The sequence below is a fragment of the Crocuta crocuta genome, unplaced genomic scaffold (assembly GCF_008692635.1).
Source record: "Crocuta crocuta isolate KB4526 unplaced genomic scaffold, BGI_CrCroc_1.0 scaffold186, whole genome shotgun sequence".
NCBI lineage: Eukaryota > Metazoa > Chordata > Mammalia > Carnivora > Hyaenidae > Crocuta > Crocuta crocuta.
In genome coordinates this window covers 4,987,293-5,129,408 of record NW_027551569.1, presented here as the reverse complement: position 1 = coordinate 5,129,408, position 142,116 = coordinate 4,987,293, and the positions used below count along the sequence as shown (strand labels likewise).

General features: G+C 48.5%; 3 protein-coding genes across 13 annotated transcripts; 2 read left to right on the top strand and 1 right to left on the bottom strand.

The window, feature by feature from the left end:
* Nucleotides 1–31,745: 31,745 nt before the first annotated feature.
* On the top strand, nt 31,746–48,432 carry VASH1 (vasohibin 1). 2 transcript variants are annotated; one of them, XM_077750736.1, is made up of 8 exons: nt 31,746–31,834; nt 32,662–33,047; nt 39,710–39,798; nt 40,884–40,940; nt 42,302–42,376; nt 45,037–45,418; nt 46,975–47,087; nt 47,986–48,432. In XM_077750736.1, exons 2-8 carry the CDS (start codon nt 32,745–32,747, stop codon nt 48,056–48,058), a joined length of 1,092 nt encoding a protein of 363 aa, XP_077606862.1. In that variant the 5' UTR covers nt 31,746–31,834; nt 32,662–32,744; the 3' UTR covers nt 48,059–48,432. The 2 variants fall into 2 exon arrangements, with proteins under 2 accessions (XP_077606862.1, XP_077606861.1); XM_077750735.1 differs by lacking the exon at nt 31,746–31,834 and having other exon boundaries at nt 31,990–33,047.
* A 1,871-nt stretch (nt 48,433–50,303) lies between these two features.
* On the bottom strand, nt 50,304–95,274 carry ANGEL1 (angel homolog 1). 4 transcript variants are annotated; one of them, XM_077750817.1, is made up of 11 exons: nt 82,577–82,674; nt 79,570–80,145; nt 78,398–78,624; nt 77,867–77,936; nt 76,816–77,249; nt 73,864–73,990; nt 73,234–73,344; nt 59,723–59,792; nt 59,038–59,201; nt 55,412–55,657; nt 50,304–50,658 (listed from the first exon to the last, which is right to left on the bottom strand). In XM_077750817.1, the coding sequence occupies exons 1-11, from the start codon at nt 82,638–82,640 to the stop codon at nt 50,597–50,599; spliced, it is 2,151 nt and encodes a 716-aa protein (XP_077606943.1). In that variant the 5' UTR covers nt 82,641–82,674; the 3' UTR covers nt 50,304–50,596. The 4 variants fall into 4 exon arrangements, with proteins under 4 accessions (XP_077606943.1, XP_077606944.1, XP_077606945.1 ...); XM_077750818.1 differs by lacking the exons at nt 50,304–50,658; nt 55,412–55,657; nt 82,577–82,674 and adding exons at nt 56,197–58,292; nt 83,480–83,594; nt 94,796–95,274; XM_077750819.1 differs by lacking the exons at nt 50,304–50,658; nt 55,412–55,657 and adding an exon at nt 56,197–58,292.
* On the top strand, nt 84,198–129,300 carry LRRC74A (leucine rich repeat containing 74A). 7 transcript variants are annotated; one of them, XM_077750825.1, is made up of 14 exons: nt 84,198–84,318; nt 97,828–97,956; nt 100,507–100,679; nt 103,398–103,505; nt 104,475–104,571; nt 109,451–109,500; nt 109,875–109,956; nt 114,051–114,136; nt 114,575–114,769; nt 118,055–118,150; nt 120,895–121,041; nt 125,010–125,117; nt 125,238–125,320; nt 127,742–127,927. In XM_077750825.1, exons 2-14 carry the CDS (start codon nt 97,839–97,841, stop codon nt 127,764–127,766), a joined length of 1,368 nt encoding a protein of 455 aa, XP_077606951.1. In that variant the 5' UTR covers nt 84,198–84,318; nt 97,828–97,838; the 3' UTR covers nt 127,767–127,927. The 7 variants fall into 7 exon arrangements, with proteins under 7 accessions (XP_077606951.1, XP_077606953.1, XP_077606950.1 ...); XM_077750827.1 differs by lacking the exons at nt 84,198–84,318; nt 127,742–127,927 and adding exons at nt 95,453–95,789; nt 129,174–129,300; XM_077750824.1 differs by lacking the exon at nt 84,198–84,318 and adding an exon at nt 95,453–95,789 and having other exon boundaries at nt 114,593–114,769.
* The last annotated feature ends 12,816 nt before the right edge of the window (nt 129,301–142,116 follow it).

Genomic DNA, 142,116 nt, shown 5'->3' with positions numbered 1-142,116 from the left:
CCAAGTCCAAACTCTAGAGAATGTATGGCAAGGTCTAACTTGGATGGGGCAAGGACCCTCCTCAGAGGGTTGTTCCCTACATCTCTCTCCCCATAGATCCTGCTCAACACATATTTATCAGCAGGCTTGTTTGGGAACCCCACACTACAACTCAAGGCTGTGAACACCCTAACCCAAGCAACCTAGAAACAGGGGTACCTGGGGACTCTGAGCTATGGCTATGCCTTTTCTCTCCAGTGGTCAAATCATCTAGTCAGATCAGCTCATCATCAAATGACTCTTATTAACTAGATTGTGTCCCCCCCAAATTTGTATGTTGAAGCCCTAATCCCTGATACCTTAGAATATGACTGTATTTGGAAATAAGGCCTTAAGAGGCAATTAATATTAAATGAGTTCATATGGGTGGGACCCAAGCTAATATGACTGCTGTCCTTATAAGAAGAGACACCAGGGATGCACACACACAGAGGAATATCTGTGTGAAGATAGCCAGAAAGTAACCATCTGCAAGCCAAAGAGAGAGGCCTCAGAGAAATGAAATCTACTGACACCTTGATCTTGGACTTCCAGTACCTAGAACTGCAAGAAAATAAATTTCTGTTGTTTAAGCTACTCAGTCTGTGGTACTTAGATAGGTAGCCTAAGCAGACTAATACAATGAGCCCAAGGTCTGGGAATCCCAAAGAATGGGCACCCTTAAAATAAAATTTTGAGGTTTCCCTCTCCAAGTTGTATCCATCCAAGATAGAGAGGTCACTGGTCAGCTTCCTTCCTTCCATCATTCCCTCCCCAACACCTGTAGAACATTTGCTTTGGGCCAGCACTGTGTCTGTAGCTACGCACAATGTCTGCAAATCCTCAGGCCATTCCTTTCACACCCCCAGGGTTCTGTGCCAACAGAGGCATCACCAACCTCAGCCAGCCTTTCGTTNGGAAGGACCTCTACCTGGAACGAGGCCAGACGGCACTGGATTAGAGCATCATACATTCTTCCCCTGTCATCCTTGGCCAAAGGATGACCAAATTAAAACAGCACAGGACTGTCATTTCCACAGGCCTTTTAACTCAAGGAAATGGCTTGGAACGGTCATGACAAGAACCAACTTTACTAGAATATCAACTCCCACAACACGTGCCGGGCGAATGCGACTTCAAACAAGGTCTAAACCAGCCTATTGCCAATTGCAACTCTGAACAATTGCTTTGCCTATAGTTCTTCCTCCTATGAAGATTTATCTCTGTCTATAAAGACCTCTCTATCAATGACACAGGGCCATATATGAAACTGAGGAAACCAGAGGTAATAGCATCTTGGTCAAAATCAACAAGACCACCTTCCAGACATTCCTGTTCTGGGAAAACAGCCAGTTTTGCCCTGCAGCTAGCAATGCCTTCATGGCAGTGGTGTGTTGTATGTATGTCACAAAACTGAAGAAATATTCTTCGTGTATGACACCAAAACCCAAAAAGAAAAGTACCTCTGCCTCCAGTTCCCAAAGCAGTGGTGAAATAGGACCACCTGCACAATGGTCCAACTGTCCCAAAACTCTACAGATACAATGACGGCTACTGAATCCACCACAATGTTTATTGTTATCATGATATGTGAGGAAGATGAGCAGTCAGGCCATGCCATAGGATAAGATTCCTTGGAACTGTTAATAGGAGAAGTAAACATACTTGTACCTGTTTGTTTGCTGTGTATGTGTTTCTTGTGTCTTTCTTACACAGGAGGCTTTCCTCAGATGTTTGGAAGCCTTGGCTATCTGTTCATATCTAGGAGTAAGACATCAGAAGTTGATTGGTACCAATGGGCACCTGGGTGGCTCAGTCGGTTGAGCACCGACTTCTGCTCATGTCGTGATCTCACGGTTCACGGGCTCCAGCCCTTTGTTGGACTCTGTGCTGACAGCTCAGAGCCTGGAGCCGCTTCAGATTCTGTGTCTCCTTCTCTCTCTCTGCCCCTCCCCTGCTCATGCTCTGTCTCTCTCATTCTCAAAAATAAATAAACATTAAAAAATAAAATAATAACAATTAAATTAAATTAAATTTTTTAAAAAGTTGATTGGTACATGCAATCTAGAAATTCCACATCTGGGCATATACTTAGCAGATGTGCATACAAATGCACACCAAAAGATACATGCAAGAATACACTAGCAAATCTATTTGCAATAGCCCCAAACTCAAAACTACCCAGAAGTCCATCAGTAGTAGAAAGGATGAATAAGCTGTGGTATATAAACACATGAGATAAGACACCTCAATGAGAATAAGCAATCTATAGTGACATTCAACAATGTGGTTGAATCTAACAAGCATAATATTGAATAAAAGAAACCAGAACCAAAAGCACACATGCTATGTGACTCCATTCATTTAAGGACAAAACAGGCAATACTATTAATCTATGGTATCAGAGGTAAAGATAGTAATTATCTTTGGAGGGGAATAGGGATTGTTCCATCTATAGAAAGCAGAAAAGCAAAGAAAAATAGAAATGCACTACAGGCAGAGTTTAACACACTGTTCTCAGTACAAGTCAGATCAAATGGACAAAACGTAAGCAAAGACACAGAAATCTAAACAACTTAAACAATAAGGTGGCCTTTAAAATAATTTAATCCTAATTTCGGTACATACAGGCCCATACAAACACACACACTTGGGATTCTGACTAGAAGAGCATTAAATGTATACGTTAACTTCAGAAGGATTTATATTTTTATAAGTTGTCTCATCCATGGATACGGAATTTCTCTCTGTTAGTATAGAGAAAAGCTATTGATTTTTGTATACTTATCTTGCATATAGCCACCTTTCAAAATTAATTTTAAAAGTTATTAATTTTAATTACTTGTTATCAGGCTGGGTTTGTGAGCCAACTTGAGAAAAAAAGATAATTTCCCTTCTTTAGTAATATTCATACAGACTATTTCATTTTTTTTCTTACTTCACTAGTGAAGATCTCCAAAATATGTTTGACACTGGCAATTATAACAGACAACCTTGTCTTATTGATATTAAATGGACAACTCTCTCAGGCATTGCTCGGAATCAAGAGGGTCCTGTGTCCCTTGGCCCCCACGCTCAGAAGTTACCATGGTCCTGACCATCATCGCCCTTCTGTCTGGGAGACCCCAGTTCTGCAGTTCTGTCTCCACTCCTTTCTCTTCTCTCTCCTGAGCTCAGGCGCCATCACCTGGCTCTAGGGTGATTACAACCGCCTTCCAACTAGCTTTCCTTTGTCTCCTCCTTCCCCTCCTGTGCTCTCAGGCAATCAGGCCAGCACACTGCAGCCAGAATGAGCTTTCAACATGCAAATCTGATCACGCCACTCTTCTTTTTTCCCATTCTGGGAGGATAAAGGTGGTACACAGCCATGTGAGTCGGTCCCTGCCTGGCTCCCGAGCTCCCTCTCATCTGCTCTTCCACACTGAGGGAGAACTGATGGCCTTTCAGTTCTCTGGGTATACCCTGCCCCTTCTTGTCTCAGCCTTTTTACACCTGCCTTTATTACTGCCCGGAACACACCACACACATGCACATGTGTGCACATACACTCCTATACACATGCACACACATACACACCCTACACACATTCACATGCATACACACACCCCCTACACACATGCACATACACACACGCACGCACATTCTCTATCTCTCTGTCTCTCCCTAACTCCAAAGTATCACCAGTGTCATCGACTCCATATAACTATTTGTTCAATGTCTTCATCTCTAGACAGTACATCCACCAGGGCAGGGACTGTGCATTTCTACCACCCGAAACCCCAGCACCCAGCGTGGGGCCTGGCCCAATAATTTTTTTAAATTAATAATTAGTAGGTCAGCAATTATCAGCCTTTTATAGTTCACAACCCACCTATCTCTGTTTTATCCCTGTAAGAAGTGGGTAGACACAAATGTGCCTTCTATTCTTACTTTTTAAAATGTTTTTGGCTGGCCACATAGCATTGCAGGTTGGTTTCCTTCTAGTCTCAAGGCTGGGCACCACTTGGTCATGTCACGCAGTTTCCATCCTCTTCGCCAGCCAGGAATGGTTGTATGTTGAGACTATTGTCCTTCCCTGATTCACCACAGCAACGGTCGGGGAAACATGAAGGAGACAGAACTGTCAGGAACCCACAGAATGCTTCCCCAGTCTGCACACTTGCCCCAGCACCGGCCCCTTCTTCCATTGAAACCCAGCCCTCAGTGCTGCTACCAACTCTGACTCACCCTTGCCCTGAGCCTCTGCCAGGGGTTTTGTTCTTTATTGTGTCCCCTCTCACGAGTAAACACCCAAAGGTCAACTGGCTGGTGGGAGGGATCCAAGCCCCCACCTTTTAATGATATGCTCTAAGAAGTAACTCATGCAAGTGTCTCCCCCCCCTCCCCTCCAGAGCCTGAAATCTTGAGGCAGAGACAGAATCTTATGGATACCTATCATTTTAGCCTTCCTGTGAGCCTGCCAGAAGTGCATGCTGAGGGCATGGCAAAGCCTCAGGCAGAATTTCAGAGCAATTAACTACATATGCAAGAGGCCTCCCCTCTCAGGTGTCAGCCAAACCACAAGCGGATTCCCTTCACTCGTTATAATGTAGCTACGACAGTTAAGTATTATAACTGTGGCATAACTAAAACCCTTGTAATTAAGGAACAGGCAGGTCAGGAGAAAAGGCATCTGATTCTAGCTCAGCCGCAGAGGTTGAGCGAAAAGAGCAATATTCACCACTAGATGGCAGGCTTCCTGCTTTAGTCCCTAATCAGCTCAATTTTTAAATCGAGAAAACCGAAACTGTGTGTATGTCATACTGAAAACTGTGTGTATGTCATACTGACAGCAAACAACTCTTCCACAAAGTAGGCTATTTAACTATTTTGGATCTTATAAATATTTCTGAACTTGACTAGTCCTTGGCTAGTGAGCAACTTGAAGTCTGGGGTCCCATGCAGCTCTGTGCTCCCACAAGCTTTATACAGCACCTGGCAACAGGGCACACGAGGCGTCAGAGGTGGCTGGAGTAAATTAGAGTCCCTGAAACCAGCGGGGTGACTTTATCTAAGGGACTAGCTTCTCAGGATCTTGACTTCAAAGAAGAGGATATTACATTTATACTCATCTAAATCTCTAAGTGAAAAAACATGAGAAATGCTTAGTACAGTGCCAACCAAGAAGGTTGTAGGCAAATGATCCTCAAAGTGTGGTCCAAGGACCCCTAAGGGTTCCCCTTCCTTTTTCCAAGCACAGGTCTGTATGAGGCAGGTTTCTTTAGAAACTTCAATCAAAGCAATGAATCATAGGAGCACCTGGGTGACTCAGTTAGTTAAGCATCTGACTCTTGATCTCAGCTCAGGTCTTGATCTTAGAGTTGTGAGTTCAAGCCCCACACTGAGCTCTGTGCTGAGTGTGGAAACTGCTTAAAATAATAATTATATATATACTCCATATGTATATCATATATATTATACATAAAATATTAATTATATATATACACCATAGAAGATTGAATACACAAGTAGATGTGAGAATCTATAAAGTAAGCATTACTTTGTAAAAATGCCATTCTCATAAATTTCTTTGTTTTGGAAAATACAGTTACTATTTGTAAAAATATGTAATTTATATTAACATGTGCTGGGTTTTTATACTTATTTTAAAATACATTAAAAAGTAAGTATTTTAAATTTCTCAGTAATAATTTCTAATATAGTAAGGCAAATATCAAATATCTCATATAAAACAAAGCTCTTTCAGGCTCTCAGTCACTTTGAGAAATGTAAAGGGGTTCTGACCCAAAAAGTTTGAGAACACCTTTATTAGTTCTCTGTTATTTATCTTTCATTCTTCAAAAACAGAAAGCTCAATATCTAATGATGTTAATTTCAGGATTATCTACAATAACAAAAAAAGAGCTTGAATGTCTAATATCAGGGGAAAGGTTTAATAATAGTAAATATGCCCCACTAACCCAGTGGAATTAAATATTATAGTATTGTATAATAATCGAATGATCACACGACATAACATTAGGAGTGAAAAGACATCATTCAGTATTGCCACTAATTATAAAAATGTGAGATTGGAACCTAATACATAAAAATGAAAACACTAAACACCTGTTACATTATGTTTGGCTATGAGATTATAGGTGCTGTTTCTCTTTAATTAAACTAGTGACTGTTACCATTTAACTATAGATTTTTTCTTTTTTTAAAAAAAATGTTTATTTCTTTATTTTGAGAGAGAGAGAGAGCACGTGCACACAAGCAAGGGAGGAGCTGAGAGGGAGAGAGAGACTCAAAAGCAGGCTCTGTACTCCATCTCACAAACCCTGAGACCATGACTTGAGCTGAAATCAAGAGTCAAGAGTTGGATGTTTAACCTTGACTGAGCCACCCAGGCGCCTCTAAAGGAGCATTTGTAAGTTAGCGTTCTAAGACCTGTCCGAGCCCACCCCCCCTACCCAGTCTCTTACACTAGCGGCAAAGAGGCCATTGTCTTTTTCCATTTAACAAGACAAAAAGCTTCCTAATTTTGAAAGCCAACTTCCTCCAGCAGACTCCAACAGATGTCATTGTCTGAAGGATCCCTCACAAATGGCAAAACTGTACAAACACAGAGTCCCACCCCACCCCCGGCCTCAGGGACACCTAACAGAACAGGCACTGAACAGAAAGCGGTCAGCACTTTCAGGCTGTCAGCAATGGAGCAAAACCGCATCCCCTCTCACCAGGAGCTTCTACTGTACCCCCTCCTCTCCCGCACTACCCCCATCCCCGCCAATACACACACACACACACACACACACACACACACACACACAGAGGCAGTGTGGGCTTATATTTTGCTTCCCAGCATATTAATAAACTCCCTCTTTAGTGAACTGCTTCTGAAGTTTTGAAGTGAAACACATTGCCCGAAGGAGGATACATGCTTCGAGGAATCCTGCCTTTTACTCCATTTACTGGGTCCTGTTCACATCTTTCCCAAGACCACCTAGGGTAATTCTCCTTCTCAACTTCAAATCCGCGTGTGGCACTATTTCAGACTCCCCAGATGGGCAGCACAGTGTGAAAAAAAAATGCACTGGAGAAGGAGACGACTTTTTTCGGGCTATGAATACAGAGGAACATCTCAGAGGAGAGGAAGGAAGGCCTGGGATTTTACAGAGGCGACAGAGTGGGGAGGAGAGTGGACCACAAGTCTTACAGGGGCAGGGTGGGAGGAGGGAGGCAGAAAACACTGAATCCTTGAAGGCAGAAAGGTCCTCTGCAGTTTCTCTCCTCTCAGCTCTCCAGGAGCCCAGGGCTCACGTAAACTTCACCATGGTCAACAGGTTAGCAAAAATCTGGCCTCTCTTGGAGCCGAGAGGGGAGGAAAAAACAGCAAGACTGCGGTCTCAGATGCCTCCAGGTGGTGAGGGGACCACAGAGGACCACTAGTGGACTTATCTCCAGGACCTCCGTTGGCAGCTGTAATTTTGCTCCATAAATTCAGAAATCTTCTTCTCCCATCCTAATCCTCTCTCCTTCTTCCTTGGCAGGTGGATGAGGATATTGTTGAATGAAAACCAGTTCAATTACTGCTAATTCCTCTAAACACACACACACGCACGCACACACACATACATGCACACGCACACACACACACACGGGGCTCCATTCCAACCTCCTGGAAGAAAGCTGGTCACCACTGGAAGATTCCAGTTAAATAGTTGGGGTCCCCGAACGATGTCTTTTGAAGAGAAAAAAAAAGTTGAGATGGTTGAACCACGCCAGTCACCATCTGAAGTTCTAATTTTCCTTGAGAGCAAGAAAAGCCTTTTCCTTAACATCTTCTGTGGTAAAGGCAGGCTCTCCCCAGCTTCTCTGCCCCAGCACCCTGCGTTTGAAAGAGTCCAGCCAGATGTGTTCGTGTTTTCCATCCACACAGCACAGGGTTTAAGGATGGAAGCAAAGATGAGCTATCTCCCCCATCCGTGTATCTTTCCGCTACTGCTGAGAAGGTTTCTGGAGGGTCTGTGCTGTTGGCTGCAGATAAAACAATGGGGGTGGGAACAGCTTTGGAAATAGGGTTGGGGGATGGGGATTTTTTCCATCTGGAATCACACGCCTCTTGGTGGCAGGGCCAGATGGAGCCACAGTCTGTCTGTGGAGACAAAGCTTCTCTTTAAACTGGCCTTGCAAACAAGAATATGAGGCTTTTGACAACACAATGGCCAAGAGATAGAAAGCTGAGCGTGGTTATGAAATGCCAAGGGCAGATCACTCCAACTTTGGCGGATTAAGCCCCGAATGTAATTCAGCAAGGAGCTTCCTTGAGCTGATGAACGCAAGACTATAAAGCTGTGCATTCAAACAGACGCTAGAAAAACAACTCTCCGTCAGCCAGTCTCTTTTCTCTGAACTTAAAGTCATCTTTCAGCTGGGAGCAAACACGCTTCCTTAATGCACCAGAATGGTGCTGGGACTTAAATTACTGTGAAGAATTTTAGAAATGTTGAGTGTCCCTGTCCACACTACTAATGAACATCCCCTAAGCTGCACTTAAGCCAAATTCCAAGGTATAATTGGGGACACAGAACAATGATATAATGTAGATCGCAGGTTTGTTTGAAGCTCCGAACATCTGATTAGAGGGACAGTAGCAGATTTCCTGGATCATGGGAGAGGAAGATGAAAACCATCTGTCACAGCCTGCCTCCTGAGCCTTTCCGTCCACGAAAGCTCTTTGTGTCACCGAATAATGCCAAAAGGAAGGTCTTCTTGGCCCTCAAACACCATCTTCCAACCAGAGATCCCTCATCACACTGTGTGCCCTAAGAAAGTCACTTCCCCCTCTGAACCTTCATTTTCTCTTCCATAACACACAGCAATTGGGCATGTTTTGGTGTTTTCAAACTTTTTTAAAGCAACGGTGCATGTTAGTCCCCAAAAGAAAACTTTAGGACAGAACTCTGTAAATATCCTATGTCACTTGGGGGAATCATCAGCGTGCCACAGATCAGACTGCGGGAGGGAAACAGCTCAGCAATTTGTGCCTTAAACCCCCAGGCAGACTCTTGGTTCCAATGTATTGGATCTTTCTCTGCAAATATTGAGCACTTTATAAATGTCGTACGGGAAAAATGTGCGCTTCACTGGAAAACTAGGCATCATTTAGAACACATTCTTCCAGGTTATCTTACTATGATACGATGGGACCCTTTCATTGCCTTTGGGCTATTTTACAACTCTGCAAATGTGGACAACTGACAGCAATGCAAATAATTCTTGTTCACAGACTACAAATGAATTCTGGCCTGCAGAGGTTTAATTGCCTTCCCTCCCTAACCCCCAAGAGAAAACCAGTGACCTTCTATGTCAACATTCTTTTACTCCATATAAATTTGTGCTTCTCTGACTTCTCATTGGAAATGGTTGTAACATCTTACCTGCACTCATTAATGATGAGTGAAGTAAGGGGTGCCTGGGTGGCTCAGTCAGTCAAACATCAGACTGTTGATTTTGACTCAGGTTGTGATCTCACAGTCATGGGATGGAGCCCTGAGCCAGCACAGCTAATGCTCTAATGCTCAGCATGGAGTCGGCTTAAGATTCTCTCCCTCTCTCTGCCCCTTCCCCCCTCATGCTCTCTCTCTTTCTCTCTTAAAAAAAATTTAATTATGAGCTAACTAAAGTCTTTAACGTGTGTTCATTTATATTTATATGAGAGTCATGTGGCTTTCTTTGAAAAGCACCTTATTTTGAAATTTTATTAATAAAAAATTAACATTTGGTTAATTTTTTTTTTTTTAGTTCACCACTGATCTCCAATAGCATTTATACTCTCTGCACAATTGTTATGGAAATGCCATTAGAAAAGTGACATGTGGGGGCGCNCTCTCTCTCAGAAATAAATAAAACATTAAAAAATATATTAAAAAAAAGAAAAGTGACATGTGATCACTGGGAATAAGAAATAAGAGGAAAAACAAAAGGGTAATAGTAGCTGGGCTCCTGCAGGCCAGAGAGCACAAGCGCAAACAGAAGGGGCAGCTCCACCGTTTCGAGGGGGAAGGCGACTGAGGTCACCTGTCACCTGATGGGAGCTGGGAGCTGAAATAGGAGGAAGCATCCAACTTAACAGAAATGAGTATTCTGACCTCTCTGTCACCCCTGAGTGAGTTTGGGATGAGAATAAAACCACCCACAGTTTACTGTCTATACCAACATGACCTTACTATTCCATTGTTTTCATCAACATAACTTTGCTATTATTCCAGAAGATTCTTCCCCAGGAAGATAAAAGTTGCAAATGACTTTCCTATTCCTGAAAGACAGATCATCTCTGTCACAGGGAACATCAGAAGAAAGTTTGTACACCAAGACTCTTTGAACCCCTCAGCCAGAAATCTACACTTTGCTGTGTCCACCAAACCCAACTAGTTATTACCTCAGGATCCTCACTAATCCTAATCAAACATGCCACATCCACTTTGAAAGAGCCACCTTAAACCAGGCTTCAAAGTCTCAGTAAATACGCCAACTCTGCCCTCCCCTGGTAGAGATCCTAAGGCCTGTGGAGTGGGGCGCTCCTCTACCACACTGAGCACTAGTGCAGCTCAGCCTTGCCTGATTGTCACACTGTCTGGTGACATGGGGGAGACAGCATTCAATGGAAGGGGGAAATATTTGGAGGCAACTGTGTATGTGAGCCTCAATTATTCAGGAAGGTTTCTTCTCTGCTCAAGTTCTGTGGGATGATGGCATAAATATTCTTTCTTTTTCCTATGAGGATACAAAATCTAGAGTCTGGGGGCTGGCAGGAGTTCAGGAGATGATCTAATCGCTTCCCTCCCTATGGATGAGGTCTCTGGGATGCACGGGAGCAGTCTACCAGGACGGGGTCTGAATCCAAGTCTGGCAGCTCTAGGCCAGGCGCCCTGCGTGCACCAATCTTCTCTCGCTGGCTCGTTGGGTTTAAACAATCACTTACGGCATGCTGGGCTCTGTGCCTTGGGACAAGTTCTCCGAGGTGGGGCCACAGTTCCAGATATGTGCCCCCTTTGCTGTCTGCCCCTGTTCGGCAGATCCTGAACTCCACATTCTTTTCCTCGAGAAAGTAGTGAAAGGGCGGAAAGCTGAGGCCAGTCTAAGAACTCCCAGCTTCCAATGCCTGATGTGTCAATGACTTGGGAAGAACACAGAAGCCTGGAGGTGACAACCGAGACATCTAGCAAAGGCTTTCTCCGGACTGGTGTTGGAGGGAGAGGATGAGAACAAAACAGGACATGGGTCCCAAGAGCAGCAAAGCCCTGAGGATGCAGATCCCCAAGAGGGGGTGCCTGTGTAGAGAGAGCCCTAGAGGGGCTCTGAGGTCTCTATGCCATGGAGTAGCAGAGAGCCCCCACACCTCCCCAGGGCCACACAGACAAGCCTGAGGGGCAGCACAGGAGTGAGTTGGGGGACCAATAACCTAGACCAAAAGCTCTGGCACAATTAGGGTCCTGGCACCATTAAGCCCCTGAAACTTAAAAAAAGAAAAGAAAGAAGAGAGTAGAGGAGAGGAGAGGAGAGGAGAGGAGAGGAGAGAAGAGAAGAGAAGAGAAGAGAAGAGAAGAGAAGAGAAGAGAAGAGAAGAGAAGAGAAGAGAAGAGGAGCCACAGGAAGTTGGTGCTGTAGGTAAAGGGGCAGACACTCAGAGCTGATGAGGCTCCAGGATTTCTCCCCAGAACTGGGTCAAGAGGACAGTGTCTTCTCCCTGTCAGTCCAGACTGATCACGCTCCCGACCAGCACTGAGTGTGGCCACTCCATAGGCGGCTTCCTGCACCGGGGCTGTGAGGAGCCCTTCCACCGAGAGCAGCCCTGAGCAAACAAGCAGGGATGACGGATGCCCTTGTTGCTTTGAAAAGAAGCCCTGATCTTCCCAGCAAAGTGAGGGGGAAAACGGGGGTGGGGAGGGGGTCTTTTGGAGGGAGTGGGACAGGGATCACATGCAGCCTCACTTCCTCTCTCCCTGGAGAAGCAGATGTGACCCTGGGCTGACCCCACAGGCGATCCCTGTCCTTTGCTGGCTGCTGGCCAAATCTCCGCTTCCAGTGTTTTCCACTGCCCAGACTTTCAAAGGGGGGAAGGAAGGAAGGGGAAAGGAGAAGGGAAAGAAGGGATTTAAGAGAATGGAGAGTAGAGGGTGGGGTTCTGCTGGGGAAAGGAAAGCGCAAGGAGAGGAAACACAATGAGTAATTCATTATGAACTTGTGGCACCTGAGACCTCAGTCCTTTTGGCCAACTATCGCCTGGCTGGGCCTATCACAGGGGCTCAGAAGGGCTGTGTGCTCAACTCCTCAAATTTAGGTTTTTGGGGCACCTGGATGGCTCAATTGGTTGAGCATCTGACTCTTGATTTCAGCTCAGGTCACTATTTCATGATTCATGGGTTCGAGCCCCACATTGGGCTCAGTGCTAACAGCACGGAGCCTCCTTGGGATTCTCTCTCCCTCTCTCTCTGTCCCTCCCTGGCTCACACACTCTCTCTCAAAATAAATAAATAAACTTTAACAAATTTTAAGTTTTTGAAGAGCTCCGAATGAAATACTGAAAGGCACAGACCTCTGTTTTAAGAAGACAATGTTCAACCTTGAGCTTGAAGCCTGTCTCCATCCTTGATGGCTCCAGCCGAAATGCACTGAATGTGTCCTGTTCACAAATTCACTAATGACTGTGGCCAGTTTTCTGCAAGGTTTCCTTAGGGGTTAACAGGCTAGTCTGTTGAAGGCAGATTTAAAATAAATCAAATTCTATAATGCTGTTTGGGTTCTACTCTTTGTTTTTTAATTTACAGGGAACCTTTAGAAAGCAGAGATGGCCCAAGTCTCTCCCTCGAGTCCCTGAGGGGCCCTGATGCCACCTCCCGCAGCCCCAGGCCTCACACCCTGGAGGACACCCACACGGACAGGGAAGGCCCCACCACATGTTCAGGAAGGCAGTCATGGCACCATAACTGCTCAAGAAAAAGTTATTCAGACACTTGTTAAAACAGTAAGGAAGATTTCATTTAAGGCTATTGCTATAGGTATCAAAACTGTTACAATAGGGGAGGGAGCTGGGGCTCCACTCCAAACACAAGAACAGGTGGGGATTTGCAGTCAAGGAGCAGGTTGGAGGGTGGCCATTTCTAGGAGGGAACATCAAGGCCAGGGACGTCTCGCTCAGCCCACTGCACAGGACTCTTGCTGAAGGCAGCCAGGGTTTCAGATACCAGGGGCATGGTTCTCGCTACTGTAACTGGGCTGTGCAGGCCCAGCAAGGAGGCGCCAAGGTCAAGGCCTGGTTCAGAAGAGAGCTCAGAGGAGCCTGACTCAAATGTGGTCACGGAGAGCCTCTGCGCCTCACAGCCACTTGGTTGCAGAGGGTCCCAGAGCTACTGTGACGGCACAAGAACTCATTTCCCTTCATGGGAGACTGCAAGGAGGGGCGAAAGGAGACAATCTGGATCCCAATCAGACACGAGTTTTAGTCCTGGCACCGTACCCCCATTTGTTGGTGGCGCACCCAACAGGCCAGCCCTGACTCCATCCTCTCACCGGAGGGGGCAAAATGCCAAAGACTCACCTTCCCAGCCTCGTTGCAGCTGGAAGCAGTCTCATGACCCAGTTTTAGCCACCAAAAGAGAAGGACAATTCTCCCGAGTGACTTTTAGGAAACACTTTCCTGTCAGGATGAAGAGAGGAAAGACACCATGCCTGCTACTGAGGCAGTCATCCCCTGAGAGGAGACGGCAAGCCTGAGGGCAGGAAGCATGGTGGCGGTGGAGAGAGAGGACCTGGGTCTTTGGGGACTTCGCTGAGCTGCTCCACCACCCCCTGAATGCTCTACGCCCAGACATCATAATGAGGTGAGACAATTAAGTGGCTCTTTGATGCAAGATAGTCTTTGCGGATGTTCTACAACTTGCAGCCCACGGCATTCTTTTTGGGTTTTTAAAGTTTATTTAATTTGAGAGAGAGAGTGCACGCACACGAGAGTGGGAGGGGGAGGGGCAGAGAGAGGGAGAGAGAATCCCAAACAGGCCCTGCACTGTCAGCACAGAGCCTGACGCAGGGATTGCTCTCACAAACTGTGAGATCATGACCTAAACTGAAATCAAGAGTCAGACACTTAACTGACTGAGCCACCCAGGGGGCCTCAAAGCCTTTCTAATACCCAGCTATGCTAGAATTTGTAAAGAATATAGAGACAGCTGAACCTGGGTCTTGTCCTTCTATTCTAAAAGTTTACAGTCAAGGTGGGGAAACTAGTCATATATATATATATGTGTGTGTGTGTTCAATGTCCTTCCAAATTAGACAACTTAGCATATAGACAACTTAGCATATAGACAAATTTTAAACTGAAAGTAATAACAATTCCACTCCTGGGCATTTTTCTTCAGCAAGTCCAAAGATATCTACTGAATTATATCCCATGATAAAGAAAAGGCAGTCATACCCTAAATGTTCAACAATGAGGGGTGAAGTTACAGCCCAGAAATGTATATTGTGAGGTCCGTCAACATGACGCTGCTGACCTACAGTTAATGAAGGCGTTCTCTAGGCGATAATCAGAAATAAACAGATTATTATCTTGATATTCTATAAATCCCCTTAAGCAGAAAAACATCTCTGAGTCTAGGTAATATGTGAAGCTAGCAGTCAGGAGTGATTATCACCATATGGTAGAATTATTAATTTTTATTTTCTTTATGCTTTTCTGTAACTTTTGTACTTGATGCAATGAACACATATTTCTTTTATAATAGTTCCACCAATGTTTAGTAATGTAGCTGATTAGTAAGACTATAGATCTAATAGAGCACAGTGGAGAGCTTTTGAACATCTACCATGTTCATGTTACCATGTAACATCTACCGTGCAGAACAGCATGGCATGAGGAGGTAGGATGGAGAATGCCCAGAACAGATCCACAGTCCCACATGCAGTTCATGGCTTCAAAGACCAAGTGCCTACGTGAGGAACTAAGACACGCACAAGTGAAATGGCCCCATCCAGTTCGGGGAGCTGTAGGATAATTGTGATATATTCTAACCTCCCCAATGATATGATAGACATTTTTTATTATTTTTAATGTTTATTTATTTATTTTTGAGGGAGAGAGAGAGAATGTGAGCAGGGGAGGAGCAGAGAAAGAGAGAGAGAGAATCCCAACCAGGCTCTGCACTATCAGCGCAGAGCCTGATGTGGGGCTCGAACTCATGAACCATGATATCATGACCTGAGCTGAAATCAGGAATCAGACACTAAACCAACTGAGCCATACAGGTGCCCCATACATATATTTTTTAATGTTTATTTATTTATTTTGAGAGACAGAGAGTATGAGCAGAGGAGGGGCAGAGAGAGGCGGAGAGAGAGAATCCCAAACAGGCTCCATCCACCCCGTTAGCACAGAGCCTGAGGCAGGGCTCCATTCACGAACTGTGAGATCATGACCTGAACCAAAGTCAAATGCTTAACTGACTGAGCCACCCAGGTGCCTCTATAATTCAGGCCTTGTAAATAGCTTCTAAAAAAAAATGCTTTCAGGCCTTTTAAGTTTTGCATAGGAACTGTTTGCAAAGTCTGATTTGACACTCTGTCTATAATATAGAACCTAATTCACACCAAAGCCCTTTGCATTTCTCAGTGGCATAAATACATCAGTGGATCTCTCAATTTCTAGAATACTTCCAAATCATAAATACTGTTATCAGCTGAAACTCTGTGATACTCTGATCAGTTCATTACTTACATGGTGTGACTCCGATGGTCCCAGCACTACACCTTAATTCCCGAGTTTGACCCTCTTTGTCTGTTTCCCAGGATATTCTAGCAAAATCGGTAGCATTCCGGCATCCCTTTGATGGGAATAGCATTAAAAAAAACTAAAGTTACATTTAACATTTGAGTACAGAGGAAGATGGTGAAGGCTGGCAGAAGACGTCACCCTAAAATATGCCACCTTAGCATAAAGACTATTTTGAGCTAAAGACACTGTAAGAACAACAGATGCAGAAAGGTCATCGTGACCTCTCCTTTTTTCCTGAAGGCAGAAGTTAATGGTTCCATGTGAAGGATGCCTCCCTACCCTGGGTGGAAAGAAACATTATCATCACCAGAGATGGAGGGTGGAGGCAGAGAGAAATCTGTACCAACAGACCTTGTTAAATAACTTTTATCTTCCTTTAGTCTCCCTATATATTCTAGTTACTTTTCCATAATCGCTACTCTTTGTTCAATCTAGTCTATAAGCAGTTAGTCCAGTCTGCCCTTGGGTCTTCACTTTCTTATGGAAACTCCCATATACATGCAAAACCCTGTGAATGCTTTTCTCTTTATCTGTCTTACATCAATTTAACTCTCAGAAGTAGCCAGAAACCCCGAGAAGGTAGTTATGCCTCCCCTACTCTGCCCTACGTTTATTTACTAAAACTGTTGGTTGGATGGACTGAGCCACCCAAGATCGGTTTAATATTGATTCATCTCACACTCTTATGGTTGCCTCTGACTCTGAACTGCTTCTGCTTCGAATTCTTCGACTTTAGGAATCACCCTGCCATCCTGCTCATGTGACCAGTGCTCCACCTACCAAACCAGGTATTGGCCTCAAACCATTTCCCCAATGTGCACAAGGGCAGGTATGCTTGTGTGTGTGTGTGCGCGTGTGTGTGTGTGCGCGCGCGCACGCGTGCACGCACACGCACGTGTGGACACAGTTATGTGTTGAAGGTTCTACTAAAAATTGGTGTATGGCCCTCCCACCCCCAAATCTGGGAACTGGGTTCTCTATTTTGTTGCTTGGGTACCTTTTGGCCAGTGCCTTGCTACCTCAACTTCTTCTTTATTCATGCAGTCAACAAATATTCATTGAAGGCCTACTATGTGCCAATCACTGTGCTAGGTGGTATGGAGGAAAAACAGTCATGGTCCCTAACTTAGGAGCTCACAGTCTCTTATCAAAGACAAACCTTATTCAGGGGCACCTGGGTGGGGTTAGTTGGTTGAGTGTCTGATTCTTGATTTCAGCTCAGGTCATGATCGCAGGGTTGTGGGATCGAGCCCTATATCGGGCTCCATGCTGAGCATGGAGCCTGCTTAATTCTCTCTCTACCACTCTCCCCTGCTTGCATGTACTATCTCTCTGAAAAAAAATTAGAAAGACAAACCTTATTCAAAGAATGACACCATCAAATATAGTACCTCTAAGTGCTTTTTCTTAACTTCTTATTCTGAAATATTTTAGACTCACAGAGAAATTCTACAGAATTCCTGTGTACCCTTTGCCCAGCTTCCTTCAATGATAATATCCTACATAATTATGGTACAATGATCAAAAATAGGAAATTTACATGGATACAATATTATTAACTAAGCTAAGGCCCTTACTAAATTTCTCTAAGTGCTTTTTATTACATTAATTCTTCTGGGCACCTGACTGGCTCAGTCAGTTGAGCATCAGACTTCGGCTCAGGTCATGATCTTAAGGTGCATAGGTTTGAGCCCTGCATTGGGCTCTGTGCTGACAGCTCAGATTCTATGTCTCTCCCTCTCTCTGCCCCTCCCTCTCCCACTTGCACTTTCTCTCTCTCTCAAAAATAAATAATAAAAACATTAAAAAACTTATTACATTAATTCTTCAATAGTTACAACAATCATAGGAAGAAAATACTATCATCACTCATTGTATAGATGCAGAAACTGAGATTCGGAACAGTTATAGTTTGCTGAAGATCCCAGTTTGCCAGAGGCAGAGTGAGGGACGCAAACCCAGCATGGCTATAAGGGGTCTGCTCCTCATTCTTGAACTGCACTGCCTATTAACATGTGCCCAGCCAGCCAGAGCAGGTTTTCTTGTTCAAATCTGAAGAAACTTACTACCCTAGCCCTACAAGAAAACGGCTAAGAAAGTAATAGAACTTGTAAGGCTTAGATGCCATCTTTAGAGCCAAAACATTTGCTTCCAACATCAAAGTTTGCTTCCATAGCATAGGCTTCCCAAAGGAAGTTACTATTGCAAGGAATGCAGATGAAGCAATGTTCTCTGGGCTAACAAAGGCTGACTTTCAAACATTTCCCTCCTGGTGGAAAATAACTTCAGTTAATACATTTTGGCTCTCCAAAGGAAGTTTCTTTGTTAACAAACTGTAAGAAATGCAGGTGCAGTTAAGGCACAGCCAAAACAAAGGCTTCAGAAAACATGGACTTCCTCTCAAAATCTAACCATTTCCAATTGTCTCATTCCCACGTAACTCAAACCCAAGTGAAATATGCCTTCATGAGTCTATCTACAGCCGAATCATTTGAGATTAGGTTGGGTGTGCGCTCCTCTTCCTCTGACTACAAGCAGATAGCCTGCCCCTTTGGAACAGCTTACCTTCTGGATTTTGCAAAGCAGAAGGCAAAAGATCTTCTAGTCAATGCCTCCTTCACTATTTGGGGGTGAAGGTAGGGGGCAAGAACTAAGGAAATGTAGTGAAGAGCCATATCCTACATTGGGAGTAGCAAAGGGCAGAAGAGAACCCCCCAGCCTGTAATGGGGAAAATGGCACCTCTTTCTGACAAGATCTGAAGGGACATATGGCTATCTGGTGAACCTAGGGTTGCTGAGCCCCAGGCACCAAGGCTTCTCAAGTGTCCCTTGCCCCAGACGTGGTATAGGGGCAGAGGCCTAAAGGGAACATGTAACTGAGACACAGAGGTCTCAGAGTGGCCAGTAGGATGGAGTCTGGTGGAGTATTTCAGATGATGCTTCAGTGCTTAAGGTTTTAAGATCTTTGTGTAACCTGCAAAAGGTGGGGTGCTGTGGGGAAGACACAATAACCACTGATATTTGGGGCACCTGGGTGGCTCCATCAGTTAAGCACCTGACTCTTGATTTTGGCTCAGGTCATGATCTCATGGTTGTGAGATCGAGCCCCACGTCGGGCTCTACACTGGGAATGGAGCCTGCTTGAGATTCTCTTCCTCTCCCCCCTCCCACAGAATATTAATTAATTAAAACAACCACTGAAATCTAACTTCCCTGAGTAGGGGAAGGGTTAACATTAGGCAGGGAGAGATAAAGGACTTTGAGGGAGGGAGGATGCAGCTACAAGCGGGAGGCTGAAGAAGCGGCCGCAGAGTTTGGGGAAAAAAGGAAAATAAGGTAAACATGTTCCAGACCTGCCTGGGCTAGATGCCATGGGTGGAGTCTCACAAACGTTCTGATAAGGTCCCAGTAAAAAGCCAAGGGCAAAAATCCTCAGCGGCTCCCCAGTTGGGAGCCCTCTCACCCTTGAGAGCTTTATACTTTTCCTCCATAAACTCTATTGCTTTGCTCACTCTCTATTTTCCATGAGATTCATTCTTCGGCTCCGTGGGACAAGGACCAGCGTCCCTCCCCCTCTCCTGTAACACCACCAATTCAACAGGTTGGATGAACCCAAGCTGACTTTGAGAATACAAAGAATGTCATATTCTGGCACCACTGAGTTTGTGGACTAATGTTCACACCAACCATATCCACCCATCCCTTTGTTCATCTGACAAATAGTTACTAAGCTTCCACTGTGTGTCATACACAGAGATGAGACTTGAGGACACGGTGGCTCCCTAGACTTCTGCACTCAAAGATGTCCACTCTAAACCAAGGAGAGGCCGCCACAGTGTTGCTGATGGTAAGAGATGGCGCCAGGACATGGTACAGGCATCATATATGACCCAGACGGCATTCGTATTCTTTCACTGTTAAGTTATGCAACGGGGTCAAGTTTCAAAATTACGCATCTAGGGATTTAGTCTAATGACATTACCATGGATGAATGCCATGATTTTGCTAGAATAACGTTCATCTTGCCCCATCTTGTTATAATACCAAAACCGTAAAAATGGCAAAAATATATAGTTAGTTAAATATATTACAATACATCTACTCTTTGGAACACTATAAAAAATTATAAAGCTCCAAGCAAAAATGATATGTTTGTAATAATGACATAAATGTAGATATGTAAACATGTATCACATACACAGAACACAGGGGCACCAGGAAGATATGCAATAATATATCAGAAGTAGTTATTTCTGCCAGGGTTGCGTATGACCTTCAGGGCCTTAGGCACTGTGGCCTTCATAGACTCCTTCCCTGATAAAAAGAAATTAAAAATTATATTTCATAATGGCATTGGTATTAAGATGAGTATGGCCCAGGCAGGACTCATTGTTACATGTTCCTTATTATTATATTCATTTTTTCTTCTCATTTTAAGAGAAGTAAGACTGAAAATATTCAAAGGCCCCAGGCTCTGTGCTTCCGGGGGCCATCAGATGCATTGGCCCTCATTTCTGAGTAATGGGATTATCTGATTTTTATTTCCTTTTTGCCTACCTGTGTTTTCTGAATTTTCAATACCTAAGATTTATTCTTTTATTATAACGAAAAACCATCTGAATAAGACATTGGTAGACATAAATAAATGACCCGTTGTATGCACTGCCAGCACACAAAACTCAGAGCAAATGCAGCTTCTGGGGGTGATGCCCTCCAGGACTTCCTGCTAGAACCAGCCCACACGATGAAACCTCCGGAGTTCAGAACGAAGCAGCTCTCTGGCTTGCCCCAGAGAATGGGCCCCTAAGATGACACCATTGACCCGCATGGGCTCTATTTCTCCAGGGGTGGAGATGGTTTGTCATGTTCCAGCCACACTTTCTGGCCCAGTGTGACAAACATTTTGACAAGGAGGGCGGGCTTGGTAACTGTGCAGAGGTACTAGCTGGCCCTTATACGTCCCATTCACGACACCAGTGTGTCACACACTGGGACTCCTTGCCAAACTGTGACGTTTGCCAAAACTTAATAGGTTTGATTTTATAAAGTGAGCCTTTCAAGTATGGATTTTTAGTTTATACATTCCTTTATTTATTCACATGTTTAATGAATATTGATTAAGCATCCCCTCTGNTGAGCTGGCAGTCAGCACAGAGCCCGACGTGGGGCTCGAACCCACGAACAGCAAGATCATGACCTAAGTGAAAGTTGGACACCTAACCGACTAAGCCACCCAGGCGCCCCGGCTAGGCACAATTCTTAAAGCAGGTGACACAATGGTAAGCGAGACAGACACAGTCCCTGTTCTCGTGTTGCTGGAAGGAGAGATACTGAGCAGGGTGCAGAGATGCTGGAAAAGAGAGAAGCAGTGGGTGTGTTGAGAACGTATAGCAAGGGGACTGCACCCAGTCTGCGGAGTTGAGGAGTTGAGCCTTCTGAAGGAATGAAAGTTTAAACCCAGACATGGAGTGTAAGTAGGTGTGCACCAAACGGGGAGGGGGCGGGGGGGGTCAGGAGGAGAAACAGTGTACCAAAAGAATGCCCAGAAGCTAAGACTAGCATCTGTGAGTCCTAAGGAGTTGAAGACATCCCAAAGGGTTGACGAGTGTGGCAGAAGATTGGGTGAGAGCGGCAGACAGTAGCCAGATGTGAAGGACCATTTTGGGAGCTGGGACTACGTCCTTACTCCAATGGGAAGCCATCTCAGAGCCTTCAGCAAAGGAGTGCTTTGGTGCCGTGTGAAGAATGGATTGTCTAAAACTCCAGCTGTGGCCCTTGGGTCACTGGTGATGGCTGTCTTATCGTGTGAACCCCAGGATCAGACTTACTCCAGCCTAGTCTAAACAACTGAGAGAAACAGAGATGTGCACTGGACCTCCGTGATTCCCACGCTCTCCATCCCAGCCTTCAGAACCACACAAACAAGGAAAACTTCAAATAAAATGGGGCGTGGGAGGAATCCCTCACTGCCTTACATACTAGAGCTTTGTAATTCTTGATTCTTCCAGCATCCACCTTCCAACTTTTTCTTCTTTTGGATGATCTTAACTCTTCTTAGCTGTTTGAATTTCCATGTGAATTTTAGAATCAACTTGTCAATTTCCACAAAATAAAACCTGCTAGTATTCTTACTGGGATGACACTAAATCTAAAGATTGATTTGGAGAGAACTGACATCTTTGAAGCACCAAGTCTTCCTATCTATAAAAGTGGTCTAGCCCTTCATGTATTCAGGTTTTCTTTAATTTCTTTCAATAATGTTATACCATTTCAGGGGCGCCTGGGTGGCTTAGTCAGTTAAGCGTCCGACTTTCGCTTAGGTCATGATCTCGCGGTTCGTGGGTTTGAGCCCCGCGTCGGGCTCTGTGCTGACTGCCAGTTCAGAGCCTGGAGCCTGTTTCAGTCTGTAAATCCTTCTCTCTCTGACCCTCCCCTGCTCATGCTGTCTCTCTCTCTCTCTCCTAGAAATAAATAAAACATTTAAAAAAATTTAAAAAAAAATAATGTTATACCATTTCCAGTGAAGAATTCTTGCACAGGTTTTCTTAAATCTATTCCTGGATATGCGATGCTTTTAGGTGATTGTAATGGGCAAATCCTAAAAATATTAATTAAAGGAAATGATGTCTTAGTAAAGTACTTTGCAAAATGTAAAACTTAATACAAACTTGAGATATTCTTTCTCCCCAGCATTACTGAACACATTGTTTTGGAAAGCCAGTCTACGTACCCCTGTAAGGCATTTTCCCCAGTATCTATTGATTAACCAAGATGCTGAGGCTATGCAACCCAAACAGCCAAAAAAGTGACATCAGAGGCCAAGAGGAGAGAGTTACTGGCCTGGAATAAACTCTAAGGAAAAAAACAAAAACAAAAAATGAGTTCTCAATCTGAATTTTAATTTTACTCAACAGCCACCAGATGGCCTAGGAAGGGGTGGGGGGGAACTTTCAAAAAAGCACATCATTCATTCAAAACTCAGCAACTGGATACACTCCACGCAAGATGTCACTCAATCTATGAGCTCCTTGACACTGTTACTGAAAATTAGCCCAGACCAGCGAGCAGTGGAAGCAGAGGTCCTACTTCCCATCCTCAGAGAAACTGTCATCTGCAGAACAGAAGAAGGCCAAGCCTGGCCTCTTCCCAGGAACAATCTCTGGCAATGCCGATGTCCCCACTTTCAGTGCCTCTGGTGAGTCCCACCCCCTTCTCTGAGCCCAGCCTCCACTTGCCAAGCCCTACCTGTCACTGACATAGCTCTGCTTCTCACCTCTCTCCACTAGTCTGGAGGAAAAAATAGCCAGGAATCAAGTTTTGGGGACATTAAGACCGTTTCTAAAACACACACAAAGAAAGAGAAAGAATTTGCCGTTATTTACCACCCCCCACCACCATTCTACTCCAGGCTCTTGGATGCCCCCCTTGATCAGTATAGCAGTCATCAATATTCATTGAATCAACAAATATTTATTGAGCACCTACCATGTGCCAGGCAGCACTTTAACCACCAGAGATACAGCAATGAACAGCACAACAGAAGGCCCTGTCTTCTTGAGGTTTACATTATTGGGGTGGGGGGGAGAGGGGTGTCTGTGCCCCCAGGGATGGTGAGGAACGACAGGGAACAGGGCCAACAGCTGCAAATCAGAAGGATTCCAGAAGCCTGAGGTCTTAGCTTGGGTTCCCCCAAAACCAGGCCCTAAAATAAGGATCTGAGAATGGGTTGCTTATGGAGGAAGTGATCCCAGGAAGCATAGGTGAGCAAATGGGAAAGTGACAGCAAAGAAGGAAAGCCGTAAATAGTTTGTTAATGAGATGGTTACCACTGTGGGCAACTGAGGCTCAGCCCTGGGGGACTCTCGTAGAGACTGTATAGAACGTCCCTCAAAAGTATCCCACTGAGGGGCAAGGAAGCTCAGGGGTTTACCCACTCCCTTGCATTCTCATGAGTCAAGGATACTGCCCTGGGTCTTAACTCCCTGACAGAAGGAGGCAATACACAGTCACAGAACTGCCCACAGGAGACCTCTGAAATAAGGGACAGGGATGCAGGTAGCACTGGGAGCCTGTGCTGGTCCCAGCCATCCTGTCCCATTAGGAACAGGATGGGAATATAAGCCCAGAACCTAGTGGGGTTTCAGGTACATAGCAGGCACTCAACAAATATTAGTTGATTAATGGATGTTTTATTTTCTGGAGATGTCTTGAAACCTATTCCAATGTGAGCAGAAGGGCCCCGGATGTGAAGCTGGAAATGCTGGGGTCAAAGCACATGAAGCTGTGTGACCTTGAGCGTGTCCCTTCCCCTTCCTGATCAGCCTTCACAGTCATACAACAGAGACGAACACCTGCCTTGCCTGCCTGGTCACATTGTGATGAGGAGCCAACCAGAGAACCTCTTTCAAAGAGCTTGGGAGAACCAGACTAAGTTAGAACTATTTTTCTTGTGCAAAGAGGCTGGACTGTGGACTGAGAGCTGCAGAAGGAGATTTTGGTCAAGGAAGTTCTCTGAGTCTGTTTCCTCACTTATAAAAGAGGCACAGTGATAACCAGGCCACAACACATCTCAGAGTGCTGTTTGGAGGCTCCAAAGGCAAGATAAGGGCTCTGGTGTGCTCCGCTCCCTTCTGCGACTACATGAAAATAACAATAAAGGGATGTGGATTTTTTAAGGGGGCATGATGACAGAGCAACAGGAGAGAAAATGATTTCAACAAAATTTCTGGAATCAGAAAAGTAGATGGCCAATTAGCAAATGACTTAGCTCATAGGGAAAGTTAAGTGGGGAAAGCTAAGAAGGAATGTAGCTTGCCCCAGACATAAGGCATGAGACACCTCTGGAAGGGAGGGTGGAGATGGACAACAACAGGAAGACTGGCTGAAAGCCTTCATAAGAAGTTAGAGCTCCAAGTCCCCTGCTCAACCCTGGCAGAAACTCTGGGGGTGGGTCTAACTATTTGGGCTACAAGCCCCCAGGATTCAGGTACATATTCAAGTTTGAGAAGCACTGCTTTGGCACATCCATCAAATGCTACCAAGATGTCATTTTCTTCCTGACTGTTGAAACCTTGGAACCTGACCACTTCATGTGGTCTCTACCACGGCCTGTCTGTGACAGATGAGAACAGGCCAGGCCACCCCTCTCTCCCATCTCCAGGGATGCCTCGACTGTCCCACCATTTATTTCCTGTCTCTCCCTTTAGCACAAAGGGATGGAACAAAGGTCCCTTGTGAACCAGAAAGAACATGAATGTTCTTAAAGGGTTTCATCTAGAGTCTGTTTGCACCTGCTGGTCTGACTCTGTGGCAGCTAAAAGGCCCAAGCTTTAGAACTAATGGTCCCACGAGGGACCATGACCCCCAAGAGAAGAGAGGACAGAGATAAAATCTCAGAACCCAGCCCCAAATATCGTGTTTATTTATTTTCTGCCTCCTGTAATAATAGAGTGTTATTCCATTGCTGGCAGATGCAACATAATGAGCCCATTGTGTGCTGATCTGGAGCACATATGTCACCCATTTGTCTTGCAGCCTGACTGGGCGCTGTGCCCTGCTCACAGGAAGCCTTCCTGTTAGCCAAGCACTGTGTAAGCCTGATAATTGCCCATCACTGGGGAAGGACCCACCAGAACCACCAGAAACACTGCCTTCCCTTCCTCCCCACAACCATGGGATAGTAATGGCATCCTAGCTACTCCTCACTCCCATGGCCTTCACAGCCCTAACCAGCCCCAAAGCACCACCAAGGCCACTGGGGCCAGCTGCTGCCCATTATGCTCCTAGGAACTCATCACAAGGTTACACACAGCCCAGCGGGCAGCCGAGTGGGGGAAGGGCACTCTTGGGAGGCAGTACCACCCAGGGGTTAAGAGAGGAGACTCAGCAAGGCCTGGATTCAAATTCTGCCTCTGCCACTTGGCACAGGCATGAACTTGAGTATGTTGGCTCCCTCCTTCTGGCTGCCTTCTCCCCGACACGATGGGAGTGCTAAGAACACCGTTACTCTAGGGGCACGTGAGGACAAAATCAGGTCACAATTTTAAAGCCTTTAACACAGAGCCACAGGCCAAATGAGTGCTGGATAAGTGTTTGTACTTGGTGGAGTTGGTGGTGGTGGTTGATGAGGAAATAGATTCCCTGAAAGCTCCCTGGAAAGCGAGTGGGGGCCAGACTGGTGGCACATCTCACCCTCTTATTTCTCCCCATCACCAAGTCTCAGGCCCTTCTGGTGAGCAGGGAGGCTGAAATTGGCCTTTTGATTCTTTTGGGGACCCCCAGAGTCTTGGCCACTGCCTGGGAGCAACTACCAGCGTAGCCGTAACTAGCTGACCAGCTCCATAACCCGCCACTAGCCAAACACCCAACATAGAAGAAAGTCAAAGACAAGGCCAGTTTCCTAACAGGAGGGGTGCAAGTCTGGAGGAGTCTGATTTGCCTGGGAAATGAGAGAGGTCATCCTCCAGTCTGCCAGATGGAAAGGAGGCTTCCTAAATCCACACCCAGTCCCCACCCAGCTGCTGACACACTACGACGCTCGGCCACATCCTGAGGCAAACGTGAAAACACCACCTCTACCTCCTCCCACTGCAAAGCTTTCAGACGCTCCTGTGTGTCCCCATTTCCCCCAACAGAGAAGACATCAGGGAAGGGATGCGGGACCAGGAAGGAGAACCTGACTGCAAGTGCAATCCCTGCCTCTAACTGGCTGTAATTCAAAGTCCTGTTGGCTCACTGAGCCTCAGTTTCCCATCTGTGAAATGAAACCTGGAAAGATCTGTCAGGGACTTTCTGGCTGTGATATGCTGTGATCTTTCTATGGCCAGTCAGGGCTTGTCTCCCACAGAGACCTGCTGAATGCCATGCAGACAAGTCCTGAGCCACTGCAAGTGCAGCCTGTACTATTCTCCTAGGCCAAGCTCTCCTATTGCTGCAGGAGGTGGCCCGCAGAGAACGACAGGGGAGCCATAGCTCCCCCACTGTTAAAGTCCTTTGCAATGGACACGATGAATCCTGTCCCTTCACAGCCCCCCACCCCCACCCCAGGCCAGGCCAGGCAGCCTAGGAAGTATCAGGCGAGGACTCAGATTGCAACGATATGAGGCAACACAGACACTCTGCCAGCCCACAGGGATCCAAGCATCATAATTGCTAGGTGTCTAAGAGCTAACTGTCCCAGGTAACAACACTGTTCTTAGCTGCTTCCTCCACATCCCTTAGTAAAAGGGAATCGGACACAACCATTATGTAAAAGAGAACTCTCCAAATCCCCTTGTCTGTTTTATCCCTGAATCCCCCTTCCCTCCAGACGCCCAGTACTCTCACTGTTTGGGTCCTGTCAGCTCCAGGGTGTCCTCTGACACACAAAGGACCTCATCTCACCTGCACTCACCTCCACAGAGCTTTGTTCACCGTGTAGATGGAGCACGACACCTCTGCCTGACAGCTGCCCTACGCTCTTGGCTATGGGGCGGGTGCTGGGCGGCGAAGGGGAAAGAATATGAGATCTGGAGTTGGAGTCCCAGCTGGACGGACTTGGACAAATTATAATCCTTAACCTCTTTGCATCCCAGTGTGCTCGTCAATGAACTGGTGTCAGCAAAACTCACTTTGTAAGGGCGTCCTGGGGATTAAATGAAACAGCCTGACCTACACTAGGTGCTCAGAACAGGCACCTTTTTCACAAGGAATTCACCGGCTTACTGAATAACATAGCTCCAGGCACGAAGCAAGCACAGTTTGAGAAAGTGATTCGAAGCCGGAAGTTCCCTTGGCACTTTCCTTGAAGTGAATCGGATTCTCTTTGGATTAAGGAAGAGTTGGCTTGCTCTTCTCTAAGAATTCTGCATTTGACCGGATTCTCTTTGGATTAAGGAAGAGTTAGCTTTCTCTTCTCTAAGAATTCTGCAATTGACTGCATAGCCGCCTGGTCCATGGAGAGCTCCCCTGTTGTCATGCGAACCCTGAGGTCAGACACATGCAGATTCAGGTTTTCTGGGTGCCTGAGGCAATCGCTTCCCTAGCCCAACCAGACTGTGGTGGTTTGCAGCTCCAGCTACACCTGAGAATCACCTGGGAAGCATTTCCAGCGCCTTCCCAGACCCCTTTCAGCAGAGTCTCTGCTGGGTGAAGCCTGGATATCAGTGCTTCTAAGAGCTCTCCGGATGATTCCAATGAGACAACTGGACCAGAAGATCTCCAAGGTCCTTCTCTGACATCCTGGTGCCAACGACAATGTATGATTTGGAGTAGACGCTTAGTACACGGTTGATGAGTAAGTTAGTAAAGATTCTGACTCACCTCCTTTTTTTTGCTATGTCCCTGTTCCCAATGTATGAGGTGAAAGAAAAAGAAAAACAGTTGAACTGCAAATAAGAATTCTGGAACAGTGCTATCCAATAGAAATGTCTGCAATGCTGGAGACGATCTATAATCTGTGCCATTCGGCACAGTAGCCACAAGCCACATAGGGCTACTGAGCATTTGAAATGTGGCTGGTGTGATGGAGAAACTGAATTTTTTATTTTATGTAATATTAATTAAATAGCCCTATGTGACTTCTGGCCACCATATTGGATGGTGCAGACATAGAGTGTCTGCCTTTCATAAACACCTATAGTGCGCCCCTCTATGCTCCTCTTTTACTAACAGTGCCCTATTTTCATTTAGGACAGTCCTCTGCACCCACTGCCTGAGGTCTTTGGGGGACAGCTAACGAAGTTGCTCTGCCCTTTTCCAGCCAGCGGCTGGGCCTGGAACCCAAGCTCAGTCTACCAGACTCTCCAGGAATTTGACTCTAGCTTCAGTGTCGCAAGAAAAGGAGTTGGAGCAGATTAATACCAACGTTGATTCCCCAAGACACCGCATATTAGTTTCCAGAACATTAATCCTGAGTGTGACAATAACAAGTGAGATATGGTGTGACCTAGGCGTCATTATCATCATCATCCCTGTCATCATCCAAGTACATCAGCAGTAGCTAGCAGCCCTGACATGCCAGCCCCTAAACTAGGCACGTAAGCTGCCTAGCCTCTTTGTGCATCATTTCTTCTGTAAAATGGAAATTAACTCATTCCTAATTTCTTCCAGAAATTGTCTTTGTGAAGACAGCAAAAGAGATATTAGTCAGAAGAGCTTTGAGCCAAAGGAGGAGTGACCCAAGCATCATTAGAGATGTCGTTCCCTGAGTATAAGTATTGGGGATTGTGGGAGGGCTTGACGCAGGACCCAAGAGCTACACCTCAGTTCACAAGCTGTGTGACCCTAGTGCTTTCTGCTAAAATGAGATTAAGACACATCTTTTGCTGGTTTCACCATTTTCTAATCTATGTGCACGCCCCTCCCACCCTGCCTCCCACCTATCCCCTCCCCTTTCTACAAATATATCCCAGAAGCCTTTCTAGGCTAGACCATGCTAGAATGTGCTCAACTCATTCTTCCTTCCCCAGCAATCCACTTAACTGGCCAAGTTGCCCTGCATATGCACTCCCATAGCTTCCTGAACTAAGTCTCTGGCCAAGCACTTTATTAGAATCATGTTTAACCATCTCCTCTAGCAATAGACCATAAGCCTTACCAGGGCAAAGACCACATTCCTCTTGTTCACCACTGTGTCCCCAGTGCCCAGTACAGAGCCAGGCTCAGAGAAGGTGCTCAATAACCACTTACTGTTGGAATGTCTGAATAAATACCCCAAATCCATTTTATTATTTGTCACTGCAGGAGATGTCATTTCACAGAAGTAATTATCTAATGCTGCATAACAAGAACCCCAAAACTTACTGGCTTAAAACAAGAATGATCACTCCTTATCTCTCAGTGTCTGCAGGAAAAACATTCAGACAGGGCACCTCAAGGTTGGCTTGTCTCTGCTCCATGTCTGGGACTTTGGCTAGAAGTGTCAGAGGCTGGGAGATGGGATGATGCCACTTCACCACCTATCTGAGTGATGCTGCTTGTGAGCTGAGAGCCCTACTGGAGATGTCAGCCAGAATGTGCCGTTTCATCCTTCCACAGGGCTTGGGCTTCCTCACAGCATGGTGGCTGGTCCGAGGGTGTCCTGAGAAAGTAAGAGAGAAGACAGGAGAAATGTCTCCTTTTTATGACTGAGGCTTAAGAGCTATATAGCACCCCCACACACACACCATGTTCTATTCATTAGAAGCCAGTCCGAAGTCCAGCCAGCAGTCAAGGGGAGAGGAACTAAGACAACATCTTTTGGTTGTTGTTTTTTTAATTTTTTTTACATTTATTTATTTTTGAGAGACAAAGAGAGAGCATAAGTGGGAGAGGGCCAGAGAGAGAAGGAGACAACAAATCCGAGCAGGCTCCAGGCTCCAAGCTTTCAGCACAGAGCCTGATGCGGGGCTCGAACTCACAAATTGTGAGATCAGGACCTGAGCCAAAGTTGGACACTCAACCAACTGAGCCACCCAGGTGCCCCTGTCTTTTTTTTTTTATGTTTATTCATTTTTGAGAGAGAGAGAGAGAGCATGGGTGGGGATGGTGCAGAGAGGGAGGGGGCCAGAAGATCCCAAGTGGTCTCCTTGCTGACAGCAGTGAGCCTGATGCAGGGCTTGAACCCAGGAATCCAGAGATCATGACCTAAGCTGAAGTAGGATGCTCAACTGACTGAGCCACCCAGGCGCCCTGGACAACCTCTTTTGAAAGAAGAAGTGGTAAAGGACTTGCAAACATTTTTAAACTACCACAACTTAGCTAGCACAAGAGGCAAAGGGCAGGGTGAACCATAAGTGTCTGAAGAAGTAAAGCTTCAGTTCAAATTATTAGCTGTGTAAGTTTGAGGAAGTTACTGAGACTCAATTTCCCCATCTATAAGATGAGTAGGTTGTAATTGGTCCCTGGTGGTTTTTACAAGCTTGGAGTCTTCAGCCTCTGTAAGCTTAAGAGAATCTCCTGTTTACTGGCTTTCCTGAAGTCCTGTGACCCTTCCCATCACTCATCACCCTTGGTTTCCGACCCCGGAGACAGCAAGAGGTAGCTACTGGAGCTCAGGGGACCTAGGAAAATCAGACACCAGGGACTTTAGGGAACACGGGGAACCGCTGACCACCTCCGCATTCTCTGAGGCCTTCTGTGTCCCAGCCCAGGTGTGGAAACTTCAGCTTGTCCTAAAGGGGCAGATGAGAACTGCAGCAGACCTGGATCTAAACAATCTGAATCCGCAGGTAGTTAGGCCAGAGCCCAGGAATCTGCTTTACCCCCCAAGACGAGGCTGTCATTCATACTAACTCCTGGTGGGAGACAGGAGAGAGTTTGCGGCTGTCTGTTTCCTTTCAGTGAGTTCTTTTCTTCTGCTCCCCCTTCTTGCCTTTTCCAAGCCTCTGCTCTGTGGGGGGTAAGGGAGGTGTGCCTTGGGTCTCCACAGTCCTGGGCCGACACACACCAATGAGCTGCGGTTTCACCTTCTTCTGGGCCGTCTGGACCCTACGCAACCGGCGCCTAGCTCCATGCATGGGTGTCGATCCCAAGACCCAGGACGAGGCAACACCCCTGCAGGGTGGCGCACGGGGGCCCATCGCCAGAACTAGGGACGTAGACTAGAGGCGAACCCTGCGCACCCCACTCCCACTGATGCAGGTCGTGGGGTCGAACAGGGTGGCTTTTAACCCTTTCGCTTCCAGAAGTCGTGACACTAACCCCCAGACGGCCTCCGTTAAGGAACCGGCACTCCAGGAGGGCTCTGCGCTCACCCGGTGTGACGAGCTCCGCTGACAGGAAGGGAAAACTGAGGCCCACGGAGGGAAGCGGTGTGTAGGACGTCCCGCAGGAAATGAAACTGATTCCTGTCTAGAACCGGGTCCTCCAGGCCAGCGCCCTCGCTTCTACCCCCTGAGGGCCTCTGCGAGGTGCTTCCTTTCGGAAATTCCCGACCGCGGGCCTCCCGAGCCCGGAATCTCCATGCAGTTTGCGCTCCGTGTGGCACGTTGTGAACTTCCTCGCAGCTCGTCGCCGGCTTCGCCGCGCCCTGAGAGAGAGGTGAGAACGGAGCGGACAACACCTTGCAACCTGGAGATAACTTGGGGCGCAAGGCGGGCGGCGGAAGGCGGAGGGCCCGCCGGGAACGCGCTGGCCCTTTAAGGGGGGGACGGAGCGCATGCGCGGCGCGNCCCCGGCCGCGCCCTTCCCCCTTCTGAGAGCCGCTCTCCTGCTTCCCGGGGTCGAGGGGACGGGGGACCGAGACAAAGCCCACTTTGTGCGGGGAGTTGGCCGCGGGCGTGGAATGAGCGCGTCGGCGTGCGCCCCCTCCCCGCGCCCAGCCAGCTGTGAGTCCTGGCTCCCCGGCTCGTCGCGTCAGAGAAATCGCGCCCTTTCGTCACCCTCCTGTCCGGGGGTCCCAGCTCCGAGCTGATGCTGCCCGGAGTCGTCCCGGTACCCCCCCGGAGCGCGCGCTGGTGTGAGCGTGCGAGATTTTGGAGAGGAATTTGTTCTCCAAGACTCCGACTTGGGGCGCCCGGGTGGTCTGGACACCGGTGCCTTGACCCTCTGTGGCCGCAGGTGTGAGCTGTCTGGCCTCAGTTTCCCTCCGACTTTTCTTGCAAGCCAGACTGCTGCCTGTCATTGTTCTCGCTGTCAAATGGGGGAGCTTTGTGATGGCTGCCAAGTTGAGGTGTGTTCTCTTTATCCCGTTTTACAAAAAGAACAAAGCCTCTAAGGCTGACCCCGGACAACCACCTCTCTACCCCCTACTTCACGTTGAGGCACTGATTTTTTTTTTTATTGAGTAGTATTTTATTGTACAGGAGCCACGCCCTGGTTTCTTAAAGGCGCCTTGCACTCTGTTTGGCCATGTGTTATCTCTGCAGCTGGTGTGTGGGAGGCCTTCTGTGAGCCACCTATTTTTTCCTGCCTCTTGATACATACTCCTACCCTCATCAAGGATTCAGGGATGCCAGGGGGGAAGAAGGTGGTCGGGGGTGGCAGCAGCGGTGCACCCCCCACTGCCGCTGCGGCCCCCTCTGGGGTCAGACGCCTGGAGACCAGCGAAGGGGCCTCAGCCCAGAGAGATGATGATCCAGAGGAGGAAGGGGAAGAGGACCTGCGAGATGGAGGCGTCCCCTTCTTTGTCAACCGGGGTGGGCTGCCTGTGGACGAGGCCACCTGGGAAAGGATGTGGAAGCACGTGGCCAAGATCCACCCCGATGGAGAGAAGGTGGCCCAGCGGATCCGGGGGGCCACAGACCTGCCCAAGGTAAGGATTGTGTATGTGTGTGTGTTGGGGGAAGTGGTATCTCAAGTTTTGGCAGTCTTGGGGCTGGGAGGGCAAAATCGTATTTTTCCTTGATGGGGTAGGGGACCACTGGCATGGTAACACTTTAAAAATACAGACAGATTGTGCCTCTCCAGAAGAACTTTCTCTCATCTGCCCTTGAGGTTCTGTGAGGTCCACATGCCCTGTTTCCAGGAGGCTCACTTTCATCACTTTTTATTTATTTATTTTTATGTTTTTAAAAATCCTTATTTATTGATTTTGAGAGAGAGAGAAAGAGCATGAGCGGTGTGGGGGTAGGGGTGGGGAGGAGTGCGCATAGAGAGAGGGAGAGAGAGAATCCCAAGTAGGCTTCTAGCTGTCAGCATTGAGTCCAACATAGGTCTTGATCTCACCAACTCAGGTCAGATCATGACCTGAGCCAAAATCCAGAGTCAGACACTTAACCGACTGAGCCACCCAGGCACCACTTCCATCCCCTTTCAAATACCCGTGTTTTGTGGGCAGGGCAGCAGATTAACAAGTACACTAATGTGGCTTTACCTCTTATTTGCTAAGCCGGTGAACTGTGGGCAGAGACATAATAAATGACTAAAGTGGATACAGGGCTTCCGATATTGAGAAAATATTTTCATGCCTTATCCCACTGAGTTCTCCAGCAGCCTCGTGAAACAAGGGTGGCTTGGGGCCCCATTTTACAGGTGGAAAAGCTGAAAACTCAGGATCCCACAGCTAGTAAGTGGCAGAGCCGGGACTCAACGTCAGGTCTTAGAGCTCCATGTCCTCTCCTCTGCTGGACTCTCGATTCAGGGCAGTTAGAAAAAGGTCTGTGGAAAGGAGTAAAGTGAAATAATCTTTCGGTGGAGGGCTGGCTCCATGATGGCTGTCCTTGAGTCGCGTCACCCATGAAGGCTGAGGCTGTGTCTCCTTCATCTTTGTCTTTCCTGGGCCTTCTGTGCACCTGGCACAGAACAGGCACTTGTGTGTGTCTGCTGAATGAAAGAGTGCTTGAGACTTCCACGCACATGATCTTTGTTTTTTTTGTTTGTTTTTATTTTTATTTTTTTTACATTTTTTATTTATTTTTGAGAGACAGAATGAGACAGAGCATGAACCAGGGAGGGGCAGAGAGAGAGAAGGAGACACAGAATCCAAAACAGGCTCCAGGCTCTGAGCAAGCATTCAGCACAGAGCCTGCCACAGGGCTCAAACCCATGAACCGTGAGATCATAACCTGAGCCAAAGTCCGACGCTCAACCGACTAAGCCACTCAGGCGCCCCTGATCTTTGGTTTTGTAATGTTATGGTTAAGATTGAAGAACCACTTTCCCAGATGCGGAGGCCTGAAATGTCCAGAGAAGAGCCCTTCGGACAAAGGTCAGAGTCCAGGGTTTGGTTGTGCATGCTCAGTTGGAAAGTAAGGGGGGCAGGGAGAGTGGTTGTTACTGTGGAGGAGATGTGGAGATGGCCTGTTTCATTTCATTTCTACCAAGCTATTGGAGGAGCCATCAGAAACTGTCTTCTTGGAAAAGAGAATTCAGAGGTTGAAGGTTGAGCAACAGCTTAATATTTCCAGGGGAAATAAAACCGCTGCGTAATTGTCCTGTGTATGAACTTGGAATTTATTCAGCTAATCCCCTATGATTGGACATGGTTTCTAATATTTTATTCTTTTTTTTCATTTGTTTTTTTAATGTACATCCAAGTTAGCACATAGTGCAACAATAATTTCAGGAGTAGATTCCTTAATCCCCCTTCCCCATTTAGCCTATCCCCCTCCCACAAGCCCTCCAGCAACCCTCTGTCTGTTCTCCATATTTAAGAGTCTCTTATGTTTTGTCCCCCTCCCTGTTTTTATATTACTTTTGCTTCCCTTCCCTTATGTTCATCTGTTTTGTATCTTAAAGTTCTCATATGAGTGAAGTCATATGATATTTGTCTTTCTCTAGCTTCACTTAGCATAATACCCCCCCAGTTCCATCCACGTAATTGCAAATGGCAAGATTTCATTTCTTTTTGATTGTCGAGTAATACTCCACTGTATTTAATGTTTTATTCTTAAGATGAGCGCTGTGGCGAACATTCTAAAACATAAATTTGAGGGTCCATCCCTGGTTCTTTCCTTGGGATAAATTCCCGGAAAGGAAGCACGGCACCAAAGAATATGGATATTGGTTTCGATCACCCACCTATCTGTGTGAACTCAAGCAGGCCCTCAACCTGTCTGAGCCACAGTTTTCTCATCTGTACAATGGAGTGGATTGTGGTCAGAGTTAAATGAGAGACTGTATGTTAAAGCATTTCACCAGCAGTCAAGTCTCAAGCCAGGAGTTGTTATCAGATGTCCATTCGCTCTTTTTTCACGTCTTTCCTCAGGAAGCAGGGGGCAGCTAGACCTCACTCAGCATCCGCAGCACTAGGGCCAGGGCCACACGTCCCTCCCACAGCAGCAAGCTGGTGACTGGCACACAGCTCTCCTGCTACCTTGCTTGTATTTAAATCAGGCTGTGTGAGAGGGTGAATAGTTCCCTGTAAAACGGATACCACTCCTGTAGACTGAAATAAGTCAACAGATTCGTTAGTGACCGGTCTGTCATGTTGTCTTGCCATCTTCAGCCTTCACATATAGGAAAGACACCCATGCAGAAGTGAAGCCAGTGTCTGGGCGGTGGGGGGTGGGCATGTCAAGACTGAGGAATGTGGTGGAGTGGAAGGGGTGTTGTGAGCAGACTGGGAAAATTCTACACTTGCCCTTAAGCCACGGGACAAATGGTACAGAGAGAGGACCTTACATGTCTGTACGAGGTTCCTTTGAGACCTTAGGTCCGAGTAGAAAAGTGGAGTCTGGGAACCACCGGTGGTTGGATACCAGAGTGGCAGCAGCAGAGAGGACTGTGCACCAGGCCGGCCCCTCCCTGATGGCCGTGCCCTTGGCATTCTCTTCAGAGGTCACATCATGGTGGGCCCGAGAGCTGTTTCATTGGGATGATGTGATGTTTTAAAAGGTTGCTGGAGCCAGAATGTATAATTGGGAGATTTCACACAAAGATCCAGATTTGGGGTGTCTTTTCAGAAAATGAGAGGATGCGGGAACAGAGAATCTGTGATCCCANCTTGCCCCTCCCCTGCTGGCAGTTCAGTCTGGGAGCCCTGCAGTGTCGTGTGACAAAAAGAGCTTGGCAGAAAAATCCAGCACATTCAAACCCTAGTTCCCTCAGAGCCTTTTTGTGAGGAAGGCATGTGACCTCCTTGTGCCTCAGTTTCCTCAGCTGTAAAATGGGGATAATAGCCTTACTAGTGTCCAAGGGACTTGGGGAGGAATTAATGAAGTCAGGCACCTGAAACAGGTGAGCATGTCATGTGTACCCAGCAGGTGGAGCAAGGACTGAGGGTGTAGCGGCCACCCCACAGATGCTCTGGGGGAACATCCTTCAAGATGATGATATAGTTTGTTGAAGGGCAGCCATTGCTTTTTCTTTTTTTAATTTTTTTAAAGTTTATTTATCTTTGAGAGAGAGAGAGAGAGCATGAGCAAGGGAGGGACAGAGAGAGGGAGACACAATCTGAAACAGGCTCCAGGCTCTGAGCTGTCAGCACAGAGCCCGACGCGGGGCTCAAACTCACAAGCCGTGAAATCAAGAGCTGAGCCTAAGTCAGAAGCCCAACCTACTGAGCCTCCCAGGCGCCCCTGAAGGGCAGCCATTTCTAACAGGATCTCAAGTCCGAGAATAGTTTGTGTTCTTTCATAAGAATTGCTCCTTGATGTTCCAAGCTGTCACCGCTTTTAAAAGCCCGGTGGCCACTCCTCCCAGACCCAGCCGCTGAAGGTCTTCTGACTGTGGCTCTGACCATGGAGCTTCTCCAGAGTGGGAGTGTGGACACCTCTTCCAAAAACGCTGGCGGCGGTATCAGCCTGTGCTGACCAGTCGTTTTGGCACACACTGCAATGACACCGAGCAGGACTCGAGCCTCTGCTACAGGCCAGCCCCTGTTCTAAGGCCTCAGCATGTAGCATCTCACTGATGCTCTGAGATTGTCTCTCTTCTGCGGCCCATTTCACCAACGAGGCATCTGAGGCACAGAAAGACGTGAGGGAACTTGATGTCAGACAGCGGATGGCAGAGCTGGGATTTGGGCAGTGGTGGTCTGGTTCTGAAGCCAGCTCTATGACCTCCAGGCTGTCCCCCAGGCTCTCCTGCCTCTTGCCCCCACATTTCACGTGCTGTGACGTACTGCACTTAACCCCACCCCTTGACACCTCCTGGATCCTGGTTTGGAGGGAGGGGGGCAAATCCAGGCCACCAGTCCTAACGTGGACCTGGTCATTTGGATGCACAGAATCCTGCTTACTTGTTCTTCAGTGAATGAGTGTGTATGTGAACATTCAGAACAGCATCTGCACTGATGAGCACAGGTTACCGTGAGTCATACGGCTGGCCGGGGAGCTCCTTCCAGCTAAGCCCCTGTGCTGGCGGCCCTGGAGGGCCTGTGAATCCCACGTCTTCTTTTTTTGTGTGTCTCTTGGAATCATTTCCTTGCCCCAGAGTGACCAGTTCCTAGGTTCCCTTCAGGATGGCAGGTGAGGCCCTGATACTGGGCCGGCTCTGGTAAGTGCAGGTGGAGGGCCCTCTGTCTGGAGCTCCCTCCTTGTTTGGAGTGTCTCAAGGGAGGGCATATTTTCCGTCTCTCTCCAGAGCTCCTGGAAGTCCCTGAATGGCCTCACTTGAGACAATGGCGACCCATTTGCCTCTCAGGGACCTTCCACCTGAGGACGTCAGGCACCATGCTGTTCTCAGTACAGCGTGAAAGAATTTGTCCAATTCCTCTCCCACCTCCCCACTAACCCATATTCTGACACGGGGGGGAGGCTAGGATAGGCCCTCAGAGAGTTCTGGAACTCATCTGGCACAGAGTGGTCAGGAAGAGGGAGAGCCCCTCCCACCCCCTACCCCATCTTGGGGCTTTTATCTCCCTGGTGACTGTAAGTGGTGGCGTCAGTTTGGGCAGCAGTATAATGTGAAAAGGGGAAATAGCTTTCTCCAGAGAGGTGTCAGCTGCTCGGGACTGCCCAGACAGGAAGAAGGGGACCAGCAAGGAAGGGACAGGAAGTTCATGCAGAACTGTGTTCTGGACTCTCCCAACCGGACCTTCCCTCCTGCATTTTCACCCTCAAATGCGAGTAGGTGTCTGTCATAGCCTGTCCTTTGTCTCCATCATCAGTGGCACCCCAGACATGAGTGTGCAGTTATCACTGGTGTGTCCCCTCCCTCCAGATTAGGGCCCCCCCGTCGTTTCAAAGGCTGTGCCCTGTGGGCTCGGCTTCTCACCACAGAGAGACCCTCCCCCACCCCAGCCCTGCCCCAAGTTCACACAGGGCACCTGCTTTACCCTTTCCCTCACACATACCCCTATCCATGCAGACTGACACCCTCAGCAGCCCCTGCCCGCTGGGTGGGCCCTGTGTGAACTTGGGGGGGGGTGCTGGGTGGAGCCTCGGAATGGGGGAGACGTCTCTGTGAGGAGCCTGAGGCCGCCTCCCAGCAGCATATCCTGGTGGCCAAGGGGGAGCCCAGGCAGGTGGGCCTTGTGTCCTGGAAGTCTAGTTCTACCTAAAGAAGTTCTGCAGCCCCAGAGGGCCCCAGCTGGTGCTTCTCTTGGCCACCTCAGCCTCACTGAATTGACGCAGCCGAACGGCGAGGACACAGGCTCCCCGGGCCTGCGGCCTGGGGCACACACAGTGTAGTGGCCGCTCTCCTGAAGGCTGCCTGGTTGCTCATCTGTGGCTCCTGACTTGAGCCCTGGCAGCTGGGCAGCCCACTGGTTCCAGCCATCAGGAAGCGCCTGCCTGGCACCCCCAACTCTCCCCATCCTGGGCCCGGGGCTGGAAAGTCTCTTCCAGTGAGGAGGGAAGCCCGGTTACCTGGGGGCTCATATTGCCCGCAGAGGTTGAGCTGGCAGGAAACGGAGGGTGTAGATGGGGGCACTGGGGCTTTCGTGCCCCCCGAAGCCATGAGGCCATGGCAGACAGACCCACAGCAAGACCTGCCCCGAGTCAAGCCCCTCCAGCCAGCTAGCGCTGCCCCACTCAGCTTGCCACTGGAGGGCCTGTGCCTTCCCATTGCCATGATCCTGGGGTGTGCTCACCCTCATGGGAGGGGTCCTCCCAGCCCAGGCAAGGCAGGGAGGGAAGGGGACACCAGGCAAATTAGTTTTGATCGAGCACTTGAACCAGAGCAAACCCCAAATGCAAATGAACTTCACCCCAATATGGACATTCTTGTGAAGCCGTGAAATTGGTGAATTCAAATCGTTAACGTGAAGTTTTTAAAATTCAGAACCAATGGTGAGGTAGCCTGTGTTTTCCTACAATTATTCATGAGGCATAAAATTCAAACCTCACCCTAAGCTCCATGTTGGGAATGCCATCAAGTGCCAGGAAGGAGAGGAATGGCCATGGTGGGGGACCTGACTGGAGTCTCTGGAAGGAGTTGCCAAGGACAGAGGCTCAGGATAGGCGGGAAGGGGGAGGCCGTCTCTGGGTGGCAGCTTCTCTGGGGGCTAATCCCGGGTGTCGGGTGGGCTGGAAGGTCCAGGGTGAGCCTCCCTGTAATGACCAGAGCTCTTTCTCTCTTTCTCGTCCCTAGATCCCCATACCGAGTGTGCCTACGTTCCAGCCCTCCACACCCGTCCCTGAGCGCCTGGAAGCCGTGCAGCGCTACATCAGGGAGCTGCAGTATCCTCCCTGGTTCAGGGTCATGGCCACTGTCCGGCTGGCATGCTGCTCCAGGGCCCACGTGGGGCTTATGTTCAGACAGGGCTGCATTGGCAAAGCAGCCTGAGCCCACAGCCATGCACAGGTGACCTCTGTGTCCATCTCGTGGTGCCAGCACAGCCTGGCTGCCGGAGGGTTTTATCCACATGGTCCTCTCCGCCCCCTCTCCTCCTCCTCTGCATGACCGGGCCAGTGCCTCCTGAGCGACCGGCTGGTGGGGCGGCCATGTCCCGGCCCACCAGCACAGACCTCCTCTTCTGCGGTCCCTCCAGACCCAGTAGGAGAACAGAGAAGCCCCCTCGGGGCTATTTAAAGGCTGGTTTCATGAGGGGAGGCGGATGGAGGAAAACAAGGATTTTACACTCCAGGAGGTAACTTCCACATCTTGGAACATTCTCCTAGTTCTTTGCCCTTCTCTTCCCTGGTAGGAGCCTGGCTGCCTAGCATGGAAACACCTGAGCCCTCTGAGCCTGGTTCCCCAGAGGCCCTGCCCTGGGCCTCTCCGCCCCCTGGGCCTGCCCAGAGCTGTGGGTCCTGAGTCCTCTCCCCAGGCCCTTCTAGGTGCAGATGCGGCAGGTATGGAAGGACCAGGCATGGGTCCTGAGCAGGAGAAAAGAGAAGCTCGTTACTGGAAATTGGGCCCGGTCCTTCCATTTCCCATTGGGGAAGCTGTGGCCCGAAGAGGGGATGCAGTTGGCTCAGGAGTGCCACCCAGCAGATTAGCTGCATTGGACCCCTGCGCCAGCCTGCTCTCCGTTCACGCTGCTTCTCGGCTGGTCGAGAGAGAAGTGGGAGCGCTGCAGAAGGCTGCTCAGTCTCCCCCTGCAGAGGGCTGCTGCTCAGTCTCCCCCCACAGTGCTCTCCTCTGCTCTCAGATGTTCCAGTCTTCGGCATCCTCCAAGCACTTGCTTGTGGAAGCACTTTGTGGGGTTCTTACCCAGCCTGCACTCCAGGAGTGCTGGGCCCTGGGGGCTTGGGGATGGGTGGGGGCAGAAGGACACAGCTCTTCCAGACCAAGCTAGGAAGCCCTTAACTGGCACCCGCAGGTACAATCACACAGGGACACAGTTCTTTGAAATTAAGAAGAGCAGACCTCTGACAGGGTAAGTTTGGGGAGCACTCTGTCCCTCGGCACCCAGGTTAACAGTGCCCCCAGCTGGGTTGGAGCACCCGTGGAGAGCCTTTGGGTGGAAGCTTATGAGGCAGGGAGGGACACTTCCAGGGGAGCCAGACAGTAGGGGCATGTACCACTGTGGGGCTCTAGGGTTGTCATACAGGGGGACCTCTGGCCAAGATAAATACCCAGGGCCCCCTTGATGGAGACCCCAACATCTGATTTCGTACAAGGCCTGGCATCTGAGAACCAGGGACCCCATGGGAGAAAACCTCGCATTGCTCTCTTGCCCTTCCCCCACCCTTTGCAGACCTCTAGCTGGTTTCACCCCCAAAGAAGCCCCAAGGGCAAGGGAGAGGGAAGAGTGAACGCCACTGCTGGGTGTGGGGACTTCATCCAAAGCTGCCGCAGGCTTCAAATCCTGTGTTTTAAAAACAAATGTGAACTTTACAGCTTCACATGTAATCTGTCCAGGTTTGCTTTCTTACAAAACTACTTAAAATGGTTTGTTTGCTGCACTGTTTCATTACCCTCCTCTCCAAACCCTCGGGTAGAATCCAGCCTCCCTAACACAGAAGCTTTGCTCTTATTGTCCCATGGTTGCCATGTGCGGGGGACCCAGCTCCAGCCTCAGTGGGATGGAGGAATCCAACACCCTCCTGAGCAAAGCCCATGGCCGTCCTGCATTCCCAGGCCTGGGAGCAGCATTCAGTGAGGAGGCAGGAAACTTGCCTCAGGGATGGGCTGTCTCCAGGGGGCCTAAATTGCAAGTTCAGTAGCAGACCTGGGAGTCGCTGGGCAGTTAACTGCCTGGGATCCTGTGTCTCTGCCCTGGGCGGCTGGCCAGCTGCGGGGGAGCAGTTGTAATCAATTACAAGCTTGGAGAAGCCGTGGTTGAGTCAGGGGTGTTCACTGCTCTCTGAAAGGGCCAAGAGCAAGGCCAAGGTCCCCAGCATCTTTGGCATGCTTTCCTACCGAGCCCTGCAACACTGTCGTCATAGAAGGCTCCCAGCCTGGTGGGTGGCAACGATCTGCCTACCAGGGTACAGCCCCCATTCATGCTGCCCTCTCCCAGAAATCGTTGGAGCCAGAGTCTGGCGTGGGAGAAGGAAGTGAAAGCAGGGGATGGGTGGGGGAATGGGGTTTCTTCTTTATTTTCAGTGGCTGCCTCTCCTCTCCTCCCTTAGGCTCAGGACAGACTTGTGGAGGGGGGGCAGGTGCTGGGCCTGAGCTGGAAGGGAGGGAGCTCTCTGTCCTGTAGCACTTCTAGACCTGTTCCCTCCTTCCGACCACCCTACCCCGGAAGGGACTAGAAAATCTGTCCTCAATGCTCTGCCTCCCTTTCCCCAGGCTGATGGACCTGGCCAAGGAAATGACCAAAGAGGCTCTGCCAATCAAATGCCTGGAAGCCGTGATCCTGGGAATGTATCCTTCCTAGGCCCCTGGAGACTAGGGACAGGTGGGCTCAGCCCTTCTGAGCCTCAGCTTCCTCCTGTGGAAGAGGAGGGCTGAATGAGCTCCAGGGTCCTCCCAAGAGTCACGAACTTGGTCCCAAAATGAAGGAGCTCGAGGGGGAGCTCAGTCCCCAACATGTCAGTTGCTAACTTTCCAGGCTCACTGGGCAGCTCTTTTCTGAGTCCTGTGGATGCCATTACTGTGTTCGCTGAAACCTGAATCAGGGCACGCTGTCTCTCAAAGCTCTTGTGCCATTTCTGAGAACCAGACAGTCTGGGAGAAGTCATTTCAATGCCCAAATGTTGGCATTTCCAGAACACATTGATCTGTGGAGATGATAGATGGGGTCTTTGAAATAGAACTGCCTTTAAAACAACAAAAGTTTCTTGGTCACCCCCAACCGGAAGGCAGAACTGAGGCCTATAGCTGAGTCACCAGGTACCTCGGTAGGACAAAACCTCTGGTCAGAGCAGGAGGGAGACCAGTGTTTATGGCCGGTTCTGTGTTCCAGGAGTCCATGCCTCAGCTACAGCCTTTTGTTTTATTACAGAAAATGTTAAGCTTGTACAAACAGAACAATATAATGAATCCCATGTGCCCAATCACTCAGTCTTACCAGTTCAAAGCCAATGGTGATTCACCTCTGCCCACCTCTCCCATCTCGCCCTTTCCATAGTACCTACCAGCTCTTAAATAGTCTGTCTGCCTCCCTGGCCCCCAGTGTAGGTGCCTGGCTTAGTGCCACGGAGAGGGCAGAGCGGGGTGCTGCCTAACAGAACGAGGCGTCCACTCCCTGGGACGGATGGAGGAGGAGAACATGGTGGTCAGGCCAGGAGCACAGCTCCCCTGAGGACTGTCATCCAAGGGGGAACACTCGCCCTGCCCCTCGTGGACATCCCTACCTTAAGTTGTACAAAGGAGCTACAGGGGCACCTCCGTCCCCTCCCAGGGAGCCCCCAGGAGCTCACTCCGCTGATGTGGTGGTTTGCTGACAGGCCTGCCTCTATGGAGCCCACAAGCTTCACCCTGTCTGAAGGGCTCTTTGTTGGGCTGTACATGCGGCCAGCCTGAGAACTTCAGGCCGCTGCTGGCGCCTCTGTCATGCTCCCACTTTCTCTTCCTCAGGGGCACACACACCAAAGCGTAGACCCCCACCCACACCATGGGAGGGAGATGGCTCCCCACCCATGGTGCTCACGGAAAGCTGGGCCAGGCAGATCACGGGGTCCAGGAGGCTAACCAGTGGCTCCTGGACAGGAGGATGACACGAGCAGCTCCCACCTGGACTGGAGGCCCTCCTCAGTGTCCCCACAGAACTGCCACTACCCCTATTTGCTGTGCACCAGTGGACACTATACTGAATGTGTTGCTGTGTCTCTTCCTTGCTGCCCCCGGGGCCTGTGTGCCTTGTTCATCTCTGTGCCCTCAGACACTTGCAGGGAGTTGGGCTTAGTACATACACACTATAGCACCTTCGAGCACAGACTTCCTGAATCCCTAGCTCTGCAGCTTATCCACCGTGTGACCCCAAGCTAATTCCCTACCGTCTCTGAGCCTTGTGTCCTCTGCAGCAGGGCACAATGGTAGTGCCTGTCTCACAAGGTTGTGAGGACAACCGACCGAGTCCTTGCATATAGGACACTGGGCAGTGTCCGTACCGGGTAACTGCTCCCAGCTTTTATCTGTTCTTCTACTCATGTGTTCAAGAAGAGCTTATTGAGTAACTACTAGATGCCTGGCTCTGTGCTGGTCCCCAGACACGATCAAGGAACATGGTCAGACAAGGTCTCCATTCTCAGAAGTTTACGTTCTAGCAGGGGGGACACAAATAAGCAAGTAAACCAAGAAAGAAGTAAAATCATTACAGAGTGGGGGAGGGGTTGCCCTGGAGAAAAGAAACAGGAGAGCTGACTTGCGTTGGAGGGGAGGGCAGCCGTGACCGCTGAGCCCGAGGCCTGGAGCAGGCCAAGGCGCAGAAGGGAGGAGCTGCTGTAGAAGGTCCTGGGGTGGGGCGCGGGGAGGGGGGAATCCAGGTGGATGGAGAGACTGAACAGGCAGGGCAGGCGGGGTATGAGGTGGGAGTAGGCAGCCGGTCCAGGCGGTGTTGGCCTCCTAGGCCAGGGGAGCGTGGTGTTTTGTGGGTAAGTGTGCATGTGCTTTGGCAGGGAGTGGGGACGGTGAGAGAAAGAGTCGTCTGCATCTGGAAGGATGTATATGTGACAGAGAAAACAGGAGGTGGAGTATCTGAGAGCAAATGTAGGGGCAGGTGAGGAGAAATGAGTGTAACTGGCGGAAGGAGGGAGGGAGGGAGGGAGAGGGGTGTGCGTGGCAGGCTTCTCTCCTTCCTCCTTCAGCAGCGAGGGCCCTGGGGAGCCTTGCAGTTTGGAGTTAGCTCTTAATATTTTGTGACCCCTGCTTGGTATCATAGCAGCAGCCGCTAATCCCTGAGCACCTGGACCAGCCAGTTACTTTATTGAGCACCTACTGCATGCTGTACTAGGGGCCGGGGCAGGCCGTGGAGCTGGGCCAGACACGGGGTCTCCCTCAGCAGCCAGGGTGGAGGGGCCCCGCCGGGTGGACCGCCCTCGCGCCTCTGCCGGCCTTTTCCTTAGCAGGGCTGGCGTGCCCAGTTACCTCACCAACAGCATGCCCACCCTGGAGCGCTTCCCCATCAGCTTCAAGACCTATTTCTCAGGGAACTACTTCCGCCACATCGTGCTGGGGGTGAACTTCGGCGGCCGCTACGGGGCCCTGGGCATGAGCCGGCGCGAGGACCTGATGTACAAGCCGCCAGCCTTCCGCACGCTCAGCGACCTCGTGCTGGACTACGAGGCCGCCTACGGCCGCTGCTGGCACGTGCTCAAGAAGGTGAAGCTGGGCCAGTGCGTGTCCCACGACCCGCACAGCGTGGAGCAGATCGAGTGGAAGCACTCTGTGCTCGACGTGGACAGGCTGGGCCGCGAGGACTTCCGCAAGGAGCTGGAGCGACACGCCCGCGACATGCGGCTCAAGGTCAGTGCCGGCGCCCACCCTCCGCCGGGCTGTGGGAATGGAAGGGCCGCTGCTTCTCCAGGGAATGGCCGCCAGTCCCCTCCCCTGGGTTCCCACCCCAGCAGATGTGGTGTGAGGCTCGAGGGAGGTGATGCGGTGAACAGTCTATCGTTGCTCCTTCTTGACAGGGTCCCCGCTGGTGGGCGGGCGGGGGAAGGCCCTGGGAGAAGGCAGCAGGTGAGCAGAGTGTGGGTAGAGGGCAAGTCCGGAACCTGGAGAGAGGGGCGGGGGTAAGCCCCTCCATGGAGCCGCTGGTTGGGAAACCATAGGCTGCCTGGAGGGAAAGTAGGGCCTGGAGGGAAAGTAGGGCCTGGTGCAAGGAGCCTCCATCAGTCTTGTGTATCCTGACTCTTGACCCCTCAACCCCCACATTCAATAAAGGACTGAGGAGGAAGTCAGAAAAAGGAAGGAAGTCATGCCATAGGAAGACAAGGAGGATGGTTGTTCCTTCTCCCTCTTTCCCACCCGCCTTGAACAGGAGAGCAGGGGGGCGGGGGTTGTTTACCCCAGCAGGGGGGCGGAGCTGCTGAGAAGCCTGCCCCCAGCCCAGCCTTACAATGAACAGAATCGTGGCCTCTCTTTGGGTCCCCCTGGACAGGGTGCCTCCCCTAGGGCCTTCCTGGTTTTCCGGGATGTTCAGCGCCTCCCCATTGCTTGTTCAGGAGGCCAGCTGGTGGCAGGCGGAAGCTCTATTTTCAGGGGAGGAAACTGAGGTCCAGGGAGCCCAGGAGCCTGCTTACAGGCGACGAGGAGATTGGACAGGAGCTGTCTTTAGATGGGGGATGCAGGCATGTCACAGGGGCCCCAGTAGAGCTCTGCTCTACCTCAGCCGTGACCTTGTGCGGTGACCACACCTTTCCCCAGGGTAGCAGCCAGCTGCGGTGACCCTGCTGGGCTCTCAGGGGCTGGCCCTCCCCTGCCTTTCACCAGTTGCCCAGAACCCTGGCTTCTGCTGCTGGAGTAGCACTGGGCTTCGGAGGAACGGGCTGGACCTAGAGTTGGAGCCAAGAGTTACCTATTCTTTCCCAATCTATCTGGCGCTAAGGACTCCCCACGTTATTTGCCCCCATCCAGCACCGCCACAGTATACCCTGTTCTTCCCGTCAAGCTGACCACGCTGTACAGAAGGTGATTCAGTTGCTTTTCTCATTTTTTTGTTCATCATCTGTAGCCGCCAGTCTGAACTTCTGCTTCTCTTGAGACCACCAGTCCCCCTTGGGGCTGGTGGGATCCCAGCCCAGAGCTCAGACATAGGCTGCTCCCCCTGCTGTCCCGTTTACCTGGCATGGTTAAATGGCCCTTTCTGTGAGGGCTGCTGACAACAGCGCAGAGCTCAGTGACTTCCCACCAAGTGCAGGCCGCCCTGCAGTGACCTCTGCCCTGGCAGCTTTCGTTCCTGGGAAACAGGTTTGGGATGACCGTGGGGATGGGGCAGCCTCAGCCCTTTTGGCTCGGACAAGGCAGGAGAGGTTCTGGGGAAGCCCTCAGTGAGACTTTGTTTCTTCCTCCACCCCAAGATTGGCAAAGGGACTGGCCCGCCCTCCCCCACCAAGGACCGGAAGAAGGACGTTTCGTCCCCACAGAGGGGCCAGTCCAGCCCCCACCGCAGGAACAGCCGCAGCGAAAGGCGGTGAGGGATGGGGTCATGCCTGGGGGGCTGGTGAGGGACTGGGGTCAGGGCTTGGGGAGCCTGAAGAAGGCTTTTCCGTCTCATCTTCTAGATCCCCATGTTTCCTCACCCTTTTCCCACCCTTCCTTTTTTTGTCTCCACCAGAGGCAGGTGACGTGGGTTTGGTGGGTTTATGTATTTACGTGTTGACACCTCCTGGTAGCAGTGCTGTCCCATTTCCCCAGGGAAAATGCCACTCACTGGGCCCCTGGCTCCCCTGCGTTGGGCCCTGGTGCTGGAGCAAGAGGACCCACACAGAGGGTCTGAGACAGCTCATGTGTGGGTGGGGGTAGGGCCCCCGCCAGACTGTGAACTCTCCCAGCAGTTGGGAGAGGTTAACATCAGATGGTGGCTGGCGGGCGGCTTTGAACATTAACTCTTGCTCCTGCGAGAAACATCCCATTAAAATACCAGGCCACCACCTCTGGTTTGTCTCCTAGGAGTCAAGTCGATCTGGCCCTTGCTTTAGTATCCTTGTCATTGAGCAGCCACAGCTCAGGGATGATTAAGGGGCACAAGCAGGCCTCTGATATGCAGTGTCATTCACTTGAAGCCAGGCAGCTTTTGTAGACAACAGATTCCCCACGCAGAGAGTTACACAGTTAGACGTTTCATCCGACTGCGGATTAGGGGCCCTCCAGCAAAGAGCGGGAGCCTGTGAGAGCGTGTAGCAACCACACTCAGGACAACACAGGCAGGCCGGGGCTCCAGAAATGCACCTCCACGGGGACTTTACTGCTGCATTTGGGGCACCTTGATGAATGGAGGGGGAGCGACCAGGAGCAGCCACTGTTTGTTCCCTCCTCCCCCACCTCCCTGCCAAGCTACTCACCCTTTCTCCCTTCTCTTGTCCCTGCAGGCCATCGGGTGAGAAGAAACCTTCTGAGCCCAAAGCCATGCCAGACCTCAATGGGTACCAGATTCGAGTGTGAGGCACGTGGCAGAGCCCAGCCTCACCGCTTCCGGGGGCTGGGATCCGTCTCCCAGAACCAGCCGCATTCATGGGGAAGACGGGGCTGGGGAGCGGGCGGGGTGGGAGGCAGCAGGAAGAACCTGTCCCAGCTCAGCCCCACAAGCCGCTGCCCCTCCTGCTGGGCCAAGCCCCCTAACTCTGGGCCAAGAAGCAGTTAGTGTTTTCTTTGGATTTTCTAACCCAATAACTAAAGTTTAAGAGATTTAGGGAAAACTTAAAACTAATGGATCTGCCAGTGGCCGGAAGGCCAGTGCTTAGGAGATCTAAGTGCCACAAGGCTGAGCAGGGAGGGGGCTGCTGGCTCTGCTAGTGTCTCTCTGGGACTTGGGTCCATCCTATCTGTGGGGACTGTANAGCAGCCACTGTTTGTTCCCTCCTCCCCCACCTCCCTGCCAAGCTACTCACCCTTTCTCCCTTCTCTTGTCCCTGCAGGCCATCGGGTGAGAAGAAACCTTCTGAGCCCAAAGCCATGCCAGACCTCAATGGGTACCAGATTCGAGTGTGAGGCACGTGGCAGAGCCCAGCCTCACCGCTTCCGGGGGCTGGGATCCGTCTCCCAGAACCAGCCGCATTCATGGGGAAGACGGGGCTGGGGAGCGGGCGGGGTGGGAGGCAGCAGGAAGAACCTGTCCCAGCTCAGCCCCACAAGCCGCTGCCCCTCCTGCTGGGCCAAGCCCCCTAACTCTGGGCCAAGAAGCAGTTAGTGTTTTCTTTGGATTTTCTAACCCAATAACTAAAGTTTAAGAGATTTAGGGAAAACTTAAAACTAATGGATCTGCCAGTGGCCGGAAGGCCAGTGCTTAGGAGATCTAAGTGCCACAAGGCTGAGCAGGGAGGGGGCTGCTGGCTTTGCTGGTGTCTCTCTGGGACTTGGGTCCATCCTATCTGTGGGGACTGTCCCAGCCCCACTAAGCCTGTGGCAGGATGGGGGTGGGACGCGGGCAGGGGTGGAGGTGTTCCTCCAGTTCTGTCTGCCCTGGCAGAATCTTCACCCAGGGAACGGGAAGCAGGGTAGAAACCATCCTGGGAAAGGTCTGTGTGGCCGATGTCAGGAGCTTGGCACTAGGCCACATCTGCCCCAAGAGCAGAGTCCGTGGCCCAGGACGGCCCCGGGCCCTGTGGCCCATGGACAGCACAGTGTGGGCTGTGGGAGAGCCCAACAGAGACCACTGGGGGAGGAGCTGCTGGGCCCAGATCCTACCTAGTCTCCTTATTTAGCCCAGCTCTGCCGGCTGCTGAAGCCGGGGGCTCCCTGGAGAGGGGCCAGGCCTTGCCCAAGGCCCAGAGTCATCCTGGGCTCAGCATGACTGTAGGGACTGAACGGCCTCGGTGGGTCCGGGCAGTGTGGCTGCGGATAGAGTGAGAGACTCAGGCCTGGGGCTGTCCCCTGGCAGTCCTGTCCCTAAGGGCATGGGGGCAGGGGAGGCACTGCTACTCCCCCCTTTCTATTACCTCAGTCCTTGCTGTGAAAATGAAGACCAGATTGGGATGCTTGCACTTCATGCCTGTGTCCCCTCATTTAGCAGCCTGTCCGGGCTTGGGGGTGCCACTTATGATCAGGCCTGTTGTGTGTGGCCTGTCAGGGAAGAATCTGAACACCAGGAGTCCGCACAGTGTGCCTGGCAAGTGTGAGATCCCCGGCAGGCAAGTGAGAGGTGGAAAGAAGTTGGCCACTTTGGGGGAAGGTTCTGGAAGCTCAGACGACAAGGTGGTGGTAGGACAAGGGTGCAACTGACACCATGGAGGAGCGGCGCCTGAGAACTGGGGAGCGTACGTGAGAAAAGGATGTGGGGGAGAGTTTAGAATCAGTTGCTTGGGGGAATAGTGAGTTCTCTGTTGCTGGAGGTATCCAAGCAAAGTCTGGATGGCTACTTGTTGGGAAGCTGTAGAGAGGGTTTGGGTTATGGAAGGGTAGCTGGAGGAAAGGACCATTAGCGTTTCATTTCACAGAGAGGCTCGGGTGCAGCCAGGGGCTGGAGCCTGGAGCAGGGGTGACCAGAACTAGAGTTGTAAACTCAGATGCCCAGGGCGCCAGGCAGGGGGTTAAAAAGGAGGCCAGCAGGGCTGGGTGGGCACTGTGGCAAACGAGAGACAGCGCATCCCATTCGAGCGGCAGCTACTGCTCTGCGAGACTCAGCTGTGGGCCCTGCATTACCAGACTGATTTTTTCCCCCCAAAAGCCAGAACTCTGAATTTTTCTGTGAAATATCCTGATTTTTAAATGTTGGCAATCAGTTCAGAAAAACGTACAAACCCAACATGAAAGAGAATGCCAGCGTGTAGTCTCTGAGGGAGAGTTTGTGCCGGGGAGAAGCCCCCTGAGATGCTGTGAGGTGGAACTGGTACAGAGCAGTACGAGGCTTCCCAGAGCAGGCTGGGCCCGGGGAAGGGTCCTCGTCGCTGAAGCTGCTCCCTGTATGGGTCCCGGGGGAGGGAGGGGCAGCGGGGGGCAGCTGGCCCAGGTTTGTCCTCATGCTCTTTGCAGACCCCACCAGGATCACCAGTGGTGGCAGAGTAGCGATGGTGCAGTTCCCAGCCTGCCAGGGAGATGGATGGCACCTGAGAAGCAGAGAAAGAGGGAGGGAGACAGGATGGCTTGGCTGATGTGCCTGCCTGTCGGGGAAGCCCCAGGGGTTGGCAGCTCTTCACACCAGCAGCTCTGGCCCAGGGCCAGGCCCAGCAGGAGGGCCAGCTGGGCAGTCCCTTAGTCAGGGGCCACCGGGCCCTGGGGAGGGACCTAACCTACCCCTGGACTGTGGTCCCCAGCCAGACTAATTCAAGGGCCATCATGACCCCTGTGACTCACAGTCCCACCCCCTCCCTGTTTTTAGGGAGTCGGGTACTGGTCCCCATGTTCCCACATTGACCTGAGGCAGGCGTGGCTCACTCTGGGAGGTGTGCAGCTGAAAGTGAATGAGGCCTTTTCTAGGTCAATGTGTGGGTGCCTCGTGCAAGCCACTTAGCAGCAGGGGAGGGACTCAGACTCCCCTGTGGACCCCAGGGCTGGAGGGGAGAGAGGTGAGAGGGGATTAGGGTCAGGGAGACAGGAGGGAGTTGCTTAACCCACAGGCTCCTTCCCCAGAGCCCTCTGGGGAGACGGGCATGAAATGAGGCCCACCCCTGTTGCCTCCTGCAAGAAGGAGCTGATCACCCTGAGCTGCTATCCCCAGGAGCCCCTTCCTCACTGAGACCTTGGGCCTGTGGAGGCTACCACAGGATACAGTGGTGCTTTTTAATTTATTTTTATTTTCTCCTATGTAGCAACCCCTCCTCCCCTCCTGAGCGTGTTTACACAGGCTCTGCTCCCTGTGGCTGGCCTGACTGCAGTTTCTGGGGAGGCAGGGGCAGGGACTCCGGGGCCTTAGACACCATCCTTGATTTCACCTCATCTACTTCCTGTGAGGAACAGGGGCCTGGCTCCTGACTCAGGACTGCCTTCCATCACCCAGTGGGGGCTCCTCTGCCCCTAGGGGTGGGGCTGCTGGCCGAGGAGACCCCAAGGTGAGGTCAGAGAAAGCTGCTTCATGAAGGTGGGTCGGGGTGGTGAGGACTGGTCCCCAAAGCCTCTCACCTTGTGCTTAGTGCCAGCTCTGAACACTGGGAAACTGGGTTTTGAGCGCCTTCCTGCCCACCTAACTGCCAGTCCTCTCCCTCCCTCCCATGGCCTCAACACAGTCATGTTCCTCTCACCCATCATGCCAGACCCCATTCTTCCTAGCTGTGGCCCATTGGGGAGGGTAGCACCCCCCAGCCCGGGTGCCAAGAAGCCTAGGGCCAGGGTTCCAAGGAACAGAAAGGGCCCAGAGGTTGGCAGTGTCTGATTTCTGGCTGTCTGCCAGCACACGCCCCTTTCCTTCCAGCTTGGACTTGACCTCCTGGCTCTGAGATAGGATCCAGTTCTGGTCAGCAGCATACCTGGAGGCCCATGTATCTGTGTACACCTGGGTCCCCTGCCTGAGTAGCTTTTTGGCTCCGATGGAACACCACCCCCAGGCCCACCCTCTGGCCTTGAAGTAGAGGAAAGTGCAAAGCTGGGCCAGCATGTTGACCACCTTCTTTGCGCCAGAGCACCCCTGTGCTGCAGTCTTCACTTGTGTCTGCTGAGAAGCCAGCTGAAGGGTGGGTGGGTGTCTGGGGTGTGGGGTGAGAGGGTCCGGCCCCAGGCCGCCCTAGGCTGCTGTGGTGCTCGCTGCAGGCTCCACACCACATCCTGGTGCTCCTGGGTCCCAAGCTCCCCTTTCTCTGGTGTGCTTGGCCCCAGGGGCCTGGTGATGGGGGACTCCCCTCCCTTAAGCTTTGTGTTGGGCTGCCTGTGGGGCCAGACTTTGTCCTTCCTGCTCTTCCCGTGTCAGTATTGTTCCCTCCCCTCTCACTTTTATTCCCCTCTCATTGCTGTGCTCAGTTTTTTCCTGAAATGAATAAAGGCTCCCGGCTCCGGCTGCAGGGCTGGGCAGAAGCCACACGGAAGCCTTGTCTCCTTTCCCCTGGGAGCCGGCGCTGGAGCCTGGCCACCCACCAGTGTCCGCCTTGGTGGTTCCAGAAAAAACCTGACCAGAGGTGAGGGGATCCCCAAACCAGCCAATGGGAAAGCTTAAGACCTCTGCAGTCAAAGGGACTTCTGAGGTCCCAGACTGTCACCACCTCAGCCTGCTGAAACCACTAAGCTCTTGCTGATCCTACCCTGGGGGATCTTTCCTGCTGGCCGTAACTGAACCCTTCTCCCTCACACAGCCAGCCTCTGCTCCTCCCATCCCAGTCCCCAGCATTTCCCCAGAACAGAGGAGGAAGGATGAGTATTCCCCTAGGAGGGAAGGTTATTTCAGGAAACCATAGCAACAGGGATCTGAAGTCCCTTCTCAGCACAGTCGCCCACAGTCTCAGTGCAGAATCTACGGTAGCTGAAGCCACAGCCTTGGAAAACGCCTCTGGTTCCACTCCTCGTCCCTCCTCCCTCCAGCTCTGGGCCCCGTCCCAACAGTTGCAACCAGACTTGCACACAAATAGCTTTAGACTCCACAGCCTTATTTTTTATCTGTACCCTCCTTCTCCCTGCTCTCCTTTCATCCAGCTGAGAGTAAAGCAAGGACTTGAAAGAAGAGGTAGGGTATTTCCTCCTCCTCATCCCAGCCAATCCCCATCAAGTCTTAGCCAGAAGTGTGGTTTAGCACAACAAGGCGCCCTCACTTTCCGCGGCATGGTGGTGAGGCATGGCCTCTGGGAAGAGAAGCAGTCTACTCCACACATGAACATCTTAGGCTGGAGACCATCCAATAGAGGCAGTTTTGGTCTTTACAGGTTAATTTAAGTCCAATTTAAATGATACCCAAAAAAAGACCTTTTACTAGAGGTAACCAGAATCTATGAATGACATGGATTGTACACCTTTACCCAGAGGCAACATTATAATGTACACATTCAAGTCCAACTAAATACCAAGTCAAGGATCTGTGGATAGACTTCACTGACATGGGCTCATACACAGGGAGCCCCCCCAGATTGCTCATGTACAAATGAGGGCTGGGCCAGTGCTGGGGCCAGTCTGTCATGAATCCAACAGGCTCCTTGTGGACACTGTTTAGATATGACATAGAGGTAAATGTCATCATGAACTTCCGAGAGATCAGGACCCAACTTATGGAGGGTGGGGGGGTTACCTCAGTTCCTGCTGCCCTGTTTCTTTCAGGCTCTCAGTGTGTCCCAGGCTCATTTAGGCACATGACTAATTTGTGCTGGACTTTTAGATGCAGGTGGCACTTCTTGGAGCCCTGAACACAAAGGGGTTGAGAGCCCTGTCACCCCCATCTACCAGGATCTGACCTCATGACCACTACTGTGGAGGGCAGTGGTGACAAGAAGACGTGGCTGTACCAAAGACCAAGGCAGATGGCCCAAATGTGGGCTGCCTGGTAATCCTCAGTGCTTGCCAAGGGGGTCAGGGGACCTGCTGCTGAGGCTTGGCAGGTGATGAAGAGGTGCCACCTTAGGTCAGCTGGAGGGACAGCTCTCTGTGGGTGTGCACTTCCTCCAGCCTCCAACAAGATAGGGCTTGTTCATGAGAATGACAGCCTCCCAGAATTGCAGTTTAAGTGCAGAGATGCCACTCCTCTCCCCACTGCTCCTGTGTGGGGCATCGGGGGCCGAGGAACTGAGGAGGGATGGGGCAGGAGGCAGAGGCCCCTGAGAAACACATGCGGTCCACATTCTCCTAAGTGGGGCAAGACCTGCACCCTACCAGGCTCTCATCTGGCTGACTCTTGCCAGAACAGTTTTGTTTTGTGCATTTGCTCAGGAGGAAAGAAACAGAGAGGAAACGCACACTGGGATGAGTCTGGAAGTGTTGGGGCTGCAAGTCCACTCTCCTTGGGTGGAAACTAGAGAAGGTGTGCCCCTCCAACTCCTAGAAGAAAGGCCACACCATGTGTTCCATAACCAATCAAAAAACAACCCTTCAGGGGCGCCTGGGTGGCTCAGTTAAGTGTCCGACTTCGGCTCAGGTTATGATCTCACGGTATGTGGGTTTGAGCCCTGCATTGGGCTCTGTGCTGACAGCCAGCTCAGAGCCTGGAGCCTGTTTCCAATTCTGTGCCCCCTGCTCTCTCTCTGACCCTCCCCTGCTCACGCTGTCTCTCTCTCTCTCTCTCTCTCAGAAATAAATAAAACATTTAAAAAAACCTTCAGTTAGTTGCTACACCAAGGCAAAGAACTGGAGGGAAAAACAAAGACAAAAACCAGCAGCAGCAGCAGCAGACTGCTCGTTCATTTCTCCTCACCCACCCCCCCCAGCACCTTGTGTCCACCTTCCAGGATAACCTGTCTCTCCTACTCCAGGAAAGGCTATGGTTCTGAGGAGTGTGAGGAGTCAAGGAATAAAGCAAAGGAGATGATCAGTTTACCTCTTTGGGAGTTGTTTCCTCGGATATAAATAAAGGTACCCTGAACGCTGCACTGCCACCCCACGGTACCGCTAGCTACTGACAGTGGATGTGGAAGCACTGCTTCAACTTAATAAAAGTCTGTGCAGATGTTACGTGACTCAGGAAACCGTCCAGGCAGGAAAGGCTCCTGGGGGTGCACCTCAAAGCTTGAAGCTATAAAAGAACTCCTAGCCTAGCATGCAGGGCAAAGCATGCAGCCAGCCTGGGGAGAACTACCCGCCTCAGCTCCTGTGAGTGAGACTCTGCAGCCTTAGCCGCCCGTGCTTGCCAACGCCCAAACACCCCAATCCCAGAGCTGACAATTCCTCACGAGTGGAAAGGACTAGTACTTTAATTCCCATTTCACCAAGATTATGAAACACAAGGGCTTAACTTACCCACAGTCACCAAATGACCAGGCCGACGTGATAAGTGGTGTTCTTTATCCCTGGCTGTTTTCTTTCGACTGAATCCCAACCCAGGTGGTTCAACAGAAGCCCTGGGTAACTTTAGGTAATTCGGATTCTCAGAGGCAGATTCAGAGGTGTGGGGTCTGGACTTCCATTCAGGTAAGGCAGGAGCCACACCTGGTTTCAGGGGTTCCCGTGGGCACGTGAGCTCCATGGACCTGCTGCACAAGGAAGCTGGGGGAAGACCAAAGTACCAGCAGAGTGAAGCCCTGGAAGGAAACCTTTCCAGCAACAGATGGCCCACGGTCCAGCTCCGGTTCCACAATGCAAAAGAGATGATCAGAAATAGACACTCGGCAAGAGGCAACTGCCATGCACATCATGCCTCACGCAGTGACCTTGGCTTTGACCAGGAAAATACTTCTCACCCCACGTTCGGCACAGACCCTCCTGAAATGTGGGCAGTGGTAGCAGATGGAATGGGAATGAAAAAAGGTGAAAGAGCGGCTCTCTAGCTTGGTGAGGAGGGAGAAGAGAGCTGGACCCCAACAGAAGGCAGGGCACGAGGTTTCTTCAAGCCCCGTTCATCCCAGGCCTCAGAGCAGCCGGAGTATGTGTCAGTTCTCAAGGGACGATCACAGCACTCTCCGGTGGAGATTTAGGGCCTGAGAGCCCAGCCCAGGCTGTCTCTTCCTCCTGGCCACCTCACTCTCCAGGCCTTCTCCCCCACCCTCCCCTGACCTTCGGGATCCTAACAAATGACCAACAGCAGGGGGGAAATGGTAAACCTTTATTTGGAAAAGAGAGCTTAAGTGACCACTTAAAATCCCTACTTAACTTCAGTTCCAAAACAGAAACAAATAAGAAAACAAGTAAAAGATCATCTATAAAACAATTGCCCTCTGCCACCTTGGGCTGTTTACACTGCATGTCCTGGCAGAAGAACAGTGATGGGCCAGAGTCCTGAAAAACAAAGGGCACTGACTTGAGACCATCTCAGGAGGCACCTGGGGGGAGAGAGTGAACAATGGGTGGGCTGTGGACAGGCGGGCCTGGGGCTCAGACAGGCGCATGCCCAGTACCCAGGAAATAAAGTTCACAACATACATGCACAGATGAATTCCCCAGCACCCAGGCACAGAAAGCTTATAACCATGAACACAGCAGCAGAATTCAAGCTGGGTCTTTGGCTTTCAAAAAAAAAAAAAAAAGTAAGAGAGCCTCTGGCTAACCACCCCTAACCCTGGCGCTCAGGCATTCCCTCAGTCCCATTCCGGAGCCAGGAGGGGTAACAGCAAGGGCAATCTGCAAGGACCGGTAGCTACTCTGGGACACGTGAGGACCAGCTGGCCCGGTAACACCTGGGCTGTACCCCAGCTGTGAAAGATTAAGGCATGCAGGTGACCCATGGGGGCAAGGGGTCCCCTGGATGGGCTAGGGTAACCCTGTGCCAGAGGGGCGACGCTGGCAATGAGCAGCTGAGGCCTTGCCGGCCGCAACAAACCCCGAAACACTGCCACCTTGAGTTCTTGGACAGGCTTTGCTCAAGGCCACCTTCTGCGGAGATGGCTTGGCCTGAGCTAAATACCAGGCTTTTCTAGAAGAAAATGGAAAGGCATGGGGGAGGCAAGGAGGTAGAGATGTGGGAGGCAAGGAACAGAAAACGGTTTCTGAGGTGCGCAGAGGAAGAGAACAAGTCCCTGAGGGCCCGGGTCCCAGCTGAGGCAGCTGCACAGCCTGCCTGGCTCCTGCTCCTACCAGGCCTCCCACCCTTACCCCGGTTCTGCAGGGGGCAGAGTCCAGCAAGACCAGAGTTTCTTGAAGGTTCTTTTTCATCCTTTTAAACCTCAAATGACTATTCTAGCCCACTGACCCATACAGGGGTTTAAACTTTTGCCTTTCTCACGGCAGCCTGGGGAAAGGAACAAGCCCTAGAGAAAGCACGCCAGGCCTGTGAGGAGCTCCGGGTGGGGGGCTGGGAGGCACTGGGGCCGGCAGCACATCCCCGATGCTGCTGCTCCAGGCCGTGCGGCCGTCTTTCCCAGAGCCCAGACGGTGAGTGTGCCCAGCTTGGCATGATGAACGCCTAATGAGACACAGAGGATAAAAGGGGAGAAGGGCCCACGCCCCTGCTGCTGCCTGCCAACCCACAGCAGCCAGGCCATGCTCTCAGCCCACCCCTAGGCCAACAGCCCCAGCGTGGAACGTGGGCTGATCAGAGGCAGGCACACCGGACAGAGCAGTCCCACGCCGAGGGGACACATGCACACTACACACGTATGGGCCTGGCAAGAGGGCTGGGCCCAGAGGTCAGGAAGGCAGGAAGAAGACTGGGTTCGAAGATACATCAAGAAACGGCCTGAAAGCAAAGAACCAATGAGATCAATAGCTCCCGCAACCCTGGTAATTAAAAATCAAGGGGGAGGACTGGATACATGGAAGGAAGTGGCATCTCCCCTTCAGCCTCTCCCAGGGCCACTGAGGATGTGGCACAGGATTAGGAAGAGGTTGGGGTGGGGCAGGGACCACAGGCAGAGAACGTGGACAGGCCTGGAGAAAATCTAACCGTAGGAAAAAGGGAATGGGGGAGGGGTGGGGAGGGGATGGAAGTTTCTTGGATCTAAGTTTCCAAAAGCATGGGGTATTTCCACAGTCTCTGATCCAGTGAGCTCTTCTGGAAGAGAAGCTCTCTTCCCCTGGGAGCCCCGTCATGGGGCGGTGACTTCCATCCCAAAGCTGGCCAGCAGGCAGAGGTGGTCTGAAGAGCAGAAGGGGTTGGGTAAGCCGTTGGCAGCCCAGAGAATCTCTTCAGAGAGGAGGGAGAGACGGCCCAGAAGTTTGAGAGTCCCATCTTGATAGAGCCTGCGATCTGGGGCACAAAGCAGAAGCCAGTGGAGAAAGAAGCCACAGGTCACCGCCTGGGGGTGGCTGGGCCCTGGGGGAGCTACATATGGAGGCTACATCCCCTCAGCCACCCCACCCTCCCTTACTTCCCCTGCTGCCTCTGGCTGAGGCCTCACTTTCTCAGACACTCTGTGATGCACCAACGAATGAAACAAGGTGGGTTCAGGGAGACTGTGGCAAATGGAGACCGTATGCCCAGGCTCAGCATTTATAAAATCTTTGGATTTTTCAAGAAAAGCTGGAAATCCAGATTTTCTACATAAAATCTGATTTTTAAACCTAGGCAATCAATTCAAACATTTTGAAAGACATGCTTTAAATAAGACAGGCATGGGGCTGACAGACTGCTACACTGTTTGCTGGTATCAGGTGGAGAAACAAGAAACAGGGTCTCTAACCTAACCAAGCCCCTCACTAAATGGCTACCTTGTTCAAAATCTACTTACCTCCTAGTACTCTATTTTTACCTCTTAAATAGAAGTGGGCCTGGTCTGCCCACCTCTCCCTAATGCTGCAAAAAGAGAAGGCAGACAAACAGCCTAAGGGAATTACGATGAGGATGACCAGCACCAGGTTATGTATGAAATCTGCTACCTTGCGAGTCAGGTCCCAGCAGCCCGAGCCATGTGACCAAACGCCTGACCTACTATCAGCCGTTCCCAGGGACTTTTGAAGGTGGCTTCTGTGAACCCAGGACCCACCAGGCTTACCAGTTCTGTTCCCATTCTCGCAGGACTCAGCTGAGAAGAAGATGTAATCCACAGTTGTTCCAAGACCCAGGGGCATTGTGGTGACCTCTGGGCGGCCATGCTGGGGCAAAAAATGAGTATATACCGAGGTCAGGTGAAGGCAGTGCTGGATGGTACCTACAGTCCTACGGGAATGAAGGAGAAGATGTCAGTCAGCAAACATTACTAAATTTTTCTCAAAGTCACTTTCTCTGTGGGTTTTATAAATTTTTTAAGGGACGATCCCAAATAACTCCATCTCAGCAAATTACTTCCCATGCTAATAAGAGGTAGATGGTCTTAGCTAAAATTAGCCTAGGAACAGACACATTTATACTCAGTCCCCCTGACTTTCCTTACCCCACCAACTCTCCTACAATTACCTGGTAAAGTATAGCTAATGTGTCCCTGTCTGGGGGGGTGGGAGTGGAGGGGACAGCAAATCCTTCTGTGAAGCCTTACTCCCTGAGGAAAAGTGCATGGGTTTTTTGTCTGCAAGAACTTAGGTGAGTCACTTCTGGCCTCTGCACACCAACCCCTCCAAAGCTTAGCACATTTTAGGAGAAGAAAGAGCTCAGCAAAAACTACCCCCCTCAATGAGCCTCAGGAGAGCCAGTGAGAATCTCATACACTCTGATAGGGGCTAGAAAGCAAGCAGGAAGATCACCTGGGAAAGACAGGCTCGGGCTCTAAGGTGTCTTCCTCAAGCACAGACTCAGCCCAGCCAGCAGGTCGCTCTACAGAAGACCAGAGAAAAAAGGTATTATTATTCACATATAGTTAAGAAGGGTCAGAACCTTGCACCCTGAAATCCTTCTCAGATCCTTAACTGGATTGCTACAAAAGGGGAAAGGGGAAAGAGAAAGGTAATGGGAAAAAGTAACAATGGACCAAAGTCAAAAACCACAGGAAGGCAGGCAGAGGCCCTGAACACAGACATTTCTTCCTTGGCTCAGCACCTCTTCAAATAATTTATTTAAATTTATTCTTTAGAATAGGTAATAGAGTAATGTGGTATAAAAATCACATGTAGAGAAAAGTATCAGTGAAAAGTCTCCCTCCCACTCTGGGACTCCTGCCACTTAATTTCCCTCTTGAGAAGCAACCAATGTTACCAAATTCCTGGTATATTCCTTCAGAAATTTTCTATCACATACCATCTGTTATATACATATATGCACCTAGCATATACCATGTATACACTCTTAAATAAACATAAATCTGTACACACACATAAAGAAAAAAGATACATATGTCCAACATCAGGAAAGAACGAAGGGATATGATTACAGAGCCTACTGACATTAATAGGTGTTATGGACTGAATGTACCTTCCCAAAGTATGTTGCAATCCTAATCTTCAATGAGATGGTATTTGGAGGTGGGCCTTTGAAGGTAATTTGGTCACGAGGGTGGAGCCCTCATGCATGGGACTAATGCCCTTATAGAAAGAATCCTACAGAGTTCCCTCACCCTCTTTCCACCATGTAAGGACACAAGAAGTTAGCACTCAGCAACCCAGAAGAGGGCCCTCACCAGAACTAGACCATGCTGGCACCCTGATCGTGTACTTCTAGTCTTCAGAACTGTGAGAAATAAGTTTCTGTTGTTTATAAACCATCCAGGGAGGGGTGTTTTGTTATAATAGCCCACACTGATAAAGACAACAGGATAACAAGGATAAATAAAACTGACAAACCCTTAGCTAGATTGACCAAGAAAAAACAGACTCATTACTAACGCCAGGAATGAAAGAAGGGCCACCACTACCAACCTTATAGGAATCTTTAAATTATGAGAATAGTATAAACAACTGCTTATAACCAACAAGTGAGAAAACTTAGATGAAATGGACAAATTTCTAAAAAGACACAAACTATGTAAACTGATTCAAGAAAAAATAGAAAATGTGAATAGCCTATAAGCAAGTAAAGAAACAATTAGTAATTTAAAAACTTCCCACGAAGAAAAGTCTAGGATTAGATGGCTTCACTGATGAATTCTGCCAAATGTTTAAAGAAGTAATACAAATCCTTCACAAATACTTCCAAAAAATAAGATGGGACACACTTCCCAATCCATGCGATGAGGTGTTACTCAGTTAATCAAAATTAGACAAAGACATCATAAAGAAAACTACAGAACAATATCCCCTGTGAATTTACATGCAAAATTCCCAATGACTGTGATACCGTGATTTATAAGAAGTATTTATTTGGCCTTGTCCACAGTTCCTGGCTCACGGCTCCCCAAACTCTTAGAATATCCTAAGAGATAACAGCAATAAAGGTGTCTTTTATTATATTATGAGGTGACTTTTGGAAAGCACTGAAAGATGGGGGCTGGTTACCAGAAAGACCAACCTGTTATTAGAGGGCTGGAACTCTGTCCCAATTCCCTGAACCTCCTGGGAAGGGAGCAGGGCTGGAGCTTGAATCACCAATGGCCAATGACTTAATCAACCCTATGTAATAAAGCCTCAGAGAGCTTCTGGGCTGGTGAACACGTGGAGGCTTGGAGAAAATGGCATGCCTAGAGAGGGCATGTAAGCTTCCCAAATACCTTGCCCTATGCATCTCTTCCATCTGGCTGTTCCTGAGTTTTTTGGGGTTTTTTTTTAATGTTTTATTTTGGAGAGAGAGAGAGAGAGAGAGAGACAGCGTGAGCAGGGGCGGGGCAGAGAGAGAGGGAGACACAGAATCTGAAACAGGCTCCAGGCTCTGAGCTGTCAGCACAGAGCCCAACGCAGGGCTCAAACCCACGAACATGAGATCATGACCTGAGCCAAAGTCGGACGCTCAACCGACTGAGCCACCCGGGTACCCCGTGGCTGTTCCTGAGTTTTATCCCTTTATAATAAACTGGCAATCTAGTGAGTAAAATGCTTCTTTGAATTCTGTGAGCCATCATAGCAAATTAATTAAACCCAAGGAAGTAGAGAGGATTTAGAACAGCCAGTTGGCCAGCAAATACAGGTAACAACCTGGACTTATGGCTGGCATCCCGAAGTCCACGGAGGGGGTTGTTAGAACCTAGTTTGTCAGAAGCACAGGCTGGGCTTGTGACCAGTATCTAAAGTTGGGGAAGGGGGCAGTCTTCTAGGACTGAGCCTTTCTTTAACCTGAAGAATCTGATGCTATCTCTGGGCATATGGTATCAGAATTGAATAGAATTTTTGCTGTGGGAGGAAACCCCCATCTTTCCCATGTTGGAAATTAAGTCTCAGAGCACCAAAAGAACATTGTATTAACAAACCAAATCCAGCAAAATGTAAAAATGATTATATACTATGACCAATTACAATTTATCCTAGGAATGTAAAGTTGGTTTAACACCTGAAAATCAATTAATGTAATACATTATATTAATAGAATTCTGAAGGACAAAACCTACATGATCATCTGAGTACACACAGAAAAAAACATTTGGCAAAATTCAACACCCCTTTATGGAAAGAAAAAACACATAAAAAAACTAGACACAGAAGAGAACATCTCCAACCAGCTAAAGGGAATCCACAAAAACTCCAGGGCTCACATCACACTTAATGGTGAAAGGCTGAAAGCTCTGCCTCTAAGATCAGGAACAGGACAAGGATGTCCACTTTCACCACTTAACATTAAAGAGACCTAGCCAGGGCAATCATGGGGAAGAAGAAATAAAAGCCATCCAGATCAGAATGGAAGAAGTAATGCTATTTCGGTGTCCAAAATGACTTAATCTTATATACAGGAAATTCTCAAAAATCCATTTAAAAAAACTATTAGAACTATAAATGAGTTCCCTGGCACAAAAACAGACACATAGACCAATGGAATAGAATAGAGAACTCAGAACTGGACCCACAAATGTATGGCCAACTAATCTTTGACAAAGCAGGAAAGAGTATCCAATGGAAAAAAGACAGCCTCTTTAACAGATGGTGCTGGGAAAACTGGACAGCAACATGCAGAAGAATGAAACTAGATCACATTCTCACACCATACACAAAAATAAACTCAAAATGGATAAAGGACCTGAACATGAGACAGGAAACCATCAAAACCCTAGAGGAGAAAGCAGGAAACAACCTCCTTGACCTCAATCGCAGCAATTTCTTACTTGACACATCCCCAAAGGCAAGGGAATCAAGAGCAAATATAAACTATTGGGACTTCATCAAGATAAAAGGCTTCTGCACGGCAAGGGAAACAATTCATAAAACTAATAGGCAACAGATGGAATGGGAAAAGACAGTTGCAAATGACATATCGANTGTGGAGATTCCTCAAAAAATTAACAATAGAACTCCCCTATGACCCAGCAATAGCACTGCTAGGAGTTTACCCCAAGAGATACAGGAGTACTGATTCATAGGAGCACATGTACCCCAATGTTCATAGCAGCACTTTCAACAATAGCCAAATCATGGAAAGAACCTAAGTGTACATCAACTGACGAATGGATCAAGAAGATGTGGTTTATCTATACAATGGAATACTACATGGCAATGAGAAAGAATGAAATCTGGCCATGTGTAGCAACATGGATGGAACTTGAGGATATTATGCTGAGCGAAATAAGTCAGGCAGAGAAAGACAGATACCATATGCTTTCACTTATAAGAGGATTAGGAGAAACTTAATGGAGGACCATGGGGGAGGAGAAGGGGAAAAACAGTTGGGGAGAGGGAGGGAGGCAAACAATGAGAGACTCTTGAACACTGAGAACAAATTGAGGGTTGATAGGGGTGGGGGAGAGTCGGACACTTAACCAACTGAGCCACCCAGGCACCCCTATTTTCTATTTCTAATTTTGCTGGCTGGTATCTCTGAACACAGTTGAATAATGATAGTGGCCATCCTTGTCTTACCCCTGACTCTGACGGGGATGCTACTACAGACGCTGATTTTTGGAGCTGAGATAAATGCTGTGGTTTGGTTTTGGCTCTGGTATTGTTTTTAATTTTCAGGCCTGTGGTGACTCCATTTCCGTTCTCTTCCTCCTCACCTCTGTGGTGCAAGCTGCTGCCACACACTCCAAATGACCAAGATTGTTGTAATTGTGAAAGAGATTACAGGGCATGCCTCAGAGATATGGTGGGTTCGGTTCCAGACCACCGCAATAAAGTGACTGACCAATAAAGCCAGTCAAATGAATTTTTTGGTTTCCCAGTGCCTATAAAAGTTATGTGTATACTGTACTGTATTTTAAGTGTACAACAGCATTAGGTCTAAACAAAACAATGTACATACCTTAATTTAAAAAATACTCTATTGCAAAAAACTGCTAACCATCACTTGAACTTTCAGCAAGTCATAATCTTTTTGCTGGTGGAAGGTCTTGCCCCAATGTGGAAGGCTCCTGACTAATCTGGGTGTTGGCTACAAATGATTTCTCTGTAGCCTACGATGCTGTTTAATACAACTTGTTCCCAAAGAACTTCTTTCAACACTAGAGTCAATACTCTCATGCGCTCCTGCTGCTTTATCAACTAAGTTCTAAATCCTTTGATGTCAACCATCTTTATAGCACCTTCACCAGGAGTAGATTCCATCTCAAGAAACCACTTTCTTTCCTCATCCATAAGGAGCAACTCCACATAATTAAAGTTTGATCATGAGATTGCAGCAATTCAGTACCATCTTCAAGCTCCACTTTTTTTTTAATTTTTCTTAACATTTACTTATTTTTGAGAGAGAGAGAGAGACAGAGAGCATGAAAGAGCACAAGCACAAGACAGGGAGGGACACAAAGAAGAAGACACAGAATCCAAAGCAGGCTCCACCCTCCGAGCTGTCAGCACAGAGCCTGATGCAGGGCTTGAACTCACAAACTGTGAGATCATCATGACCTGAGCAGAAGTCAAACACTTAACCGAATGAGCCACTCAGGCACCCCTTCAGAGTCCACTTCTAATCTAGTTTTTCTGCTGTTTCCACCACATCTGTAGTGACTTCCTGCACAGAAGTCTCAAACTCCTCAAAGTCATTTCTGGGGGCTGGAATCAACTTTTTCCAAACTCCTGTTAATTAAGGCTGGTATTCTGACCTCTTCCCACGAATCACAAATGTTCTCAGTGACACCTAGAATGAGGAATCATTCCATTCAGAAACCTTCTAAAAGGTTTCAGTTTACATTGCCCAGATCCAACAGAGGAATCACTACCTATGGCAGCTACAGTTTTACAAAGTATATTTCTCCAATAATAAAACTTGAAAGTCAAAATCATTCCTTGAACTGTAAGCTTCACAATGGATCCTGAGTTGGCAGGCACGAAAACAACATTAATTTCGTTGTGCAGCTCCATCAGAGCTCTTGGGTGACCACGTGCATTGTCAGTGAGCAGTCATATTTTGAAAGGAATCCTTTTTTCTGCGCAGTAGCTCTCAACAGTGGGCTTAAAATATTTAGTACATCTCGTTGTAAACAGATATGCTGTCCTCCAGGCTTTCTTGTACAATTTATGGCTCACAGGCAGAGTTGATTTAGCGTAATTCTTAAGGGTCCTAGGATTTTTGGACTGGCAAATGAGCACTGGCTTTAACTTAGTCACCAGCTATGTCAGCCCCTAACAAAATAGTCAGTCTGTCCTTTGAAGCTTTGAAGCCAGGCAGTGACTTCTCCTCTCTAGGTGTGAAAATCCCATATGGCCTCTTCCTCCAATAGAAGGCTGTTTCATCTACATTGAAAATCTTTTAAGTGGAGCCACCCTCAGTAATTATCTTAGCTGGATCTCCTGGAGAACTTGATGCTTCACCTTATACTTTTCATGTTATGGAGATGGCTTCTTTCCTTAAATCTCAAGAACCAAGCCCTGCTAGCTTCAGACTTTTCTTCTGCACTTTCTTCACTGCTCAGTCTTCACAGAATTGAAGAGTTAGGGCCTTGCTCTGGACTAGGCTGTGGCTTAAAGAAATGCTGTGGCCAGGCTGCTCTTCTCTCCAGACCATTAACACTTTTCCCATCCATATCAGCAGTCAGGCTGTTGTGCTTTCTTATCATTCACATGTTCACCAGAGAAGCACTTTTCATTTCCTTCAAGAACTTTCCTTAGCATCCACAACTTGCCTAACTACTTGGGGCAAGATGCCTAGCTTTTGCCTGTCTCAGCTTTTAACATGCCTTCCTCACTAAGCTCAATCATTTCTAGCTTTTGATTTAGTAAGAGACATAGGATTCTTCCTTTTACTTGAACACTTAAAGGCCATTGTAGGGTTACTAACTGACCTAATTTCACTATTGTTGTGTCTTGGGGAACAGGGAGGCCTAAGGAGAGGAAGAGAGAAAGACAGGGAAATGGCTGGTGGGTAGAGCAGTCAGAATACACAAAACATTTATCACTTAAGTTTGGCATCTTAAATGGGAGTGTTTCTTGACCCTCCAAAACAATTCCAAAAATAACATCAAAGATCATTGATTATAGATCACCATAACAAATATAGTAATAATGAAAAAGTTTGAAATATGCCGGAATTATCAAAATGTGACAGACACAAAGTGAGCAAATGGGTGTTGGAAAAATAGTGTTGATAGACTTGCTCGATGCAAGGTTGCCACAAACCTTCAATTTGTAAAAAAACACAATGTCTGCAAAAGAGCTATAAGGTGAAGCACAATAAAATAAGGTATGCCTGTATCTAGTTTCTCCTTCATTTTAGGAGAGGGGCGGGCTTAAGAATCTCAAATCTGAGAGCCTGGGTGGCTCAGTCGGCTGAGTCCAACGTAGGCTCAGGTCATGATCTTGCAGTTAGTGAGTTTGAGTCCCGTGTTGGGCTCCCTGCTGTCAGCACAAAGCCCACTTAAGATCCTCTGTCCTCTTCTCTCTGTGCCCCTCCTCTGCTCTCCTCTTAAAATAAGCATAAAAAATATTTAAAAATTAATTAAAAATAAAAGCTCTAGAATAGATGTTGAATTTTAAGTCTCTTTGACACCCATAAGATGACATGCATTTCATATATTTTAATAGATTTCATATATATTAGTATGATAAGTTATATTGATAGATTTCTCAATTAACAAATCATCATTCTATTTCTGATAAACTCCATTTGGTCACAGTATATTTACTGTTCTTTCAATGTGCTGCTAGATTGTTTCCTGATCTATTTAAAACTTTTTCCATCAATATTCATAAGCGGAGAATATTAGCATCTATGGTTGGATGTAATCATTGTCAGGTTATCGGTGCCAAAATACTTGTTGCATAAAAATAATTGGCCCCTTTCTTCCTCTGTGCACTGTAATAATTAAATAATGGAATTACAAATTCTTCAAAGGTTTGATGACATTCTATCAATCTGAGCCTACTGTTTTCATGGAACTCCATCTCTAAGAATTTTAGGTGTTTTTTTCCCTACTTAGATTCTCTTTCTTCTCTGTAATCAGTTATATTAAATTATATTTTCTAAAATTAATATATGCCCTCTAAGTTTTTAATTTCTTTTGCACTTAGCTGGGCCAAGAACCCTCGTATAATCCTACTAATTTTTCTTCATCTAGATACTTTCACTTGCTCCTTCCCTGCCCTTTGAAATAGGTTAGCTAATGGGCTCACCTAATTGACAGCTGATTTTTGCTCAAACAACTAACTCCTAGATTTTATTAGTTCTACTATTTCTGTTTTCTAAATTATTCCCATTTATCTTCTGCTTTCTTTCAGTTTATTTGTTCTTTTTTCCAACTTCTTGAATTGAATGTGTAATTTACACATTTTTATCTTTTCTTCTCTATTAATGTAATTCTGTGATACTAAATATTCTACAGAATTCTATGAACTTTTCATTGAGCACTGTGTTAGCCATAGTCCACAAATACGGCACTTCTGTTATTTTCTAGATATTCTGCATTTATCCTTAAATTTCTCCTTTGACTCAAAAGTGGCTTGAAAATTTCTAAATATCCAGATGAAAAAGTTTTCTGTTTTTAATTTCTATTTTTACTGAATGTATGATCAGAGGAAGGCTGTACAATTTCTACCACTTGAGATTTACTGAGGTTTTTATGGTGGTCTTTTTTTTTTTAACGTTTATTCATTTTTGAGAGACAGAGCGTGAGTGAGGGAGGGACAGAGAGAGAGGGAGACACAGAATCTGAAGCAGGCTCCAGGCTCTGAGCTCTCAGCACAGAGCCCAATGTGGAGCTCGAACTCACAGGCTGTGAGATCATGATCTGAGCTGAAGTTGGACGCTTAACCGACTGAACCACCCAGGCACCCCAATGGTGGTCTAATTCTTAAGAATTTCCCATGACTACTTAAAAAGATGTCTTTGCTCTACTTTCAATATTCAGAATTTGAGATGTACCCATCAGATTTACCATAATCTATGTGCTGAAGACTTCCATATTCTTATCTTTTATCTAATTGATCTGTTGTGGGCTGAGAAAGGTGAATTAAAACCTTTTACCATTAGTTATTTTCTGACTATTGTTCCTTGCTAAAGCCTGCAGTTTCACTTTGTGATGGTTGATGTAATGTTAATCGGAGCATAAATATTCATAACACTAACATCTTCATTTTGAGTCACATCTTTTACTATTACAATATACCAGAAAAATCTCAGTGACCAGCAGGATACTAAAAATGGTTTCCCTCAACACCAAGCTCTGTCCATGCAGCACGGGGTAAAAACAGCAGTGTTCTGGCAGTCGCACAAGCCTCGAGGCCTCTCCATGCCCCACTAGGCATGTGAGAACATGGGCCACAGCTGCCTCTACCTGAGCCGCAGTGTCCCTGACCCACTGCTATCAGCCAAACAAGTACGTTCTTCTGCAAGTACTTGGGAAGAGGATAAACTGTCCAGACATGTGGAGAGGCCAGTGAAGAAGCTGGATTCAGAATGTCCCTGGTTAGAAAACTGATCAGACAGCCTTTGATCTGTGGCCATCTGGTCAGTTTGTAAATAGTGGTTACAAAAATAATTAGCAATTGTTTTTTCCTTTAATGCACTTTATTGGGCACGTGGTTTGTTATTTGTAAAAAGACCTGAAGGTCCAGAGTTCAATGGAAATGGGCAAGTGTTCACAAGAAAAAAAAACATAGTAACCCCTTTCAGTGTCTTTAAGGCCATACTGGAAAGAATAAATCCTTAGTAACTGAAAATGTTTACAAGCAGAGGACTTGAAATTTAGATTCCCTCTTGATGAATTATTCCTCCACAAAGGGAACTGGAGACAGTGAGAATGCCATGTTCCTATTACACACCTTGGGCACTGCAGAATTCTCCAGGGCAATGCAGTGTCAGCCTACGTGAAGGTTAGACCACCACTGCCTAGCACTGCAGCTCCTTCTGCAGCTCAAATGCTGCCCATTGAAATCAGTGTCACCGTCAAGTTGGTAAGTTTTGATGTGCACTAGTGGGCTGCATGACTCTAGTATTAGACTGGAAGTATTATTTGTTAGCACATCTAAACACATCTTCTAGAAAAAAAGATCATATGTTATAGTCTCCTTATTGCACTTAAGCCTTTCTAGTCATGGTCTAAAAATGGTGGTAGATTTTTAGATTTGGAGTCTTTAAAAGACATTCATCAGATAAACATTTTTCCAAACAAGACATACAGACGGCCAACAAAAACATGAAAAGGTGCTCAATATCACTCATCATCAGGGAAGCACAAATCAAAACCACAATGAGATATCACCTCATACCAGTCAGAACGGCTAGTATCAAAAAAGACCAGGAATAACAAGTGTTGGTGAGGATGTGTAGAAAAAGAAACTCTTGTGCACTGTTGGTGGGAATGAAAATTGGTGTTATCACTATGGAAAACAGTATGAACCTTCCTCAAAAAATAAAAATAGAACTACCACACAAGCTAGTAACTCCATTTCCGGGTATTTAGCCAAAGAATATAAAAACATTAATTCAAAAAGATATATGCGCTATGTTCACATTATTTACAGTAGCTAAGATATGGAAGCAACCGAAGTGTCCATCACTAGATAAATGGATAGGGAACACATGGTGTGTACACACAGATACATACACACACACACACACACACACACACACAGAATATTATCAGCCGTAAAAAAAAAAGAGTGAAATCTTGCCATTTACGACTATATGGGTGGACTTAGAGGGCATTTTGAGTGAAATAACTCAGACAGTGAAAGACAAATACCATATGAATTCATTTATACATGGAATCTAAAAAACAAAACAAACAAGAACAAAATAGAAATAGACTCATAAATACAGAGAACAAAGCAGTGCTTGCCAAAGGGGGGATTGCCAGAGGAGGCAATATAGGTGAAGGGGATTAAGAGCTAAAAACTTTCAGTTATAAAATAAATCATAAGGATGAAAATTACATGTAAGGGAACAGACTTAGTATTACAATAACGTTGTATGGTAACAGATGATGAACACAAATATCACAGTGAATGGGTGTGTTTACCCAAATTTAACCTCAATTTTTAAAATACTGCTATTATTTTGCACTAGATATTAGTGAACTGGGTATTTTCCCCTACATAATGATTCTGCTTACAAAGTGATTGTCAGCATATATTATAAAGATTCTTGGTTTAATTTTGTTATTAAATTGAAATGCTTGGGACACCTGGGTGGCTTAGTCGGTTAAGCATCTGGCTCTTGGCTTCAGCTCAGGTCATGATCTCACAGCTCATGAGTTCGAGCCCCAGGTCAGGCTCTGTGCTGACAGTGTGCAGCCTGCTTGGGATTCTCTCTTTCCCTCTCTCTGCCCTTCTCTTGCTCACGCTGTCTCTGTCTCTGTCAAAATAAATAAACTTTAAAAAACAAAAAAGAGAAAAATTCTTTAAAAAAAATCCTTGTTTTAGGTTTCAAGTACAGGACTATTTTGTTTTTAATTTTATTTGCTTATTTATCTAATCTCTATACCTGATATGGGGCTCGAACTCACAACCCCGAGATCAGGAGTCACATGCTCCGTCAACTGAGCCAGCTGGATGCCCCTGTTTCATTTTGGTTTTTAATAATCTATTCTTAACTTAAATTTGTGGGATCCTACTACTGTTTAACTTTAGATTTCTGTAATTATAAAACACTGAGCCACTGCCTCCCTGTGGAGCCCACTCAATATAAGCAGTCATCTCAGTTCCCGGCATGTGCTAGCTGCTTAATGCACGAGGGCCCTCAGTATGATTATCACTATTACTAGTTATATAATTGATTTAGATTTGCAATTTAAAAAAAAACTGAGCCACTGAAATGTTCATTACTCTGTGCAAAATGCCAATTCAAATTAAATTCCTACAAGAAAAAATAAATTCATTGCTTATCACCAGTCCTTCTATAGTTTTTCCAGTCATTGCTGTCGTCTTAGGTAATTACAGCAGTTTGGTCAAAAAAGGCTTTTGGTTGAGTATGAGTTTCTTGGGCCATTCCTTCTTTCCTTGAAGCCTTGTTCTCCTGTCTTCTAGAGTTGAATGATAATGTTAAGAAGCCTGAAGCCAACCTGGTTATTTCTACCTTTAAGAGTAGCCCAATCTTTTTGGTTCAACTGCCCAAAGGATTCTTTTATTTCTGGCTTCCAGTAACTTTACAAGGATGTCTTATTGTTGATTCTCCTATGTTATTTTTTACTGAAACATGGTGCATCCTCTCAATTTGAAGATTCACATCTTTTAATTTGGGGAAAATCTTCCTTGAATTGAATCATACCTTTATACATTTCTTGTGTGCCATTATATTGGTTTTCTTCTTTGTGAACTCCAATTATATGTTGAGAATCGCCTTGCCTTTCACTACTGTCATTTTTCTCTAGTCTCTTTTATCTTTTTACTTCCTTTTCCTTTTGCTTTTTCTTTCATGGCTCTGTCTCTTGTTTTCAACAGTAGCTCTTCCTATTCCTTCTTATGCTACACCCAATTTTGTCTTCATTTTATTGACTTTAAATTTTTTATTCCACTTCTTTCCTGAGTTCTGCAGCTTCTGTTTCATCTTCAGATGTCTTGCCATTTGCATGAACTTATGTTATAAACGCACTTTTTTTCTATTATTATTTTATAAAAGCGAATGCTTCACTTTTTCATTCATGGGAAAATATTCATAATTTTTCATATGCTTCATGGCAACAATTTTTATCTTTGAGGTAAGCATTCTTTATCTGCTTTTTATTTTTCCAGTTCCTTCTGCTTTTCTTTCTTGCAGTATTCTAGCACAGATCTCATGCTGGCTCCTTTTAGGCAGCGCAGCTTTGAATTAGGGGAGGTTTTTCTGTACCAGCTAGCTGTACAGTTTCTCTAAGGGAAGAAGTGGGTATACACTCCAAGTAACCGGAATATTGCCGATGACACAGGGCCATATATGAGTCCTTTTAATCTTTATTTCTCTCCATTCAAAAGCGATAGGCAGCTCTATAAGCATCTCATCCTCGCTCTGCCACTCAAACGGACTGCTTAATGCAAATAGGGCTTGATTCCTTGACCAGGCTGTTCTCCAGTGCCTCTTAAGACCAAAACAGGTTCAGAAAATCTCCTATGACAACCTGGGCATCTTATTCTTGGTGGAAACAAGGGATTTTAGTTTTGTGCCTTCAGGTACACTCTTCACTTTGGAGAAATGCACTGTGCTGGTTCCTTGTGAGATGCACACAGTCCCAAGATATGTCCCTCCATACCTCCTCCGGCACCCTGCACAATCTCCGGTGCTTCCTGCAGTTATTCTCCTGTGCTGTGATCCACAGTTTCAAATACCTTCAGAACTCCTTTCTCAAGGATGGACTTTGCATCGCTTTTTTCCATTCTCCTTCTTGCTTTGGAATGGTTTCAGAGACAAGAAGAGGCAAATGTCAAGTATACTCTGCCATGCTTGATCTGGAAATTCTCAGTAGGAGTAACTTCTTTATTACAAGCAGGACTACTGTCACCTTAGGATTTTGAAAGCCCTATCGTGTGCGCCTTCCCTCCTATATGCTGTACACATGCTAGTTATTAACAATTTAAGCTTAAAAAGGTTACATGGCTCATTCAAGGTCTCATATATTATTGCAACTCAAGTCTCTTGATTCTTGGCCTATGTTCCCACTGTGCTGCACATCCAGACATGCCTATGGCCACAGAACTCCAACGGTCCTTCCTTCTACGCATGTTTATCACCACAAGCTTACCTCTAACAATTATACTTACACAAAGACTAAGAAACCACATGACAAATATCAGGGATGAAGAGGAAAAGAAGACCAAGAAAACAAGCTTAGTTCCCACATTACCTGGCTTACTGTCTGTCACTCCTTCCATAAGAACCAGTCCCACTGGTCGTTGACAGGCGATGTCACAGAAACGGAATCGCAGCAGGAAGTCTCGGCTATACCTTAGTCTCTCTGCAAACCAGGAAAAGCCATACAGTGAGAGAAAGGAAGCGAAGTCACATGCTGAAACCTCCTTAATACCAAGAAGCTTCCAGTGCAGGGACACAGGGGAAGACTGGCTCTGAAGACAAGTTGAATTTCCAACAGATAGGATTTAAAGTTGTCCATTTCATTGGGAGATCATGAGGACAGTGAGAAAAACAAAGGAACTTACTAACAGAATTGAAGGAATTACATTTTCTCTTGTCACTGAAATAATAGCTTTCTTCCAAAATGGGCACAGAGGCACAGCCAGTCAAGAATGTGGTCTCTAGGGGCGCCTGGGTGGCTTAGCTAGTTAAGCCTCTGACTTTTATCTCAGCTCAGGTCATGATCTCATGGTTTGTGGGTTCAAGCCCTACATCAGGCTCTGCACTGACAGTGCAGAACCTGCTTGGGATTCCGTCTCTCTCTCTCTGCCCCTCCCTTGCTTGCTGTTTCTCTGTCTCTCTCAAAATAAATAAGCTAAAAAAAAATACAGTACATGCTCACCTGATCTCTTGGGATGACAGGAAGTGATATACTGACAGCAATCAGTAATACCTAGGGAGCTGGGCCATAATGGGGCTTGTAGCTTTCTCTGGTAAAGCTGATGGGAGAAGTCTTCCTGTCCGGATACCTATAAGGAAAGAGCAGGTGAGAATGAGGACACCAAGATGGAAAAAGAAAATAGCTCCTGATTTAGGACATGCAGACAACACACACACACACACAATCACACACTATATACATAATATAAGCAAAACATGTAAGTCTCCGGGGAAGGTTAAAAATAAGGAGCTAATTGGGGCGCCTGGGTGGCTTAGTCGGTTAAGCGTCCGACTTTCGCTTAGGTCATGATCTCGTGGTTCGTGGGTTCGAGCCCCGCATCGGGTTCTGTGCTGACTGCCAGCTCAGAGCCTGGAGCCTGTTTCAGTCTGTGACTCCCTCTCTCTCTGACCCTCCCCTGCTCATGCTGTCTCTCTCTCTCTCTCCTAGAAATAAATAAAAACATTAAAAAATTTTTTGAAAAAAAATAATAAGGAGCTAATTAAAACCTTATTTATTTACTTACTTACTTATTGAGTGAGAGAGAGAGAGAAAGAGCGTGCCTGTGCACAAGCAGGGGAGGGGCAGAGAGAGAAAGACGGGGTTGGGGGGAGAGAGAGAATCCCATGCAGGCTCTGTGTTACTGGCGCAGAGCCCAGTATGGGGCTTGATCCCACAAACCATGAGATGATGGCCCGAGTTGAAATCAAGAGTCAGACGCTTAACCGACTGAGTCACCCTGGTGCCCCTTTTTATTTATTTGTTTGTTTGTTTGTTTTGAGAGAGAGAGAGTAAACTCTTTTTGTTTTTTTAACCAGAAATATTGAATTGTCCATGAGGCAGAAATAAGGGGTAAGAGAATGAGGTATGTGAGTCAAAGAGAATAGAACTGTATGAACATATATAGGCTCCTAAATTTCACCTCAGAAAAATCTACCTGAGTCTCCACAGGGAATATCAACGTTCAGGGGCTTTAATCTGCAGTGGGAAAATGTTTATCCTGATCTTTGAGTCTTCTGGATCAAGGTCTAGTATCTTAAGCCTATATCATGAGGAAACCACAGGGTCAAAGCAAATGGGAAATGCACCAAAGCACTTTACCGTATCTATGTCACCATCCTCGGTCAAAACCAATGAGCAGCCTGGGAATGTACAGAACGCAGTAGGGAAACATTCGGCAACATCAGTCATCTGCATATCTCCAACGTGTGTAGCAAAATCCCCTTTATTTCATTTAACAACAACAAATATTTGAATGCCAAGCTATGTGCAAGACACTAGCTAAGTGCTGGGGAGAGAGCAGTGATAGATACGATCTCTCTGGCCTTGAAGGACATACATTTTCAATATACCACCGCAAGTAAAACAGATCTGGAATCAAATGGTCCCTTTTTACCTGTGTGACTTTGGGCAAGTTAGTTAAGTCCCTTGGGTTCAATATCTTCTACTATAAAGTGGAATAATAATACATACAATTAAGGATCTTAATAATAACAACTGACTGTTAACTGCTTCCTTTGAAGCAGGAACTAGAAAATACTTTACTGTACGTTATTGTATTTCCATCCACCAAACAACAACAAAAACCCCTCTGAAGTAGCTCCCATTGTTTCCCTAGCATATAGATGAGGTACATAGGGCTTAAGGAAGTTAAGTAACTTGCACAAGATAGCAGAGCAGGGATAGGAATTCAGGACTGTCTGGCTTCAAAACGAGTGCTCTCAATCACTATGCCTAATGGTGCCGGTCATATGGTAGGCACTTAAATTATTCTTCCCATTCTCTTGAGCTCCTTGATCATGATGGCTTTCCAGCAGAAGGCCTTTCTCTGCACACATGAGAACCAGGACATTGCTGGCACTTGAGTAACCTCATTAAAATAAAAGTCCAAAGTGCTTAATACTAATTCAGCCATTTTTATGTCCTTTCTCCACTGTGCCCTGCCAAAAGTTAGGCAGTAAGTTGGACACCAGGGACAAAACAGAGGAACAGGGAGATTAAGTGACATATAAAGAAATCAGCTCAAGCTGAAGGTCTATCAGTAGGGCTTAACACACACGATGAAACTGTAAGATATCTATGCTGCCAACATTCAGCAGTCAAAAGGAATGAGATAGATCCATAAATACACTGCTGAGTGAAAAAAAACAAGCTACAAAATGAAACTTACAGTGTATACACACACACACACACACACACACACACACGATCCAATATCAGCTGTTAGATCCAATAACAGCTGTTAGAAGCAATCACAGCATAGTACTGGGGGGCAAGAGCTCTAGGGCTTGCTGATCCTGGTTACAGATGCTGGCTCCACCATTACCTTACCTGCATGGCCTAGAGCCAGCAAAAGGTCTAACTTCTCTACGCCTTAGTTTCCTCACTTAAAAAATGGAAGCGATGACAGAAATTGTGAAAGTTGAGTGAGTTAATACATGTAAAGTGCTTCAAATAGCACCTGGAACCCACTATGTACCTAATAAATGTAAATTATAATTATAATATCACAGGAACATAGATAACACTGTAAATACATACAGAACATTCTGGAAGACAACCACCAAACTTCAAACAGTTACTACTTCACTCTAAGGGGAAAGGTAAGGAATGTAGGTAATAAATGGGGTGTTTGGTCTTATTTTATGTTTGAATTCTTGCAAGGACGTACTTGGTGCATCACTTATAAACTACAAATCAATGGTAAAAACTGAAAGGATTCCAAGATGCTAAAAGCACCCACGAATCTCTAACTTCCAGGCTTCGGTACAAAAACTATCAACAGAACAAGAAAAAGCAGGAGGGAGCCAGAACAGGTGTAACTGAGGTCCCTGCCACAGAAGCAGCACTAGTTGACAACACCTCAATCTCTCCCTTGGCATGCTCCCACGCCCGACGTGGCTTCCCCCATTTCACCTTCCAGGCTGGCATCCCATGGTACTGGAGCTCTCCATTCCTGATGAAGTTGTAGAGAGGTGAATCAGGAACAGAATTCAGGTCCCCACACAAGATGATGGGGCAATGGCTGCCATCTGATAACCTGGCCACTTTGTCCACTTCAGCCAAGAGAATGGCCATCTGGGCCAGCTTGACATCTCCCCGGCGTGGGTTGTACAGGACATGGGTATTTGCCACACAGAGAGGGGCCACCGAGACTTGCCCCAGGCCTTCTGGGACTAGTGGCTGCAACAGCAGCACTAAGCCCACGTTGTCCCGATTGAGGAGCTCCAAGCCAGGCCGGAAGTACTCCACAGGGCTGGCACAGAGCAGACGGAATCTCGTGGGCTTGTAGCAGACAGCACAGCCATCTGTCTTACACCCGGTCCTCCTCTTGTAGAAACAGGTAAAACCTGCAAGGAACACCCGGCCAAAGAGAGAGGTCAGAGCCCTGGAAGCCTGAATCCCTCCAACTAGTGGCAGTCGCCCAGGCGTGTCTGCCTGAGGCACTGCTCCTGCCGCTCCGAAAGGGGAGTTCCTATCCTTGCCAACTCCTTGGTTCTGCAGAGGTTCCCTTATAGGAGTAACCAGATGACTGAGTGGCTAAAGAGAAGTGGGACAGAAGGATATGAAGAAATATAACTTGACAGGAAAAGCATGGATTCTAGAGTCAAACAAACTAGAGTCCCAGCTGCACAACCTACTACCTTTGAAATGTGGTGACCTTAAGCAAGTCACACAAATTTACGGAGCCTCAGTTTCCTCACTGTAAAACAGGGATAACAATACTCAACCTCATAGGGTTGGTTAGTTCAAGGATTATAAGCAATTCATGTCAATTAATTAATTCAAGGCAATTAATGTCAGAATTGCTTTAAAACTACAGAACTCTCACCCATACAAAGGGGGAACTAGTGCACAGGTGAGAATGAGGATTTACTGAAGCGAAGGAAAAATCTGGTGCCTTCAGTAGAGAGCAGACAGAGACATAGGAAGCCAGACTGAAGAACATGCCAGGAAACTGCATTACCCATCATTCGCAGAGAAGGCTCCAGCTGCTCCCAATAATGATCTTCCTGGACCTCCTGGAGACACAGGATCTGGGAAAGTGACAAGGAAACCAATCACTCCAGAGTACCAAGCATGCTGGAGAGTGACTACCACCCCAGAAGCACAGACTGAGGGTAGGTGGGAAGCTGCTGCTGGTCTCAGGCAAGGTCACACTGAAACTTCCCACAGGGCCAACTCTTCCCAGAGAGCCACCCCCAGCAAGGAAAGGTCTGGACTTCAGCTGAGTAGACCAGAAGCATGTGCTGGATTTTCCTGCTCCCTGAATCCCTCGAGTCTCCCTCCCTGCATAAAGGTGTTGGAAAGTGTGTACCCACGGAGTCTTCTCAACACCTGTCCAAAACTCATTTATTCCAGGAGAGAAGGCTCCAGCCCTAGGCAGAACTCCGATCCTATGCGTATATAAGCTGTAAACTCATTTTAAAAGACTATTTGGGAAACAGCCCAGGTTCAGAACAAACACAAGATGGCGCTTTCTTCCCTCTTCACTCACATCGGGGTCCCAGTGCTGGAATTCCTGCATGAGATTCGCAAAGCGATAGTTCCAATTGAGGATGTCCGGGTGGCAATGCAGGTAGAGCTCTGAGCTCTGCTGCATCAGGTCCTGGGCCAGGATGTTATAGGACATTAGAGTGAACTGGAACTGAGGGCCATCCCCCGCCTCCAGGCCCTGAGCATCTGGCTGAGTAGAGAAATCCTCCCATTCTCGCCATAAGATTTCTGCAAAGGGGTTGGGGAGGAGAGGTCCACAAGAAGTACATGTTAATCCCAGGCCCCGCCCTCCCCACTCCTGACCCAGAGACACTGTGTCTGCAGTTCCTTTTTTCATCTTTCCTGTCACTCATCCCTCTCTCTGGCTATTTGAGCAGCACTCTACGGACATTTCCAGACTAGACAGCAAGCTGCACTGGGCCAGAGACAAGCTTGGCCTGTTCAGCCTGGATCCCCAGTACCTAGCAAAGTACCTGACACCTAGTACATGTTCAATAAATAAAGGCTGACAATTTCTCACTTTTGATAAATCCATGGGTCTCTCTGTGGAGAATCCCTCAGATCAATATGCTTAATAGTCACCGAGGTTAAAGAATTTCTAGAGTAATCTCAGCCTTGGGCATTTTCTAACCTTTATACTTGAAAATGTCTGTAGGGAAAAAAAGAAAAAAGAAAAAGAAAATGTCTGGGGCCGTAAGCCCCATGTGTCCCCCATCTACCCTAGAGCCTGGAGGCACAAAGTGGACGTTAAACCCCTGTGAACCACAGAACTCATTCTTCAAATTTTAATGGAAGCCAAATATGTAACACAGATAAAACTAAAAGATAAAATTCTGTCTGAGACACAGAGTACAGGCCCTGAGATATCTCCACTTCTATTCCTAGAAACAGTATCGTGGAGAATCGGAACTAGGGTGGCTTTCAGTGCTGCATCTAGCCAGGGGACTACAGCCATGTCCTGCTACCTCTCTGTATCGTGGTCATTTCATATGAAAGACCGTGGGGCTGAACGAGACGGTCTCTCAGGCTCCTCTAGATCTGACACTAAGAGTCTCAGAAAAACAGAATTCAGAGACAGAGCCTCCCACCAGAGAATCTTCTCTTTAGCAATGGCTCCACCCAGAGTGGAACAAAGCTGCTCCCCTGGCTCACTCAGCCAGTCGTCAGACTCACCATGATACGGGATTTCCATTGGGGGAGGCTGCAACTGCCCCAGGCCCCCAAACGGCCAGATGGCAGCCTCTTCCTGGGGCATGGGCTCAGGTGCTATGCTCCAGGCCACCACTGCAGGGTCCTCTTCCCACTGCTCTGCAGCCAGGGCACCCACTGGGAGGACAGCACAGTCTGCATACTGGGGGCCAGTCTGCATGGGGACAGCTGCCCACATCGGGCCCTCGGCCTGTGGCAGTGGCTCCTCTCCTAGCACCTCAGGGAAAGGTTCCTCCAGATTCTCTGCTGCCCGCAGGTCACTCAGCTGCCTGTTGGACCACTTGTCCTCTGACACAGCATCCTGTTCTCCAGGATTATCCATCAGTAGTGCCAGGCTGCTCTGGGCTAGTCCATTATCTACAAGGGGACCCTCACTCGAAGTCGAGAGCACCTGGCTCGACCCTTCTTCTCGCCACTGCTGCAGCAGGCCCTCACACTCCTCCTGGTCGGGCCCCCGAGGGGCCATGGCAAAGTCGCCCTCTACCTGGGTGGACGAGCTCTTCGCCAGGAGGGCATTTTTTCGACATGTGAAGAAAGCATCTAAGGAGCAAGCCAAAATACCACGTTACAAGATGACAACATCACCCAACCCATACTCTTCTCCCAACTAAAATGTAAGTCCCATACAAGCAAGAAGCATATCCACCTTGCTCGTGGTTGTACCATCACTGAGCCTGCCCATTTTAATACCTGGAACACCTCATCGTTAGCATGAAGTGCTTCCTATGTGCCCGGTGCTATTCTAAGTGTTTTATATGTAGTAACTAATGTATATGGTAGGGATCTAATAAATATTCAGTGTGTGAATGAAAGAACAGCTGTCCCTCAGAATCTAGGACGAAGATGGTCACATACAACCACATCCCTTTTATCTGGAGGTTAAGACTCCTATTAAACATCAGAACCAGAACTCTCTGGTTCTAAAGGCCACACTGCATTAGAACCAACACTTGACCATGAATCACAATTGTGGGTTATGATCTAGCACTGAAATTAACAAACCATGTGACCTTGGACAATGCCTCTAGTGAGATGAACTTCTTCTTGACTGTTAAGTCGGCACAGGGGAAGTGTGAACTAGATAATCTCCAACAGCCTTTCAAATTCTATAAACCCCCTAACCTACAAATACATTCCAAAAGAAAAAGTCCTAACGTAGATAAAAAGAGTGTCTCAAAATCTATACAGTTTACTTCTTAGCAAAGGCCCTTGCTCTTTTTCTCGAAGCTATATATTCTATTCATAAATCTTCACAAACTTCATTATCAGCTTTCCCATTCCATAACACACCACTGGCTGTAAATCAGAAGGTGCCAACAACTGACAGCAAGAGACAGCTGTCATCTCTCTGCTACGGCAGCCACAAATGACAGCCAACAGGCAAGAAAGCAAGTGGGAAAACTCTAAAATTAGAGCCCCCAAACTCCAAGCACAGTATTTTGCCCGAGCAAACACCCACACCCGCTAAATCACTTATGACATAGGTCAAGTGACAGGCACGATGCTCACCCTCAATCACCAGAGATTCATTTTATCAGCTGTTTTTTTTTTAAAGGCGAGAAAAACTTCAACATGGTTCAAATGTGAAAGATATAATCTTATTTATAGTCTAGGTTGATGTATGGCCATCTAACCCAGTGGTTTTCAACCAGAGGGTAATTGTGCCCCTGGGGGACATATGACATTATCTGGAAAGAGAGTGCCTGTCACAACTGTGGGGATGCTACTGGCATCTAGAGGTTAGAAGAGAAGGCTACTGCCAAACATCTTACAGTGCTAACTATCCACGCCCAGATGTCAATAATGGTGAGATTTGGAAACCCTGCTTTAAATCCATGGGCTGGGTTGCTGGCTTTAATCTCAGGGATTTGTTGTTTCCCTGCCCCTTGAAACATCCTCTGCCTACCAGATGGAAGAGTTTCTCTTGTTTACATGTGTGGAGGTATGTTTTCAAATTTAGCAGATTTTTGGTGGTGGTGGCGACGGTTGGTTTTTCAACAGAATGGTTTTTATAAGGAAGGGAGGGAGAGAATGGGGAGGGTAGAAAGAAAACCTTCTGTAGAAACCAATACACAAAGCTGAAAGTTCGGGGGAGGGACGATGGTGGCCCCTCCTCTGATATCTCTAAACTCTGACTATTGGTCTATAAACCTGTGGACTCGTATATGTCACTAAGGCTGTCACGGGACATCAGAAGAGCTCCAGAAATGACCGCGATGTGGATAAAGGAATATGCTTTAATTCTCTGAAAATATTGCTTCCGCGGAGTGTCTCATTTCTCAGAAGTACGGACGCACAAATATTCCCGAGTTCAGTGCCTGCTACATTCGGGTCAGTGTGCTAGCCCCAGAGCTACAGGGAGCAAAAGCGACATGGCCCTGCCCTCCCGCGGCTTGCACTCTAGCGACAGACACGCAGAAATAAAGAAATGAATGACTATTTTTCACACACACAGTGTGTGTAAAGTTCTGGGAAGGGAACAGCACAGAATGCAGCTGAACCGCTTATTTCTAAGAAAAGTAGTTCTTGTTCCGTCCCGCCCTCTAAGTTGCCAGAGAACATTCTGGGAGTTCCGTGGGATCTGTCACAGAGATTGATGGTCTCATAAGAGCCTCGGGAATTTCAAATACCTGGGAGGGGAGCGCGGGCAGATTACGGAAAAGTGAAAGACTAACTCTCCTCTCTCCCGGCATTGGCTCCGCCGCACGGAATCTCTAACCCTAAACGCTCTGGAAGCGGCATCCAAGCTGGGGGTTCAAGCTCAAGGGTNGTGGCGCGACGCCACCAGGCCACAGGCGTGAGGGGGGCCGCCCGCGAGACTCGTCGGCCAGGCCCCGGCCTCGTGGGGTCCAGGACCGGCCCCGGGGGCCGAGGGACGCCTCCCCANCCTCACGCCGGCCCCAGGCCCCGCGGGGCCCCGCCGACGTGGGCCCGGGCCTGGCGCCCGCCTGCCAGGACGCGGGGCCGGTACCTGAGAGGGCACGGAAGAGGCGCGCGGCCGGCAGCAGCAGGTAACACAGGCACGACGCGATCATGGCCGGCCACCGCCCTCGCGCCCGCGCCCGNTCCCTGCTCGGCCCCGCCCCTGGCCCCGCCCCTGGGGCGGCTCACGTGGCCCCGCTGCGCTTCAACAACAACTTTATTGGGAGTGAAGAGCCACGCGTGGGCCAGCGAGGTCAGGGAGCCTGTTCCCGTGGCAACGGAGCCGGCCTAGCTCCCGGAAGCCATCCAGGCGCCTACTTTGAAAATCAAGCGCCTCGTTGAAGGCTCCCATTGTATCATTCTAAGGCCGCCGGCTCACTTCCACTTTTGCCACCTAGCTAGGGGTCCACCTCGGATACACTATAACCTCTCCGCCCCTCAGTTTTCTCATCTGTAAAATGAAGGGCAGGTTTTTCTCTAAGGCCTCACACAGCCCTGACTTCTATAATCTCTCTCTTCTCATCCCAGAGAAGAGAGCGAGTTCTTCCCCATTTATATCCTTTTCCTGACTCTACTGTCTTCCTCAGCTCAGATTCTAGGTCACAATTTAAGTCTACATCTTTGTCTCCTCTCCCATCCTATTCAAAACGGGCCCTCTTTTTACCTAATCTGGAAGAAANGGGGGAAGTTCCACAAGGCAGGGACCACGTCTGGCTTGTCAGTTGGTTTTCACTAAGGTATCTCTGTAGTGCCTGCAACAATGCCAGGCACATAGTAGGGACCAAATCTTTGCTGACCAAACAAAGCCTATGTCACTATATGAAGGCCAGGTCTTCGTCAATTGTGCACTTACCCTAAGACCTGAATCTCTCTCCCCCATCCCTCATGCCTCAGTCTGCCTCAGCCGCACTCTGAAGGAAGGACTATGTAATAATACTCCCACGTTCAGTACCTAGCGTCTGAGCTGTGCAATTTCCAATTTGTGGCTGGACCCTCGGTTGCTCGGAGAAGCCCTCTGGAGAGTCACCAGATCCAGGACCAGCTGGGTACATCATACCACTGAAAGGCTAAAAGGAAGAAGGAGAGCGTCAGTCTGGCTTCAAGTAACAGCACTCATGCCTTTGCCCGAGAAGCAGCAGGAGCCCCAGGGGCTATCTGAAGGTTGGGAAGCCTCTTAGAAACTAGCACAAGAACATTAGCTCTATCTAAGGAGCCCCCAAAACCAGGCTCACTCCTTTTATGTGACTTAAATAGACTTTCCTTGTACCTTCCTTCCATTTTGCCCCAATGGTGACCTAGAAGTCCAAGTTGTAAATCAGATTCCAAATCAAGGTACTTACCTAGGGACTGTGTTTCATTTTGTGAAATGAGAGTTTCCTTCTCCACTTGGAAATGTTTTAAATATACAAACTCCTAGGCCTTCCTCCCAGGGTTCTGATTTAACAGGTCATTGACACTGACCAGGTTATTCAGGTGTACAGTTTGGGAGCCTCTGTGAAAGACCTATCCTCAACAGTGCTGTTCAGTGCCTGTGTGAGCAAAATGTGTCAGGCCAACCGATTCCATATTCTTTCAGAGGCTTTTCCCAAAGCCAAGTAAACAAGACTGACCTCTTTTTTCTTTCCGAATCCACTTTCAGCTATGTTGGAAAGGGTAGGGGGTGTGAGCATCACAACTTTTGGAGTGAGACCACCTGAGTTCAGATTGCGGCTCTGCCACTTCCTACCTGTGGAACCTCTCAAGTTATCCAGCCTCTTGAAGCCTCAGTTTCTTCTCCATGCCCAACCCAGGGTAAGCTCTTAGTGTTTACTATTGTATATATATTTTTTAATTTAAGCCCAAACCAGCTCTGTCTACTGCTAATCTACTACAATCTCTGGCAGAAATAAGGGCCTTCTAAACTGTAATGTGGCACTGTCTCTAGCATCTGCAGCCTCCTCATGTCAGCAATAGTCCAAGAAGAGAGACCGGATGAGTCCCTCAATTCATCCCAACTGTGGTAACAGGGGAGGCAATGATAAACCACTGGGTGGTTTCAAGAGTGCAGAACCTATCGAATAGGGCAAGTGGAAGGCTTGGCAATACTTTGAGGGGTATAAAACGTTCTCTTACAGGGAAATGTTCTGTATGCAAGAAACTTAAGCCCTTGAGTTTTTTAACTCAAAGATCAAATTTTACCTATGCCAGCAGGGATGTGTGGAAGTTCAAGATGACCGCCTTTATTCATTTATTGGTTGAACATGCACATTATACAAGCTGGCATGCTGCCCCTTTTCAGAATTGCAGAGGCTACTGAACAAGACCTAAAGCAAAGGTGCCCGAGAGAAATATAATGTGAACCACATATTTCAATAGCCTCATATAGAAAGCAGGAAAAAAAGATGAAATTAATTTTTAGTAGTATGTTTTATTTAACCCCATTTATTCAAAAAATTAGCATTTCAATATCATCAATATTTTAAAATGAGGCAGTTTATGTTCTTCTTTTTTTCTTTTTTGTACTAAGTCTTTGAATCCAGTGTACATGACAGCACATGTCAGTTCAGATTAAACACTGTTCAAGTGCTCAGTAGCTACGAGGGGCTCGTCGATATCATAGTGAAACCTGCACAGGTCTAGAAGGCTCAACAGCCTCTCAGATGGGACAGGCTGAAAAGAACTGCATCCGTTCAGATCTTATGACAACCTGACAGCTGTACACTCCTCCTAACTTGGCTTCTGTTAGCTGACTGTTTCCTCTGGGATCTCAGCATTTATGGTTAGATATTCCCAGAATTGTGCCAGACTGGTCTGAGTTGATGTATTCACTCATTCACTGATTTGCTGATTCACCCATTCATGTATTCATTAGACCTTTATCAAGCACTCATCAATGTTACCCCAACCTCATCCTGTCTTTTCTTGACCTCCAGCGCCCTTCTCCTCTTTCATTGCAAACTCTAGCCTTAGACTCAGGTTTTCTTACTTCAAACCCACCTATGCCCAATGTGGATGAGCCATCCCAAGCCCTAGAAGCTCATTGTCACCACCTTCTCAGTGGCCTTATTCTCACTATACTTCAGACACACTTGGAATATTGTTACTGGGTACTGCCCACCTCTGAAATCCTAAATTCACACACTCACTCTGACAGATCACCTGATGGCTTTCTGCCTCTTCCATTTTCGCTCTTGCTTCAGCAGCTCTCTAACTCATCAAACCCTTGGGTTCTCTATTCTGTCCTCATACTTTCCCTCAGTCACCATTTCTTTTTCTATCCCACATGGAATCCCCATAAGCCATCTTTTTTTTTAATGTTTATTTATTTTTGAGGGAGAGAGAGAGAGACATGAGCATGGGAAGGACAGAGAGAGAGGGAGACACAGAATCCGAAGCAGTCCCCAGGCTCCACACTGTCAGCACAGAGCCCAACGTGGAGCTTGAACTCACAGACTGTGAGATCATGACCTGAGCTGAAGTCAAGGTCGAACGCTTAACTGACTGTCCCAACCAGGTACCACACACAAACACACACACACACACACACACACACACACACACACACACGAGAGCCATCTCTTCAATCACTGTCTTCCCAGTATCAACTCTCTTGCCCACTGTTCTTTGATTACTCCTAGGTCAAGTAAAACCATTCTCCTTCTTGGCTCTTACATCTGGGCGGCTGAGCACTGGTGAATAAAATGACCAACATCCTGGACTGGAGCTATTAGTGTGCTTGCTGGTCTCCAGCCTCACTGCAGCCCTCAACCCTGCCCAGAAATGCCCTGTTCCTAACTAGCTTTCTCTCCCATTTCCACGATGACCATTCTTATCAAACTTGTCCTATGATGTCCCATCTTGTTCTCTGGAGATCTTCTCCCTATAAACTTTAGAGAAAAAATAGAGCCACCAAGTGAAAACTCTCTCCTCCTTGTTGCCACACCTACACACTGACCAGCATCCTTAGCCACCTTCCTTCCCTCCCAGCGGAACAGCTGGCCACTCCATCATGCTTGGCATCCCCTCCTCCTACTTCTTCAGAGAGTATGCTCCTTCTGCTCACCCCTCTTGTTTTCATCCCAGACTCCTTCCCATCAACATTTAAACATGCTTCAGGTCTCTCCTATATAAAACTCTCCCCCAGCCCATCTCCTCCAGCCATACCTCCATCTCCCCACCTCTCCCTCACAGATGAGCTTCTTGAGTCATCTGCTCCTGATACCCATACTTCCTCATCTTTCACTCCTCTCATCTCCATTCCACTGCTACGGAGCCTCTGTCCTCACCACTCCACTGAAAGTCCCCACCAAATTCCCCAGTGCCTCCTTTGTTGCCACTTTTAATGGGCACCCTCCAGGCTTTATTATTTCTTGAATGTTCTGTAACTTTGCCTAACTCCCCCCTCCTTGTAAGATTCTCTCCTGTTGGTTTCCATGACATTCTTGTTTTCCTTCTGACACTGTGGACATTTGTCCTAGTGTCTTTCATTTCTGTTCCCCTGAACACCCCCTCTTTCAATGATGGTGTTCCCAGGATTTCATCCTTGGTCACTTTCCTCTTCTCACTTTATTTATTTATTTTTTTGATTTTTTTTTTTAAATTATTTATGAGAGAGAGAGAGACAGACAGCGTGATCAGGGGAGGGTCAGAGAGAGAGGGAGACACAGAATCCAAAACAGGCTCCAGGCTCTGAGCTGGCTGTCAGCACAGAGCCCAACGCGGGGCTCAAACTCACGAACCATGAGATCATGACCTGAGCTGAAGTCATCTGCTTAACCAACTGAGCCACCCAGGCTCCCCATCCTCTTCTTGCTTTAAAATCCCTCCTTGAGAAATGTTCACCCTTCCAATGGCTTCAGATACCATCCACATACCAACAACTCCCATATCTACATTTTAAATCCTTTTCCTGGGCCACAGACTCAAAAGCCTTTTGCCCATCAGCCTCTCCAATAGACGTCCCAGAGGCACCTTAGAGACTCAACACGCCCAAAATTGCATTCAGCACCTTTCCCCACCATTCTCCAAAAATGACTACACCTCTGTCCCCTCAGCTCTTCTGTCCACTTCTCTCTGAATGGCACAGTCATCTATCAAGTTACCCTGGCCTCAGGCTTTTTCCTCTCCCTTTTATTCTCATATCCAAGCTGTTCTGAGTGGTTTGGACTTCTTTATGTTTATTCACTAAGTCCCCTCCATCCCTGCAGCACTTTTTTTTTCTTTTTAAGAGAGGGAGAGAGTGAGCATGAGTGGGATAGGGGCAGAGAGAGAGGGAGAGAACGAGAATCCCAAGCAGGCTTCACACTGTCAAGCACAGAACCCAATGCAGGGCTCGATCTCACAAATTGTGAGGTCATGACCTGAGCTGAAATCAAGAGTCAGATGCTTAACTGGCTGAGCCACCCAGGCGTCCCTGCAGCCACTTCTACCTGGCCTTGATCCTCCTCCTTTCCCCTGTCTGTCTTCTACATTGCAGCCAGAGCAATATTTCTACTCTGTGAATCATGTCTGGTCACACTTCGGCTTAAAACCGCTCTGCAAACTCCACTATCCTCAAAAGGCAGGCCAAACTCCTTAGCAGAGCACCAAAGGCCCTCTGCTATTGGCCTCTGCTCACTTCCCATGTCTTCTGTCTGTTCTTCCCTTCCATCACCACTCCCCTCAATGAGGATCCCACCCCAGCCTTACTAAACCACCTGTGATGGCCTCAGCAGGCTGCAGAGACTTTGTACATGCTTTATTTCCAGCCTCTTTCTGCCCCGGGTCTGCCCCTGCCCCTGCCTTCATCCAGTTATTGCCTAATGGACCTTCAAGTCTCAGCCTAGACATTTCTTCCTCAAGGAAGCTTCCCCAAATTTCCAGCACCACCCCCACGCAAACATATCAGTGTCCCCAGTCTGGACCAAAAGCCTCCTCCCATTTGCTTCTCTCACATCCTTGCTCATTCTGGACCCAGCACGGTCACTGTCCCTTTATACTCATCAGTACCCCTCAGTAAACTATATACTTCATGTGGCTCACCACTCTGTTCCCATCGCCTCACCCAGCACTAGGGAACTCAACACAATGAATGAACGAAGAGCTTCAGTTTCATAAGGAAACGGAGCACAATAAAATCCAAACTGGCACATGATGGAAAATTCCTTGCTTTATAATTCTGCAAGTGCCTTTCTTTCAAAGACCTCCTCATATTTGAAATCCCACTTGATTTACAACTATCATCTTTTTAAAAAGCACTTGCATAAAATGGGATATTATTACATCTAATAACAATGGCATCTGTTTCTTTCTTTGATTGTGCTTCCTCATTTTTTAAACATGTTTATTTATTTATTTTGAGGGCGGAGGGAGAAAGAGAGAATCCTAAGCAGGCTCCATGCTTTCAGCACAGAGCCCAACATGGGGCTCGATCCCATGAACTGTGAGATCATGACCTGAGCCAAAACCAAGAGTCAATTGCCCAACCGACTGAGCTACCCAGGTGCCCCCGCGCTTCTACACCTTGCCTCCTAACGTGGTTTCTGCCAACTTTCTTGGATTCTTTTTCCCCCATTCCTTCCTTGGAGAACTGGAACCTTCATTATCTTATGCTACTGGCTGTCAAATACAATGGCAAACTTTTCCTTAAAGGACCAGATAGGAAATGTTTTTGGCTTTGCAGGCCATGGGTCTCTGTAGCAACTGCTTAACTTTGCCATGTGACTGTATGAAAGCAGCCACAGATATACCTAAATGAGTGATACTGACTGTATGTTAAGAAAACTTTATTTATAAAACAAGCAGTAGTCCAGATTTGGTCCTCTATATGTACTCTAGTTTGCCAATTCCTAAAATATATCTCCTGCACCCAGGCCCTTCTAAACCATGAACAGCAGTTGCCCTGAATGGAGAACAACCTTGTCATGTTAAATTAACAGCAAAGGGGCTCAATGTAGAGATGCAGCATGGGCTCTGCAGCCAGATTCATCAATATTCCAGTTCAGCCACTTTCTAGCTGTGTGATCTTGGGCTAGTTACTTAGCCTCTCTGTGCTCAGTTTCCTCCTCTGTAAAATGGTAATAAAAAGCAGTATCTCAGGGCACCTGAGTGGCTTAGTTGGTTGAGCATCCGATTCTTGATTTGGGCCCAGGTCATGATCTCTGAGCCATGGGGTCAAACCCTGAGTCAGGCCCTATGCTGAGCTTGGAGCCTGCTTGGGATTCTCTCTCTCCCTCTCTCTCTGCCCTTCCTCTCTCAAAATAAACTTAAAAAAATTAGTATCTCATATGCCTCTCCCCAACTGGCACTCTTGCTCTCTCTCTCTCTCAAAAAATAAATAAACATTGAAAAATTTTTTAAATAGTATCTCATAATAGAATAATAATAGACAATTTAAATGTAAAGTCTATGCATTTGCAAGTGCCATATAAATGGTAGCTTATAGGACAGTAAAGCATTCATCTACCGTGTTCCCCACTAGTAGAAGTGTTATAGCAATAATATTGGCTATAAAGGAGGAAATTTTCATTGTTAGTATCAGGCTGTACCTCACCCAGGGCGACATTCTCTTTGACTCGTTTCAAGTCAAAATCATAGCTCCCCTTGTCCCCAGGGACTGTCTCTTTCTTTCTTGTTCTTTGGATTACCTGTAGAGTTAGTTTACCTGCCACCCCCTAAATGCCTTATGCCTACCTCCTAGTGCCTCAAGGCCTCATCTCACAAATAAGTGAGTGGTGTAAAAGTACAACATTTTGATTAGATGGGACATCACATGCTGGTTATGCAGTCTGAAATGCTAGCTCCACGAATAACCCCAAAGATACATGTAGTCAACAGACTTTTGACAGTGGTAAAAAGGCAATAAATGGAGAAAGAACAACAAATAATGGTGGTTGTACAACGTTGTTAATGTACTTAAAGCCACTGAATTGTATACTTTAAAAGGGTTAAAATGATAAATTTTATGTTAGCATAAATTTTAGTGGATCACAGACTTACATGTAAACACTAAAACTGTAAAGCTTCTATGATGAAACACAGGAGAAAAATCTACGTGACCTTGGGGTGGCAGAAAGTTTAGATATGACATCAAAAACAGGATCCATAAAAGAAAAATAATTGATAATTTTGATAAATTTTGAAAATGTTTCAATAATGGATTCTGGAAAATTATCAAAATTATTTGACAGTATCAAAATTGAAATGTGTGAAAGACACTGTTAAGGATAAGAAGCTAAACCACAAACATAGAAAATATTTGCAAACCATATTTTTGACAAAGGGATTCTGCCCAGAATACATCAAGGACTCTCAAAACTCAGTAAGAAAATGAGCCACCCAACTTAAAATTGGGCAAAAGATCTGAACAAACAGTAAAGAAGATAGATGAATGGCCAAAAAAAAAACCATACGTAAGCATGTTCAGCATCACTAGCCATTAGGGAAATGCAAATTAAAACCACCATGAAATACCACTACACAATTAAAACGGCAAAGCAAAAACAAATGCAGTATCAAGTGTTGGTGAGAATGTCGAGCAACTAATGCTACCATATATTCCTGCTGGGAATTCAAATCAGTACAGCCCCTTTGGACTTTGGATAACAACATGGTGGTTTCAAGGTTAAACATATAGCTGCTATATACGCACAACAATCCCACTCCTAGGTATTTAATACTCAAGAGAAATGAAATCTTATGTTCACACGAAAACCTATATGTGATTGTTTATAGCTCCTTTGCTCATAATCACCAAGGAAGGGAAAATATGAAGATCTAGCAGGTGAATGGATAAGTATGGTACATCCTACAGTAGAATATTACTCTTCAAAAAACAAACAAACAAACAAACAAAAGGAACGAGCTCAGCTTCAGCTTCATGCAACAATAGGGATAAATCTTAAATGAAAGAAGCCAGACCTCCTCATCCCCCAAAACTACACACTGTATGATTTCATTTATATGACTCTGGAAAAGGTCTGGGGGTTGGGCTGGGGGAAGGGGTGAATCATAAAGGGGCAGCATGAGGGAAATTTTGGGGTGATGGGACTGTTTCGAGTGGAAGCATGGTAGTAAATAAGTGAATCTCTGCATTTGTGGAAACCCACAGAACTGTGCTGCACAAAGTGAATGCTGCTGTATGTAAATTAAATAAAATCAACCAGGATAAGTGGGGAAAGATGAAATGCAGGCTGTGACAAGTGCACCTATGTTACAAATGAATCAAACAACCACACTGAAGGGGCTAGGAAGAAAGAGCAGACCTAGGTAATTTGGGGGGGAAGGTGTTTTAACTGGATACATAAAGATAAACACACACTCACTAAAAAAAAAAAAACCTATATAATACTGTATTCTAGTTGGTAAATTTGTTTCCCCTGTTATAGTTTAGCAATTCTGAAACTATATACTAGAGATCAGCAAATAAGTAAATATATTGTAAAAAAGGAGAGCCAGGTTTCTTGAGGAGAAAGAAATGACAAATATGCTCTGAGGAAAGAGATAAATGTCTCCTGTGGTGCTGGGTGGAATCAGAGGTATGGGTGTATTCGTGGCTTTTGTTTCACATACATATAAACAGATGGGTACGGAACTAAATACAGATGTGTGTTTTACGTGGGTCAGTACACATGCTAGCATGCATTTCCTAGTTCTATCCACTGGAAAGGACTAGAAGCAGTGACAACTTAACAGTGATGAGCCCACCAGCACCCACATCTAGGTTTTCAGTCTCCTTGGAAAAGTGCTTAATGCCTGTGGTGTGATCAAAAAAATTAAAATGAAAGGCGGGGAGCATGTCGAAAGGGCACAAAAGTCAACCTGAATGAGCTCCCATAGCCAAAGTTGGAATGTGAACAGCAAAATAATGATAGTATTGTATTGTAACCCAAATAATAAGATAAGCATCCGTGATCCCCATTAATATAAACAACCAAATAAATAAACAAAGGAAAGGGACCACTGTTTCTTACAAATTCCAGTTAACAAAGGTAGAGGATTGTAGGAACAGAAAGTCACTATTAGAACATGACTATAGTACTTGTTGAGGCAAGATCTCTATAAAATCAATGGGTGCTGGGATGCCTAGGTGGCTCAGTTGGTTAAGCATCCCACACCTGATATCAGCTCAGGTCATGATTTCACAGTTTCATGAGATGGAGCCCCACATCAGGCTCCACACTGACTACGTGGAGCCTGCTTGGGATTCTCTCCCTCCTCTCTCTCTCTCTCTCTGCCCCTCCCTACCTCAAAATAAATAAATAAACATTTTTTTAAAAGATCAATGGATGCTAAAATTATTGAGCAAAAATTTTAAGCAGAAATAAGATATTTGCATAAAATATCTTCTCCAAAATATGTATTAATTACAAACGGGAAATAGTAACTTTACAGTAGATAAACCTGGCAGATACTACCATGACCGAGAGATCGACATAATGCATATTGACATCGTATGTCCCTGATATGCACTGAGAAGGGCACATCAGCTCTGGCACCCTTCCCAGTAGTCATGGAAAAACATCAGACAAGCCCAAATTGAGGGACATTACACAAAATATCTGACCAGTACTTTCTACAAGTTCAAGGTCATGAGAGACAAAGACTGAAGAAATGTCATATTTCGGGATCCTGGATTGGATCCCAGAACAAAGAAGACATTAGTGAAAAAACTGATGACATACAAAAATGATCTTTAATGTGGTCAATAGCAATGTTAGTTTCTTAGTTTTGGTAATTTTTCTATGCAAGATGTTAACACAAGGGAAAACTAGATGAAGAGTATATGGGAACTCTACTGTTTTTGTAACTGCTGTAATCCAAAATATTTCCAAATGAAAACTTTAATTTAAAAAAGGATACCCCTGGGGCACCTGGGTGGCTTAGTCGGTTAAGCGTCCGACTTTCGCTTAGGTCATGATCTCACGGTTCGTGGGTTCGAGCCCCGTGTCAGTCTCTGTGCTGACTGCCAGCTCAGAGCCTGGAGCCTGTTTCAGAGTCTGTATCTCCCTCTCTCTGACCCTCCCCTGCTCACGCTGTCTCTCTCTCTCTCTTTCCTAAAAATAAATAAAAATATAAAAAAATAAAAAAAATAAAAAAGGATACCCCTCAATAAGAAAGAAATTTTCAAAATAACATATAAAAAGAAGTTGAAGATATTACATTTCATGATTTTTTAAAGATATGAAATTTTTAAATTATGGTTCCTGAACATTTTTGTTTCTCCAGAATGGACTCTTCCCCAAATAAATAAATAATTGCTGTCCATCATTATAAAGAGAAGCTCTGATTAAATCACCCTCCTGTTCAAAAATCTTTGGTGGCTTCCTGTTGACTTTTCACTGCATTTGGATCTATTTCTGAAATTGCTCTCATTCCTGTTGCCCCTCTTTTCCCTACTACTCTTTGTGCCCTATACTCCCCCAAACCCACCTTGGGTTCTGTTTCCTTCCGTTATTCTGCATTCCTAGAAATGCCTTTTGCCAGAACTCTACTAGTCCAGAGCCCACGAATGCTTCCCAGCCTGAAGAAACCTCACCCTCCCTTGAAATCCCAGCAAATCTCCCTCATGATCTTTATCAATTTCCAGTTACTGCCTGGTGCTTCTGCCTAGTGGCTAGAGTGCTTTCCTCCAAATTTTCTAATTTGCCCTTTGTAAATAAGACCACATGGTGCCGTTTAGGCACAGCACCCAGAATTTAGACCAGGATCTACATACTCTCCAGTCCCCCATTTTTCTCCTTTAAGGACATTTTCTATCCTCTGCACCAACATGGAGTAGACCAAATGCCCAAAGGGTCTCCAGGACCCATGCTTACCAAATCACCCTAGGAGTCGATCACTCCCCCTGGTATGTTTGGTGTTTCTTTCAAGGAACTACATGAGATTGGACTGCTAGATTGGGGTGACCATGATTTGGGGTGACTCAAATTCTTTATGTGAACAGGAGCTGCCAAAAATATTTGTCTACAACCCTCATACCCTAGGGGTGGCTGTGTCAATTTCTATCTTGTATCACACATGCCTTGAAGAGTCCAAGCCATAATCATGTCTGCATCCCCTCCCCACATTGGTGCCTAGTGTAGTGCCTTTTACATAATAGATGCTCTCTAAATATTTTTCAGAACAAATACTTATTCAGGAATGAGTAATGTCTCAGATATACATGGTTTTGTTGTTGTTGTTTGTTTGTTTGTTTGTTGGGTTTTTTTGGGTCCAAGGCTCTAATTATGTTCTCCCTACACAAATTCTTCATCGTTCCTCTCAGTGGCAAAGAGGGATTTCCATGTTCCCAAGCCCACCAGTCACTGACCTGACCGTTGATGTGCTGAAAGCTTGTCAAGAAGGAACAAACACGTCTCCAGATTCTCTTGATAGTAAACTGCAAGTGAACTTCAACTCTGAGACATGTGAAAACAGCCAAGCGAGGGAACAATCGTTGAGTGGTTTCAAGTTAGGCAGCCCAGTAGTTTGGATTGAACAGTACTTTGGCTCCAACAAATTGTAGTAATAGAGCATATGTTTGTTGTGCTTTGCTTTTGATCTTCTGCTCCAACGTTGAGGATACTCGCCCGAGGTGGGGGGGGAAGGAATGAGAGCTGGGTAGAAGAAAACTGACTTCACCCATCACTGAAATATTTCGTACCTGAAGCACAACCACCTTGAGAGAAGAACATGGTGGCGGCTCTTCACAGTCACCTGATTAAGGGGCTTGGATTTGCTCCTGACTCAGAGGGAAACACAACACCACCGAGAAGCCCCCCCACAGCACCTTCACACTCACAGCCGAGCCCAGGCTCGGCCCCAGTGGACATGAGAAAAGAGGACTGCCAGAGCCACCAAGAGGGCAGGAGGCTGGCTGTTACCAGGTCCACCCCATGTGGATCACAATGGCTGCATGAGGTCATGGAATGTTGAAGAGGTGAAGTTAAAGTGGCTCCTGAGTCACAAAGTCGTGGGGTGGGGGACATCCTTTTGACAGGGCTCCCGGGAATAGAGCCATACTACTCTCCCTGATGATCCCAGCAAGTAGCTACTTCTCCCAGACAGAGTTGGGGTCAAATCCATGCATGTCCTATTCCCTCCAAAGCCCACTCTCCCCAGGGTTTGCTGAGATGGAAGGATAGCTACAGCCCCCCCTGGCATTTGTCTGTGTGGGGGCAGGGTGTGCGAAGTTTGAGGCAGAAGTGAATGGACAGGAGTGCTTCATAGGGAAGAAGCAGAAAGTTGGCAAGAAGCTGGCAGTGGCCCCCGAGAGGGCCCTGGCGCCATGGACAATGATGAACCTCTTGAGCCTGAGACAAAAGGTGAACAGGCATCCCACCTCTCACCACTCAGGCCCTTCTGGGCTGTCTCAGCATGGCACCCAGTGATCAAAGGGACCCTGAAGCCCCCTTCCCTCCTCACCCGGGACCCTCTAGAATTGGGATGATGGGTAACATTGACTTGGCCTCATGGCCTCCCAAACAGGAAATGAGACAGTTGGAGCCAATGCGGTGCTAGAATTGGCTCGTACTCACTCTGGCCAGCTTTAATTTTCGTTTTATGAGCTGTTTGATGTCATGTTGGTAGTTTGAAATCCACCATGTTGGGAATATTTACGCCACCTATATGGGCTAACATTACAAATCAATGATTTTTTTTTTCTGGAGAGCCTGTTAAACATTTACTAGCATTCTACTGGTTGGATGGAATTCTAAAATTGTATGATTTGGGGCGCCTGGGTGGCTTAGTCAGTTAAGCGTCCGACTTTCGCTTAGGTCATGATCTCACGGTTCGTGGGTTTGAGCCCCGTGTCGGGCTCTGTGCTGACTGCCAGCTCAGAGCCTGGAGCCTGTTTCAGAGTCTGTGACTCCCTCTCTTTCTGACCCACCCCTGCTCACGCTGTCTCTCTCTCTCTCTCCTAGAAATAAATAAAAAAAATTAAAAAAAAATAATAAATAAAATAAAATTGTATGATTAAAGAGGATATTAAGATCAGAAAGTCATAACTTTTTGATGGTTGAGTTTGACGGCTAAGCTGCTGTTTATCTTCTAACTGTGGGGCCACTGCTACTTCCACCCCTGATCACACAGACCTTGTCTTACAGTCTTGGAAATAATTATTGGAGCTTGGTGTATGGATAAGGACTAAGAAAACATCTGCATGAGCTTATTAGGAACCCCACTATATTAGAACTTGGGTGGTTAAAACTTGAGACCCCTGCCACAATGCTCAGCCCACCCAAAGAGTAGACTGGCTAAGTTTTGATGGGCCACCTGTTGGTTTCCCATCATGGCTCCTCCAAACACTGCATCCTGTGGATGTGGGAGGAGTAGCTCTAGCCTCCTGTGTGTGGCTTTCGGGAACCCAGCCTACTCCAGCAGCAGAAAACTCAGGTCCAGCAAATATCAGGCCTGGGATGATAGAAGCTTAGGACATGTGTATTTAATCATGGCAATTAATTTCACCCCCAGCAAGATTTTGCAAGCTCTTCTTTCTTTCTTTTTTTTTTTTTTAATGTTTATTTCTTTTTGAGGGCGTTCAAGCAGGGGAGGGGCAGAGAGAGGGGGACAGAGGATCCGAAGCAGGCTCTGTGCTGACAGCAGTGAGCCAGAAACAGGGCTCAAACTCATGAACCGTGAGATCATGATGTGAACTGAAGTCAGATGCTTAACCAACTGAGGCACCCAGGCACAAAGCCCCCGCCCACCCCACCCCACCCCGGGCTCTTCCTTCCTCATGATCCCAAAATAAATGTTGGATTGGAAGGAAGAGAAGCTAGGTCAAGGTCTTAGGAATCAAGTTATCCTTCTTTCTCCTTGGGACTGCTTGTGTTCCATTTCATTTTACGTATGTCGCAAGTGGCCCACTCTGCCCTGTCCCTCGCCCCTCGCAGTACTGTTCATGCCTGCCCGTGAGGAGGCCTAGGCATCGGCATGTGTCCTTCCCCTGAGAGAGCAAAGCAGACCCTGAAGCCCACCCAAGCCAACAAGAAGGAAAATAGTGCCAGTCTCCGAGACAGGCCCCAGGCAGGGAATGAGGCAGGAACAGGGAGTCTGCAGAGGACATGAGGGGGTGTTTAGCACAAGACTCTACAGATGGTCAGGCGGTGGCACGGTGTCCGGGAGGGAGGGCTTGTGGAATGGAGTCCTCAGGCGGGACTGAATGCACACTGCAGTCCCTTGGCACCTTGAGCCCCATGAGGCTGGTGGGGGGAGCTCCTCCAAGACCTGGCAGGCAAAAGAAGGGAGGGGTGGAGGAGGGGGGAGCAGGGGAGAAGCCACTGGTGGACTTCACCCTCTCAGGTGCCTCTCAGTCAGAGGTTTCATTTCCAGAATCAAGGAGATGAGTTTTTCTTCTAGATGAACCCGAAATGGAACCAGAAGCACAGAACAGTGACGAAACCCTCTACTGTGAGGCTGAGGCCTCTGTGGCTGTAGAAAAAGAGAAGTCAGGCCGAGAGAGCTCAGAAACAGACCTGGAGATCGAAGGTAACCGTGGGCACTTAGTGGGCAGGGCGGAGGTGCGTGTCCTTCCTTGGAAACTAGAGATCTCAGTTCTCCCGGCCGGGCCGTGGCTCTGCCCAGGGGACCATCCCGCAGAAGGAACATGGCAGCATCCTCCTGGGCAGTTTTATGCCACGTCCTCCTTGAGGCTGGCCTGGTGGCATCTTTGCAGTAGTCCCAGGAGGTGGTCATCGTTGCCCACCTTTTAAAGAGGAGGAGACTAAAGCCGAAGGAGATTGTGTGAGTTGCCCAAGGCCACAGAAAGCTGCCAATGTTTGCTGATCCCCCATTTGCCCCACTCTGCTGATTGGCCTTTGTGCTCGGTATTGTGAGGGCCGCTAGAGTGTCGGTGACCTATCTTGCAACCCGGTGACTTTTCTCTCTACTCACATGAGAGTTTTTGGTTCCCCTACTTTGAGTTTGCTCTGAACAAAGTCAAGTGTGCCCTGTGCAGGGTGGGGAAGAGGAGGGCTGGCTGAGCTGCAGCAAAGACTGTTACTGCTCACAACGCCTGCGCCCTTTTCTCCCTCTCCATTTCCCCAGGGAGGGAAGTGCCAGGAACACCTGTGAGGCAAGGTGAGCACAGGGCTGGCCGCACCGGATGGGCCAGCCTGGAACTTCCAGGCCAAGGCTAGCTCACTGCCTTCGTCTCCTGTGTTCTGGCAGAGGAGTTCATAAACCTCCCCACCGTGGACCATGTACAACTAACCCTCCAATGTGCTTCCCCCCACCCTGCCCTCACCCTTCATCTTGTTGCTTTTTCTGACTTCCACGTCCAGGCTGCCACTAATGCGCTGATGTTGTTTTCAACACGGACTTTCACCTGGTTGGAGGGGGTGGCAGATAGAAACGGGATGTTTTGTCCCAAACTTCTGCTTCTGTCCCATCTTCCCCGCAACCCACCCCCAGCTCCCCACAGGTGATAACACGATTGCAAGCTGCCTCTAAACTATAACCATAACAACTACAGCTAGAAGGGGTCAGTGGAATGAAGCAGAACAGGATTAGTGCCAAGGACAAAGGTGGGGGGTTACTACCCCACCTTGGCAAACAAGAATCTCTACCAGCAGCTAGGCCGTGCTGGGACGGAAACTCAGGGCCCAGCTGCTCTAGCATCTGGTGCTGAGGATCTGGGAATGGGGCCGGGAAGGCTTCCCTGGGCGGGCCTGAGACTTGAGCCCTGGTGGAAGCAAGCTGGCGGTGAGGCTCCAGAAGAGGGAGAGAAGGCAGAAGTTGCTCACCTGCCACGTGTGGTTTTGCCTATGCAACAGTGGTCCTCGCTCAGAGGCGATTTTGTACCCTGGGCGGCAAATGGGGGGGTGGGAGGGGATGCTACTGGCATCTCACTGGCAGAGGCCAGGAATCCTGCTAAATATCATTCATGGCCCAAGACAGCCCCTTGCAACAGTGACCCAACTCAACATGTCAGTAGCGCCACGCTTGAGAGAGCCCACCCTATGACCATCCCAAAGAGAAGGCCAGTTAGTAGCTGGGCCTGCAGGGCGAACCTCCTTGTAAAGTTGTCCGTTCACCAGCAAAGCTCACATTGTCTGCCTTGGAAAATGTCCAAGGTGGGTTGGCCAAAGGCGCTGGCATCCAAAGGGATCACAGATGCACACTTAGACCCCAGCTAGCCATGGGAAGCCCGGCCGTCCAAGAGACTCACTTAACGAGGACACAGCTGTGAGGGCATATGGCATCCAGGGAGGCCCATTGACCATGAGCCAGGCACATCTAAAGACCAAGGAACAAAGGCCCCAAGAGCTTGGAATGGAGGGGTAAAGTCCCCGATTCTGTTAGCTGGTGTTAGAACTGATGAAGCTGTGTGTGATTTGGGGCTAGATTCGTCATTGGTAAAGTAAACAGGACAGACCTTTTTGTGAGGAAAAATGACACGTAAGTCTTTGAAAGACAAGTATTAATTCAAATACAAGTTTGTTTGTTTCCACCTGATTTGGGGAGGTCTCTCCATCTTGCGGTGATTTGCCATCTTGAGAAGCCCACTCAGTCCTACTGGGTTGTTTTTCTTTTTTTAAGTTGGAACCTCTCTAAATCTTTAGTAAAGCTTTATTCATGGCTCTCATTTCAACAATGGAAGTAAAACTAAAACAAATGGGGGTTCCTTCAACCATCACAAATCAGCTTTTAGTCTGTTTGGCCTTTCAGAGCTATCCCAAGGTGGACAATAGAGCTGGGCCTTTATACAACGTTGATAATCAGTCCTGGATGTGGGCATCACAGGCAGGTGGGGGTGGGCATGCTGCTCCTTCTCCCGGCGAGGCGTGGGGCCTAAAACCAGGGGTCCTATCCCTTACCCAAAGGGAAATGACCATTTGGGGCTTTCTGGAATTTGGGTCTCCCTCTCCCACTTCTGGCTGACCTCCCGATTGGAGCTGCCCTCCGGCACACACACCCATAGGGATATCCTCAGGCAAAGGGGACACCAGACAGAAGTGTACTTGGCCCAGGGTTAGAGGAGACAAAGCAAAGGTGGAAGGGAGACCCCACTTCATCCACTTGCATCTTTTTGTGTAGATACAGAGAAACTTTTCACTACTGGACAAAGGGAGCTATACCTGGAGGCCTGCAAACTGGTGGGCGTAGTGCCCGTTTCCTACTTTATCCGGAACATGGAGGAGTCCTACATGAACCTCAACCACCATGGGCTGGGACCCAGTGGTACCAGGGCTATTGCCATAGCCCTGGTGGTGAGCATGCCAATGGGGGCCCATGAAGACTGGTAGAGGCAGGGGTTGACAGAGTAGTGGGCTCAAGACTCAGAGACAACCCCCATAGGATCCTAAATCGCAGGCTTTGTGCCCACCCTGCCCTAGGCTCTGCTTAAGCGCCAGTTGATTTACCTAACAGGCATGGATGCCCCATTAGCTCCTGGGAAGGGGGCTACTAGGGATCTTGGCTTTGGAAATCTATGCACTTTCTGATTTAGGAAGCAAAGGCAACAACCCCGGGTGAGTGGCTGGGCTGGTCGCTAATGCAAGTGCATAATACAAAACGCCAGCCTGGGTCTCAATTCCAAAGCTCATCTTTGCTATAAATGGGTTCACTGCCGAGCTATTCTATTCAATGTTTGCCTTTTGCAATGTTGCAATTCTTAAAAGATCACACTGTAGAATAATCATGTTTTCCCACAGAAATAATGTTCTCAATCTCTCTCTCTCTCTGTTTCTCTCTCTCAGCTTGGCATGAGCAATCAAGGACTTGACCTTGAATTCATCATAGCCTTATATAATTATAATTGATTGTATACAAACCAACTTCCATCTCAGAAAAACAGATTATGTAACAAAAACTATGTCAGCACAACACTGGTTCGTTTAGGACAGCAAAGAGAAAGCTTGACTTAAAAAAAAAAACAACACTCATTCATTTTGGGAAATATCACAGCATTTGCGTTTAGCACATGCCCTTAAGGGGCCATGGGAAATGTGAGACTGTGCTGCTTTCTGGAGGGAGGAGGAAAGAGGGGAAGAACAGAGAAAGAACAAAGCCATCCTGAAATTTATTGAGTGTTGAAAGACTGATTAATGAGGTGTTAGGAATGCACCATTACCTCACAAGTTTCATGGGGAAAAAAAAACTGGATAATGCAATTCTCTCAGCACTGGGGTTGCTTGTCTCTTAGTAACAACAGTTTCTGTTTGGAGGGGGGTTCTTTCTCTCTGATTCTCTGTGTCACTAATTTGACAATCACCGTGACATGCTGGGGTACTGAACTGTTCTTAAACAATTTTTTAAATGTTTTATTTATTTCTTAGAGAGAGAGAGCATGAGCAGGGAAGGGTCAGAGAGAGAGGGAGACACAGAATCTGAAACAGGCTCCTGGCTCTGAGCTGGCTGTCAGCACAGAGCCCGACTCGGGGCTCAAACCCACAAACCATGAGATCATGACCTGAGCCAAAGCCGGACGCTCAACCGACTGAGCCACCCAGGCGCCCCTGAACTGTTCTTTATCTTTTGTACTGTTTAACTCTGCATGTGTTGTGTTTCCCTGGCTTAGCTTAAAAGCACACTGATAGTAGTGGCCATACCTCATGCTTCCCCTCCGTCCCTCACCTGCCTGCCTCGACGCCCTCACGCTTGGCAGGGTGCAGGGACGTTCTCTGCTCATCCTGGCTTCTCCAGCAGCTGGCACAAAGAGTAACCAGCAGCCACTGGCCTGTGTGACATGAACATGGACAGGTCCAGTGCGGGTTCCTTCCCGCTGGCCCATACACCGTGCTGGTCCCCAGGGTGGCTCTGCTCCTGGTCATCCAACCCCTGATTATGGGCACAGCTAACTGATACCTGGTCACCTGAGCCTTGACCCCTTGCCTCTGAGCACAATGGAATTTTGCTCACCTCAGAGAGTGGAGGCCAGAAGGCACCTGGTGAAGGTCCTGGGTGGACCATTCCACCCTGCATTATCTGAGCTGTCACATTTCCCCTTTGCCCGAGGCTAGGGCTCCTTACCGCTGGCTGCCTCTGCCACTGCTTGATGCATTTTGAAAAAGCTCAAATCCCAAGACGTGTCTGTTCTCTGTACCTCTCTGCACCAGAACCGAGGTGGGGAAGGGTAGAATAACAGTCCTGATTAGAGCTGACCCAGGGCCCTCATGCTGCAAGTCACTTCCTCTCGCCTTGCTGCCTGTGGGAATGCTGACTAGCTTAGATGTTCATATTTAAGACTGAAAGCCAGGTCCTTCCAAACAGCCTTGGGACAACGTCCTGACTAAAAGAAAGTCCCAGATACGCCAGAGCCTAAACTAGAAGAAAGACCCCTGAAAGCAGCAGGCACAGTAAATGCTTTATGTTTAAATACGCTTATTAAATGCATCTAGTTCTCCTTAATGTTAGAGTAGATCACTGCTTCTCTCCTCCAGGAGAAAGAGCTACAGTCTGATTAGCTCATCCCTGTGCCCCACACTTTTTAAGGATTTCATCGTTTCTTTTACTCAAAAAAATTTTTTTAATGTTTATTTATTACTTTTGAGAGAGAGACATAGTGCAAGCAGGAGAGGGGCAGAAAGACAGAATCTGAAGCAGGCTCCAGGTTCTGAGCTGTCAGCACAAAACCCCACTCAGGGCTCAAACTCACAAACTGTGAGATCATGACCTGAGCCAAAGTCAGGCGCTTAACCAACTGAGCCACCCAGGCGCCCCAGGATTTCATTGTTTTACGTCCCCTTTCTAGAGTCCCCTGCAGAACCCCCTTTGGTAGAGGTGCCCAAAATAGGCATATTGTGCTAGCAAATCTCAGCGGGATGGATTGTCCCTGTGCTTTCTCCAGAATTATTAGCCTGCATCTCCGTACCCTCCCAAAAGGCTGGGATGCTCCAGAGAGAGGACAGGTTCTGGGCAAGGGCAGGGAACTGACTAGGTCGCCAACTGCCTCTGTCTTTCTCCCCCTCCTCTGGTGGTGGCCGAAGTCCAACACGAGCATCGTCACCCTGGAGCTGGCAGACAACTGTATCATGGAGGAGGGCACCTTGAGCCTGGTGGAGATGCTGCAAGAGAACTACTACCTGCAGGACTTGGTACTGTGCCCTGCTCTGCCGATCCCCACCACCGCGCCTGGGTTCCGGAACATACCTGAGACAGGACAGAGGCCCCTGCCCGAGCCCCTGCCGGCTTTCTGCAGCCTGGAGGCCCTCTCCTCCAGATGTGACTCCTCAGAGGAGGGCTACACATCAGAGGCTGGCAGTGGGGTGGGGCGGGAGGGGAGCTGTGTTCCCTGTGGCCCCAGGAAACCAATTCTGTCTGCACCTTATAAGCCCTTACTTCTGCATAGTCACTGTAATGTGGACTTAAGGAAAATAAAGACATGAAATACTTTCATCAAACACAAGATGCCTGGAGATGGATGATGGTGATAGTCGCATAACCACGTGAATGTACTTGACACCACTGAACTATACTCTGAAAAATGATTAAGATGGTAAATGTTGTGTTCAGTCTATTCTTACCACCAAAAAATGGGAAACAGAGAAGGGAGAAACTATTAAGATAATAATGGCTGGTTTATATGCTAGTCCCTCCCGCTAGCCCGAAAGGACATTTGTATCCCCGTGTGTCCCCAGCAGATTCATTCATGCTTCACCAATCAGTGAATGGAATTTACAACGATGAATCACTCTAAACTGATTTTTCCGTTGCTTTACACCAAACTCTCTAAGCAAAACTCTCTTGGATTTCAAAAAATAAATGTACAGTGTGCTTATCCAAAGTGCTAGAGCTAAACTGGAGAGGTGGGGAGTCACCAAAACCAACTTCAGAAAAACCGAGACCAGTAGGAGGGCCCCCAGCCAGGCATTCGGAAAGCTGAGTTCCCATGTCGGCTGCTCCTTTGCTCTTCCCAGTCCTTCCCACCCCTTCTCCCCTCCTCCTCTCCCCCTGCCAGCCCTACTCCCTGGTACAAGCCTCAAGTAAGGCTCACACTGACACCATTGGTTAGTAGGGCCCTTCGGTGGGATTTTTACACACATAAATGTGTTCCTGCCTTTCAGAATATTTCCGACAATGATCTTGGCTTGAAGGGAGCCAGCACCATCTCAGAATTTCTTCAGAGAAATATCTCTTCGCTCTTGAACCTCCAGCTTTCAGGTGAGCCCGTGGAAGGGTGGGAGAGGACAAAGGGATGAAAAGAAGAGAAGGGCGAGGTGCCTGGGTGGCTCAGTCGGTTAAGCATCCAGCTTCAGCTCAGGTCATGATCTCACAGTTCGTGGGTTCGAGCCCCGCGTCAAGCTCTGTGCTGACAGCTCAGAGCCTGGAGCCTGTTTCAGATTCTGTGTCTCCCTCTCTCTCTGACCCTCCCCTGCTCACGCTGTCTCTCTCTCTCAGAAATAAATAAAACATTAAAAAAAGAAGAAGAAGAAGAAGAGAAGGGCAAAGGCAGGGAGAATCCAGGGTCTAAGCGAGTCAAACCAGGCCCCTCTGAGTTCTGAGACCAGAAAACTGTGTCCACGCCTGCCAAACCCTTCCAGTCATCCTTTCCCCCTCCCTGTGGCCACGCTGGCTTCCTGGTTCTCCTGAACAAGAGACTTCTGATTCACTCAGAAGCATCCCTGCCTCTGCCTGAAAGTCTCTACCCCAGATATCCGCATGGCTCACTCTTGCTTTATTCATGCTCCTGCTCAAATGTCATCTCCTGAGGTAGGGGACTTCCCTCCCCTCCCCTCCATCACCATCACTATCCTGTTTCCCTTGCTTGGTTTTTCTTAACAGCGTTTATTGCTACCTGACCCCTATTGTACACTCACTTTTTAATTAGTCTGTTATCTGTCTCTCTCACAGAAAAACAAAAGTCACTTGAGAACTCTAGCACCCATAGACTTGTCCTCACTCAAGTTTATGGTTTGAATTAACTATCTTTAGGGTCCAGAAACCCCTAAGAAATTAACCTAAGTGGTCCTATACTGGTAATACCCTGGGGCATGCAACAGATACAAACAGAAAACCTCATTGAAGGAATGACCTCTAGACCCAGGCTCCAGGCTACTTGGGATTCCCACAGATAAAGCTCTAATGAAGATGGGCTCACAAGTCTAAAATTGCAAAACAAGGAAACAAAACACCATTAGAGCTGTCAGAATCTAACAAGTAGCAGCATCAGACCCTCCAGAACTTCAGAAAATAGAATTATCAGAAATAAAATATACATGAGGTGACCATATAATTTATCTTCCAACTGCATAGAAACATTATTAATTAACTAAAACTGTGAAGCAAACAGATATCTTGCACCCAACAGTAAATTATGTTCAATATGATTAAGAACATAGAAATAAAAACACACAAGAACAAAAACACTGTTTTTTAAAAGACCTCCCCAAAATAGAACTTCTGGAAATGGAAACAATATAATCATTGAAACTAAAGACTCAACGGATACATTCAACAGCAAATTAGAATCAGGTGAATAAAATTAGTGACCTTGAAAATCCTTTGCAGTACAGAAAGATAGAGAACAGGGACGCCTGGGTGGCTCAGTTGGTTAAGCGTCTGACTTCGGCTAAGGTCATGATCTCACAGTTTGTGGGTTTGAGCCCCGCATTGGGCTCTGTGCTGACAGCTAGCTCAGAGCCTGGAGCCTGTTTCAGATTCTGTATCTGCCTCTCTCTCTGGCCCTCCCCTGCTCACGCTGTCTCTCTCTTTCTCTCTCTCTCAGAAATAAAACATTTTAAAAAAATAAAAAATAAATAAAAAAAGAAAGATAGAGAACAGAAAAGATTAAAAAATATATATAAAAGAATGAGGGACACCTGGGTGGCTCAGTTGGTAGACCATGTGACTCTTGACTTGGGGTGGAGACTTTGAGTCCGACATTGGATGCAGAGATTACTTAAAAATAAAATCTTTTAAAAATTATATATGTTATGTTATGTATTATATATTATATATACATTTTCAATTATGTTTATTTTTCAATATATAGATAAAGATATATAATGATATTGAATTAATCATTATATATATATATATAGAGAGAGAGAGAGAGAGAGAGAGAGAAACCAAATAGAGCTCTTTGGAGTTCCAGAAGAAGAGAATGGATGAGCAATGATATCTAAACAAACAATAGCTGACATGTCCTGAATTGCTGAATTCTCAGAGGCAGGAACCCTAGTGAGTCCTATGTAAGGTAAATAAAAAGAAACCCACCCCTGAACATATCATAGAAAATACATCTAATATAAAGAGATCTTAAAGGTATCCAGAGAGAAAATACAGAAATAGTTTACATAATTTTAATATAAATGTTATTACACATCAGGTTCTTTTCTCCAATTTCCCCTTTTTCACTCTAAATAGATCTTCTGTTTCTATGACATAGCAAATAGATTGATCTCATTCTGAGAAATAGTTTACATAAGTTTAATATAAATGTTATTACACATCAGGCTCTTTTCTCCAATTTCCCCTTTTTCACTCTAAATATATCTTCTGTTTCTATGACATAGCAAATAGATTGATCTCATTCTGAGATAGTTGAATAGTATTCCATGGTATGGATGTAGCCTAGTTTATCTAACATCTCTCCCTTTGTGTGTGTGGAGGGGGCACATTTCCAGTTTTTCAACCTTTCAAATAATTTTTAAAGAACTTTCTTGTACATGCCACTTTTAGACATATGTTATAGTATTTCTAGATAGACACCCAAGAGCAAAATTACTGAATATAAAGATATACCTATTTTTCCAAAGTTGAAAAAGAATTTCCAAATTTCCCTTTAAGAAGACCATGCCAGGGGCGCCTACCTGGCTCAGTCAGTAGAGTGTGTGACTCTTGATCTGAGGGTTGTGATTTGAGCCCAACAGTGGGTGTAGAGACTACTTTTTTAAAAGGCCTAGGAGTGCCTCGGTGGCTCAGTCAGTTAAACATCTGACTCTTGATTTAGGCTCAGGTCATGATCTCACATTTCATGGGATCAAGCTCCACGTGAGGCTCCGTGCTGAGGAGCCTGCTTGGGAGACTCTCTATCCCTCTCTCTCTCTCTGTCCCTCCCCTGCTCACGCTCTTTCTCAAAATAAACAAACATTTGAAAGATAACATAAAAAAAGAAGATGGTACCAGGTTACAATTCTACAATGAATTGTTTCCCTGTACTACCTCCATTTTGGCTTTCAGCAAGTTATCTGTCAATCAGAATGATTAAATGTGTGGACGTTGAGGTCAGTGCCTGGATCCAAATATCAAGCACTGGGTTTACCTCTGTTCCTTCAAGCCTTTTTGTATCTTCTTCAATAAAGTATTATGCTTTTATTCCATTAGAAATCCTGCACATTTCATATCAGGTCCAGGTGTTTTATCATTTTATTCCTGTGTGAACAGAATGCTTTTTCTATCATACACTCTAAGTGGTTATTACTGATATGTCAGGCAGCTACTAATTTCTGTACATTGATCCTATATCCAGCCACTTTACTGAATTATCTTATTAGTTCTAACATTCTGTCAGTGAATTTTTTTGGATTATTTCAGCAGGTGATCATGTCTGCAGATTATGGGAGTTTTCTCTCTTCTTTCCAATATTTAAAGCTCCTAATGATTTTTCTAGTCGCATTGGCTAGGACCTCTAATATAACATTAAATAATACAGAAAGCTCTGTAAAAATACAAATTACCCAGCCCTATCCCAGACTGCTGAATCAGAATCTTTAAAGGAAGGCATTTGGGAATCTGTATTTTATCAAACTTCCCAAACGACTCTCTTACAGCCAGCTCCATACTATTTGCATGTAACTAACCACTGATGTGAACACGACAATTTGTATAGCTAATAATCTAATTTTACATATCGGCTAGTTTATTGTCTCATTTTATTTCACTAGTACAGATGCAACCAAGATGTATTTGTGTCTCAGTGGACTCATTCATTCATTCAGGAACCATTTACTGAGTTAGGTACAGAGTTAGGTACTATAGGTAGTAGTTAGGTGCTAGAGATACAATTATTTTTAAGGGCTTAAAGGAGAAATTTGGGGATAAGTCTCTATATCATTTATTTCCCAGATATCTCATATATTTTCCAGAAATCTTTTAAACTGTTCAGCAGGGCTGGGGCAAGAGTAAGATAAGGAAGGCACGCACCTCCGTCACAGAACTCAAGGGGCTCGAACAAACTCGGTAACCAAGTAAAGAACATGCTGTTGCAATATTTGTCAAAGTCAAAAATAATGCAAAAAATGTCTGTGGTGAACAAAATATCAGCACTTTAAATATAAAATAGGATTCAAAAGGGACAGATTATGGTGAGGTGAGTGAGGCCTAGCCATTCAAGTACAGAGTCAGATCCTGCCTTTATTTAAAATTTAAACATTTTGAGAGGCGCCTCGGTGGCTCAGTCAGCCAAGCTTCTGACTCTCGATTTCACCTCAGGTCATAATCTCACGGTTAGTGGGTTTGAGCCCCGCCTTGAGCTCTGCGCTGGTAGTGCAAAGCCTGCTTGGGATTCTTTCTCTCTCTGCCCTTTCCCTGCTCACATGCATGCTCTCTCTCAAAATAAATAAATAAATAAACATTAAAAAAAATAAAATTTTGTTCATCATAGATGTTTTGCATTAGTTTTGATTTTTACAAATATTAAGACATTACTCATTGGGATTACTGAGCTTAGATTTTGCACACAAAGGGAGTACCTCACTTCTCCCTCTCTGGCCATGGCCCTGCGGTATTTTTAACAATGTTACAGACTTTAGGCGCTGAGCTAAGAGTTGGTGCCATCAGTGGGGGCACAGAGTATGCTGTGCCGACTTCTGGAACTCCCCAAGCTATCATGGCAGAGAGAGGAAGGAATGTTAAAGGGGATGGCAAAAAGTTGCCCTCTTTTCTCTTGTTTTCTTCTGTGCCCATATATTTGCTTTAAGTACTTGCCGCCTTTCCTGTGGCTGATTGTTCCAAAGGGGAGAGACAGGCAGGGCTAGGTTGCGGAAGGGTAGGGGAGCCCTAGTCTGGACAGCATTGCAAACACCCTCCTTCGCTACAGGAAATAACTTCAAAGACGAATCCGCAGAGCTGTTGTGCCAAGCCTTGTCGGTAAGAAACAAGGAAAGGGGCGCCACCCGGCTTGTGGGAGATGGCCCTGGGAGATGTGGGGGTCCAGAGGGGGGTTCTGGGCATAGAGAAGTGAGGTCACATGAATGTTTAGGGAGCTGGTGAGTGTCTGGACTCTGCCCATCCTGACCAAGGCCACAGCAGAGGCAGGGCTGTTTGGATGGGACTAGACCCTCCCAGCAGTCATCGACAGTTAAAAAATGCACAAGAAATCCTCTTCAGTCTAAAAACTCTAGTCCACCCGATCGATTTTTGGTGTATGGGAGCCCTCCATCACACTGCCCTGAGATAAGAGAGGTATTTGCAATGACATAAAAGACAAAAATCACCTCTCTCTGCACCGTTTCTTTCTCCAGAACAATTACCGAATTAAGATGCTGGATCTCAGCCACAACGAGTTCTCTGATAAGGGAGGAGAACAACTGGGCCAGATGCTGGGTGAGTCCCCAAAGGAGACAAGGGGCCAGCAAAGGAGAGGGCACTTGGCAGACAGTCACCTGTCAGAGCTGCATCTCCTGGTTTTTATTGTTATTGAATATTCTGACTATAAAAAGTGATGTAAACCACACCCCAAACACATTTTAAGTGGAGCGAGCACCTGGATGCTGGAAGTAAAACTTTAAAATGATTAGGAAAACAGGGGTGCCTGGGTGGCTCAGTCGGTTGTGCATCTGATGTCAGCTCAGGTTATGATCTCACGGTTCATGAGCTCAAGCCCCGCATCAGGCACACTGCTGTCAGCCTGTCAGTGAAGAGCCCATATTGGATCCTCTGTCCCCCTCTCTTTCTGCCCCTTTGCCGCTCATGCTCTCTCTCAAAAAAAAAAAAAATAATAACTAAATAAATAAAACATTTTTTTTAAAACTATAAAATGATTAGAAAAACATATAAAGAAATAACTTGCTGACTTCAAGGAGGCAAAGGATTATTACATATGCACCGTGGGCATAAACTGTAACAAAAATTATTCATTTATTTGACAACAACAAGTTTAAAACTCATTTATGATAAAAAATGTTATGGGGCAATGTTAAAAGATAAGCAACAGAAAGTAGATACTTTCAGTATTTGTATAATATAAAAGATTTCTGTTCAGAATATTGATAAAAGATCCTACAGATCCATGTGCCCCAAAAAAACAATGGTCAAGGCCTATGGACAGTGGAAAAAAAGAAAGCCAAATTCCTAAGCTCGTCAGTAATCAGAGAAATGCAGAACAAACAAAAAGATTTCCCTTGTCGTCTACCGAAACTGCAGAAATTCCAAGTGAGAGAATATCCAGTGGAGTGAACACAAGCGAGAAATAAGAACTTTCTGAAGCTGCTAGGTAAAGGCACTTTGGAGATTAGTTTGACAGTATCGAGTAAAATTGAAAATGTATTCTATGATATCGAATATAGTATATACTCTATGATACAGTCTCGGAGAAGCTCGCACACGTACACAGAGAGATACGTATGAGGAGGTTCGTGGCAGATTTGTTATAAAATTAAAAGGCATCGTGGGCCCCCTGCAGAAGCCTGGCTGAGAGGAGGCTGGGGCAGAAAGATGGGGGATTTGAGGGCAGGAAGGTTCCTAAGGATGGAAGACGCTGATAGGAAGGGAAGATGCGCGATTGGGGGAAGGAAGAGGAGATGGTTGCAGGAGCAGAGTCCTTGGAAAAGCTGGGGCAGTGGCCACCTGAACGAACGGGCAGAGGCGACCTCAGGGGACAGCAATAATATAGCGAGGAGGCGGAGCGTGTAGGCCAGCAGGGCGGGCTGTCCTCCAGGGAGGGCGGAGCTCTTCCATCTCACCGCTGCCGCCCCCTCAGTGCTGTGCGAGCAGCACCTTCCCCCGGAGAGGGTCCCAGTAGGCAGTTTTGAGGGAAGGGACAAGGGTGCAGGCAATGTGGGGCAATTTGAGTCCATCTGAAAACTGATTTTCAAGTTCTCTAAAACTACATTTTAGGGGTGCCCGGCTGGCTTAGTTGGTGGAGCCTGCGATTCTTGATCTTGGGGCTGTAAATTCAATCCCCAGGTTGTGGCTAGCGAATACTTACAAATAAAATCTTAAAAAAAAAAAAAAGAAAAGAAAAAAAACCCTAATTTTTAAAATAACTTTTTTTCTAGTATTTATTTGTTTTTGAGAGAAAACGCGCTAGTGTGCACAGGCAAGCTGGGGAGGGGTCGACAGAGGGTCTGAAGCAGGCTCCCTGCACTGTCCACACAGAGCCTGATGGGCTCCAACTCACAAACCACAAGATCAGCTAAAACAGCTTTACAGTGAGACAGATTGGGGTGCCTGGTTGGCTCAGTCGGTTAAGCATCCGACTTCAGCTCAGGTCGTGATCTCACGGTGGTGGGTTCGAGCAGCGCGTTGGGCTCTGTGCTGACAGCCAGCTCAGAGCCTGGATGCCTGCTTCAGATTCTGTCTCCCTCTCTCTCTGACCCTCCCCTGTTCATGCTGTCTCTCTCTCTCAGAAATTAAAAACAAACAACATTAAAGTGAGACAGATTATATTCTGTTTAATAGGGTTATCATCATACTATGTATGAGCTTCATTTATTATTATTAAAGCTATCAGTTATTCGTGACTACCAGTGGGTAGGCATCATACCAGGCATTCAACATCACTTCCTACAGCTCTGATGGGTTACCACCTCCATTGGTGCAGATAAAACAGAAGCAAGGGAAGAGTAAGTAGCCTGCTCAAGGTCACACAACTAGTACTAGGGGTGAGAACAGAATTAAAATGTAAATTCTGTGACCATTGAAGAGATGGGGTGGGGGGCACCTAAGTGGCTCAGTCAGTTAAGCATCCGACTTCAGCTCAGGTCATGATCTCACAGTTCGTGGGTTCAAGCCCTGCACCAGGCTCTGTGCTGACAGCTAGCTCAGAGCCTGGATCCTGTTTCGGATTCTGTGTCTCCCACTCTCTCTCTGCCCCTCCCCTACTTGTGCTCTGTCTCTCTCTCTCTGTCAAAAAATAATAATAATAATTAGAGGCGCCTGGGTGGCTCAGTCGGTTAAGCGTCTAACTTCGGCTCAGGTCATGATCTCGTGGTTTGTGGGTTCGAGCCCCGCATCAGGCTCTGTACTGACAGCTAGCTCAGAGCCTGGAGCCTGTTTCAGATTCTGTGTCTCCCTCTCTCTCTGACCCTCCCCTGCTCACGCTGTCTCGCTCTCAGAAATAAATAAAACATTAAAATTAAAAAAAGAAGAAGCAATGGGGTGTGCAAGGCATAACTCATGTGAGGGGAGTGGCAGAGAAGAGGAAGCAGGAGTAAGAAGAGAATGAGGGAGGGGCACCTGGGTGGCTCAATCGGTTAAGTGTCCAACTTCGGCTCAGGTCATGATCCCACGGTTCTTGAGTTCAAGCCCCACGTCGGGATCTGTGCTGACAATTCAGAGCCTAGAGCCTACTTTGGATTCTATGTCTCCCTGTCTCTCTTCCCCTCCTCAGTTCACACTCTGTCTCTCTCTCAAGAATAAATAAACATTTAAAAGAGAGAGAGAGAGAGAGAATGGGAGAGAGGATGAAGGTGGGAGAAAGTTTGCTCTCAAAAGAAGATAAGGAGTCGCTCACATCACACAAAGTATGTCCTGGTGGTTGACTCAGGAGACACCCACAATCAGTACACAGTGCACTGACCATGGAGAAGTAGAGTAAGGCATTTTCCTGGGCCTGAGGGCTGAGGGCCATGCCTCCCACCCAGTAAAGTTTCAGGATTGCTTCAGCCTCTTTCCAGTAGTGCCCTCAGCATATCCGCCCTCCCCCAATAAAATTAACCATGGTAATGTGTTTCAACAGGATGTTTTCCCCAACCCTACGTAGCACATAAGCAAAAATATTTTGAAGTTAAAAAGTGCAACTTCTATGCTAACCAGCTTCTGGACACACCTGATGCTTTAGCACTTACCACTGATAGTGTCCCTAAAGCTCTCTGGAGCCACTTCTGCTTCCGAAGTTCTCCAGGAAAAACACATCACGTGATGTCCTGTGCCCTGCCCATCCCAACCTCCCTACCTAAATACAACCCCTGTTCTCCATGCTGTCTCTACCTAGTTTAATGATTGCATTATATTCCACCAAATAGATGTTTATTCTATACTTTACCCTTCCCTGTGAATCATGAATGTTGCTTTTATAAGTGATGCCATGATAATCACCTACCAGCACATAACTCTTCTCTATCCTGTGCTGTCTCCTTAGGAAGAGCCTCAGAGGTGATATTGCTGTGTGAGGGGGTACACACATTCAATTAGTAGCAAAATATCTGTGACCACCTCACATTTGCCAAACAGACTGGAGCAATGTGCTTCCCACCTGCGATATATGAGTATGGTTATTTTACTACATTACTGCCAATATTGGGAATCATCTTGCAATTTTGTGTTTAAATGAATAATGGAAAAGTTACTGCCCCAGCGTTTTACTTTGAATGAGTATTGAGCAGTCCTCATTCCCCAATGTCATGGCTATCTGTCAACTCTGAGACGGGGTTCTCTGGGATTTTGGGGGTGCTAAGATGACTCCCTTCCTCCTCTAGCCCTCAATATAGGGCTCCAGTCACTGGATCTGAGCTGGAATCACTTCCACGTACGGGGAACTGTGGCCTTGTGCAATGGTCTCCGGGTAAGGCTCTCTCTGGCAGTGGTGTCCCAAGCCCAGTGAGGATGACCAGGGCCTCACGTCCCGCCATCTTGAACCTCTTCCTCACGACCCCATTAATGAGTGCACACTGAGCCCTCATCAAGTGCTCTCACGTTGTTAGCATCCCTCCCCGATTCCTGGACGTGCCTTTGTCTTTAGTATAAATCCTACTTCAGCAAATTCACCTTTCTGGGGCCTTGCTGTCATCTTTGGGGATACTTCAAGGGGGCAGTTTAATTAGGGGGTAAGGAATGACCAGACTCCGACTCCCTCCCCTGGGAAGGGTCTGAGTGAACTCTCCCTCCTGGGGACCACTGAGCACCCAGTCTGGATGGCAGCAGGGGAGAGAAACCAAGGCCTCTGGGCTGGGTGAGTCACGTGCAACCTTGACGTTGGTGCTGTTCTCTCTCCTCCCTGGAGGCGAATGTAACCCTGCAGAAACTGGATCTGTCTATGAACGGCTTTGGGAACGAGGGGGCTATGGCCCTAGGGGAGGTCCTCAGACTCAACCACTCCCTGGTCTTCCTAGACGTCAGCAGCAATGACATCAGCAATGAAGGAGTTGCCAAAATCAGCAAAGGACTGGAGTTCAACGAGTGTCTCAAAGTTCTGAAGGTTAAGTCTTTGCTTAAGCTGGGGATGGGCCACTGTGTGTGTGTGTCTGTGTGCATGTGTGCATACCCATGCATCTGTGTGCGTCCATGTTTCCATGGCACCCATGTGTCCACGCTTGTGCGCCTGTATCCATGTATATGTGTGTGTGCCCATGCATCTGTGTGCGTCCATGTTTCCGTGGCACCCGTGTTTCCGTGGCACCCGTGTATCCATGCTTGTGCGCCCGAATCCATGTATGTGTGTGTACCCATGCATCTGTGTGTATGCATCCACATGTCCATGTGTGTGCATCTGTGTGTGTGCATCTATGTGTGTGTGTCTATGCATCCTTGTGTTTGTGNTATATGTGTGTGTGCCCATGCATCTGTGTGCGTCCATGTTTCCGTGGCACCCGTGTTTCCGTGGCACCCGTGTATCCATGCTTGTGCGCCCGAATCCATGTATGTGTGTGTACCCATGCATCTGTGTGTATGCATCCACGTGTCCATGTGTGTGCATCTGTGTGTGTATCAGTGTGTATCCCTGTGTCCTTGTGTGTGTATCCGTGTGTGTATGTGTGTATTTGCGGGGGGGAGGTGATGGGTTGCATATTGCTGGAGAGAATCATTGGGAAAATTCACCTTGTGTTTCACCTGTGCATAGGTTCTTGACGTCTCTCTCTTATAAACCTAATGTCACCCTCTGCTGTCCCCAGGCACATGTTGTCATCTCCTAACCGGTCTTCCTTCCTCCCACCTGGGTCTCCTCCAAACTTCGCTTCACTCTGAAGCCAGAGTGTGTGTTTTGAGCATAAGTCTGACTTTCACCCCCACCTTCCATCTAGTCCCTGCCAGCTTAGACCCCCCACCATGGCCTCCTGTGTTCAAATCCATTTCTCTCATCCCGGTGTGCTTCTCCAGACTCAGTTTACCTCATGCTCTCCCGTGCTGTCCAGCCATGCCTCGGGGGCTTCTTTCATCTCCCCCTCCCAGGGCCTGGCTCTCCCTGTGGCCTCGGCCTCTCCTGCACGTACCCGAGTCCCTGCCCCACCTCGGCTTGCAGCTCCAGCACCGCACCTCACGGACCCTCAGACCTCAGCTCATCCTTTCACACAGACTCACCAGAGTCCTCCTTCTGCTCTCATTTCAGCGACTCATTGACCGTCACCTCCACTGGTGTGAGAGCTTCCTGAGAGCAAAGACTGTGGTTCTGCCCATTATCGTGCCCCTCGTGCCTAGCTTAGTGCCGGGCATATAGTAGATGCCCGATGAATGTCAACTAAATGAATGAGTGGATCCCTCTTTCATTTTAAATTGATTGGCCTATAGATGCTAATATATAACATAGGAGCTCCTGGACAATTGCAAAATGGAAGAAAGATGAGGACTTCCATTACCAGCTCCCCTTTCTGGGGCTCCTGCCGTGAGCCAGGCGCAGATCAGGTGGTTTGCTGCTTGCTCACGGCCCGACCCTCCACCGTGGGCTCCCCTAGTTCCGCCCATCAGATGAGACCGCTGAGCCTATGTGACTTGCTCAGGTCATGCAGCTCGAGAGAGACAAGGAAGTCAGCCTTGGCAGGCTTCCTGCCGCAACTCCAAATTCCTCAAGATGTGGGGGCAACTCAGGGGGACCCAAGATGTGGGGATGACTCAGGGAGACCAAAGATGCGGGGGTGCTGGTGAAGAAGGACAGGAGTTAGAAATTAGCGACAATGAGCTGTCATCGAGAGGACAGGATCTTAGAGCTGCAAAGAGGAAGTCAGATTCCCAGCATTGGAGGAATATGGTGACCATCTAGTGACAGCAAGAGTTGGGAGTGAGGCCTGGCCAGAGTGGGAGGAAGAGTAACTCAGAGAAGAGAGGCTGAGGCAGCTGGTCAGGGATTCAGCCTCCGTGGAGCAGTGAAGCCAGGGAAAGTTCAGAGAGCCTAAATCTCCCAAGATTGAAAGTCTGCCTCAACAAAATGGCAACAGGGGTTTTCTCTAATTGGCGGTGCACTGGTGATGTTTAACATTTTTTTTCCACCTCTTTTTGAATTTTTCCCATAATGACCATGTGTCATTGTTTAAATGTTTAAACGCATCATCCCATGTTTAAATATATTTAAATTTTTTTTAATGTTTAAAAGGAAAGAACAAAGTTTCATTTATTTATTTATTTTGATGCTTTAAGTAGGCTCCATACCTAATATGGGGCTCGAACTCACAACCCCAAGATCAAGAGTCACATGCTCTACTGCCTGAGCCAGGCTGGCGCCCCCCAGAAAAAGATTTAAACACATCAGACACCTCTCTCCTTTCCCTACTCTTGGAAAAATAAGGATTTCCCCCAGGGAAATGAGTCAAGCAAAGGATTCCAGAAGCTAAGACCTACAATGTCTGTGTTTTCCCTCTGGAGTCCATCAGAGCCTGGGAGACACCTGACACATGGTAGATGCTCAACGTTTTGGCTGTCCCATCAAGAAACCACCCAGCAGAAAGCCTTCATAATGTTAACTAACATTCATTTGCTGCCTACTCTGTACCAAACACTCTTTTGAATACTTTGTTTGAATTGGTTTATTGGATCCTCAGAACACCCCTAAGTGGTAGGTACCCAGTGGCCAGACAATTAACCCCAGGCCAGAGAGCTAGTAAGCAGAGCAGCTGGGCTCCATGTCCCTTGTTAACCGCTGCACCAAGCTTCAGTGGCTCCCAGCCCCGTTGGGACAATGCCCTGAGTGCTTTGCTAAGCCCACATGGTCCCTGTGATCTGGCCCATCCCAGTTCTGTGGCCTCGTTCTTGCTGCTCCTGCTCATGAAATGTTTGCTATTGCCCAGACACCTCTGCACCTTCTCACTTGCCTCCCTTTGCCTTCTTTGGTGCATCTCATTCCCTCCTCTGGTCCCACCCCTGCTTTTTCAGACCAGAATAACCCCTATTTGTCCTCCAAGGCTTAGCTCCAGTGTTCCCTCCACCGTACCGGATGCCCCTTTCTTTGCTCCTGCAGTACCAGTGCGTACCTCTGTCCCTGCCCTCACCGCATGTCTGATGCCATGTGCTTGTTTGCCTGTGTCCCCCTCTCAACCCAGCAGCCAGCACATGACAGGCCTCCAATAAATGTTTGTTAGCTGGCTGGCTGTTTAGCTGAGCAGTGAGATGGACAGGTGGATGGATGACTGGACAAACAGAGAGACAGGTGCCTACAGAGGAGTCTGGGTGGAATATAGGAGATTACAATTTGATGGGAAGAAACAGAAGCCACTCTCTGAGCCAGGCTCTTCTATACCCAGCATATCTTCCTTCTGTCTCGCTATTCCTCCCACAGCTTTTCCTGAACCCTGTGAATATGGATGGAGCTACGATCCTTATCCTGTCCATTAAGAAGAACACCAAATCCAAGATGGAGGAGATTGACATTTCCGTAAGTGGTTAGATTGTGGTTGCTTGCACCAGGGAGCATGCCAGGTACCACGGCCACACTGTGTTGGCAAGTGCCAACAGCTCTGTCCCTTGTGGGCCCCCACACAAGTACTCCGTGCAAAGGTCACTCCTTCTGGAGTATGACTTGGCCTTCTCTTGTAGGAGTAGCCATTAGTTGATAACGTTATTGTGTGAAATCATTGACCAGATCCTGAGTGGGTCTAAGAGCAGAAACACCAGAAACAAAGGTGAGAAGCCCCCAGAACAGAATTTATTCACTCCCACCTTTGGTGATGGACAGCTCTGGGTCCCAGAATGGTTCCAGAATCATAGAACTTTTCATTTTTTGTGATTGATTGATTGATTTAAAGAGCATGTGTGAGCACATGTGAGTGGGGGAGGGGCAGAGAGAGGAGAAGAGAGAATTCCAGGCAAGCTTTGCACTGAAAGTGTAGAGCCCAGTGCGGGACTCGAACTCATGAACCATAAGATCATGATTTCAGCCAGAGTTGGATGCTTAACTGACTGAGCCACCCAGGCACCCCCAGAATCAAGGAAATTTTTAGAATCTGAGTACTAAAACATGTACAAACTTGTATTTTTATTTCATGGCTTGGCTGACTGAGTAGAATCTAAGGTTAAGACTCCCTGATGGAGGAGGAAGGCCCCAGGGGGTGACTTCGCCTGGCCAGGTATTCTTGCTTGAATCCTCAGAGAGGTGATAGCTGATAATAACAATATCCCAGACCCGCCCATGACTTTCTACTGTTTCCCCCCAAAAGTGATTTTTATAGGTTCCAGCTCATTTGATCCTACTCTGGGAGGTAGGTGGAGTGCATTCATGTCCTAGAGCTGTTCAAACAATATAAAGGTATTGTCTCGCAGTCCTGTAAACTAACGCCCAAGATCAAGGTGGTGGCAGAGCTGGTCCCTTCAGAGGATGGTGAGGAAGAATGCATTCTGTGTTCCTCGCAGCTCCTGGTGCTTTGCTGGTGATCTGTGGTGTTTCCTGGCTTTTTAAGAGCATCATCATGATTTCTGACACCTGATTTCTGCTTCAGATGGCACTCTCCCAGGGTGCATGTCTCTCTCCGCATTCAAATGCCCCTTTGTAGAAGGACACAGTCATATTGGGTTAGGGCCCACCCTAATGACCTCATCTTGACCATCTGAACAGACTCTATTTCCGGATAAGGTCACATTCACAGATACCCAGGGATTAGGACTCCAACATCTTTTTGATGGGAACACAGTTCAACCCGTAACAAAAGCTTTTCCACACTTTCCCATTTTACATACGAGGCAACTGAAACAGAGAGATTAGATCACTTGCCCAGGAACACATAGCAAATGAGAAACACAACCAAGAGTAAACCCAGGCTTCTGGCTCCTACTCCAGTACAGACTTAAAGTTCCGTGATGTTACTCTAATGCCACACAAATCTGATGTTTTGCCAAGATTTTAATGCCTTGCGATTCTATCAGTAACGATAGTTTGAAATTTTAAACCCAAGCTCCTTGGAACTTCAATAATAAGTAAAATTTGGACTTAGATTTGCCACAGATTACAAAACATTAAAAAAACATACCTGCTTGTCTTTCTAGTTTGTTCCCTCGCCCCTTGCTCCCTGCCCCAGGCTCCTTCTTGGGCTCATGGATCTTTCTCCTTAGGGGCCCTCTCTCCACCCCCATCCTACAGCTCTGACTTTGTCCCCCTGATTCTGCCTTAGCCCCCACCCCTCCCTGCCTCTGGGTCTCGGTTACAGGTCCACATTTTGTTGACATTTGCTCTCCCTCCTTCCCCCCACCCCCAGGGCAGGGTGGAAGGCATGGAGTCAGATCAGGCACGGCCTTGGTATCTGAGGGAACATAAGAAGTGGTGCTGTTTAGGTCCCAAATGGCATACGAACCCATGAGCTGGGGTCACACTGCCATTTTACCAGCCTGATTCAGGACAGACGGGCCTGAATTAGACTTTTCCTTCTCTTTTATCATCTCTCCTGATGTAACTCTAAACAGGGTTGGAATTCCTTCACTGTACATGCTTCTAGAGCTTTCTCTAGAATATCTACAAAGCAGAATGGGATAAGCCTTCCTTTAGCTCAAGGGAATTATTTGAGGTGGCAAAAGATGCTCAGAACCACATCTGAGGAATGAAGCCGCTGACAAAAGCAGGGAAGGCCAGGTTTGGCCAAACACTGCTTCACAGAACATGTCTTCTCCTGTGACCTGTAGCCCAGCTCTGAGGGCACTTCCACATGGGAGGTTCCCAAGGGGTGTTGAGCCAGGACAGGGGTGTTGGAGTGAGGGATCCCTTGGAGCAGGGGACCTGCTCCAAACACCGACACTGGTGTAGAAATGGACGTTTTAGGACATTTGCCCCAGGACCAGTCTCCTCATCCCGTAGCCATCTCTCATCTGTCACACGCAGATGCCCATGCTCGCTGTCTGAGCCCAGAGCTGAGCTGACCGTGTGTGACAGGCTGCCGGCACTCAACTAGGACATCTGATCACAATCATGTGCAAACCTTACAATCAAATCGCAAGCCCTAGGAAAGATGAACTCTCCCAGTCTAGAAGCAGCACTGCAGAACAAGCCGGAGAAGACCAAAAAAAAAAACAAAACAGCAACAACAAACCTCTGCCTTTGGCTTGGATGGGGTTGCTGATCTGCAGGGGGTGGGGGTGGGGGTACAACGACGGCAACACCTTCCTCATGTTGGGTCCCCTCTCTCCCTGCCTCAGAATGTGCTGGTGTCTGAGCAGTTCATAAAAATATTGGATGGGGTGTGTGCCATCCACCCCCAGCTGGATGTGATGTACAAGGCAGTGCAAGGCTTCTCTGCCAAGAAAATGGCCCTCTTGTGGACAAACCCCATGAAACTGATCCAGGTGAGCCCTTCCTTTCCTCTCAGAGACCCCAGGGACCAGAGTCTCCCCTCCCCCGAAGCGTCTGCACAGTCCCCTCTGACAAGGAATGTCTCAGACATGGAATATTCCCTGAGGCTGTTGGGTGCCCTCAGCAGCGCTTCCCGACTCCCAGAGGAAGAGAGGACCCAGGAATGGGTGAAGAGGGAGGGGCTCGGAACAGGAAGGTTTCTACCAGCCAGGCTCCTTGCCTGCTAACTTACGACCAAAGGCAAGTCACTGTGCTCTCTGTGCCCTTGTCTCTTCACCTGGGAAGTTAGCATAACCATAGGACTCACCCCGGGAAGGCTGCTGGGAAGATCCAATTCTACAACACACAAGAAGTGCTTAGAGCCATGTCTGGCCAGTAATAAGGATCCAACAAACGCTGGCTCTTTTTTTTTTTTTTTAATGTTTTTATTTTTATTTGTGTGTGTGAGAGAGAGAGAGCATGAACAGGAGAGGGTCAGAGAGAGAGGGCGATACAGAATCTGAAGCAGGCTCCAGGCTCTTACCTAGCTGTCAGCACAGAGCTTGATGCAGGGCTCGAACCCACAAACTGTGAGATCATGACCTGAGCCGAAGTCGGACGCTTAACTGACTGAGCCACCCAGGTGCCCCTTTGTCAGCTCTTTCCAAGAGCCAGTAAGGATGCCAAGACACCGCTATGGTGAGAACAGCTTTGGTGGCTTCAGCTAAAGAGGGACCCTCAGATCCTTTATACCTAGTGGTGACCTGGCCCTGGCTCTCATCTTAGATCACAGGAAGCATGGAAATGAAAAACCAGACAATTCTAGAGCTTCCAGGGAGCCCCTCTGCTCTGACCACCTCACAGAGTAGCGCCCAGGCCAGGCTGGTATTCCCACTCCTGGCTCTCACTGGAGGCAGAGTTGACAAGGCTGCTGGATGCAGTCCGGTTGCTCCTAGGGTGATACCATACATATGTAGGTTCTAGGGGACGTGTGCCGCTGGGGCTGCTTCCTGCCCCTTGGTCAGTCGGCTCTGTGCCTCAGTTTCCAGGATGAAACAGAAGAGCTCTGCATGACAATTACTGGTTTTATTTTTAATTTTTTAATTTATTTCTGAGAGAGAGACAAACACACACACACAGTGTGAGCAGGGGAGGGTCAGAGAGAGAGACGCACAGAATCTGAAGCAGGCTCCAGGCTCTGAGCTGTCAGCCAGGAGCCCAACGTGGGGCTCAGACCCACAAACTGTGAGATCATGACCTGAGCCAAAGTCGGACGCTTAACCGACTGAGCCACCCAGGCACCCCAACAATTATTGTTGTATGGAAAGTTCTAGAAGGCAAGGGGGGGTATCAAGTACCTTCACAAGTAAGATGACATCAGATGGACCTAAGGGGACACCTGTTTTGCAAGGGGAGCAGGATGCTGCAGGGAATAGGAATGGAGTTCTTGGATGCAAAGCAAGGGCCCTACACCTGCTGAACACAGCATAGACATCTCTAGGGATCCCATAGGAATCTCAGATTAGAAACCAAACTGGATATGTGACATAAAATATAGTCCTTTCCCTCGGGACGGGTGACAATCTGGTTGGGGAGATGGGAGAAATGCGGTAACTTCTCATAGAAAGCATCATATGATGAACAATAAATGAGTGACCAAGGCAACAAATATCATCTGAATCCAGATTAGAGGCCACTGTTTGCAAACAGAAAGGGACACGTCCTGGGGAAGGGTCTTGAAGAGCAGAAAGGATTCAAGTGTGCGACAGGGCCAGGGAGAGAGTTCTGGGGCGACGGTCCCCACCAGCAGAGGAGCAGAGCAGGGAGCACACGGTGCACTTGGGAGATGGGAACAGAGCCATGTGGTTCCAGGCTCCTGCAAAGCCTGGAGGTCAAGGCTGCACAGGGAGGCTGGGGCCGGATGTGGTGGTCCTCAGGTTCTAGGCTCAGTGCTGGGGGTGGATTCCACAGGGAGCGGGGAGCCAGCCGCCGTTGCTGAGCAGTGGGGAAGGTGAATCCAGCACGATCGGGGAATAATAGCCTTTCAGGCAATGGGAAGGGAAATAAGCTGAAGGGGGCAAATATGAGAGCAGGAATGCTAATGAGGGCACTATGGTAGCATTCTGGGTGTGCTATCTAGTGTTCTAGAATAGTGCCTTGCCTGAGGGTGGCCATGGAAGTGGAGGGTCAGATGTAGGAGGCCCCCTATGGAGCACCTCCGGGATTTGGTGAATGGTTGGGCACATGGTGCATGTGTGCGAGTGTGAGTGTGCGTGTGTGTATGTGAGAGTGCTGGGAGAACGGAGGCCTGTGATGATACGAGAGAGCCAAAGGTAACTCCAAAAGGTCAAGCCCAAGGGACTAAAATAAAGGTGGTGACACTGCCAGCCACAGGGAGGTCCTCTGTAGCCCCACCCTCTCCTCCTGCCCCTCCCCCCTGGTTCTTGGAAATTCACCCCCACTAGATTTCCCCCCCGTTTCTCTGCACCAGCTCTCACTCAGCTCCAGGCCTGTGCACATGCAGGTTCCTCTGCCTGGAACAGCCTTCCACATGTCCTCAGTGTCGTGCTCATTCCTACTCTTTCTCTAGGTCTCTATTCTAGTTCACTTCCTTGGGCAACCCTCCCAGATTCCCTAGTCAGGAGTAACTCCTGAACTCCTCCAGGCCAGGAGCTACATTGGGTCTTACCACTAGCACCTACCAAAGTAACAAATGCTCCTACTGATCAAAGCTCTTGCTGCTGACCACACAATTCACTCTAGCTAGGTTAGGCAAAGAGGGATATATTACTGGAGACAGACCACAGAAACATTGGAGGGGCTGAAGAAACAGAGTCTTGGTTTAGGTTCCAGAAATGGCTCCCCAGACACCTCACATGAGCTCCTAGGATGGCTGCTGCTTCTGCTGTAATCAGGAGGCTTCCCAGTGGGGAATCACCCACTGAATTAGGACCACCTCCACAGCCGCCCATGGTCTGCTCTCCGCAAGTCAGACCTCTCACACAAGCCTTGCCCATCCTGACCCCTAGCTGAAAGGGGATTTGGGGAATGTGGATTTTTAGCTCTGTAGCGCCTGCATTATAGAGACGCGTGCTGTGGAGGAAGGGCGGGCATGTCGAGGGCCCACTCGTGGCATCTGCCACAGCACTTACTGCTGTTGGCGGGATCGAGCTGATGGAGGTTCACCTTGGATGTGTCGGACTGAGGTGCCAGTGGGTAACGGCATAGCCTTGCAAGCAGCTGTTGAGGATGCAGAAGTAGAGTCACCCCAGGGGGAGAGGCAGTGCACCCCGGAGTAGGAAGTGTGGGGAGAAGAGAACAGGGGACCAAGGACTGGTCCCTAAGGGACTCCTCCGTGAGCAGGATGTCCCAGCAATATCTATCATACAGCTGGGCCTTGGTAACTTTTTGAGAGTTGGAGGGGAAGAGAAACAAAAAGATACTTTAAAAGGACCCCAAAAGAATGTTTTAATGATATTGAAAAGATGTTCACATGTATTAGTATAGTGTATTTTATAAAACAGCATGTACAATAGACAGACAATGGATGGATGGATAGATAGGTAATAGATGATAGATAAGTGATAGATGATAGATAGATAGATAGATAGATAGATAGATAGATAGATAGATAGATAGATAGATAGATGGATGAATGGATGGAAATAACAGCATAGACTCTAATCCTTCCCTGTTTGGAGCCGCTCAGAGATCCTGCTCAGTGGTGGGGGCTCCTGGAGACGGGGCAAACCCGCAGAACCATCAATGCCTCAGTCTGTGCAAGGCTCTTGATCTTAGGTGACCGCTGACACATGGGAAACTCAGGCTTCAGAGTCTGCCTTCTTACACCTCCCCTCTCATGCCAGGCCTGGGAGCCTAGGCCCCCGTTTGGCTGAAGGAGGTTGGGGGTGGGGATGGGGTGGGATGTTAATAGATGTTACAAAGTCAAGTGTTTGCTTCTGGTGTCTCTGGCTTTTCTCAGAGCTACGCGGACCAGCACCAAATCACGGTCATAGACTTCTTCAAGAACTTGAACCCTAAGGGAACAATGACGATGTCTGTGGGTGACTTCCGGAAAGCTATGATACAGGTGTGCAGAACCCTAGTGACAATAGCCAGTGTGTGTGTGTGTGTGTGTGTGTGTGTGTAGGCCTGGGGAGGGGTAGGCAGGGAGCCCCATTGACTTCGCATGTTCCATCCACTTCCTCAGCAGGACAAGGTCCCTATAAACCGGTACCAAGTCAGGGAGCTGATCAAGAAGCTGGATGGGAACGCAGGCATGGTGAACTTCAGGTCAGTCTAGGCCCAGCGACCATCTCAGCCTGCTTCTGCCCCAGACAAACCCCCAGTTCTCTATAAGATGCCTGGGGAGGTGGACCTGAGCTCCAGGGGCCACCCCACCTGCACTCGATCAGGTACAGCATCCCCTGGAGCAGGGGCCGCGCCCTCCCTGGGCTCCGAGGCCCCGCTGTCTGCCCACCTCCTCAACTTCTAATTCACCCTCCAAGCAGAGCTTCAGCCTCAACTGTGTGCTGTTGGCTGTGGGGCCAGGTTCTGGGGATGCAGTGTCACAGCCAAAGAGAGGTGACACAGCAGAGCACGTGGTCAGGCCCTACATGGTGAGAGGTGTGTGCCTGGTACCCGGGTAGCCCAAACAGGAGGATCACTCAGGCAAGAACCAAGTACAGAAGCGTGAGCCTCGTGTGCATTGGGGCCACTCAGCTCTGCTGTGGCCCAGGGGCTGATGCCGTTGGGGCTGAGGCTCAGTTCCTCAAAGAGACAGGGAAGGGCCTGTATAACAGTAAGAACTGTAAGAACACCTGTGAGCCCCTACCTCGGGCCAAGTACTCTGCAGGGCCCCAAACCTGCGCAGGCGCCTGGCGCTGTCGTCCCCCATATGTGGCCCAGGTGCCTGGCACTGTTGTCACCTGTACTCAGTGAAGGATGAAACTGAGCTTTAGAGAAGGGAAGCATGGAAGCTCAGTGCTCGAAGACAGACAGGGGCAGCTGTGGCCTTGAACCCAGGTCCATGGGGCTCCAGAAGCTGCTCCACTGTGCTAGACCTCCTCTCCAAGGCCACAGTACCCCACTGGGCCTGAGGNCCAGTCCTGCCCCACAAGCCTCCCCACCCCATACCTCTGTTCTGTGCCCTGCTCTGCGCTTCCCATGGGGAGAGGCCAGGGCAAAGACAGGAAGGGCAGCCTGACCCATCTGCACGCCTTGCTTCCAGTGAGGGGACAGCTCTGCACAGGGCTCTGAGTCTCCACGTCTTTAGAATGGGGTATAACCACAGCACCCAAGAGGGGTTGTAAGGATCGAGTAGGGACAATGTGCGCAAGAGGCTGGCACATGTCACCCAGCAAGGGGGCCCTTTCTGAAGATGGCTCAGGCTTCCACGTCTCCCACGCTGCATCTCTGTCCTGAGACCTCCCCACCCCCCCTCTCTAAAGGGGACAATCTTCTTGTTCCTTGGGAAGCTGGTGGGAAGTGGCCCAGGCAGAGGCCAAGAGACCAGGTCCCGGTCCAGCAAACCCTTCAGCGTTGCAGATGAGGTCAAGTGGCCATCAAGAGGCAACACTGGGGCCTGGGGCCCTGCATCTTGGGAACTAGGTGTGGGGGGGGGTCCCTCGCAGGCACCTCAAATTGTCCCTCAGCTCTATTCTGATTGAAGAGCAGAGTGGTCATTTTTATTGTCGCATGAAGTTTTTATTTTCACTTTTGTTGCAAATATATCTACTTGTAAAAATTCTCAGTCCACAGAAGTATAGCAAGAAGAAAGTGAAGGTTCTCTTTTATCTCTTCTCCACAGTACACGCTGCCTCCCGTGAACAATCTCAGTGCACATTTCCATGCCTTTCCCGTATCTTACAGTCAAGTGTGCATGTGTGCGTGCACACGTGAATGTGTGTAGTATGGTGGTTTAAAATATGGGCTCTGAGGCCAGACCACTGAGTTCCAAGCCCAGCTCCACTCCTGTGCGTGTCACCCAATCTCCTTGGGCTTCAATTTCCTCATCTGTACTATGGAGCTAATAATAGTACCCATGGCATTGGAGTTTTTGAGGAGTGAATGGATTAATGGCGCCCATTAATCTAGACAGCATTTAGAGCGTTACCTGGCATGTGGTAGGCTCGGTGTACACATATGTTTTATTATATATTATTTTACCCTCACACTCACAAACACACGATTTCTTATTTATCATAAATAGAATCGTGTCTCACGTTCTCTGAATATGCTTTGCCTTCCCGTATGTCTTAGCAATCTTTCCATGTTTGTACATTTAGATCCATCTCGGTCTGTTTTAACTGCTGCGTGCTATTTCATAGCACAGAAGTCTCCTTATTTAATCTCACCGTTATGGACGTTTAAATTATTTCCATTGTTTTGCTACCACAAATAATACTGTGACCAGCATCCGTTTGTAGATAGTGTTTACGCACACGTTTCTGTGACAGGGGCTCGGTGGAGCGGATCCAGGGCAATCACTGGGCCAAAGGGTGTGCACATTCTAAATTTCAATCGACTGCTAAACCCTTGCCAATCCCTTCAATCTTCCACCCCCTCCCTGAGCCGACACCAAAACTTACCCACCTGCAACCCTCTGCCGCGATGGGTTTACAAATGGTCCTACTTGGATTTGAGTCTGCTTAAACACCTCCTTCAGTCAGAGGGCATTGGCACTCAGCGTTGTCCCCTTACCTTTCAAACCAGTTTCCTAAAAAAGGTGAAGCCGTAGTAGCAACAAGTCTGGTCTGGAAAGAAGTCCCCCACGACAGAGAGGTCCTGGCAAGTCGACTGGTGGCATGGAGGAGGCGAAGATCTGTTCTGAAACCTCCATAGGCAAACACCAAGGCCGGACTGTGAGCGAGCCAATAAAGTCTGGCCGGGTTCCCACGCCTCTGGGCTGCTGGTGGAGTGCCCCCACCCCCACCCCCACCCCTACCAGCTGGAGCAGCACCCTCTGGTTTTAGTGACCAGCAGGGGGCGCATCCTTGGTGGCCCTGGTAGGAGGGGCGAAGACAAATTGGGAATTGCAACGGGGTTGCTAGGCAGCAGGAAAAGAGCAGTTGGAGGAAGATCAGTGCACAAAGGCAGTCATCCTAGTAAATACAAACTGTATCAGGGAGAGAGATTTCTGAGGCGCGGGAGAGGCAGCGGCAGAAGGAACAGATGCTCAGGAACAAGGACGGAGGTCCTTTAGAAGCAAATGCTGAGGGGTCAAGTGGAGAGAGCCCAGGATGGGAGACAGAGAGACCCGGCATGTAGTCACAGCCCAGCACTACCTCGCCACCCCACCTCGGAGCCTTATGCTTCCATCTGAAAAAAGTAGGACAGCTGAGATAAAGGCTTCCCAATCTGTCCTGGGAATCTACTGTTCTACATTTCTTTTTAAAATTCCTTGGGAGCTAATGAGACATGAATTGCTGAGCATAAGAGCAGGGATAGGCAAGGACAGCGTGCGCAGAGCAGGTGCGGGGACAGGTACCTTAAAGGGTTCTCATTAACCTTGCCAGTAGTCTTTGTGGATGAACAAGGGCAGGAACTGAATCGTGCATCTCTGTACCACCGCACGGTGCCTGACACATAGGAGATGCTCAATAAAGACCTATGGAATGAACTAACACATTCACTTGGCAAGTGTTTGGAGCAAGTGGTGGAAAACTGGGAAAGTCTGGGAGTAACCAGGAACCAACACTTTAGAGCCCTGATGTGTGCTGGAGTGAAATGTGATGAGTGACGGAACAGCATCTAGGAACCCAGTCACTGCCTTTGGGTTTCCCTTGCCTTTGCCAGGGGTGAAGAGACCGAGACACCTCTGCACATGTGGCAGAATCATTACTTGAAATAATTTATGTCCCCTCCCTGCAGTGCATTTTCCCCTTTCCGCTCCTTATTCAAGGTCTTAGCCTGAGGTTGAATTCCCATTAGTTGGGTGATATAGGGGCTCAGAGTCAAACTTAGGATCATAAAAGAAAATAAAGAAATGCAATAAGGGGTTTGTGGGCTGAAACTCACATCTCTCGTGCTTGTGATGTCTTTGCTCTGACACCACAAATAAATCGAGTCCCCTTAAAATCAGGAGCCATGTCTTTTAAGTTTATTATAATCTATAAATTTCCCCACAAAGTCTCCTATCCGGTAGCTGCTGGTGTCTGGGTAGCATCCTGAGGATTATGAAGCCAGGGAGTATCAAAACTTGTGGACTATGTTATGTATCAATAAAAACAGCAAAGTTTTCTGGAGATGCTTTTAATCCATCTCTTGCATAAACACCTGAGGCAGCAATTTTCGGATCAAATGTTATTTTTTGTTTGGGTAGCTTCGGGGAAATTGTGGAGACATAAGAAAGCTAAAATCCACCCCCCTTGCCCCCGACCCTTCAGGCCATCCCTCGATGCTACCAACCCCAAGTAAGTGAAGAATGACCAAGCCAAAACCTGCCCATAACAGTCTGGGAACCTTCCTGAAGTTGGAGTAATTCCTGCTAGTGGCCACTAGGTGTCAGGTCAGCTTCAAATTCCTGGTGAACACACGGCTTCCAGATCTTTGCAGACCGCTTTGCAACCTTTGCACTGTCTGTGATCTCCCAAACTCCTGCCCACCACCCCCTAAAAGCGTGACGTGAAATCTGAGCCCTGAAGCGTCCAGCAACCCGGCACTTGGGCAAACCTCTCCAAGGCTCAGTGTCCTCCTCGTGAATTGAGGTTTCTAACAGCGAACTTTGCACCCATGCTGTGAGGCAGAAAAATCAGGGGCTGGCGGGTAAAAACTCCATAAACAGTCCATCCCCTACCCCAGCCAGTTCACCCTGGAGCCGGGCAAGACCACAGGAGGAGACAGTGCTTCATTTGGGTAGGACTGCTCGAGGAACTCATCCTCTGTCAATCAGCTTGCCAAGTCTGGGGCCTGGTGGGCAGCCAGACCCTGGCGGGACCTGCAAGCCCAAGATGGAGGTAGAGGAGCCTTGCAAAGCAGGGGAGGCCAGCAGGTCAAGATGACCCAGAGGCATTGGACTACATGCCCAGCACTGAAGGAGGTCGGGCTGCAACCCAGGGAATCGGCAGCCTGGCTGTGCCCCTCCTAACCTGCCCTAACTCGGTTAGCTTCATGCACAAACTTTTTGCTCTGCACAGAAACTCTGTGCAGGAGATGTTTATTATCCTCATTTGACAGTTGGGGAGTGGCGGCATGGAGAAGTTAAGCATCTTACTCAAGATTTCTTACTGGTAAGTGGGGAAGCTGAGATTGAGACGCTAACAATATCACTCTGGCTCCCTGCCCCTCTATGCCTTCCATGCAGCAGTACCATGTCAAGACAGGGGAGTTTAAATGCACTTACTCTGTCTACACGGGATCTACAACAGAGTGAGGAATAAACGGATAAGCAAGCATGAGCTTCAGGCCAGGAGGGAGGCAAAGGCAGAAGGTAATGTTCTAGTGTGGCTGATTTCTCAAGGTCAGGTTGTCAGACCCTGCCTGCTCCTGGGTTTGCTCAGAAATCGTGCTGGGGAGGTAGGCTGGGAGCATGGAAGGAAGCACATGGAAAGCTCTGTGCACCCGCGTCATAAAACGGTTAAGCATACAGGCTCTGGCACCGGACATTTTGAGGCTTGAATTCTGCCTGGCTTTCCCACTTACCAGCTCTGTGACTTTGAGCAAGTCCCTCAACCTTTCTGAAGCTCAGTGTCCTCATCTGTAAATAGAAATGATACTGGCATCCCCTCCCCCACAGGGTTGCTGTAAAGATTTAATGAAATTGTGCTCGTGAAACACGGAGCCCAAGGCCTAGCATACAATAAATGCTTCTTAGAAGGATGACCTCATCACAGCGGCTTTCCCTTCCGAGAGGGTGGGGGGAGGGGAGGCCTAGGTCCAGCAGGGCACAATAGGGGCCACACCAAGTGACCATCTCTGCAATATCCAAGTCCTGGGCCTTTGAAACACATGGGAAGCATTCTCATCTCAGGCTTTGGTTTAAGGCTTGCATAAAATCAAAAGAATTTGTCCAGAATCTTAAGAATTGGAGGGGGGGAGGGCCAGGGACAAAGAGTATCACATGGGCAACGCAGGGGACACAGTAAAGATCAGGCATTTTTCTTGGCCGCTGAGGTCCGAACCCCCCTTCCTGGGCTGGGAATGCCTCGCCTTGGGGGAGGGGCAGCTGTGACTCGCAGCCCGCAGGCAGCCAGACGGACATAGGATCACACCTACACCAGACACCGACTCTTGGAACTCGAATCAGGAACTAGTGTCCCACAAAACCAAGGGCCACGGCGAATTCTCAGCTCACAGCCGCAACACCGCGGCTGGATGCGTGGCCTCGGAGCGGTGGCGAGACTGAGGCAGGAAACACAGGCAAATGAAAAATCCAATTCCCTTCCTGCCTCCAGCCCGCTAACAAGTCATTGAAACCGGCAGTGACCTTCTGCTAGGAGCTCAGCTGCCTCAATGCTGACACTTTGCCAAATGCAAAAAGCGGTCTTAGCCTACCTACCGACCAGGATCCTGTAAGTCTACTTTAACATATAACGATTACTTTGGAAACTTCCTTTATCTCAACCCCCCCCCATACATGTTAGCAATCATCCTCCAAGCATATGGCCCGCACACATCTGAAGGGTATCATGACTGTTTACTGAACAGTAATAACTAACCTTTTCCTAAACAGCAGCCAGTGCCCTCAAAGTCCTGGAAACCTTGGGGGGATTTTTTGTTTTTGTTTTTGTAACATTTTTTATTTATTTCTGAGAGAGAGAGAGAGAGACATCACGAGCAGGAGAGGGTCAGAGAGAGAGGGAGACACTGCATCTGAAGGAGGCTCCAGGCTCTGAGCTAGCTGGCAGCACAGAGCCTGACAGGGGGCTTGAACCCATGAACCATGAGATCATGACCTGAGCTGAAGTCAGCCGCTCAACCAACTGAGCCACCCAGGTGCCCCTTGGAAACCTTGTTTTGAAAACTCCTCAGAGACTTATGCTACCTCTAACCCCCTCCCAGCCTGAAGGAATATAATCAGTCACCTGTCACAACCCCAGCGCAGCTCCTTCTGCCCACAGGTTCTGTCCCTGTGCTTTAATAAAACCACCTTTTGGCACCAAAGACGTCTCAAGAGTTCTTTCTTGGCCATTGGCTCCAGACCCCAACATTTCCACATCAGCACTGGGGGGATTGGCTGGGATACAGAGCCCACACTCGGGGGGTGCGCTGCAGGGCTGCTGTGTGGCCACGGTGGCAAACTGCGGTGTCCTCAAGGGACCAGGCTGCCTTGCCAAGCGGGGGCTCTGGATTGGGTTTGTTTTGATTTGTTTTGTTTGAAGCAAAAGAAAACAATGATTGGCAAGGCAAGCCTGCGCCCTAAAGCCTGGCTGCAGACCAGTGGCCTTGAACTACAGGAAGGGAACAGTTCTCCTTCAGGAAGCAGACATCCTGGAGGGGGAGGGGAACTGGGAGGCCCGGCGGTGCCTTGTAAGGAGGGTCGGAGGTGTGACCCTGGGAAGACTGCTTTTGCTGTTTTGGCCACCACCTTAGGGAGTCTGTGGATGAGCTGGAGGAGGGGACCAGCTGGCTGCTATGGTGCGCGCATGCGCGCACGTATGTGTGTGTGTGTGTGTGTGTGTGTGTGTGTGTGTGTGTGTGTACCTGTGTTGTAGTGTACTCAAGAACATACCAGGTCTTTCTCCCAGTTCCTACTACCAAGCCTTAAAAACCCTTGGGGGCCATGTTCATAGCAGCACTCTCAACAATAGCCAAATCATGGAAAGAGCCTAAGTGTCCATCAACGGACAAATGGATCAAGAAGATGTGGTTTATCTATACGATGGAATACTACACGGCAATGAGAAAGAATGAAATCTGGCCATGTGTATGTAGCGACACGGATGGACCTTGTGGGTGTTACGCTAAGCGAAATAAGTCTGAGAAGGACAGATACCATATATTTGCATGTATAGGAAGATTAGGAGGAACTTAATGGAGGACTGTGGGGGAGAAGAAGGGAAAAAATAGTGGGGGAGAGGGAGGGAGGCAAACCATGAGAGACTCTTGAATGCCGAGAACAAACTGAGGGCTAATGGAGGTCAGAGGGGAGGGAAGGGAGGTGATGGGCATGGATGAGGGCACTTGTGGGGATGGGCACTGGGTGTTATATGGAAACCAACTTGACAATAAACTATTAAAAAAAAAACCCTTGGGGGCCAACCCTGAGGGCCTGATTAAGCATTTGGCTCCTCTTTTTCTAATGTTTATTTTTTTTTTTTGAGAGAGAGACAGACAGACAGAGCACAAGCACAGGAGGGGCAGAGAGAGGAGACACTGAATCCAAAGCAGGCTCCGGGCTCTGAGCTGTCAGCACAGAGGCCAATGCGGGGCTTGAACTCACAAATCGTGAAATCATGACCTGGGTTGAAGTCAGACACTTAACTGACTGAGACACCCAGGAGAGGCAGGTGTGGGCCCTTGATTTCAGCTCAGGTCCTGGTCTCAGGAACGTGGCTGGAGCCCTCGTGGGGCTGAGTGCTGATAGCATGGAGTCTTCTTGGGATTCTCTCTCCCTCTCTCTCTGCTTCTCTCTCTCTCTCTCAAAATAAACATTTATCAAAAAGAAGAGTCTCATTTTAAAACATAATTTTAAAATAATTTTAAGAACCCTTGGAATTTCCTGAGTAGCCAGTCTTCATTATGCTAATGAGGCGACGGTGGGTAGGATGCTGGTAGTTGGGAAAGAGGTGGTTAGAGATGTAGTTCAATCACGTAGCAGTGTGCAATCCTGCCTCCCTAGCCTAACTCCAGTGGAAAGTCTGGACAGTGAGCTCAGGGGAGCTTCTTGGGAGATGAGCACCTGGAAGTCCTGGGGTGGGAGGGCATGGAGGCTCTCTGCCCCCCTTGTTAGGGCTTGCCCTGCCCACAGCTCCATTTGCCTGACCCGGAGCCAGATCCTTTCTCATAAACTGTAATCATAAGTATAGCACTTTCAGAGAGTTCTGTCGCTTGTTCCAGTGAGTTACCAAGCCCATGGGGGTCCTGGGACCCTCTCTAGTTGTGGCTGGCAGATGAGAAGTGCAGCTACAAGGGGAACCCCCCTGCAGCTGGCATCTAAAGTAGTCTGTAGGGGACTGAGCCCTTCACCTGTGGACTCCAAAGCTCACTCTAGTGCTGCCCAAGGTATGATGGAAATGGAGCACGTGTACACAAGTGCGTGCTCATATTTGAATTATGGAGCATGGTATGTGTCCCCAACTATGCCCATGACGGGGGCATGGGGGTTCTGGGCGGCTCAGTCAGTTAAGCGTCTGACTTCAGCCCAGGTCATGATCTCACAGGTCATGATCTCGCGGTTTCTAAGTTCCAGCCCTTCTTTGGGCTCTGAGCTGACAGCTCAAAGCCAGGAGCCTGTACCTCCCTCCGTCTCTCTGCCCCTCCCCTGCTCATGCTCAGTCTGTCTCTGTCTCAAAAATAAACATTTAAAAATTTTAAATATGTCCATGACCAACAAGAGGGTGTCTGTGCCCAACAAGAGGGGCTTACCTGTGTACTAACCCCCCCAGAAAGGATGAAAGCAAGAAAAGATACTTTCTTGCAGCAACCTAACGGCCAAAGCACGTCACTCTCGGCTTGTACCTCTCCTGGCTAAACCTCCGATTTCCCAGCAGAGGGCGCTCCAACCTCACAAACCCTCCATCTCTGAAAGCTTCCGCTCTATTAGGCGGGGCGGGGTAAGTAGAGAAAAAGAAACCAGAACCGCAGACTGGCTCCGGAAAATCAAATTCAGACGAAAAGGGCAGCGGTGCAACCGGCTTCAGCGGTTCCACCTGCCTGGAGAGCAAGTGTCTCCACCCCAGAGCAGGTCCAGGTTCTGCAGGGGCTGAGCTCTACGATCTGGGGGACCTCTTTAAGAAATAAAAAATTACAGGGGTGCCTGGGTGGCTCGGTGGGTTCAGTGTCTGACTTTGGCTCAAATCATGACCTCGCAGTTTGTGGGTTTGAGCTCTGCTTTAGGCTCTGTCCTGACAGCTCAGGGCCTGGAGCCTCTTTCAAATTCTGTGTCTCCCCCCTCTCTGCCCTTCCCCAGCCTATGCCCTGTCTCTCAATAATAAAACCGTTTAAAAAAAATTTTTTTTAAAGAAATAAAAAATTACAAATACAATAGGAGGTATAGGAAGTGGATGTTTATTTAGAATGAGGAAAAAAAATCACAACATAGGGCACATTTTCTAAAAGCCTCTGCCTGCATCTCTTCCAGCAGTGACCAGACGGCCTGGGAATGGGGCAGCCCAGGTAGTCTCCTGAGCCCATCCTGCCAGAAAACAGGCTAGAATCATCTCCAACGTTCTGCCTGTGGGCCAGCAGCCTGCCTAGGGCTCCTCCCCCCCACCTCCATTCTCTTCCCACCAGTCCTCAGCAGCCAGCTGTAGCCACAAATGACCATGTACATGTGTAGGACATTGTCCCTTCCCTCTCTGCCACACCCCAGAGGCTGCTGCCTCTGTCCCCTCTGCCTTTTGAGAAACCAGGGAGTTCTCTGTCTTCTCCTTCCTTGAGTTCTGGCTTCACAGTGGTTTCTCAATCCACTTGCCATTATTTTAAGACTGTAAAACTCACAGCCTCTAAAATGCCTTTAAAAATTAGTGGGGAATGCAAGCCTGGGGGATGGGGTGGGGGAGATTATGTATATTTATTTATACTAAAGTGTGAGTGACTTCAATTAAATTCAACAAACATTTATTAGGGGCTTACCTGGTGTCCACTGCTACTCTGGGTATGTTTGAAATACATCAGTGAATAAAAACAAAAGCCATCCCTTACATGAAGTTCACATTCCAGCAAGAAGAGGCTGACCACAAACAATACATACAATCAATATGTGAGTCCTACAGTAAGTTAGAAGATAATAAGAGCTATGGGATGGGGGGTTGGTGAGCTGGGGAAGGAGGTTCAGGAGGTTCATTGTTGGGGGGGTATAAAGTGGTATTTGAACAAGGACTTGAAGGACATCTGGTGGAAGAGCTTTCCAGGCAGAGCAAAGGCCCCAAGACAGGACCAGCCATGCAGAACCGGTGAGTGTGCCTGTGCAGCTGGAGCTGAGTGAGGGGAGGAGACTGCTCAGGTGTGGGGGGAAGGAGAGGGGAAGGGTCAGCCCCGGTGGGGCCCTGGAGGGCCGCGATAGAACATGGGGTCTGGGTGAAGGGCGCCCTCGCAGGGTGTGGGCAGCAGAGGGCATACTCAGGCATCCTTTGGAAGAGTGGGCCACTGCTGCGTTAAGACTGACTCTAGGGAGGCGCGGGGGTGGGGGTGTCCCACTTCAGCTCAGGTCTTGATCCTGCGCTTTGTGTGTTCTGGCCCCAGGTCTGGCTCTGAGCTGTCCGCACAGCAGGGAGCCTGCTTCAGATTCAGTCTCCCCCTCTCTCTCTGTCCCTCCCCTGCTTGTGCTGTCTCTCAAACAAACATTTAAAAAAAAAAAAAAAAAAAAAAAAGACCAACTTTAGGAACTCAAGGACAGAAACAGGAGCCACGTGCAAGGTTATTATAATAATCCAGGCAAGCGGTGAAGGGGGACCCATGGAGGGGATGGTGGTGGAACCCCAGGTATGTTTAAAGGTGGCACCAACAAGATTCCGCAGCAGATACGATACGGCCTGTGCGAGAAAGAGAGCAGTCAAAGGTGACCCAAGGTTTGGGGCCCAGAGCACCTGGAAGAATGAAGTCTTCATCTCTGAAACTGACAAGACACTCAAGGAGCAGATTCGGGTGTTGGAGGTGGAGAGAAGGAAAACCAAGAATTAATTTGGGGAGCTGTTAGACATTGCAGGGAGGAGTCACACAGGCATTGGAAACCCGAGAATGGGCTCTGGGGGAACCATCAGGACTGGGGTGTACACTCAGGAGGACTGGGTGTGGCCGAGATGGGATTTAGCACCAGGAGACCAGCGAGGCCCCTGAGGGGCTGAGCATAGAGAGCGAGGGAGGAAATCGCACAGGGCTCTGTGAGAAGCAGGAAACCCCAGGGGCAGAGAGAGCGACCAAGCCAAAAAGACTCACCCCAAAACCTCTCCTAGAAACAGTGTAGGTGGGTGGGCAGGATGAGGAGAGCCCAGACGGGCTGAGGGCAACGGCGACAGAAGAGAGAGCCAGGAGAGGGCCCTAAATATCAAATTTCCCATCAGGGACACGCAGGAGTCCCTAGCCCAGGGCTGTCACAGCAGCAGCCAACGACTCGGGCATCGGGCATCGGGAGGGGATCAGAGGCAGTAAACCTCACAGACTCTACGGCTGGGCTAGCTGCCAGCTCACCCCTCCCTCCCGCTTGGTGCCCACATCGCCTGGAAAGGGGCCCAGGCTGTAGCAACCGTCCTCCGTCACGTTAGCAATGCCATTGTCTGCACCATCTCAGAAGCGTCCAGGTCAGCGGGGAGGACTTGGGGTTGAAAGACCTGGGATCAAGCCCTTGTGCTACCAGCTTCAAGCCCCAAGCTTATAACCTCTCTGAGCCTCAGTTTCCTTGTCTGTAAGTGAGGGGCAGGTGGCTACTTCTCAGGACGGTGATGGGGAACAAGAGGAAGTAAATAAGAGCACGTAATGAACTGTACAGCTGTATACAAATGTGAGGGTTTATCAATATTCATTTGCTGGAATATCAGGAGTGGGGAGGACTTCACCGCCCTCAGCTCTGTAAGCCCTCCTCTTCACAGCTCAGTTCAGTCAAGGGCAACCTTCCCCATCTTCTCAACATGGCTTAAGGAAGACTAGATCAATGGTTCTCAACTGAGGGTGGTCGCAACCCCCCAAAAGAATATTTGGCAATGTCTGTAGGTGTTTTCTGGTTGCCGCAGCTTGGGGAAGGGTGCATCGAGGAGGTAGAGGCCAAGCGTGCTGCCAAACATCCACAATGGACGCAGGAGCTCTGCTGTAGATGGAGTGTCTGTGCCCCCCCAAACTCGTGTGTTTAAATCCTGAACCCCAAGGTGACAGCATTAGAAGGTGAGCCTTTAGGGTGTGATTAGATCATGACAGTAGAGCCCTCATGAATGGGAATGCCTTTATAAAAGGAACCCCTAGAGAGCCCCCTTGCCACCCCCCAGCACGTGAAGACACAGAGGTGCCATGTGTAAACCGGGAACCAGCTCCTCAGACCAAAAATGTGCAGGCGCCGCATTATTCCAGCCTGTGGAACTGTGGGGAGATGAGCTGCTGCTTATACGCCACCCCGTCTATATTTCTTGTTCTTTCATAGCAGGCTCAACAAATGGAAACTAATAGGCCCCTCCCTGTCTTCTAGTTAGAACTGAAAATGCCTGGCCCCCACTTTCCCGGCCTCCCTTGCAGCACGCTGTGCCCATGTGACCTGGCTGGGATCCGAGATGCGAAGGGCAGGCCACTAGGGGCTTCTGGGAAAATCTTTCCTCCTTGATAAAAGGAACAGGCACAGAGAGAGCCTGCCCTCCCCCTCTGCTTCTGGGCACGGCTGCGTGAGGATGTGACGCTTTACGCTGTGGCATCCGTCGTGTGAACTGGAGGTGGCATCGCCAAAAATGCTGACGGCAGCAGGGCAGAAAGAGGGGGCTCGCCGGACTTCAAGGACATCATCAAGGTGCTAGGCAACCCTGCTCACACTTGCCCTGTGAAATGAACCAGTAAGTGTCTTTCTGTCTAGGCTTCTTTGAGTTGAGTCCTGTTACTTGTACCAAAGCACCCTAGGAGACACAGACCACTGTCCCGAGCTTCCTGCACACACCACCACTGTGCGTCCACTGTCTGGTGACACATGGCCCTCCCTTCCCGGACTGTGAGCCCCTTGGAGCCGGAGCTGTGTCCCCATCTGCGATCTCCATGCAACGTGCCTAGAACAGAGTAGGGGGCTCAGGGATATTTGATGAACACATTTAAAGACTGGAAGACAGAGGGAAGGGGTCCCTGCTCTCAGCAGCCCAGCTGTTGGGGTTCCTGCGAGCCGCTCCAGGGGACGCCCCCCGCCCCCAGCAGCCTGGCAGGGCTGGTGTGTAAACACGTCTGGGGTGAACACCCACAGATGCCTGAGATGACAGATGTACCAGCCCAGAGGCCGCGGCTCCAGCACGACTATGAAAGCAGATACTCCAAAGGCAGGCGGAAGGCTGAGGACCCAATTGCTCCATGGGGCCAGCCTGGAAGCATCCTGTAAACACAGATGTTTCTTCTAGAAAAGACCTCCCTGCTGACACCCACTCTGCTACCCAACCCCCACAGAGACAGACTCTTCCACCTGCCAAGACCCCTGCCTCACAGGGCAAGGGAGGCGAGAAGTCAGCCAGGAACCGACTGGCCCAGTGAGGTCTCCCATGAAGAAGGGGTCTCCCCGAAAGCCCAGCTGTAGGGACCCTGGTGGGAGGGGGGTGGCCTCGCGCCTCCTCACCCCACGCCTCCTCACCCCACGCTCCTTCCATGATGCCAAGGTCAGCCCTGCCCCCTTTCCAGCCTGGGCTGGGGGCAGAGCCCCATTTGGGCGTGCTACAGGGACCCACATCAGCTTAGCAGAAGGATGTCAAGGGCGCCCTCGGTGAGGGACACAGGCTTTGGTCAGGTGCCTCTGCTGGAGTCCCCACTCAACCACCTCCTTCCTCCCTCCTTCGCTTCCTCCCTTCCTTCCTCCCCTTCCCATCGATGTGGTCCTGCTCCGTGCTGGGCGCTGTGTGCCACTGGAGTTACAGCCTTAAGCATCGCAACGAACCACCGGTGAATTCACACAGCAGCTGTACTCAGTGATATGGCGTTTCACCTGCCATCAGGGAGGCGCACATAAACAAACAGCCACCCAAACGTCGCCATGGCGAGAGTGCCCAGGGACAGTATGGCAGCCGTGGGGACTGGCACCAGGCATTCGGCTAATCAGGCTTCATTATTGTGACAATACCCACCTCCTGTGGCTTTTGTGAGAATAAATGGGACACTACCCATGGGCCACTACGCCCCTCACTGGGGGGCCCTGACTAAGTGCCTCCTAATGGGGGGAGTGGCGGCCACAATCAGCCTCCACATAGGAGGCCTCCACATAGGAGGCTGATTGTGGGCCGGGAAGCCTGGGGAGGAGGCTACGGGGAGGAGGCTCATGCAGAGGCTTGGGCCCGAGAGGCTGCCAGGGCAGAGCCGCGCTGGTTTGTGCTCCCGTCAGGCCCACCCCCCTCTGGGCGTTGCCAAGCGGCCCGATGGGTGGGTTGCAGCCCCCGGGCAGGGTCTGTGGCTTTCCCTGGCCTCGCCAAGCTCCGGCTCCTGGAGTCCAACCAGAACTCCCGAGTCCGTACACTCCTAGGCGCAGGTCCCGCCGTCTGCCAGGCTCAGAGGCTGCCACAGCCCCGCGGGCAGTCGCCCTGCCAGCTGCTAGCTGAGCCAGCTGCCGCGCAGAGGTGACAAAGAGCCACGCAACCGGACTGGGCCGCACGGAGGCCGGGCTTGGAGCTGCCAAGGCAACCCTGCACGCCCCTGCTCCTTGTCCTCAGGAAGGGCGACCCTGATGGGGACCTGCCCTCCCACCCAGGGGCAGCTAAGGGGAGCCCCTGGGCCAGCCCTCCCTCGCCGTCTCAGATGGATGGGACTGCGTGGGATCCTGCGGCCCCAGGCTCCTTGCTGCCTCGGTTTCCCTGGGAGGAAGGTCGGCGTGGGGTATCAGGCACTGCCACCGAGGACAGTGTGGCATAGAAAGGAGCAGAGTAGGTGGATGTCTGCTGAGACCCACCTTCTGGCCAAGGGTTCGCAAAAGTAATAGGTCCGGAGGGCTGGGGAGGAGCCGAGGGGCCCGAGGCGATCTGGGGGCGGAACTGGTTTGATGTGGGCGGTCACACAGGGCCCTGTACTAAGAAGGGCCAGCGGCTTGGTTTCATGGTCTCTTGTCACCGTCCTAAACTCTTACTTACTGCTGAATAAACGGCCCCACAAATTATGTAGCTGGTACTGTCTGCGGGAGAAGACATTTATACGCAAAGGACCTTAAACTGATCAGGAGGGCATTGGAGCAGCCGACCCACCAGCCTGTCAGCAACAACTCAGCGAAGACGCAGAAACTAGAGAGGGCCTCCTGCCTGGGCCGGATGGGACATGTGTTTTCAGAGGAGTGGAGAGATCAGGAACGGCCCCAACTTCAACAGGTGGCCCACAAGGCCAGGAAGAAAGAAGGACAGGAGCCAGGAGAGGGCGAGCCCCTCCTCCTTAGGCCTCGGTTGCCTCTCCCACAAGTAGGGCAGTGGGGAGCACTGGCGGCCCCCTCAGCTGGAACTTGCCATTGCAGGAGGCTTCAGTTCCAGAAGAGACAGGCAGGCGGAGGGAAGTGGGGCGAGGAGGCGGGAGATGGGGAAGCCTCGGAGCCAGAAGAAAGTCTCCTCAAGGTCCTTAGGCAGCAGGACCAGCCCAGGCCTGCTCTGGCCTCTGGTCCCCAGCCAGGAAGTAATTCAGAAATTCCTCCAGAATGCCGCCAGGGCCTGCTCGCCGCCCCCCGCCGCCCCCCCTCTGCCCGCCTGGTCCAGGCCGACTGCTTGTTTCCGTCCCCCAGAGGCCTGCTGGGAGCTCCTGCAGCCTCCCCACCTCACGCACAGCTGGTCCGGGGGCAGCCGGTGCCGGGAAAGAGCTGGCGTGAGGGGAGCAGCCCTGCTTCCTGGGCCAAGGCTGGGCAGGATCCAAGCTCCCCAGAAGAGGGCGGAGAGGGACCCACCCCTGCGTGTGTTGTGAGGGGAAGGAGGGAGCCTCAGCCTCGAGATCTACCCAGGGCCCAGCCTGGAGCCTGGCCTGGCTCTCAGAAGCCGGACCTGGTGAAGTCTGCCCTCCCTGGCAGGCACTGGCCGAGCTAGGCAGGAGCCAGGAGCCTGGGCAGGGCCTGCCTCAACATCCCCACCTCCCATCCCTGAGGCCACTGGAGGCTCCCTCCTTGGCAACCCTGGGGATCCCAGGCTGCTAATCCCCTCCAAACAAAACACACACTGTCCCCGCTGTCCCCAAGGCCTGCAGAGGGCGGGCCTCACATCAGGTTTTTGTCCCTCACTGTTGTAGAAGTTTGTGCTTGGCCAACCTCCAGTAAAACCCCAAGAAAAGGGCAAGGGAAGGACTCAGAATAATCGACGGTGAGGATT

Bases quoted from the DNA above. Each gene is read 5' to 3' on its own strand.
- VASH1 (XM_077750736.1), top strand. From the start codon at position 32,745: ATGCCAGGGGGGAAGAAGGTGGTCGGGGGTGGCAGCAGCGGTGCACCC. The intron at 42,377-45,036 runs GTATCCTTCCTA...TGGCGTGCCCAG, and splicing joins GAAGCCGTGATCCTGGGAAT to TTACCTCACCAACAGCATGC. The intron at 47,088-47,985 runs GTGAGGGATGGG...TTGTCCCTGCAG, and splicing joins AACAGCCGCAGCGAAAGGCG to GCCATCGGGTGAGAAGAAAC.
- ANGEL1 (XM_077750817.1), bottom strand. From the start codon at position 82,640: ATGATCGCGTCGTGCCTGTGTTACCTGCTGCTGCCGGCCGCGCGCCTC. The intron at 77,250-77,866 runs GTAATGCAGTTT...TGTTCCTTGCAG, and splicing joins GCCTTCTCTGCGAATGATGG to GTTTTACCTGTTTCTACAAG. The intron at 59,202-59,722 runs GTGATCTTCCTG...TCATTCCCGTAG, and splicing joins CCCGAGCCTGTCTTTCCCAG to GACTGTAGGTACCATCCAGC.
- LRRC74A (XM_077750827.1), top strand. From the start codon at position 95,753: ATGGACAATGATGAACCTCTTGAGCCTGAGACAAAAG. The intron at 95,790-97,827 runs GTGAACAGGCAT...TTTTTCTTCTAG, and splicing joins TCTTGAGCCTGAGACAAAAG to ATGAACCCGAAATGGAACCA. The intron at 114,137-114,574 runs GTAAGGCTCTCT...TCCTCCCTGGAG, and splicing joins CCTTGTGCAATGGTCTCCGG to GCGAATGTAACCCTGCAGAA.